At 43.0% G+C, this 144,179-nt stretch overlaps 2 protein-coding genes and 1 long non-coding RNA gene across 8 annotated transcripts in view; 1 reads left to right on the top strand and 2 right to left on the bottom strand.

The window, feature by feature from the left end:
• LOC110520347 (leucine-rich repeat and calponin homology domain-containing protein 1) overlaps positions 1 to 64,518 on the top strand; it is a 107,624-nt gene extending 43,106 nt beyond the window's left edge. The window contains exons 2-20 of one of the 6 annotated variants that reach the window (XM_021597605.2): positions 3,199 to 3,343; positions 20,099 to 20,225; positions 20,766 to 20,871; positions 29,865 to 30,001; positions 30,520 to 30,650; positions 31,536 to 31,623; positions 32,256 to 32,361; positions 35,334 to 35,452; positions 39,149 to 39,216; positions 39,868 to 39,948; positions 45,628 to 45,705; positions 45,791 to 45,824; positions 47,029 to 47,145; positions 48,626 to 48,695; positions 49,906 to 50,022; positions 56,815 to 56,924; positions 57,047 to 57,184; positions 57,298 to 57,375; positions 61,349 to 64,518. In XM_021597605.2, coding sequence (XP_021453280.1) covers positions 3,199 to 3,343; positions 20,099 to 20,225; positions 20,766 to 20,871; positions 29,865 to 30,001; positions 30,520 to 30,650; positions 31,536 to 31,623; positions 32,256 to 32,361; positions 35,334 to 35,452; positions 39,149 to 39,216; positions 39,868 to 39,948; positions 45,628 to 45,705; positions 45,791 to 45,824; positions 47,029 to 47,145; positions 48,626 to 48,695; positions 49,906 to 50,022; positions 56,815 to 56,924; positions 57,047 to 57,184; positions 57,298 to 57,375; positions 61,349 to 61,462 — 1,964 coding nt within the window. In that variant the 3' untranslated portion in view covers positions 61,463 to 64,518. Of the gene's footprint in view, positions 1 to 3,198; positions 3,344 to 20,098; positions 20,226 to 20,765; positions 20,872 to 29,864; positions 30,002 to 30,519; positions 30,651 to 31,535; positions 31,624 to 32,255; positions 32,362 to 35,333; positions 35,453 to 39,148; positions 39,217 to 39,867; positions 39,949 to 45,627; positions 45,706 to 45,790; positions 45,825 to 47,028; positions 47,146 to 48,625; positions 48,696 to 49,905; positions 50,023 to 56,814; positions 56,925 to 57,046; positions 57,185 to 57,297; positions 57,376 to 59,264 lie in introns of all 6 variants that reach the window. The other 5 variants (XM_021597602.2, XM_021597604.2, XM_021597607.2 and 2 more) reach the window with 5 other exon arrangements.
• Positions 63,902 to 66,782, bottom strand: LOC110520349. Its single transcript, XR_002472969.2, has 3 exons — positions 66,471 to 66,782; positions 66,223 to 66,311; positions 63,902 to 64,975 (listed from the first exon to the last, which is right to left on the bottom strand). It is a non-coding gene; the product is annotated as an uncharacterized LOC110520349 (long non-coding RNA).
• Positions 66,783 to 83,805: 17,023 nt separating this feature from the next.
• LOC110520346 (5-hydroxytryptamine receptor 2A) lies at positions 83,806 to 122,713 on the bottom strand. The gene is made up of 3 exons (XM_021597601.2): positions 121,119 to 122,713; positions 99,114 to 99,314; positions 83,806 to 85,211 (listed from the first exon to the last, which is right to left on the bottom strand). The coding sequence occupies exons 1-3, from the start codon at positions 121,579 to 121,581 to the stop codon at positions 84,388 to 84,390; spliced, it is 1,488 nt and encodes a 495-aa protein (XP_021453276.2). The 5' UTR covers positions 121,582 to 122,713; the 3' UTR covers positions 83,806 to 84,387.
• Between the last annotated feature and the right edge of the window lie 21,466 nt (positions 122,714 to 144,179).

Here is a 144,179-nt window from a genome sequence, read left to right as displayed (position 1 = left end):
GGAAACACTTATCTTCCTCGTTATCTTTTTGACTACAAAACATAGAAACGCACTATTTTCACATGCTGATGTTTGGGTGGTGCTGGAAATTATGAATATGAAGTTGAACATTTCAGAAATGTGCCTTTTTTTAAATTTTGTGGGGAAAAAATATTTTTGGTTGGAGCTTCTTAACGTTAAGGATTCAAATTGAATTGAAACGTTCACACCCCTAGCATTTGTGTGTGGTTCCCAGCACTACAGGGTCATGTAAAGGGCAGAGGGGTAGAATACTGACACATCTCACCCTTGGGCTTTGAGCATGCGCAGTGTGAGTGTGAAGGGGAATGTTTTTTGGTTTGGCAATGGCATATGGTACTCCTATCTATTAATTACACACACACATCCATAGTGTGTCAGGTTGGGAGGGTGCTACAAGCTTTGTGTCTATGGGTCACAAGTGGGCAGACTAGGAGACCACCTTGCTGCTCAGTCAGTGATTCACTCCTCCACCTGTCCATCTCATCTGTGTTCCTTTCCTCCTATTCCCCCCATTACATTCCCCCTCCAACCATAAGCTACACACACACACACACACACACACACACGTGTTCCATGCCTAGGAGTGCTGGATAACAGTACACACACATGCTCTCTCTCTCTCTTCACATAGAGGGGAAATTATGCAAATCAACATATGGTCCAGAGTGCTCTCTGTAGGGAGACGTTAGCCCCTCAGTGAAAGAGGTCTGCTCTCTGATAACTCATAGTGCTGATAACTGTATACTGCCTACACACACACTCTGCTTCCTCTCAATCACATTTTCTAGAGTTGCATAGTTCTAAGCCTCTCAGAACCTAACCGGGATACTTGTCTGCCTGCTTAATGGGGGCTACATGTTTCCCCATGTGATTGTACATCACACTTGTGTTGGAGGGAGAATCTACTCATGCCTTTTAATTTACCGTGTTAATTAACACTAAGTGAGAACAATATTTTTTGTAAACAACATTTTGGCGTTATAAGGTTGGTAGCGACATGGAAAATTGTTGTGGAAATCTGTTGCAGCTCAGGACTATTACAAAATCCATAATGCAATGCTCGTTCTATGGGCTGGATGACTAGCAAACATGGCTACACACAATAATAACAAAGACAATATCAGCATGGACCGTAGATAGTTAGCTGTAAAATCGCCTAAATAAACGGCATTATCAAGGATTATTTAGGAGTCTACAATCTCACCGTGTTAAACCTGCAGATCGATGTGCCTTACAGAGTGGAGTCTAACATTCGCAATGGCAGATATACTTTTGAGGAGACGGGAAACGTTGGCCATGCTACGTCAATGGACCACACAGTGCCTTCTGGGCGATTTCTGGGACAAGGAGCACTCTCCTTCAAGGAGTGAATGGGAATCTATTGGGCGCTAGCTCAAAAACCCAACATTAGCACGAATTTCGTCAACAAAAAGTAGACCATCAAAAATCCAATAAAAAATGGGTGAGCCTTTCCTTTTAAGGTTGAATCTGTCCCATGGGGATTGTTGTTCCCTTCACTTCCTGTACTGGGTCTGGTGTAGTTCCCTTCCCAGCATGCTCTGCATTGACTGATGGCCATCTGTGTGTGTTTGTGTGCATGCTTGTATGAATAGGTTTCTCAGATGTTTGTGAGTGGGTGTAAGTATATAGGTATGACTTTAAACTAACTAGACCGCTAGCTGTGTCTATGTATTTAGTCTACGTGCTGAGTGAGTGCTTCCTCGAGTTGATGGCTAACTCTGTTGGGAAAGTGAGGGAGAGCTTGGAAAGCGATGGAGAGGGAGGAGGGATTATTAGTTCTCCTCCACTTCTGAGGGAGATGTGGTTCAGCTGCTGTACAGTGGAAATATGAGGCACTTAGAGGGCTGTAAAAGAGCGAGGGAGGGAAAGGGGGGGGGGGTTTAAGAGGGCTGTAAACTTTTTTTGCTTTCTGGATCAACACTTCAGTCTGGCTGGGGTCAGTGCAGGGGAATTGACACAGCTTTAGAATAGTAGCACAGAGAGAAGATGATGTGTGTGACAGGAGGACACTACTCCTAATAGTAGAGGTCTTCATCCTCCAGACAGTCTGGGTTGTCATGGAAGCTGTCTGAACTAGCCTAATCTGAAGATAAACTACCCAGAGTGAATTGCAGCGAGATGCAGGATATGCTGGTCTTATCTTTGTCACAGTCACATGGTTGTCTCCTTGCATGAAATGTCACACATGCACACATTTATGCAGGTGTGTTCATGTGTGTCATGAAATACATTGAGGCTCCTGTGTCTGGTTTGTGGGGGGTGATTACTACGGGAATGCTCAATTTTACAAGGGTGGTGGAGCGTGTGTGTGTGTGTGTGTGTGTGTGTGTGTGTGTGTGTGTGTGTGTGTGTTTGGGAGGGGGGGTTGACCTGACCCTACCCTACCCTAGGCCATGTCATCATCAGTGTCACATCACCTGTTGTGTAGCCTACACTGCCGCCATGCAGACACATACATGCACACGTCCCCACCCCCTAATATGTGTCTCAGTTTGAGCCTTAATCAGTCTGTCATGTTGTAGTGTAACAGGAGCTGTCCCATTAGATTTGAAGCATAGTAGGATGGGGGTCATAGTGATGCTACATGACACTGACACCATTCACTGTAGGTATTTGGTATTTTCTAAATACATAGTACATGCACACACACACAAACACACACATCGTGATGTTATTTTCAGGCCTTAGTCATTACTTCCAGTCAGCGCTACTAGTGCTAGCAGGGCTTTGAGTCACACTGAAGCTGTTTTTCTAGAGCGGAAGATCAACTATGAGTAGCCTTTTTGTCTCTGAGTGTTTTTAGCAGAACTTCCTTCCCCTGTGGTGTCCATAATGGAACACAGGCTTCTATATTGACTGAGTGCTTTAGGTCATCCCAGTTGAATTCACTAAATCACCTTGGAACAGTAGGCAGGAGTGGAGAGGAGCTAATCTGAACACAGTGGCTAATTGTTATTATGGCCTCAGCTGATATCCATGTTGTTATTTGCTGCTGGGAGCCAGTACAGGAATTATTGTGTTAGCCTGTAGGCTTTGGATAGCTTGGCTGAACTGGGTTGTGTGGAGGGGAGGTCCTGGGCCAGGGAGAGAGACACCTAGTGGCAATAGTTTATAACTACAGGTGATATCTGTCTCTTCCTATTCTTTCTCTCTCAGACCTGTCGAGGAATCGTTTGGCGGAGGTCCCCTTAGAGGTGTGTCACCTGGTTGCCTTGGAAATGCTGAACCTCTATCACAACTGTATCAAGACCATTCCTGACACCATCATCAACCTACAGTCACTCACCTCCTTAAACCTCAGGTAAGACTTGAACCTACAGTTAACAGGTGACTGTGTTGAGTGAGAAGCACATTTTGTTTTCAATGATAGAAAGAAAATGTTGGCGTTGCTGAATATCAGTGGTTTATCCTTAGTTGTTTGCACAGTTATCCCTATAAAGGTGGCAGTATTGGTTCAGAGAAGCGTTAAATATATTAGATGTCAGTTGATATTTGATAAGCATCACAGAAGGTTGGCAGTAGTCTGATTGGACCAGGGCTTGTTTAGACTCAGGTGTTTGATCCCAACTGTTTCCCAGGGCAGACACGCTTGTTAGGCTTCACGCATCACAGACGCCTCTCAATGGGATGATGTCACCGCTTCTAACCTCATGGCACGACCACAGAGCAATAGCATATCGTGTCTCTGTGTTTGTGCAATACGCTCAGATCACATATTGGAATGATGCACGACACTACTTGTTTCATTTTATCTCTCTCCACTCCTGCTCATCTAGCTATCGAGAGACAGAGAGAGACATAGAGAAAGAGTGGGAGAGACAAAGTGAGAGATGGGGGGAGGAAGATGGTAGAGAGAGACAGAAGGGGAGTGCGAAAGAGAGACCGAGAGAGATGGGGAGAAGGTCATCATATCAGTGCTAGCCTGGTTCTTTACTGCCTGCTGTACGCATCATCAACCTGAGACCGACTCTGTACTCTCTGTCTCTAATCTCTTCCTCTGTGCTCACACCACCGTGCAACTGAGGGAGATTCATTAGTCATATCTCTGACAGACACACACAGAAGACCAAACCTACACACATGCATGTGGTGTTGCGGCCATATCATTTAAGCTGAGTTAATAAATTGATTCATTGAATTTAAGCTGAGTTAATAAGTGATTCATTGAATCAGTTATACAAATGCTAGATCTGAAGGGGAAGGATGTGAAATACCCTCGGTGGAGCGTAGCTGATGTAGGTTAACGTGAGTCTGTGGCGAGGCGTGTGTCTGAGTATAATGTGATGTGAGCACCCCAGTGACCGCACCAGGGTATGTGTTTTACACCACTAGACAGGAATGTTATCAGACGCCATGGAGACACTGGCAGATAATCTCATTTGAATTTGTGGCTTTTCATATTGCTGTCAAAACAGGAAATAGACAATGTTCTCCATGTCTGCACCAGGAACACATGAAAAGGAAGGCTTTATTTTTAGGATCGTTCTGTTCCTGGCCTGCATCATGGTGGAAAGAGGATAAAGGCTCTTTGTTGTCTAGATAGAACTTTGGCAGTTGTGGAATAAAATGTCTTATTTTGAAGTTGATGGGATGGAGGCTGTTTAGAGCTGTCAGCTGTTGTTGTCATTGAGTTTGCTGATTTGTTTTGCTGCTTTTGTTCTGTTAGCTTTTATTTAGGCAGGCAGCTTTTACTGTGACTATTGGCCTGCTCGCTTGTTACTCTATTGTGTTAGCTTGTGCTGCTGTGCAGTGTAGTGGTTTTCAGATCGACACACTAGCCACTTGAAATATAATAGCCATAAAACATATCACATGAAGGGTTGTAAAAAGCTATGCTTAATGTGAGTGTTCACAGAACAATAACATCTAACATATACCAGACAACACATTGTTTCACGGAGGGAGGGAGTCAGGAGCCAAGGTCATGAATGCCTTCTGCCTACTATGGGCCTGTTGTGTATCTGGAGCTGAAAGGTCGTTTCCATAGCAGAGAGAAAGGCCTGCCCTCCCTGGTATATGGAAAGATAAAACACAGAGAAAGACTATAAGGAAACAGAAAAGGGGAGAGAGAGGTTCAATAAGGAGCGTGAGATGGATTACCAAGAAGTGTACTCAAAGCATGTGCTGACCAGCTGGCGGGTGTCTTCACTGACATGTTCAACCTCTCCCTGACCCAGTCTGTAATACCTACATGTTTCAAGCAGACCACCATAGTCCCTGTGCCCAAGGAAGCAAAGGTAACCTGCCTAAATGATTACCGCCCCGTAGCACTCACGTCAGTTGCCATGAAGTGCTTTGAAAGGCTGGTCAAGGACACTCTGTGGATGCAGATGTGACGGGCTGCCCCGAGGTGGCAACAACACGTCTGCCACGCTGATCCTCAGCACAGGGGCCCCTCAGGGGTGAGTACTTAGTCCTGTACTCCCTGTTCACCCACGACTGTGTGGCCAAACACGACTCCAACACATCATTTACTACCCAACAGTGGTAGGCCTGATCACTGACAACGATTAGACCACCTATAGGAGGAGGTCAGAGAACTGGCAGTGTGGTGCCAGCACAACAATATCTCCCTCAATGTTAGCAAGACAAAGGAGCTGATCGTGGACTACATGAAAAGGCGGCCGAACAGGCCCCCATTAACATCAACGCGGCTATAGTGGAGCGGGTCGAGAGTTTTTCAAGTTCCTTGGTGTCCACATCACCAAAGTACTATCATGGTCCAGACACCCCAAGACAGACGTGAAGAGGGCACGACAACACCCTTTCCCCCTCAGGAGAGATTTGGCATGGGTCCCCAGATCCTTAAAGTTCTACAGCTGCACCATCGTGACCGGTTGCATCACCACCTGGTATGGCAACTGCTCGGCATCTGACCGTAAGGTGCTACAGAGGGTAGTGCGAACAGCCCAGTACATCACTGGGGCAAAGCTTCCTGCCATCCAGGACCTATATACTAGGCGGTGTCAGAGGAAAACCCATAAAATTGTAGACTCCAGTCACCCAAGTTATAGACTGTTTTGTCTGCTACCGCACAGCAAGCGATACCGGAGCGCCAAGTCTAAGACCAAAAGGCTCCTTAACAGCTTCTACCCCCAAGCCATACGACTCCTGAACAATTAATCAAATGGCCAATGGACTATTTACATTGACCCCCCCCCTATTTGTTTTGTCCACTGCTGCTACTCGCTGTTTATTATCTATGCATAGTCACTTCACCCCTACCTACTGTACATGTACAAATTACCTCAACTAACCTGTACCCCCGCACACTGACTCACTACCGCTACCCCCTGTACAGTTGAAGTCAGAAGTTTACATACACCTTAGCCAAATACATTTCAACTCAGTTGGGATGGTGTTCTTCGGCTTGCAAGCCTCCCCCTTTTTCCTCCAAACATAACAATGGTCATTATGGCCAAACAGTTATATTTTTGTTTCATCAGACCAGAGTACATTTCTCCAAAAAGTACAATCTTTGTCCCCATGTGCAGTTGCAAACCACAGTCTGGCTTTTGTATGGCGGTTTTGGAGCAGTGGCTTCTTCCTTGCTGAGCGGCCTTTCAGGTTATGTCGATATAGGACCTGTTTCCTCCAGCATCTTCACAAGGTCCTTTGCTGTTGTTCTGGGATTGATTTGCACTTTTTACACCAAAGTACATTAATTTCTAGGAGACAGAACACGTCTCCTTCCTGAGCGGTATGACGGCTACGTGGTCCCATGGTGTTTATACTTGCGTACTATTGTTTGTACAGATGAACGTTGTACCTTCAGGCGTTTGGAAATTGCTTCCAAGGATGAACAAGACTTGTGGAGGTCCACAATTTTTTTATGAGGTCTTGGCTGATTTCTTTTGATTTTCCATGATGTCAATCAAAGAGGCACTGAGTTTGAAGGTAGGCCTTGAAATACATCCACAGGTACACCTCCAATTGACTCAAATGATGTCAATTAGCCTATCAGAATCTTCTAAAGCCATGACATAATTTTCTGTAATTTTCCAAGCTGATTAAAGGCACAGTCAACTTAGTGTATGTAAAGTTCTGACCCACTAGAATTGTGATAGTGAATTTTATAAGTGAAATAATCTGTCTGTTAACAATTGTTGGAAAAATTACGTGTCATGCACAAAGTAGATGTCCTAACCGATTTACACTTAGCAACTATAGTTTTGGCATGTAAACTTCCGACTTCAACTGTATATAGCCTCGTTATTGTTATTTTCTGTTACTTTTTATTCTTTATTACTTTGATTTATTTGGTAAATAAGCATTTCACGGTAAGGTCTAAAGTTGTTGTGTTCAGCGCATGTGACAGTTTGATTTGAGAGTGAGTGTCAGTAAGGAGAGGGGGAGAGGGAGCGGGTCTATAAGGAGAGGGAGCGGGTCTATAAGGAGAGGGAGCGGGTCTATAAGGAGAGGGAGCGGGTCTATAAGGAGAGGGAGCGGGTCTATAAGGAGAGGGAGCGGGTCTATAAGGAGAGGGAGCGGGTCTATAAGGAGAGGGAGCGGGTCTATAAGGAGAGGGAGCGGGTCTATAAGGAGAGGGAGCGGGTCTATAAGGAGAGAGAGAGAGAGAGAGAGCAGGTCAATAAGGAGAGGGAGAAAGAGCAGGTCAATAAGGAGAGGGAGAAAGAGCAGGTCAATAAGGAGAGGGAGAAAGAGCAGGTCAATAAGGAGAGGGAGAAAGAGCAGGTCAATAAGGAGAGGGAGAAAGAGCAGGTCAATAAGGAGAGGGAGAAAGAGCAGGTCAATAAGGAGAGGGAGAAAGAGCAGGTCAATAAGGAGAGGGAGAAAGAGCAGGTCAATAAGGAGAGGGAGAAAGAGCAGGTCAATAAGGAGAGAGAGAGCAGGTCAATAAGGAGAGAGAGAGCAGGTCAATAAGGAGAGGGAGAAAGAGCAGGTCTATAAGGAGAGGGAGAAAGAGCAGGTCTATATGGAGCGGGAGAAAGAGCAGGTCAATAAGGCGAGGGAGAAAGAGCAGGTCAATAAGGCGAGGGAGAAAGAGCAGGTCTATAAGGAGAGGGAGAAAGAGCAGGTCAATAAGGAGAGGGAGAAAGAGCAGGTCAATAAGGAGAGGGAGAAAGAGCAGGTCAATAAGGAGAGGGAGAAAGAGCAGGTCAATAAGGAGAGGGAGAAAGAGCAGGTCAATAAGGAGAGGGAGAAAGAGCAGGTCAATAAGGAGAGAGAGAGCAGGTCAATAAGGAGAGAGAGAGCAGGTCAATAAGGAGAGGGAGAAAGAGCAGGTCTATAAGGAGAGGGAGAAAGAGCAGGTCTATAAGGAGAGGGAGAAAGAGCAGGTCTATAAGGAGAGGGAGAACGAGAGCGGGTCTATAAGGAGAGGGGGAGAGAGAGCGGGTCTATAAGGAGAGGGAGTGGGTCTATATGGAGAGGGAGAAAGAGAGCAGGTCTATATGGAGAGGGAGAAAGAGATCGGGTCTATATGGAGAGGGAGAAAGAGAGCGGGTCTATATGGAGAGGGAGAAAGAGAGCGGGTCTATAAGGAGAGGGAGAAAGAGAGCGGGTCTATAACGAGAGGGAGAAAGAGAGCGGGTCTATAAGGAGAGGGAGAAAGAGAGCGGGTCTATATGGAGAGGGAGAAAGAGCAGGTCAATAAGGAGAGAGAGAACGAGAGCGGGTCTATAAGGAGAGGGGGGGAGAGGGAGAAAGAGAGCGGTTCAATAAGGAGAGGGAGAGCGAGAGGCGGTCAATTCGGAGGAGGAGGAAGAGGGAGACGGTCAATATGGGGAGGGGGTCAATAAGGAGAGGGAGACGGTCAATATGGGGAGGGGGTCAATACATAGATGGAAGGGGTCAGTAAGGAAAGGGGGAGGGGGTCAGTAAGTGTCAATAAGGAGAGGGAGGAAGGGGGAGAGGGTCAATACGGGGAGGGGGTCAGTAAGGAGTGAGGGTCAATAAGGAGAGGTAGAAAGGGGGAGTGGGTCCATACGGGGAGGGGGTCAATACGGGGAGAGTGGGGGAGGGGGTCAATACGGGGAGAGGGAGGGAGATGGTCAATACGGGGAGAGGGAGGGAGATGGTCAATACGGGGAGGGGGAGGGAGATGGTCAATACAGGGAGTGGGGGAGGGAGATGGTCAATACGGGGAGTGGGGGAGGGAGAGCGTCAATACGGGGAGAGAGCCAATACGGGGAGAGGGGGGGGGAGATGGTCAATACGGGGAGAGGGGGGAGATGGTCAATACGGGGGGGAGAGGGTCAATACGGGGAGAGGGGGGAGATGGTCAATACGGGGAGAGGGGGGAGATGGTCAATACGGGGGGGAGAGGGTCAATACGGGGAGAGGGGGGGAGAGGGTCAATAAGGAGAGGGAGGAAGGGGGAGGGGGTCAATACGGGGAGGAAGGGGCAGAGGGTCAATACGGAGTGGGGGAGGGGATCAAATTGGGGAGAGTGGGGGAGGGGGTCAATACAGGGAGAGGGGGGGAGAGGGTCAATAAGGGGAGAGGGGGGGAGAGGGAGGGAGAGGGTCAATACGGGGAGAGGGTCAATACGGGGAGAGGGGGGGAGATGGTCAATACGGGGAGAGGGGGGGAAGTTGGTCAATACGGGGAGAGGGGGGGAGAGGGTCAATACGGGGAGAGGGAGGGAGAGGGTCAATACGGGGAGAGGGTCAATACGGGGAGAGGGGGGGAGTTGGTCAATACGGGGGGAGAGGGTCAATACGGTGAGAGGGGGGGAGAGGGTCAATACGGGGGGAGAGGGTGAGATGGTCAATGGGGGGAGATGGAGGGAGAGGGTCAATACGGGGGGAGAGGGTCAATACGGTGAGAGGGGGGGAGAGGGTCAATACGGGGGGAGAGGGTGAGATGGTCAATGGGGGGAGAGGAGGGGAGAGGGTCAATAAGGAGAGGGAGGAAGGGGGAGAGGGTCAATACAGAGAGGGGGAAGGGGGTCAGTAAGGGGAGAGGGTCAATACAGAGAGGGGGAGGGGGTCAGTAAGGAGAGAGGGTCAATAAGGAGAGGTAGAAAGGGGGAGTGGGTACATACTCTAGTCCATACTCCATACTCTACTCTCTAGTCACCCCCAAAACAAATTCTTTCTTTGGCCGCCTCTCCTTCCAGTTCTCTGCTGCCAATGACTGGAACGAACTACAAAAATCTCTGAAACTGGAAACACTTATCTCCCTCACTAGCTTTAAGCACCAACTGTCAGAGCAGCTCACAGATTACTGCACCTGTACATAGCCCACCTATAATTTAGCCCAAACAACTACCTCTTTCCCTACTGTATTTTATTTATTTATTTATTTTGCTCCTTTGCACCCCCATTATTTTTATTTCTACTTTGCACATTCTCCCATTGCAAATCTACCATTCCAGTGTTTTACTTGCTATATTGTAGGAGGGGGTCAATACGGAGTGGGGGAGGGAGAGGGTCAATACGGCGAGAGGGGGGGAGATGGTCAATACGGCGAGAGGGGGGGAGATGGTCAATACGGGGAGAGGGGGGGAGATGGTCAATACGGGGAGAGGGGGGGAGATGGTCAATACGGCGAGAGGGGGGGAGATGGTCAATACGGGGAGAGGGGGGGAGATGGTCAATACGGGGAGAGGGGGGGAGATGGTCAATACGGGGAGAGGGGGGGAGATGGTCAATACGGGGAGAGGGGGGAGATGGTCAATACGGGGAGAGGGGGGGAGAGGGTCAATACGGGGAGAGGGGGGGAGAGGGTCAATACGGGGAGAGGGGGGGAGAGGGTCAATACGGGGAGAGGGGGGGAGAGGGTCAATACGGGGAGAGGGGGGGAGAGGGTCAATACGGGGAGAGGGGGGGAGAGGGTCAATACGGGGAGAGGGGGGGAGAGGGTCAATACGGGGAGAGGGAGGGAGAGGGTCAATACGGGGGGAGAGGGTCAATACGGGGAAAGGGTCAATACGGGGAGAGGGGGGAGATGGTCAATACGGGGAGAGGGTCAATACGGGGAGAGGGTCAATACGGGGAGAGGGAGGGAGAGGGTCAATACGGGGAGAGGGTCAATACGGGGAGAGGGGGGGAGTTGGTCAATACGGGGGGAGAGGGTCAATACGGTGAGAGGGGGGGAGAGGGTCAATACGGGGGGAGAGGGTGAGATGGTCAATGGGGGGAGATGGAGGGAGAGGGTCAATACGGGGGGAGAGGGTCAATACGGTGAGAGGGGGGGAGAGGGTCAATACGGGGGGAGAGGGTGAGATGGTCAATAAGGAGAGGGAGGAAGGGGGAGAGGGTCAATACAGAGAGGGGGAAGGGGGTCAGTAAGGGGAGAGGGTCAATACAGAGAGGGGGAGGGGGTCAGTAAGGAGAGAGGGTCAATAAGGAGAGGTAGAAAGGGGGAGTGGGTACATACTCTAGTCCATACTCCATACTCTACTCTCTAGTCACCCCCAAAACAAATTCTTTCTTTGGCCGCCTCTCCTTCCAGTTCTCTGCTGCCAATGACTGGAACGAACTACAAAAATCTCTGAAACTGGAAACACTTATCTCCCTCACTAGCTTTAAGCACCAACTGTCAGAGCAGCTCACAGATTACTGCACCTGTACATAGCCCACCTATAATTTAGCCCAAACAACTACCTCTTTCCCTACTGTATTTTATTTATTTATTTATTTTGCTCCTTTGCACCCCCATTATTTTTATTTCTACTTTGCACATTCTCCCATTGCAAATCTACCATTCCAGTGTTTTACTTGCTATATTGTAGGAGGGGGTCAATACGGAGTGGGGGAGGGAGAGGGTCAATACGGCGAGAGGGGGGGAGATGGTCAATACGGCGAGAGGGGGGGAGATGGTCAATACGGGGAGAGGGGGGGAGATGGTCAATACGGGGAGAGGGGGGGAGATGGTCAATACGGCGAGAGGGGGGGAGATGGTCAATACGGGGAGAGGGGGGGAGATGGTCAATACGGGGAGAGGGGGGGAGATGGTCAATACGGGGAGAGGGGGGGAGATGGTCAATACGGGGAGAGGGGGGAGATGGTCAATACGGGGAGAGGGGGGGAGAGGGTCAATACGGGGAGAGGGGGGGAGAGGGTCAATACGGGGAGAGGGGGGGAGAGGGTCAATACGGGGAGAGGGGGGGAGAGGGTCAATACGGGGAGAGGGAGGGAGAGGGTCAATACGGGGGGAGAGGGTCAATACGGGGAAAGGGTCAATACGGGGAGAGGGGGGAGATGGTCAATACGGGGAGAGGGTCAATACGGGGAGAGGGTCAATACGGGGAGCGGGTGGGAGAGGGTCAATACGGGGAGAGGGTCAATACGGGGAGAGGGTGGGAGAGGGTCAATACGGGGAGAGGGTCAATACAGGGGAGAGGGTCAATACGGGGAGCGGGTGGGAGAGGGTCAATACGGGGAGAGGGTCAATACGGGGAGAGGGTGGGAGAGGGTCAATACGGGGAGAGGGTCAATACAGGGGAGAGGGTCAATACGGGGAGAGGGTCAATACGGGGAGAGGGTGGGAGAGGGTCAATACGGGGGGAGAGGGTCAATACGGGGAGAGGGTCAATACGGGGAGAGGGTGGGAGAGGGTCAATACGGGGGGAGAGGGTCAATACGGGGAGAGGGTCAATACGGGGAGAGGGGGGAGATGGTCAATACGGGGAGAGGGGGGAGATGGTCAATACGGGGGGAGAGGGTCAATACGGGGAGAGGGGGGGAGATGGTCAATACGGAGTGGGGGAGGGAGAGGGTCAATACGGAGTGGGGGAGGGAGAGGGTCAATACGGGGAGAGGGGGAAGAGGGGGGGAGATGGTCAATAAGGAGTGGGGGAGGGAGAGGGTCAATAAGGAGTGGGGGAGGGAGAGGGTCAATACGGAGTGGGGGAGGGAGAGAGTCAATACGGGGAGAGGGAGGGAGAGGGTCAATACGGGAAGAGGGGGGGAGAGGGTCAATACGGGGAGAGGGGGGGAGAGGGTCAATACGGGGAGAGGGTCAATAAGGAGTGGGGGAGGGAGAGGGTCAATACGGGGAGAGGGAGGGAGAGGGTCAATACGGGGAGAGGGAGGGAGAGGGTCAATACGGGGAGAGGGGGGAGAGGGTCAATACGGGAAGAGGGGGGGAGAGGGTCAATACGGGAAGAGGGGGGGAGATGGTCAATACGGGAAGAGGGGGGGAGATGGTCAATAAGGAGTGGGGGAGGGAGAGGGTCAATAAGGAGTGGGGGAGGGAGAGGGTCAATACGGAGTGGGGGAGGGAGAGGGTCAATACGGGGAGAGGGAGGGAGAGGGTCAATACGGGAAGAGGGGGGGGAGAGGGTCAATACGGGGAGAGGGGGGGAGAGGGTCAATACGGGAAGAGGGGGGGGAGAGGGTCAATACGGGGAGAGGGGGGGAGAGGGTCAATACGGGGAGAGGGGGGGAGAGGGTCAATACGGGGAGAGGGGGGAGAGGGTCAATAAGGAGTGGGGGAGGGAGAGGGTCAATACGGGGAGAGGGAGGGAGAGGGTCAATACGGGGAGAGGGAGGGAGAGGGTCAATACGGGGAGAGGGGGGAGAGGGTCAATACGGGAAGGGGGGGAGATGGTCAATAAGGAGTGGGGGAGGGAGAGGGTCAATAAGGAGTGGGGGAGGGAGAGGGTCGATACGGGGAGAGAGGGATTGAGTCAATATGGTGAGAGAGGGTTAATGGGGAGGGGGTGAGCGGGGGTCAATAAGGAGAGGGACGGAGAGCGAGGGGGGTCAATACGGAGAGTGGGAAGAGGGTCATTATGGGGAGAGGGTCAATATGGGGAGAGGGGGTCAATATAGAGAGGGGAGGGGGTCAATAGGGGGAGGGGGTCAATTACGAGAGGGAGAGCGAGAAAGAGGGTCAATAAGGAGGAGAGTGGGTCAATAAGGAGGGGGTCAATAAGGAGAGGGGGAGGGGGTCAATACGGAGAGGGGGAGAGGATCAGTAAGGGGAGGGGGTCAGTAAGGAGAGGGGAATGGGGTCAGCAAGGAGAGGGGGTCAATGAGAGGGAGAGAGGGTCAATAAGGAGAGGGGGTCAATAAAAATTGGGAGAGAGGGAGAGGGGGTCAATAAGGAGTGGGAGAGGGGGTCAATAAGGAGAGGGAGGGGGTCAATACAGGGAGAGGCAGAGCGAGAGAGGGGGTCAATAAGGAGAGAGGGAGAGGGTCAATAAGGAGAGGGGGTGTGGGTCAATAAGGAGAGGGAGTCAATAAGGAGAGGGGGAGAGGGGGTCAATTAGAATTTTTCATTCAGCCAGTCACCATGTTATGTCTATACCTTCTCCCTCATCATATGGAGTGGATCTAAGCGGTTCTTGTGGGATTCAATAGAGAGTGGATCCCAGAGAGGAACTTATGCCGTCTCTAATCTCTTGGGTCGGAGACAGAGACTGTGTTTGACAACTCTGGCTCTGTGGCGCCTCTGGACTGCACAGTGATACGGCTCGATCTGATGCAACGCACGCATGCCAACTCGTAAGCATGCAGGCACGCATGTCAACTCATAAGCATGCAGGCGCGCATGTCCACTCGTAAGCATGCAGGCGCGCATGTCCACTCGTAAGCATGCAGGCGCGCATGTCCACTCGTAAGCATGCAGGCGCGCATGTCAACTCGTAAGCATGCAGGCGCGCATGTCCACTCGTAAGCATGCAGGCGCGCATGTCCACTCGTAAGCATGCAGGCGCGCATGTCCACTCGTAAGCATGCAGGCGCGCATGTCAACTCATAAGCATGCAGGCGCGCATGTCCACTCGTAAGCATGCAGGCGCGCATGTCCACTCGTAAGCATGCAGGCGCGCATGTCCACTCGTAAGCATGCAGGCGCGCATGTCAACTCGTAAGCATGCAGGCGCGCATGTCCACTCGTAAGCATGCAGGCGCGCATGTCCACTCGTAAGCATGCAGGCGCGCATGTCAACTCATAAGCATGCAGGCGCGCATGTCCACTCGTAAGCATGCAGGCGCGCATGTCCACTCGTAAGCATGCAGGCGCGCATGTCCACTCGTAAGCATGCAGGCGCGTCTGTTTTAATGAGGTTCAAACTGTTTTGGAGGAGTTCTGATCTGTTTTGGAGGAGTTCTGATCTGTTTTGGAGGAGTTCTGATCTGTTTTGGAGGAGTTCTGATCTGTTTTGGAGGAGTTCTGATCTGTTTTGGAGGAGTTCTGATCTGTTTTGGAGGAGTTCTGATCTGTTTTGGAGGAGTTCTGATCTGTTTTGGAGGAGTTCTGATCTGTTTTGGAGGAGTTCTGATCTGTTTTGGAGGAGTTCTGATCTGTTTTGGAGGAGTTCTGATCTGTTTTGGAGGAGTTCTGATCTGTTTGGAAAGGCTTTGGATTGTTTTCGAGCATCTTGTGCTCATGTAAACCAGGGAGGGAACACCAACATCCTGTTTTTGAGGGGTTTTGGGCTGTCGTGCTGGACTGAACTGAACTAGATTGGGACTGTGTGTTTTATGTTTTGCAGAAGTACAAAAGTGTTTATGGGAAAGCTAATGAGTAGTTTTTTACAGTACAGTAGTGTTGCACGGTATACTGAAACTTCTGTACTTTATTCGATGCTAGAACATGAAAAACGGTTCGGTACTAGAATTTATGTTACTTTCGGTACTTCCCTCAAATGTGTCTCACAGATCAAGTCTGTATCAGCAAAGCTGATGTCCCCCTTATAGGTCAAGTGCCTGTTCCGCTTAGCTTGCACTGGGAGACCGGGCTCCATCATGTTATGTCCCCACACATGCCACACAGAAGTGAACACACTTCAGTAATGCAACATGGCATGTAGAAATGTTAAAACAGTTCATTACTGTTCGCAAAACAGACTAGAACACTTTACAGTGCAAGACGATACCAGTATCTTCCAGCTTTATAGGCTAACCTTCCTTGCTAGCTTACAGCTGAAGCTAACATCAATTCACTACCCTAGTACTTTGTTTTTGATAATATGCAAATCACATCACAATATGCTGATTTCAAAGCTGATTGCCACCAAAACTTTATAAATTCTCTCTCTCTCTCTCTCATATTATCTCTTTCTCACATGATCTCTTTCTCATATGATCTATCGCCTCAGTGAAAGTCTGACTGTGTGTGTGAATAGAGCTCCGACGGGCCCCACCCCTCTTGTCTCGTGAATGTCGTCAAGTCCCAAATGGAAGGGAAACAGAGTTTGTAATTTGTAACCCATGGAATAACTTGATGCAAGCAAACAGTCCTATTGGATATGCATTCACCTGTATATTGTGAAAAGGCCTACGCTACATTTTGATTTACCCAGTTTATCGATAGATTTACCATTCAAATAAGTTATTACCATTGTGTTATGTAGTTTAAATATAGTTATGAACAAATTCTTATTTATAATGACGGCCTATCCCGGCTAAAACCTAACCCGAACGACGCTGGGCCAATTGTGCACTGCCCTAAGGGACTCCCAATCACGGCTGGTTGTGATACAGCCTGGAATCAAACAAGGGTCTGTAGTGACTAGGGTTGCACATTTTGGGAAACATTCAGAGGTGGAAACTTTCTGTGGGAATTAACAGGAATATATGGGAAATAATGGAAATATATGCAAATTAATATTAATACCATTTAAACATAGATGTTTTTTGCATTGGATATATTTACCATATCATTTGGAGACAAACATAAACCTTTTACCTTATCATAGAAAAATTGCAAATGATTAAATCTTTCCAATAGGAAAAAAAGGATTTAGTTACGAATTGAACTTTAATTAAAGTAGTTGACTCGTCACATGGGATGATTTCACTGAACAACAAGAGAAAGGGAATGTTGAACCATCCCCAATGATTCATCGCATCTTCCAAAAGCGTTTTCAACATCATCTGTAAAATGACAGTCTAGAAACTAAAGCTTTGGTTGTCTTCCTCTCAGCCAGACTGCTTAGAACCTTGCCCTCATCCAGGCCAAGGTGGCGAGACACGGTAGTGATGACACCATAGGCATTGTTGATCTCTGCACCAGACAGGATGCTCTTGCCAGCATACTTGGGGTCCAACATGTACGCTGCGGCATGTATGGGCTTCAGGCAGAAGTCTTCACGCTTCTTGATGTATTTCAGAACTGCAGTTTCCTCTGCTTGGAGCAACCGGGAAGTGGGCAGGGCAGTATGGATTTCTTCTCTTACACCTGCAAGCAGAGTCTGAACATCAGACAGAATGGCATTGTCTCCTTCAATCCGTGCAATGTCTACTGCTATAGGTTATAGAGTTACCACTCTCTCCCAAAAATACATCATCCAGGAGGATCCTCTTGATGGGGCTGTCCATATCGGTAGACTGTGATATGGCCATTTCTTGGAGAGACTCCTTCCCCTCCAGGAGACTGTCAAACATGTTCCTGGGCAGCTTCAATGTGGTGATCTTATTCTTCTGACTTTGCTTGGTGAGGTAGATTGCTGCTATAACTTGATGACCCTTCACATAACTAACCATTTCCTTGGCTCTTGTAGTGTATCCATTGTTTTCAGAGCCATGATGTCATTGAGGAGCAGAATCAGTGTATGAGCAGCACAGCCAATGGGTGTGATGTGAGGGTAGGACTCCTTCACTTTAGACCAAGCAGCCTTCATGTTCGCAGCATTGTCTGTCACCAGTGCAAATACCTTCTGTGGTTCAAGGTCATTGATGACTGTCTTCAGCTCATCTGCAATGTAGAGACCGGTGTGTCTGCTGTCCCTTGTGTCTGTGCTCTTGTAGAATACTGGTTGAGGGGCGGAGATGATTTAGTTAATCATGCTGGGCGAAGAACATTCCGAAATCTCTTCCAATACACATTGCCTGTGAGCATCAGAGGTGAACCAGTTGCATACACAGCTCGAGCAAGACATTCATTGAGTCAAAAAATACTTCTGATTCCAGGAGGACCATAAGATATTGCTATTGATAAGGTGTCTGATTCATCATTTTCACCTCGAATAGAAGTACAGGGACTTTTGTCAGAGGTTGCTTGTTGTAAGTAAAAATTAGTAAACAAAACAAATACAATTCCATGTACAGATCAATAGTTAAGCAGTTAGATTAAACAACTCCTTTGTAAGATAAATGTTTTAAAATGAAACATGTATGGAAACAGTTGAATTAACACTCCTCAGTTAGCAGGCTCAAGCATGCTAAAACCCACATGGTAGCGAAAACTAACTAGCAGAAATGAACCATTTAGAAATTATTTAAACAAACTTTGCTGTATGCTACTATTTACTAGTTAACAACATATCATGTATGTCATATAAAATATATTCACCCCACCCAGTATTGTAATCAATACTTAACAGAAAGCAGACAGTGTGGTAGTGTGGGCTCATAAGTGTGCAAGATCTTGAGAATCAGCTGCACATGTGATGTAAGAGTGAACTGCACATGCAGAGGGTTGCAATTCCATTGAATTGGGGATAGTTTAACCAACATATGCCACAGACCTAGAATTGCCTTATGTGTATCCCACAAAAAAGGTTCACTGTTGTAAGCTCACTTATTTGATGAATTGAAGTAAAATTCTCCATATTCCCGGGCTTAACTACCAGTGGAAAATTGACCAGAAAGTATCCTTCTCTTTCCAACCCTAGTTGTGACTTTTCTAGCACGGAGATACAGTGTCCTAGACAGCTGCTCCATCCTGGTCGGATTGGTAAAAACACAGTCAAATTGATTGTAGTATTGATTCATTAATACAACATGGATGTTGACGTAAAACATGTCTAATGGAATGATATTGAACTGATAAGATGCCCAACGATTTAACAGAGCAGTAGCTGAGTTTCTGTCTGGATCAAGTGTCACTCTGTGACTGGCTAATATGCTTTATTTATTTGCTGTTGTTTTGGTATTGAGTATCGTGATACTATACCTTGTACCTAAACATTTCTGGTATCATGAAAACACTACAGTACAGCACATTACACACAAGCAATCACACACACTGAGTCATTTACATGTTCTGTTAATATGAATATGTCAGGGATGGGCAACTTTGATGGGGGTGGGAGCCACAAAAAACTCCTCATGAGTGGCTCGTGGGTCATCCAGACCCCCCCCCCCCCCCCCCCTCACACACACCTTAAACATTGAGGTAATGCTTGTGCTTCTAGTTCCGACAGGACAACGACTCTAAGCACACAGACAAGACAATGCAGGCGGGGCTTCGAGACAAGTCTCTGGATGTCCTTGAGTGGCCCAGCCAGAGCCCGGACTTGAACCCGACCGAACATCTCTGGAGAGACCTGGAGAGGGTTTTATAAATAAGCATCAACCAGTGGGTCTTGCGACGGGTATACAGAGATGACCAGTTTACAGAGGATTATAGAGTGCAGTGATGTGTCTTATAAGGAGCATTGGTGGCAAATCTGATGGCCGAATGTTAAAGAACATCTAGCCGCTCGAGAGCACCCTTAACTGCCGATCTATAAATTGTCTCCGTAATCTAGCATGGGTAGGATGGTCATCTGAATCAAGATCATACCCAAGAAGACTCGAGGCTGTAATTGCTGTCAAAGGTACTTCAACAAAGTACTGAGTAAAGGGTCTGAATACTTATGTAAACGTGATATTTCATTGTTTTATTTTTAATACATTTGCAAAAATGTCTAAACTGTTTTTGCTTTGTTGTCATGGGATATTGTGTCTAGATTGATGAGGGGGGAAAACAGTTGAATCAATTTTACAATAAGGCTGTAAAGTAACAATGTGGGCTAAAAATCTAGATTTCTGAATACTTTCCGTATGCACTTCCTGATTCTACCAGTGAAATGGAAATGTGCTAGTTTTAGCTTGTGGTTTGGATAATTGTGATGTTTATGATAAAAACATAATGTTGTTAATCTAGTAATGACTATAGGCCATGGCAGAGCCAGGGTGATATTCCCCTTTTAAGGAAATGGGTTCAGTTGGTATGGGGTCATAGTCATGTATATTAGAGTACATGACACAAGGTTCATCACACATCTGACACTTTTTTTAAATTGAACTTTCTATCCAAGTGGATCGTCATCAGGTCTAGATTGTAGACACTCTGGACATCCTATGTATCGCTCTCTGATCTGCATCTCTCTGGTGTGTAATATTATGCCTCTGTGTGTTTGTGTCCACAGTCGGAACCAGCTGTGTGCTCTGCCAGCCTCCCTGTGTGGGTTACCCCTACGAGTCCTCATTGCCAGCAACAACAAACTGGTGTGTATACCTGAGGCCATCGGACAGCTCAGGAGCCTCATGGAGCTGGTAAGAGATTATCTATCTTTCTTTCTTTCTCTCTCTCTCTCTCTCTTGTGTGTGTGTGCCAGTCTCTGACTCAGCTCTTCGTTTCCTGTGTGAGCTCCCAGCCAGGCCTTATGTAACTGTTCTGTTCTCCACTGAGGAGTGAAATTAATGGTCCGGCCCTCATGCAGCTAGAGCAGGGAAGGAGAGGAGAAGGGAGACATTGTCTAACTCCATGTGAGGAGACGGGGAAGAACAGTGGAATAGGAAGCATTTATTATTGATGTGTTAACGAGCCATACAACCCCCCAGGGATGTGTTACAACCCCCCAGTCCTTACCGTAGCTCTTGTACACAAGGGGTGACTAACCATCCTCCTGGAGAGTTACTGGGTGAGCAGACCAACCCCTTCTCTAACACACCTGATTGTCTTACCTGCAACTCGTCAAGACCATGATTAGATGAATCAGGTGTGTTTGAGCAGGGCTGGAACAAAATCCTGCACACCCACCAGTAAAGCGTTAGTTGTGTGTGAGTTAACTCAGTGTGTTGTGCCCCCTACAGGATGTGAGCTGTAATGAGATCACTGCTCTGCCCCGTCACATCGGCCGACTCAAGGCCCTCCGAGAACTCAACGTCCGCAGGAACCTGCTCTGTGTCCTACCTGAAGGTGAGTTTAGACCCATTAAACCATATTACCTGCCATATGTCTTTCCTGTAAGTGAGTTTTGAAACCTAAGGAAGTGTTTTCCAGATGGGTCACGAAGAGACTCGGATGTTTTGTCGCAGCTGGGTCATGTCTGGGTCATTTCTGGGTCATGTCTGGGTCATGTCTGGGTTGTGTTTGGAAACAATCGTTTGTTTATTTAGCTGATTTTGGTGGATCACAGGATATTTAGGGAACCAGTTACCTAAAGGGGAATTCTATGTTTGTCTTTGAATTACAATCTGTGGAAACTATGAGAATAGAAAGGTTCAGAACGTTTGTAAAGCAACACAGTTGAACAATATATGGCAAATCGAAATCAAAATGGATGGACATCAGAAATAGATGGGAGAGGTTGAGAAATGGATGGGAAATAGATGGGAGAGGTTGAGAAATAGATGGGAGAGGTTGAGAAATAGATGGGAGAGGTTGAGAAATAGATGGGAGAGGTTGAGAAATAGATGGGAGAGGTTGAGAAATAGATTGGAAATAGATGGGAGATGTTGAGGGTAGAGGAAGGACAAGACAAAAAACAAACAAAATATAACAATTGTAAAATAGATTGTGTCCTTAAAATGTATATAGTGTGTATAAGCTGGAAGTAGAAGCCTAAGTGTTGTTCATTAGTTTACTTCAATTAGGGGAGGGGTGGTAGGGTTAGCAGAAAATAATAATAATAAAGGAAAATATATTGTTAAAAGATGTGTGTGTGGACATATACATTACCAGTCAAATGTTTGGACACACCCACTCTAGAGGTAGTTTTGAGTTGCGAACCGCCACGGGATTTATGGTCTTGGAATTGGAGGTTACAGTTAGGGCATCCCGTGGGACCTGCGTGTCCCGACAGAGATCATTGTGGCGCTATCTGCATTTTTCATGCTGCGGGTGGCGGGAGCAGGCAGTCAGACAGATGACTTTGCGATTAAAATATTTTTGTTGTCCCGCAGATTATTTGGCAACAGTAATTATTCTGCTTTGTATGCGTCAGCCTGAGTCTACCTATTTTATTAAAACACATACAGCATTATTCACACACACAATTTGCTGCTTCAACTTCAGTAGCTCACCTCTCCTCTCCTAGTTGGGCGATGAGACAAGATAGTAGCTACTAACAATTGGATACCACGAAATTGGGGAGAAAAAGGGGTAAAAAATAAATAAATAAAAAATGTAATAATTTAAAAAGAAAAGACAACGCGCTCATAGGTTAGGCTGCTATGGTGAGCGAGCATTGTGCCTTTTCATTTTCAGTAAGTATTGATAGTAGCCACTAACAAGATAGTAGCTACTCATGTATTTGTCTCTGCTGGCAAATCGGCCTCCTAAAAAAGGTAGACTAAATCCTATATGCAAAAGTCGCAGTTGTAGCTGTCATCATTCTTGCTGCTCCAAGTTCAGTACATTTAGAGATCATGTGTGTTGGTCTCAATTAAATAAAGTAGGCTATAGCCTATGCAGGTGTAGTTGCACTACATGACCAAAAGTATGTCGACACCTGCTTGTCAAATTTCAAAATCATGGACATTTAATACGGAGATGGTCCCCCCTTTGCTGCTATAACAGCCCAAACAATCCCAAAGATGTTCGATGGGATTGAGGTCAGGGCTCTGTGCAGGCCAGTCAAGTTCTTCCATACTGATCTTGACAAACCATTTCTGTATGGACCTCGCTTTGTGCATGGGGGCATTGTCATGCTGGAACAGGAAAGGGCCTTCCCCAAACTGTTGCCACAATGTTGGAAGCACAGAATCGCCTAGAATGACATTGTACAGTGCCTTTGGAGACTATTCAGACCCCTTGACATTTTCTACATTTTGTTACATTACAGCTTTGTTCTAAAATTGATTAAATTGTTTTTTTTTCCATCAATCTACACACAATACCCCATAATGACAAAGAAAAAACAGGTTTTAGATTTTTTTTTTATATATATAATATTTTTTCAAACAGAAATATCTCATTTGCATAAAATATTCAGACATTTTACTCAGTAGTTTGTTGAAGCACCTTTGACAGTGATTACAGCATTGAGTCTTCTTGTGTATGATGCTACAAGCTTGGCACACCTGTATTTGGGGAGTTTCTTCCATTCTTCTCTGCAGATCCTCTCAAGTTCGGTCAGGTTGGATGTGGAGCGTCACTGGACACCTATTTTCAGGTCTCTCCAGAGATGTTCAATCGGATTCAAGTCCGGGCTCTGGCTGGGCCACTCAAGGACATTCAGAGACTTGTTCTGAAGCCACTCCTGCTTTGTCTTGGCTGTGTACTTAGGGTCGTTGTGCTGTTGGAAGGTGAACCTTTCGCCCCAGTCTGAGGTTGTGAGCGCTCTGGAGCAAGTTTGCAAGTTCCGAACTGCCTCTGGAAGCAACGTCAGCACAAAAACTGTTAGTCGGGAGCTTCATTAAAGGGGCTGATGCCACGAGTCGGCTGGATTGGTGTTAAGCTCGCCGCCATCGGACTCTGGAGCAGTGGAAACGCATTCTCTGGAGTGATGAATCACGCTTCACCATATGGCAGTCCAACGGATGAATGTGGGTTTGGTGGATGCCAGGAGAAAGCTACCTGCCCCAATGCATAGTGTTGACTGTAAAGTTTGGTGGAGGAAGAATAATGGTCGTTCTGCCCCTGAACAGCCAGTTAACCCACTGTTCATAGACCGTTATTGAAAATAAGAATTTGTTCTTAACTGACTTAAATAAAGGTAAAATAAAAAATATAGGTCAACGTTTTTTCTGTGATCGACTCAACATTATATCAGCAACTTTTCAATGCAACAAACCAAAAACAAATCTAACTTTGCAAGATTGAGTCTTTGATTTTCTTGTAGGAGTAGAATTCTATTGGCTGGGTAGCCCACGATCAGTCTTTCAATCACCCGGGAGGGAATGGGTTTTTCAGATTTGATCCGCACGTGTGCACATTTGTTGATATTCTTTGCTAGTTGGCGAGTTATTAGCCCAGTTATAGATAAGTATAGTTCAGCAATGGGGTGTTACTGCTTCCTACAAGAGCACAAAACGTGTAGGCTACATTTCAAGTTGTCTTTGAAAAGCCGGTCAGGTAAAAAGCTTATGTCATAAAGGGGCAGTGTTGTATTTTTAGACGGGCTTGACTGTGCAAATAAGCCAATCGGCAGAGGGGTAGGCTACATTGTCTAATTCTCTGTATGGTAATGATAATTCATTGTAAGTGTTTTTTTGCATCCTACAACACAATACAAATGAACATAACCTAAAACATATTTGGCCTATGGTGTCACAGACCAAGTAAAACATCATGAATTAATGTGAAGCAATTCATAATGTAAAAACGTGTTTAAAAGTCTCATGCAATGTAGGCCTGTATAGGCTACTGTAGACTATAATCATAGAAATCAAAAGCTATTTACATGTAATAATGTTATGGGATTTGCTCCGTTTTGTTTTGTTGGTAGAACTACGTTATACTCAAATTGCCACAATAGCCTATCGGCTACAATCTAAAACTAAGGATACAGCCTCAGTGTTTCACTGTAAGCAAAATTCTCACAATGACCAAGTTTCTGCTCACAAGACCAAACATTTTCTCAGTGCCCCAAAAGGTTTGAGGGAACATTGGTCACAGCCCTGCTGAATGTGTTTATATATTCGGAACTATATTCCAAGTAACTGATATCTGAGCCCAGCCAAATCACAGACCCACTGAACAAAATTATAAACACAAAATGCAACAATTTCAAAGATTTTACTGAGTTACAGTTCATATAAGGAGATCAGTCAATTCAGATAATTTGATTAGGCCCTAAATTGTGGATTTCACATGACTTGGAATACAGATATGCCTCTGTTGGTCACAGATACCTTTTTTAAAAAAGTAGAGGCGTGGATCATAAAATCAGTCAGTATCTGGTGTGACCACCATTTGCCTCATGCAGCGCGACACATCTCCTTCTCATAGAGTTGATCAGGCTGTTAATTGTGGCCTGTGGAATGTTGTCCCACTCCTCTTCAATGGCTGTGCAAAGTTGGTGGATATTGGCGGGAACTGGAACATGCTGTCATACACATCAATCCAGAGCATCCCAAACATGCTCAATGGGTGACATGTCTGGTGAGTATGCAGGCCATGGAAGAACCTGGACATTTTCAACTTCCAGGAATTGTGTACAGATTGTGTAAAGGGGCCGTGCATTATCATGCTGAAACATGATGGTGGCGGATGAATGGCACAACAATGAGCTTTAGGATCTTGTCACTGTATCTTTGTGCTTTCAAATTGCCACTGATAAAATGTAATTGTTTGTTGTCTGTAGCTTATGCCTACCCATACCATAACCCCACCACCACCGTAGGGCACTCTGGTCACAACGATGACACCAGCAAACTGTTCGCCCACACAACGCCCAAACTGTCCGGTACAGTTGAAACAGGGATTCATCTATGAAGAGCACACTTCTCCAGCGTGTCAGTGGCCATCGAAGGTGAGCATTTGCCCACTGAAGTCAGTTATGACGCCAAACTGCAGTAGGTAAAGACCCTGGTAAGGACGACGAGCACACAGATGAGCTTCCCTGAGACTCTGACAGTTTGTTCAGAAATTATTCTGTTGTGCAAACCCATCGTTTCATCAGCTGTCCAGGTGGCTTGTCTCAGACGATCCCGCAGGTGAAGAAGCCGGATTTGAAGGTCCTGGGCTGGCATGGTTACACATGGTCTGCTGCGACAGGTTGGACGTACTGCCAAATTCTCTAAAATGACATTGGAGGCAGTTTATGGTAGAGAAATTAACATTAAATTCTCTGGCAACAGATCTGGTGGACATTCCTGCAGTTAGCATGCCAATTGCACACTCCCTCAACTTGGAATGTCTGTGGCATTGTGTTCTGTGACAACTGAACATTTTAGAGCATGGGGGGGCAACTCCAGTCCTCGAGGGCCTGATTGGTGTCACACACTTTTTCTCCATCCCTAGCAAACACAGCTGATTTAATCAAATTGCATTCTAAACTGAAGATCATGATTAGGTGTTTATTCTAGTCAGGTGTGTTAGCTGAGGCTGGGGAAAAACTGTGACATCAATCAGGCCCTCGAGGACTGGAATTGCCCACCCCTGTTTTAGAGTGACCTTTTATTGTACGCAGCCTGTGTAATGATCGTGCTGTTTAATGAGCATCTTGATATGCCACACCTGTCAGATGGATGGATTATCTTGGCAATGGAGAAAAGCTCACTAAGAGGGATGTAAACAAATGTCTGCGCAAAATTTGAGAGCAATAAGGTTTTTGTGCATATGGAACATTTCGGGAATGTTTTATTTCAACTCATTAATCATGGGACCAACACTTTTACATGTTGCCTTTTTTATATTTTTGTTCAGTGTATGTCTGTCTCAGACAGATATATGATGTCTATGATCCAGTCTCCTGGTATGTCTTAGGGCCTAGGGGTATTTTAGCAGTGGTCTTTGTGGTTTGAGTAGAGTAAAAGACGTCTGTGACAGGACAGCTCTCTGTCCCAGAGACGCCACCCACCATCTGTCAGAGTCTCTCGTTGTCTGAATGATGGACGAGAGTATTTTTCCGACCAGTCTTACTACATATTTTCCTCGTGTGCATGTCTCTTGCAGATTTACAGAAAGTGCTTTATGATCCCGCTGCAGATGCTCCATCCTCTCTGGGTTTGATTGATGAGCCTTAATCTGGCCAGGAGGCTCGACTCTGTTAGTGGAGGACAGGAGAGGAGCTAGTGGATCGGACGAGAGCCCTGGGGAGGAGGGGATGTTGGGAAATCAGGTTTTTAGATGAATGGTCGTTGAACTTTCGGGGCGTCCCTCCTCAAATGTCTTTTTGTTGAGACCCCCTTACTGGACCACCAAGGCACTGAAGTATTTTAGTCATCTTGCCTTAGAGGTTTACTGAAGTGTTTCTTTGTTAGTTTTTGGAAATTGCTATGGTTACTGATTCAGTAGGTCAGTGGTTGCCAAACTTTTTATTGTCCCGTACCCCTTCATTCAACCTCTACCTCTAACACCAGGGTCAGCGCACTCTCAAATGTTGTTTTTTGCCATCATTCTAAGCCTGCCACACACACATACACACTGTACGATACATTTATTAAACATAAGAACGAGTACGTTTTTGTCACAACGGGCTCGTGGGAAGTGACAGAGCTCTTATAGGACCAGGGCACATAATAATAATCAATTATTTTGCTCTTTATTTAGCCATCTTACATATAAAACCTTATTTCGGGCCTCCCGAGTCGTGCAGTGGTCTAAGGCAGTGCTAGCTGTGCCGCTAGAGATTCTGGGTTCGAGTCCAGGCTCTGTCGCAGCTGGCCGCGACCGGGAGACCCATGGGGTGGCGCACCCATGGCCCAGCGTCGTCCGGATTAGGGGAGGGTTTGGCCGGCAGGGATGTCCTTGTCCCATCGCGCATTGGTGACTCCTGTGGTGGGCCGGGCGCAGTGCAGGCTGACACTGTCGCCAGGTATACGGTGTTTCCTCTGACACGTTGGTGCGGCTGGCTTCCGGGTTAAGTGGGCATTGTCTCAAGAAGCAGTGTGGCTTGGTTGGGTTGGGTTTCGGATAACGCATGGCTCTCGATCTTCGCCTCTCCCGAGTTCGTACGGAAGTTGCAGCGATGAGACAAGACTGTAACTACCAATTGGAAACACAAAATTTGGCGGGTAAATGAAAAAATATTTATTAAAACCTTATTTGTTCATCAAAATTGTGAATTACTGGTTAATGAGAAGGGTTTGCTTGAAAGGATGCATATAACTCTGCAATGTTGGGTTATGTTGGAGAGAGTCTCAGTCTTAAGTAATTTCCCACACACAGTCTGTGCCTGTGTTTCGTTTTCATACTAGAGTGAGGGTCGAGAATCCACTCTCACATACGCTACCGGTCAAAACACCTACTCATTCAAGGGTTTTTCTTTATTTTTCACTATTTTCTACATTGTAAAATAATAGTTAAGACATGGAATCATGTAGTAACCAAAAAACTGTTAAACAAATCAAAATGTATTTTATATTTGAGATTCTTGAAAAAGCCACAAATGTAAAAGAATGTGAATCACATTTTTATTTGGGGTACCCCTGAGGGGCATTGTGTGTACCCAATTTTGGGAATAGGAAATGCAGTAGGTGATATAGATTCTGAAAATATTGTCTGGAGGTTGAAATCCTGTTGTAGAAAATGTTGGTAAAGTTCTTGAAAGCTTGGGAAATGGAATTGATTTACTGTACTATTCAGAATGAGATGTCTCCCTTTTTAGACTGAATGATAGTAGAAGTCCCTCATAAGTTATTTTAAGGGGTGACCTTGAGGGAAGAGGATGTGACGGACGTTCTCATTTCAGCTAATTAAGAAAAGTAGAATACTGGTTGGTTAAAAAAATTATATTTTGAGCTCACCCTCATGTCCTCCAAGCCAATATTTATCTTTCATCTCAGCGATCTTAATTATAAAAGGTTGTCAGAGAGATATAGTTGTCATTGTTTCGCTTGAATTTCGACCTTTTGAGGATTGTGTTGCTGGCACAGAAACTCTGAGACTCGCTAGCTCTGTCTGTTACTCTTTCTCTCCTAGCTAGCATGTAACGTTCTGAGAAGCATGTGTTTTGTTAGAGTTTTGAGAGCTTGCTTGTCCTGTGATTATTTTGCATACAACCCTCCCACAAACTTATGGGAATGTTGCAGGATACTCAGCTAGCTCATAACGTTCTGAGAACCATATGTTTCTTAGCTGAGAATTTCTGTACTTCAGCATAAGGTTTCCTCATGGTTCTATTTAAAGTCATGTTCTCAGAATGTTCAGAGAACTTTAAGAAACAACGTTCTTCTGTGGGAATTTCAGTACTTTTGCTTTTTACAGGTTTCCTCATTGTTCTATTTAGAGTCATTTTCTCAGAATTTCTGTGCTTGGAGTTCAAAACATTTAACCCAAACTAAGCTAACGGTGTTATAAAAAGTCTTATTGAAACATTTTCTCAGTGTTATTTAATTACAATAACCTACAATAACCTTCCAATAACCTATAATTACTGTTCTCAGAACATTAATAAAACCTCCCAGGAAAATGTTAGGGAACCACATTAAAACGTTCTCAGAACCTGCCTTCAACCTAAATATTTGCAGGTGAAATTTTCGCTTTCGTTCTTAGCTTTGTTCCCAGAACCAAAACGAAACCAAAAACGTATGTTTCCACAACTTCCAAGGAACCAAATGTGCTGGCTGGGCTGTTAATATATTTACCATATTTCTCTCTCTGTCATTGATCTTTCACTGTCTGTCTTCTCTCTGTCTGATTCCAGGACTACTTTATCCAATGTTGCTCATTTAAATACATATGATACGACAACGTTACACCAGTAACACCCAGCCTAATAGCTGCTATTTATTTGATCAGTATTTTCCAATGTTGTGATAGTCAGCCTCTCTGTCTGTGGTTTTCTTCTGTTCCCTAGCCATGTCTCCCCTCCCACATGGACAGGGCCATAGTGGTTTGTGCCGAGGTTAGTGCCTAAGATGCGTTCCTCCAGTTTATTTTTACATTTTGGCATGGTCCATGTTAGTGGAACTTAGGCATTGAGGGACCCTTGAAGTATCATAACTGCTCCTGCTGGGCTGTGGGGGTTTCTAGAGGGGAAAGTTATGTCTGATGATCCTAGTCATGACCTTGTCAACCCACACACTCTGGATTCTGTGGATGTTGCTCAGAGGTTGTCTGGGTGTTTATACTGAGTTGTTGATGTGGGTTATGTAGATGTTGTTCTTGTGGACATTCCCTCTTCCTCAGGATGACAGACAGGGCTGTAAGCTCTCACCTGATAGGTGGATGGAGCTCCATGTCGCCCCCTGGCAACGATGACCCTCAGGAGACCACTGGAGTCCCAGAGCTGTTGAGACACACACACACACACACACACACAATTATTCCTCTAACTCTAGGAATTGTGTGTTCGCCCTCAGACTTGGCGGAGCTTCCCCTGGTGAAGTTTGATTTCTCCTGTAACAAGGTGTCCACCATCCCAGTATGCTACAGGAAAATGTCCCAGCTCCAGTCACTACAGCTGGAGAACAACCCCCTACAGAGCCCACCTGCACAGGTCAGTCTGGGTTAGGGATGGGCACAGATAATCAAATATCCGAACAGACGTTAGTATTCGATTACTTGCAAGTAGGCCTATTCATAAGTACAAATATGTAGCCATATTTTAACAATGAAAAGGCTTTGTCTGAGCACATAATGTTAACAAAAAACGCAATGCATTTCAAATATCCGGATATCTGAAAAAATGTCATATTATTTGAATAGTGAAAATATTTCAAATGTCCGTCCCTAGTCTGGGTCTGCATGGGGCTATTGCTTTCTCCACAGCTTTCTCCACAGCTTTCTCTCACCACAGCTTCTCCACAGCTTTCTCCACAGCTTTCTCCACAGCTTTCTCCACAGCTTTCTCCACAGCTTTCTCCACAGCTTGGCATGACATACGCTGCAATGGAATGTAGTAGCATTCATCATGGAGCATTCTATTGACCATGTCACTGTTTATTTTGTTTTAGCTTTCCATATAGTGGAATTATTTGTGTACCTTCTACTTTTCTATCATCATCTGTTTTCTAGATCTGCATAAAGGGAAAAGTTCACGTATTTAAGTACCTGAGCATCGAGGCGTGTCGGAGTGACAAGATGCCTGACTCTCTCTACCTGCCTGTCATGGAGCGCCTCAGCCTATCACGCCCCACCACTGGCAGGTGAGTTGCTATGGCAACCCTAGTGGAGGCAACTGTTAGTACTGGGCTGGTACAAAAGTCTGCACACACTTTGGCTCTCTAGGGCCAGTATTGGCAACCTCTGATTTATTTACCACTCCATTTCTACCTGTTGTTATAGTGCTGCTGCTGAGCCTTCCTCTCACAGTGTGTATGAGAGTGAAGTGTTTTACAGGGAGGGAGGATGTTATGTTCTGTAATGTGCCCTGTAATGTCCACCCCCACCCCTATAACCCTCCCCACTGCAAAGCGTGGGCAGGACAAATGTTCCTTTTGTCCTGGAGAGCTTAGACACTCACACTCACATCCCACTCACACACACACACTCCTGGCAGTGGAGGAAAAGAACAGCAGAGCTATTTATAATTCAGCCATAGAGCCATAGTAGAAGGATCCAACACCCTGGCCCAATGCTTTATTAGAACTGTATTCACATGGATTCTCATAAAGTTTATATATTGAATGGTAATAATGATTAAGTCGGTGTGAGGCCAGAATTGGATCTAACGTGTTTATGTGAATGAAGATAAGGACAGAATGCCCTATGCTTCACTCTGATCAGTGAACATGCTCCCTTGGGATGCAAATGTAGGTGGCCTAGAAACGAAAAGGTGTGTGAGAGAGCGAGAGAGAGAATCTCGGTTCAGTTGTCTGGAGACTGTTCCGTGGATAACTTCCCTTAAACCTAGCTTCCATGTGTGTGAGAGACGGAGCGAGAGAAAGAGAGTGTGACAGAGCCGTGCTTCTCCACTGTGATTGGAGCGATTAGACTCTGCTCTGTCAGTTTCTCTCCTCTTTCCTCCTCCGTGTGCGTCTTTACCTCCTGACCCTGGCCGTCCCATAATCCTCTCACCCCTCTCCTCTCAGCACGGAGGACATTGACCAGAATAAGAAACAGGACACGGACTCAGGAGTTGGCAGTGACAACGGGGACAAGAGACTGTCTGCCACCGAGGTAGAATGAGTGTTTGTGTTTGTTGTGTGCGCACACCCACATGCATTTGTGTGTAACATTTGCATTGATTACACCGTAGGTGTCCGACATTATACATTGCCATTGAACGTTCCCTTCATTTTCTGCACCATGACTTCAGAAAGTTTAGAAATGTATATAATAATATTATGCAAGAAATAGCACATCTACCTAGTGATGTTGAATTGTCACCATTTCTTCAGAGCTGTTCTAGGCTGTACTGTGCCGGCTGAGCACATAGCCACCGCCTGAGGGTAGCAGGCTATCTTTCTGTCTTTCTTTTCTTTGTCTTCTTCCCTTTCTTTTTTGGGGAGTTTCTTTTTTTTTCTTTTTGTTCTCTCTTACTTTTCTACTGGTACACATTCATCCATGACCTCAGTGTATTTTGTGCTGATCAGATTGAAGTAGTGAAGAAGATATTGTCAGGTATGATACGACAGTTCTCTGGAATGATGCATTTGACAGAATATCTGGTTGTTTTTTGGCAGCTGAAACATTTGGCTGATTCTGACTGAAATACTGTACCAGTTGTACCAGCTGAAGTGCTTAGATTTCTGTTGGTAACAGAAATGGTTGCTAATGTTTTTGGTAACTGAGCTGTGTGGTTGTTTCAGCCCTCAGACGAGGACAGCTTGAGTCTCAATGTCCCCATGTCCCACATCACAGAGGAGGAGGGGCTAAGCAAAGACGACTCCAGCGAACACATCAGCGCTCTCACAGGTAACACACATACACACACACACACACCTACAACGCCACACGTCTCTGACACTCTCAGTAAGGATATCTCCACCCCACTCCACCCACCGACCCTGTCAATGAGTAGCCACCCATCCCCGATACCAGCCCTCCTGAATGGGAGAAGAGAACAGCCAGCAGGGCTGTTTGTTACATCCTCAGATTAGGATAACACAGTAACACTGCCCAGATAGACACTGTAGAGAGGCCTCTGGTTTATGTTACGCCCCTATCTGCCACAAGAGGAAACAGAATAGAAACATTGTCAATTTCCGTTGCTCTAAAGAGAGGACATGGGATAAAAGAGATGTTTCCGGAGCCTTCATGGTGTCTATGTGGCTCAGTGGGAGTTTTTCCCAGATTGTTGTTTTTGAGAAAGACGGAGGGAGCTCTGGGGCAGTGTTGACCCTGGCTAAACGCTTTCTCTCTCTCTGTGTGTGTGTGTGTGTGTGTGTGTGTGTGTGTGTGTGTGTGTGTGTGTGTGTGTGTGTGTGTGTGTGTGTGTGTGTGTGTGTGTGTGTGTGTGTGTGTGTGTGTGTGTGTGAGAGAGAGGTGGGGACAGGAAGTAAAGATATACACCAGGAAGGCTATGTCGGCACACACAGGGAGTAGTCTGGGAGGGGTCACTGATAGGCTGGCGGTCCTCAGACTGGGTGGGAATGGTGTTGAAAGTGAAGGTGGTGTGAGAGTGTAACAGTACTAATGAAGTGTATGTGTGACATGTAAACTCAGCAAAAAAAGAAATGTCCCTTTTTCAGGACCCTGTCTTTCAAAGATAATTAGTTCAAATCCAAATAACTTCACAGATCTTCGGGGTTTAAACACTGTTTCCCATGCTTGTTCAAAGAACCATAAACAATTAATGAACATGCACCTGTGGAACGGTCGTTAAGGTACTAACAGCTTACAGGCGGTAGGCAATTGAGGTCACAGTTATGAAAACGTAGGACACGAATGAGGCCTTTCCACTGACTGAAAAACACAAAAAGAAAGATGCCCAGGGTCCGTGCTCATCTGCGTGAACGTGCCTTAGGCATGCTGCAAGGAGGCATGAGGACTGCAGATGTGGTCAGGGAAATAAATTGCAATGTCTGTACTGTGAGACGCCTAAGACAGTGCTACAGGGAGACAGGACGGACAGCAGACCACGTGTAACAACACCTGCACAGGATCTGTACACCCAAACATCACACCTGTTGGACAGGTACAGGATGGCAACAACAACTACCCGAGTTACACCAGGAACGCACAATCCCTCCATCAATGCTCAGACTGTCCTCAATAGGCTGAGGGAGGCTGGACTGGGGGCTTGTAGGCCTGTTGTAAGGCAGGTCCACACCAGACATCACCGGCAACAACGTTGCCTATGGGCAAAAACCCACCGTCGCTGGACCAGACAGGACTGGCAAAAAGTGCTCTTCACTAACGAGTCGCGGTTTTGTCTCACCAGGGGTGATGGTCGGATTCGCGTTTATCGTCGAAGGAATGAGCATTACACCGAGGCCTGTACTCTGGAGCGGGATGGATTTGGAGGTGGAGGGTCAGTCATGGTCTGGGGCAGTGTGTCATAGCATCATCGGAACTAGCTTGTTGTCATCGCAGGCAATCTCAACGCTGTGCGTTCCAGGGAAGACATCCTCCTCCCTCATGTGGTACACTTCCTGCAGGCTCATCCTGACATGACCCTCCAGCATGACAATGCCACCAGCCATATTGCTCGTTCTCTGCGTGACTTCTTGCAAGACAGGAATGTCAGTGTTCTGCCATGGCCAGCGAAGAGCCCGGATCTTCACTAGCCCTCGGAGGGTGATGGCCCTAGCCCCCTCGGAGGGTGATGGCCCTAGCCCCCTCGGAGGGTGATGGCCCTAGCCCCCTCGGAGGGTGATGGCCCTAGCCCCCTCGGAGGGTGATGGCCCTAGCCAGGGCCATTGCCCCCAGAAATGTCCTGGAACTTGCAGATGCCTTGGTGGAAGAGTGGGATAACATCTCACAGCAAGAACTGGCAAATCTGGTGCAGTCCATGAGGAGGAGATACACTGCAGTACTTAATGCAGCTGGTGGCCACACCAGATACTGACCATTACTTTTGACCCCCCCCTTTGTTCAGGGACACATTATTCAATTTCTGTTAGTCAAATGTCTGTGGAACTTGTTCAGTTTATGTCTCAGTTGTTGAATCTTGTTATGTTCATACAAATATTTACACATGTTAAGTTTGCTGAAAATAAACGTAGTTGACAGTGAAGACATTTCTTTTTTTTGCTGAGTTTGTGTTAAATGGCAGGCTTGATCAGACTGACTCAGATGAGATGAGGGCCGTCACCTTTTAGTCACTAAGCCCTCTAATTTATTGGAAAAATGCAACATGGTGGACTCATCCATCCTGTGGAAAAGTGTAGCAGAGAGGACTATACAGCTGCCTCAGACTATCTGGGCTGTTATATTAGCAGAGCTCGGATGGATGCGAGAGAGTGAGCTTTGCCTTAACAGCAGACTCATACATTTCCTCAGCGAAAACAATGTACTGAGCAATGTCAAATTGGATTTTTACCAAATTTTCGTACCACAGACCACATATTCACCCTGCACAGACCACGTATTCACTCTGGACACCTTAATTAACGAACAAAGGCAAAGTCTTCTCATGCATTGTTTATTTTTTTTAAAAGAGAGATTTATGAATGGTTAAACAGATATGCATGAAAATACCCTCAAATACTGTACTGTCACCTTCTGTACATTTTAATACAATTCCAATGCTGACACATAAAATAAAAAAAATCATTGTCCAAATACATACGGAGGGGAGTGTAATGTTGTTTCACTATCCACCCAAATCTCATAAACACTATATTCTCAACCTATATATATATATATATATAAAGGGACAGTGTCTCCATACAGTACAGCCTTTGAACTGTGACATTCTTTCCATTGATCTCTGCCCCCTGTAGCGGACCCCCATGGGGACGGGGTGCGACTGATAGAGGAGAGCCCCACTGAGGCCCTGAAGGAACAGTTTGGCTACAGAGACTCTTCTGCTCTCAGCAACTGCTTTGTCAGCTACATCAAGGCAAGGCCATTCTCTCTCTCTCGCACTCACTCACTCCCTGAAAGATTTGGTTTAAAGTTAATTAGGTGAGCAACTTGTTGAATTCATACATTTTGACATTTGGTGTGAACTACTCCTCTAATAGGTGATTTTGGGTCAACTTTTTCTACCTGGGTCTCAGCATCATCCATTATGAGCTAGATGTCTAGACGGACTCTGGAGCTGTTACTAAGGATGATAATGTGCATCATTAAGGCTGTCTGTATTGTCAAAGACCCATGGGGAAATGGTTGTGCTGTAAATAATGAAAGGATTGGTGTTTTTAACAGAATGAAAAGTGGAGCTGATGTGTTCAGACTTCCAGTCTCATGTACAGTGGGGCAAAAAAGTATTTAGTCAGCCACCAATTGTGCAAGTTCTCCCACTTAAAAAGATGAGAGAGGCCTGTAATTTTCATCATAGGTACACTTCAACTATGACAGACAAAATGAGGGGAAAAAATCCAGAAAATCACATTGTAGGATTTTTTATGAATTTATTTGCAAATTATGGTGGAAAATAAGTATTTGGTCAATAACAAAAGTTTATCTCAATACTTTGTTATATACCCTTTGTTGGCAATGACAGAGGTCAAATGTTTTCTGTAAGTCTTCACAAGGTTTTCACACAACACAATATTGCTTTTATTTTGGCCCATTCTTCCATGCAGATCTCCTCTAGAGCAGTGATGTTTTGGGGCTGTTGCTGGGCAACACGGACTTTCAACTACCTCCAAAGATTTTCTATGGGGTTGATCTGGAGACTGGCTAGGCCACTCCAGGACCTTGAAATGATTCTTACGAAGCCACTCCTTTGTTGCCCGGGCGGTGTGTTTGGGATCATTGTCATGCTGAAAGACCCAGCCACGTTTCATCGTCAATGCCCTTGCTGATGGTAGGCTTTGTTATTTTGGTCCCAGCTCTCTGCAGGTCATTCACTAGGTCCCCACGTGTGGTTCTGGGATTTTTGCTCACCGTTCTTGTGATCATTTTTACCCCACGGGGTGAGATCTTGCGTGGAGCCCCAGATCGAGGGAGATTATCAGTGGTCTTGTATGTCTTCCATTTCCTAATAATTGCTCCCACCGTTGATTTCTTCAAACCAAGCTGCTTACCTATTGCAGATTCAGTCTTCCCAGCCTGGTGCAGGTCTACAATTTTGTTTCTGGTGTCCTTTGACAGCTCTTTGGTCTTGGCCATAGTGGAGTTTGGAGTCTGACTGTTTGAGGTTGTGGACAGGTGTCTTTTATACTGATAACAAGTTCAAACAGGTGCCATTAATACAGGTAACGAGTGGAGGACAGTGGAGCCTCTTAAAGAAGAAGTTACAGGTCTTTGAGAGCCAGAAATCTTGCTTGTTTGTAGGTGACCAAATACTTATTTTCCACCATAATTTGCAAAACAATTCATAAAAAAATGCTACAATGTGATTTTCTGGATTTTTTTCTCTCATTTTGTCTGTCATAGTTGAAGTGTACCTATGACAAAAATTACAGGCCTCTCATCTTTTTAAGTGGGAGAACTTGCACAATTGGTGGCTGACTAAATACTTTTTTACCCCACTGTATATTACATTCGTTCTCTATGACCCCAGTACTGTTTAACCGATCACACTTTTATCCATCAACTCTTGGTGAAGACCTTTGGGTGGCCGGTAGGCTTGATTAATGGCCCTTAATGATACTGTACCTTTAATGCATATGGATGGAATATGAATCTTCAGTAATCATTTAGATTGCAATTTAGATCATGATATATTGATATCTCAGTCATCTCAATAGGCCAGGATGGATGATATCCCAGTCATCTCAATTTTAGGTCGACCGATTATGATTTTTCAACGCCGATACCGATTAATCGGACGATTTGTATTTATTTATTTATTTATTTATTTATTTATTTGTAATAATGATAATTACAACAATACAGAATGAACACTTATTTTAACTTAATATAATACATCAATAAAATCAATTTAGCCTCAAGTAAATAATGAAACATGTTCAATTTGGTTTAAATAATGCAAAAACAAAGTGTTGGAGAAGAAAGTAAATGTGCTATGTAAGAAAGCAAATGTTTCAGTTCCTTGCTCAGAACATGAGAACATATGAAAGCTGGTGGTTCCTTTTAACATGAGTCTTCAATATTCCCAGGTAAAGTTTTAGGTTGTAGTTATTATAGGAATAATAGGACTATTTCCCTCTATACCATTTGTATTTCATTAACCTTTGACTATTAGATGTTCTTATAGGCACTTTAGTATTGCCAGTGTAACAGTATAGCATCCGTCCCTCTCCTCACTCCTCCCTGGGCTCGAACCAGCAACACAACGACAACAGCCACCATCGAAGCAGCGTTACCCATGCAGAGCAAGGGGAACAACTACTAGAAGGATCAGAGCGAGTGATGTTTGAAACGCTATTATCGCGCGCTAACTAGCTAGCCATTTCACTTCGGTTACACCAGCCTCATCTCGGGAGTTGATAGGCTCGAAGTCATAAACAGCTCAATGCTTGACACAACGAAGAGCTGCTGGCAAAACGCACGAAAGTGCTGTTTGAATGAATGTTTACGAGCCTGCTTCTGCCTACCACCGCTCAGTCAGATACTTAGATACTTGTATGCTCAGTCAGATTATATGCAACGCAGGACACGCTAGATAATATCTAGTAATATCGTCAACCATGTAACTAGTGATTATGATTGATTTGTTTTTTATAAGATACGTTTAATGCTAGATAGCAACTTACCTTGGCTACCTGCATTCGCGTGACAGTCTCCTTGTGGAATGCAAGGAGAGAGGCAGGTCGTTATTGCGTTGGACTAGTTAACTGTAAGGTTGCAAGATTGGATCCCCCGAGCTGACAAGGTGAAAATCTGTCGTTCTGCCCCTGAACGAGGCAGTTAACCCACCGTTCCTAGGCCGTCATTGAAAATAAGAATGTGTTCTTAACTGACTTGCCTAGTTAAATAAAGGTATTAAAAAATATAAATATATATATATATTTTTTATATCGGCGCCCAAAAATACCAATTTCCAATTTGTTATGAAAACTTGAAATCGGCCCTAATTAATCGGTCAACCTCTAATCTCAATAGGCCAGTATGGATGATATCTCAGTCATCTCAATAGGCCAGTATGGTTGATATCTTCAGATTAGGGTCAGGAAAAACTCCTGGAACTCTTGATTACTATTCCCACTATTCTCCGTCTTTTATTCTCTATCTCTCTCACCTCCCTCCCCTGCTGTCCCATGGGCGTGTGACAGCGAGGTATAAACACTGTACATAGCCATAATGACATTTGAAACTTAATGACATTTGAAACTTGTGAGTGTAATATTTACTGTTAATTTTTGGTTTATTCCACTATTGTTTATCTATTTCACTTGCTTTGGCAATATAAACATGTTTCCCATGCCAATAGAGCCCATGAATTGAATTGATAGGGTGGTCTCATCTTCAACCCCATGTGGATTGTGTCAGCAGATCTTTGAACGAGGGAGGGGGAGTGTGAGGGGTGGCATACTGGCCTGCTTATTCACTCTCTCACTCACTATGAAAAAGTCTAGTGACGGTAATGTTGAACCGCAACCAATCGCTGGCTGGATCATATGACCTGACTGCAGCTGATGTCGCGTGTGTGTAACTCGGTGTGTGTGTATTCCTGCTCGTGCAGGGACGGGCGGCAGACTACGACGAGCCCCTCAGGATAGAAGAAGAAACACACTGGGCCTCTGAACAGACGTGAGTATCCCTCCATCCATCCATCTTTCATCTCGTCATCCATCCAGTTCTCTCCTTTTTACATCCCTCTCTCTGTTCACTGTAGTGGGTGTGTCTCTGTGTTGGTCTGTTTCTGTCCTTTCTCTCTCTCTCTCTTTCTCTCTTGCTTTCTCTCTCTGTGCCACAGTATAAGGTGTTATTTTTGTCTTTATGCATCCATAGGCAGTAGTACTCTTTGTCCATCTGTATTCACATTGATTGATGTACACTGTCACCTCCTTACCCTAGGCCAATGTAGAAAGGTCTTTGGTGTTTTTTAAGAAGCTGTGCTCCTCCCAAGTTGTTCTTGGCTCTTCTATACTGTGGTCGCTGTTTTCTTAGATAGACCCACGCTGTCGAATGTGGCCCAAAAAGAGGCTTGGAAAAATGCTCTTTATTTAAACAGACCATCACCATACTATTTTCTTGCCACAGCAAAGCTATGTGTGTTCTGCTACAAACCACATGATGTATTTTGGTTGTGCCTTTGATATCTATACCAGGGCAACATTAGGTTAGCATTTAAAATATTCTTCATGTGAATGTTGTCATCTTCCAAAAATATTATGTCTTGGTGAAACGTGGTTCTGAATTGTAAACAAGATGACTCACTTCCTGTTTCCTGGCCCATAGGTCAAAGGTCACAGAAGGAACACACATTGCCATGATCAACCAGCTGAAGGAGGCTGTGGAGCTACTACAAGACCCTAACAGGTGGGCACCATTATGATACTTAACATAAACATGTTTAGCACCTCCAGGCTTACGTGCATACAAGCTATTGACGCACGCCTTTAGATTTTTTTTTAAAAGTTTGAAAAATCCATGTAATATGCAGTAGCCTACACTATCACAATACAACTGTTATTTATTGTGATAGGCTTATAAACTTGGGAATGTCTTAGAAGTCTAAAAAAACTCCCTAGAAAGGCAGGAACCTAGGAAGGAACCTAGAGAGGAACCAGGCTCTAAGGGTGGCCAGTCCTCTTCTGGCTGTGCCGGGTGGAGATTATAAGAGTACACGGCCATTAAGACCAGATTGTTCTTCAAGATAGATAGATGACCAGCACGGTCAAATAATAATCAGTGGTTTTAGCGGGTTCAACAGGTCAGTACCTCAGTGAGTAAATGTCTGTTTCTCTTTCATAGTCGAGCATACAGAGGTCGAGAGAGCCAGGGTTCCATTGCCAGGTCAGGGTTCCATTGCCACAGACAGAATAGTTGAAACTGGAGCAGCAGAACGACTAGGTGGACTGGGGACAGCCATGAGTCATCAGGCTAGGTAGTCCTGAGGCATGGTCCTAGGGCTCAGGTCTTCCGGGTGCTGAGGAATATATAATTAGAGGGAGCATACTTAAATTCACACAGGACACCAGATAAGACAGGAGAATTACACCAGATATAACCGACTGCCCCCCGGCACATAGACTATTGCAGCATAAATGCAGGCTCTCGAGTGGCACAGCGGTCTACCTCTCAGTGCTAGAGGTGTCACTACAGACCCGGGTTCGATCCTGGGCTCTATCACAACCGGCCTTGTTCGGGAGTCCCATAGGTAGGCACACAATTGGCCCAGTGTTGTCCGGGTTAGGTGAGGGTTTGGCCGTGGTAGGCCATCGTTGTAAAATAAGAATGTGTTCTTAACTGACTAGCCTAGTTAAATAAAGGTTCAATAAAAATGGATAGTCGAGGCTGAGACGGGGGGCGGTGGACACTGGCCCTGTCCGACAATACCCCCGGATAGGGTCTATCAGCCAGGCTATAACCCCACCCACTTTGCTAAAGCACAGCCCCCACACCACTAGAGGGATATCAACAGACCACCAACTTACTACCCTGAGACAAGGCTGAGTATAGCCCACAAAGATCCCCTCCAATGCACAAGCCCGAGGGGGAGCAAATCCATACAGGAAGATCACGTCCGTCAAGTGTCGCACCCCTCCTAGGTATGGCATGGAAGAGCACTCGTAAGTCAGGGATTAAGCTCCCGTAATGGGGTCAGATGCAGAGAATCTCAGCGGAGAGAGGGGAGCCGGCCAGGCAGAGACGGCAAGGGCGGTTCGCCTTGCCGTTCACCTTCGCACCCCTGGGCCAGACTACACTCAATCATAGGACCTACTGAAGAGATGAGTCTTCAATAAAGACTTAAAGGTTGAGACAAAATCTGCATCTCTCTCACATGGAAGGAGAAAGCCCTGCCTCCAGCTGTTTGCTTAGAAATTCTAGGGACAATAAGGCGTCTTGTGACCCGTAGCGTACGTGTAGGTATCTACGGCAGGACCAAATCGAAGAGATTGGTAGGAGCAAGTCCATGTAATGTTTTGTAGGTTAGCATTAAAACCTTGCAATCAGCCCTAGCCTTAACAGGAAGCCAGTGTAGCCATTTAGTTTCTGACTGACAAGTTCTGTTACCCAAATCCCTAATTTGTTTATGAAATACAATCCCTGTTCACTCAACCCTTGCTCTCTTTACGTGAAATATTTAAGAGTTGCATACGTGACCATTAGGGCCTGACCTATAGCCTATCATAATCACATCAATAAATTGGTTATAACTAACTCCAAGCACAATAATGTCGACAGCAGAATGGATGTGGAGGACGTGAAAGCAACTTGAAATGGGTGAATGTTTACTGGTTGCTCAGGAGGGAAAGGTGAAGTCAGATCTATGGAAGACATTTTACTTAGTTGTAGAAACTACTGGAGATCAAGATAAAGGAGGGTATAGCAGTAAGTGTTGTGAGTTATGTTGCTGTTAGATTACAATAGTATTTTGTTTCTGGCCATTTGGAACAGTTTAGACAACACTAAATATGTGTACCAGAGAGGCTGTTCTAACGGGAAAAAAGTATAATCTATAAAGCCTTTATTATAGCTGACTAAAAACAGTTGCATGCATTTGGGAATTGCGGTTTATTTATTGTTTAGGCAGCTCCTTTTGTTCATTTTTTAAAACTAAAATGCTTGATTGCATGTCTCGTATGCTGTGCGATGGCATGAACAAATTAATGATTGATTGATACAGTAGCCTTTATATTGAAATATAGGCCTAAGTAAGTTATGGTATTAAGATTAAACAGGACATGCTCTTAGGCCTACAGCTAGGTGGTGGTTATACAAAGATACTATAAAAAGCATTCTCATGGAAACAACATTACTTATTATTATAATGATGATCATAATAATAATTGTAACAAAAAGGAGATCAAGAAAAAGGAGAGTATAGCAGCTAGAGCTGCCTGCATATTATGTGTGACAAACAGGTGGCGTTAGATTATTATATTATTTTTCTGCCTGTTTGGAACGGTGTAAACACTAAATAAATTATAAGTAATACCCGTCTGTTTAAAAAATAAAACAAAAAGATGGCAAAGATTAAAAACGTCAATCTGTGAAATAGCTTTTTTCTACATTTTGCCGTTGAAATGAGGCTTGGTGCTCAGGAGGCCATTAAACAAACACTCAAACATGCAACAGAAGTCAGATCTGTCTTATTTCTGTAGATATATACACTGCTCAAAAAAATAAAGGGAACACTAAAATAACACATCCTAGATCTGAATGAATGAAATATTCTTAGTAAATACTTTTTTCTTTACATAGTTGAATGTGCTGACAACAAAATCACACAAAAATTATCAATGGAAATCAAATTTATCAAACCATGGAGGTCTGGATTTGGAGTCACATTCAAAATTAAAGTGGAAAACCAACTTTGATGTAATGTCCTTAAAACAAGTCAAAATGAGGCTCAGTAGTGTGTGTGGCCTCCACGTGCCTGTATGACCTCCCTACAACGCCTGGGCATGCTCCTGATGAGGTGTCGGATGGTCTCCTGAGGGATCTCCTCCAAGACCTGGACTAAAGCATCTGCCAACTTGGTGTTCTCTGGCAAATGCCAAACGTCCTGCACGGTGTTGGGCTGTAAGCACAACCCCCACCTGTGGACGTCGGGCCCTCATACCACCCTCATGAAGTCTGTTTCTGACCGTTTGAGCAGACACATGCACATTTGTGGCCTGCTGGAGGTCATTTTGCAGGGCTCTGGCAGTGCTCCTCCTGCTCCTCCTTGCACAAAGGCGGAGGTAGTGGTCCTGCTGCTGGGTTGTTGCCCTCCTACAGCCTCCTCCACGTCTCCTGATGTACTTGCCTGTCTCCTGGTAGCGCCTCCATGCTCTGGACACTACGCTGACAGACACAGCAAACCTTCTTGCCAGAGCTCGCATTGATGTGCCATCCTGGATGAGCTGCACTACCTGAGCCACTTGTGTGGGTTGTAGACTCCGTCTCATGCTACCACTAGAGTGAAAGCACCGCCAGCATTCAAAAGTGACCAAAACATCAGCCAGGAAGCATAGGAACTGAGAAGTGGTCTGTGGTCACCACCTGCAGAACCACTCCTTTATTGGGGGTGTCTTACTAATTGCCTATAATTTCCACCTGTTATCTATACCATTTGCACAACAGCATGTGAAATTGATTGTCAATCAGTGTTGCTTCCTAAGTGGACAGTTTGATTTCACAGAAGTGTGATTGACTTGGAGTTACATTGTGTTGTTTAAGTGTTCCCTTTATTTTTTTGAGCAGTATATATGGATGATTTATGAAGCTAGGCACATTTAACAGTTACGCTATTAATTATAGACCTAATTAAGTTGTGGTTTTCTCTCTCCTCAATTTTCTTAGACAATTAGGCTAAGGCAAGGGTGTTTCCTCATCTCTGCTGCTGCATCTGCCGAATTGTTCTCAATCCAAACATGCTGGTTAACTTTTTACTATTATGCACGTAGAAACATAGGGAAAGCGCCAATTCTACTGTACACTGAACCGCGGACAACGACCGTATCCAACGTGGGAGAAAGCACATTTGTTATAAAATAATATTATACTGACCGAATATATAAATGCTACATGCAACAATTTCAAAGATTTTACAGAGTTACAGATCATAGAAGGAATCATGCCCTAATCTATGTGTTTTCATATGACTGGGCAGGGGTGTAGCCATGGGTGGGCCTTGGAGGGCATAGGCCCACCCACTGGGGAGTCAGGCCAAGCCAATCAGAATTATTATTTTTCCTCACAAAGGGGCTTTATTACAGACAGAAACTCAGACGATCCCGCATGTGAAGAAGCTGGATGTGGAGGTCCTGGGCTGGCGTGGTCTGTGGTTGTGAGGCCGGGTAGACCTACTGCCAAATTCTCTAAAAAGTCGTTGGAGGCGGCTTATGGTAGAGAAATTAACATTAAATTATCTGGCAACAGCTCTGGTGGACATTCCTGCGGTCAGCATGCCATCCTATTGATATGCCACACCAGACAGGTGGATGGATTATATTGCCAAATGCTCGCTAACAGGGATGTAAACAAATATATGCAAAAAATTTGAGAGAAATTAGCTTTTTGTGCGTGTGGAACATTTCTGCTTTTTTTTTATTTCAGCTCATGAAACATGGAACCAACACTTTACATGTTGCGTTGATATTTTTGTTCAGTGTAGATTTATTGGAGTTGCGCCATTATTTTTACATCATATAACTGTATACAATTTCAGTATCGCATGTATTAGAGTGATGGACTGTGCCATCCCTGTGGCCGCCGCAATGTATTAGTCCACTGAGACAGGTGTCTTGTGCACCATAAAAAAACAAGTTGCGACTGCTTAATAAATTGCAACTGCCGTTAGCTAGTTTGGTAGGCTACCTATCAGCTCCATTGTGCAGTTTTGGATGGGATTACCGTGACCAACAGTCACAGGGACTGTGGGGGTGACTCGTGACTGCTGGTGTGGCGGTAATAAAGTCACCGGGACACCCCTAGAAATGATTATCATCATAATTTATTGTCTTCTACATGAAGTACCGTTGGAACATTGCATTGAAAACTTTGGAGTACCGTTATCCCTACTGAGTCAGAGGTTACATTTATGACAAGAACAAGTACATCCCCCAACCCAACAGATGGCCCATTATCATATGCCCATAGAGGCAGTCAAAATCTCCCATACACATCCCAATGCTCAGTCTGTAAAATATATTGTCCACCATGTGTCATCTAATAATATTTCAGGTCAATGTTGTTATTGAAATGTCCCACTTGGCCATATCAGAATGTTGTCTTTGTAGCTACTATTCTGTATTTGTCTAATTCTTGGCACACACACTGTACCGCATGCTGCTCCCTCCTGCTCTCTAGCATGTATATGGTAGCAGAAATGGCACATTTGACTGTCTTCCTTGGTACTGTGAATATCTATCTAGTTCAGTACAGGGACTGGATAACTCTGGGGCTGTCTCAGTGGAGGTGAAAGAGACTCATTGGGCATTGAGCGGTAAAACTTGTGGAGATCTGTGTAGTTGCTTAACGCCTCTCTTTCTCTCTCTCTGCTCTCAGAGTGAATATGGAAACGGAGGACCTGTCTGGAATTCAGCTCTACCCTGTTGAGATGGTCATGGTGGAGGACACTCTCAAGTAAGGCTGTGTGTGTGTGTGTGTGTGTGTGTGTGTGTGTGTGTGTGTGTGTGTGTCTTACTCACACTCTCTTCTCTCACTACAGTGGCCAAGGCAGTGAAGGACAAACCACACCCAAGGTGAGACCTCTTTCCTATAAGAATCACATGGTTTTACTGCATAATGCACACACCTACGAGCACCAATATTGCATGAACTCTGACTATGACCATTGTGTGAGCATGTGTATCATCTGTATGTGCAGTGAAGGGGTGTGTGTGGCTGTGTCGAACTGTAAAATACATCAGTAGCATCTGTGTTAGACTAAGACCCCTCTCCTGGGTTTAGTGTGTGTTTTAGTTTCCCTCCCTGAGCAAGCAGTCCTGCCCTTCCTCCTCCTCTGATGTAATTTCCTGTCTACTGTAATATAGCTCTGCTGCTCGTTGGTATTTGAATATTCTTAAGATGACTTGTTTGTAGTATAACATATTTGAGCTGTGGTGAAGTAAAGCTTGAATTGCTGTGGTAGATGTACACTACATGACCAAAAGTATGTGGACACCTGCTTGTCGAACATCTTATTCCAAAGTCGGGCACTGATGTTGGGCAATTAAGCCTGGCTCGCAGTCGGGATTCCAATTCATCCCCCAAACCTGTTAAATGGGGTTGAGGTCAGGGCTCTGTGCAGGCCAGTCAAGTTCTTCCACACCGATCTCGACAAAACCATTTATGTATGGACCTCACTTTGTGCATAGGGGGCATTGTCATGCTGAAACAGGAAAGGGCCTTCCTGTTGCCACAAAGTTGGAAGCACAGAATCATCTAGAATGTAATTGTATGATGCAGTGTTAACATTTCCCTTAACTTCCAGAGGCAGATTGGATCTTCGGTAATGAGTGTTGCAACATAGGACAGACAATTTTTACGTGCTACGTGCTTCAGCACTCAACGGTCCCATTCTGTGAGCTTATGTGGCCTACCACTTTGTGGCTGAGCTGTTGTTTCTTCTAGACATTTCCACTTCACAATAACAGCAGTTACTGTTGACCGGGGCAACTCTAGCAGGGCAGAAATTTGACGGACTGACTTGTTGGAAAGGTGGCATCCTATGACGGTGCCACATTTGAAAGTCACTGAGCTCTTCAGTAAGGCCATTCTACTGCCAACGTTTGTCTATGGAGATTGAATGGCTGTGTTCTGGATTTGATACACCGGTCAGCAACAGGTGTGGCTGAAATAGCTGAATCCACTAATTTGAAGGGGTGTCCACATACTTTTATGTGTATATACAGTGTACTAAGTAGATGTACAAATAAGTTCCACCGGTTGGTATGTTCTATCTAGTGGGACACTCCCGAAGGAGGCTTTGAGTTCCAGAAGAAACGAGAGTTGATTCTAGAGAGGGCCAGGCTGGAGGCCCAGCTTGCATGCCAACAATATGAGACACATATGTCCAACCAGGTAAACCTAGTAACGAGCCATGGATGGCCACTCCCCTCAGGCTTACCAGCCAATCCCTGCCTCTGACTTCCCTCATCGTGTGTGTGTGTGTGTGTGTATGTGTGGTCACTTCATGCTCTTAACCACTGGTCCCAAGTCAGTTTTTGTGTGAAGTATTACATAGTTCAGACGAAGGCTATAGTAGGGGTAGCTGATCCTAGATATGTGGTTAAGGGCATTAGAGGGCAAATCCTAACTCAAGATCTGTGCGTAACTTGAGTTTTCTCAAAAATCTGCCATTGACTTCAGTGCAAGATTGCTTGAACGTTTGTTTACTTGGATCTCAAGTTAGGATTCAGTCTCGTGACCACTAGTTGTGTTTGCTGGTGTGACCTCTATCCTGTTACCTAGTCACCTCATGACCTTTTAAATCTGTGTGTCGGTCTGCTCTTTTAAATGTCTAACTTTGATCTTACCTTTTTGTTTACGCTTCTAGAGGTAGATGAAGGGAATTATTTGAGGCAGGTGCTTGTGTGTAGTGTTGGTGTTTTTGTTGACTGTGTGAGATTTAGTTGTGTGTTGTATGTAGCATGGCGATATAGTTTGTAGTTTGTGAAGTTGACCAATAGTTTACAAGCATGAGGATTTGACCCCGCCCCAGTCTGCTTCAATACCATGGTAACTGTTGCCCAGATACATTATATAACAATAAATGTTGCCCAGAAACTTCCGATCCTTCATAGCAAGACTGGGATTGGCTCACACACTTTAAAGACCTAAACAAATGCTTTTGCGCTTAAAAGTTGGTTTAATGTCATTAAAAAAGTGCTAGCTGGAGAGTTGACAACCCTGTAGTTGAAATAGACCAGCACCAAGGGAGGAGGAACAACAGCATAACAAGGAGAACAAGACTTCGTTGTATGTCAATTCTTTAAAAAAAATCTTCAACAATGCTATAGCGTTGTCACACACACAGAGGGAGAGAGAGACAGGGCCCACTATTGGGAACAGTGCACACAGCCAGCACTGTCACCACATAGCGACAGCCTGTCCAATACGAGCTACATGGTCGTAGCAACAGTTACCTCAGCACAATCAACTAATTAGAGTTGAAGCAATATTGATATTACCAAACCACTAGATACTGTGCAACCCATGAGATGTATTGACCAATCCAAGCTAGAGGACAACTGGCCATGCTAGTCAATCTGGGTGAGGGTCAGAGAAAGGAACAGGGTGAGTTGTGCTCTAGTTAAGCCAGCTCAGAGGTCATCTTTAGTGTTTCATAGTATAGGACGCCAAGCTCCAATCAAAATCCTGCACACGTACATCATACACAGTGCACACACAGAGGTCACAAATATACACACATTCAACACCAGCTGTCTTGTCCCCAATTGCCCATATAGACCTGGACAATGTGTATGTATTATGCAAGTGTACTCTCTGGATAAGAGGGTCCCTAACCTTTATGTTTGTACTCCCATGGACTCTCTATCAGGGAGAAGACAGAGTTCCAGGCAGCGGTCCCACGTTTACCACCCCGGCCTTTGGGCTGAAGCCCCGTTCTGGTGAGTGCAGGCTGGGAATGGCACAGTATGGAGGGTGGGTAGAGGCATGAGTGGGTGGGTGAAGGGATGGGTACATCTCTATACCTACCACAATCCATAATTACATGATACTACTGTCCCTAAATCCATCCTTTCACTCCAACATAAAGACATGGATGCCCTCGATCCGCTCTGCTTCTCCCCCAAATCCTCCCACACCTCGATCCTACTTTTATGGGGTTATAAGATTATCCCAAGGTAAGAAAGACCTGGGCAGTTCCTCCAATGGTCAAGAGTCCGTCGCCACCCCAACTACCCCAACTTGTTCCCCTCAGACTAGAACTTCTGAGACGCACGGTATCTCATAACACCCTCTGTGCTCAAGTCCCGTAAAGCAGCAGCAGTTGGGCCGTGCTGTAGAGGCTACCAGCCCTGTCCTGGCTAACATGCAATGCTCCCACAATGTTTCTGTAATGCTGTGTGAACAATATGGAAAAAGTGATGTGTGTTTGCTTAGAAGGCGTGGATGTGAGTACTCTGCACCCAATCCCAAAGAGGGGCTATGGAGGAAGACGCAATACAAGGTGTCGTCCATCTCTTAGCTAGCTAACTAACTGGAGGACTGGTTAGCTACCTCCCGTGGAACAGAGCAGGTCCACAGATTCTGAGTTGAGAAAAAAAAATCTCTACAAATCCTCTGTACCTGTTTGGTACTACTCAGGGTCAGATGGCTTTGGGTGCAGGTTCACTGAAACGACTCTAGCATCTGATATTTGCTGCTTGTAGAAATAGAGCTAGCATCCATCCAGCTAGTTGCTACGTACAGTAGGCTACAGCTGTAGCGTGTCAAATTTAGCTGTAGGCTACCTGCTACCATTAACAGCATGTCATGAAATCTGTATTGTGAAATGGCACTAATATTGATTTATTTTCTTTTCTGTATTTTTTTCTTCTTCATGGCATCTTTCACATCTCTTTTGTTTCTTCCTTTCCTCCCCCTCTTACATCAATTCTCCCTCCAATCACACCCCTTTATCTAACCCAACCTGCCTTTGCATGCGATTATCAACTGCTGCTGCCTGTTTCGTTTCCTTGTCTTTTAAAATTCAAACTGTTTTTATCCCGGAACTTTCTCTGGTCTCTCGGGGGGTGGGGGTGGTTTTGGAATGGATCTGTCTTGTTCTACTTGGCCTCTCCCCCTATACCTTGCCCTCCGCCCCTCTTCCTCTAGCCCCCGCCTCACTGCCCTGCTCGCCCCCGCTCTGTCTCCGCCCCCTCCTCACACAGGCCCTGTCCATCGATAGAGACACTCCCCCTAGACCAGGCGATGGAGGCATGCACAGCAGTGGTAGGTCACTCCTCCCAACTAATTGGCCAATCGGAGGCCTCGAAACCAAACATAACTAGATAAAGTCAGATGTTTGCAAACCATTTCCATTGTGTGACTCCGTTTCTCTCTCTCTCCTTCCTTCGCTCACTCTCAACTCTTTCTCTCACTGTTTCCTTTTTCTATATTTCCACCTGTAACTCTTTCTACCTATTACACTCTGTGATCTCTCATCTTCTCTCTATCACTCGTTCCAAGCCATGGGTGAGTGTGATGAAAGTGTGCACTGTACTTTTGCAGTCACATCTGTGCCTTGGACCACATGTTTGGGGTGTTTTCGATTACTTCGTTCCCTGTGTGTGTGTGTGTGTGTGTGTGTGTGTGCGGGTGTGCGTGCGTGTGACGCTGCAGAACTCTGAGGCCCAGAGGATCAAAGGAGAGCCTCCACACTTCACACACTCCTCCTCTTCCTTCATCTTTCCATCCCTCCATCTGTTCTCATGTTGGCAAGTGTGTTGTGGTGGTGGTTGCACATGGTAAAAGTTAAATCATGTGTCTGTACGCCACTGCATCAATGTGGTTGAAGACATTGGAAGGGGGTCTGCTATACAGAAGCTAGTTCCAAGACCACCCAACAACACACACACACACACACACACAGATACTCTGATGCACATACACATTTATACATACAGATGTATTTTATCTAGCTCTGGACATTACCACATTCTGTCTGACAGAGAGAAATAGTTCATTCCTCCTGCAGTCATTATCAGACCGTATGTTCACTCCCAGTACAACCACAGTCCAGATCTGGCAACACACACAGACGCCACCCTCCATTAAGTCCCCTTTGATACGGGCTCTGCCTAACAGTGCATTATAGCCGTTGGAAAACCAATTAAACACAGACACAGTATCTTTCATGCCAGGACTGATATTGGTGGGAAAGCAGATTGGGTACTGAGATATCTGATGTCCTCCACTCACTCACTCAGCTCAGTATGTACGTACGAACGGAGTATCTTGCTGTTCCTCTCCCCTGGCTTCCTTTCTATTGCTCATGGTATTTATAGTTTTATATTTTAACTGTTAGATAATGGTCTCACTGGGGATATCCCACTTCCATAAGGAGGGAAACAGAAAGTTGCCGACAGCCATTTCCCCCAGGGCGACTCATGTTACATGATCGTTGAAAGGGTGCGCTTTTATGATATCAGCATGGATTCAAAGTCAACATTCACTTTTTATCACTCTCCCGTTGCTAATGATAATAGTTCAATAGGTAGATTATAATAACAAAGACATTCAAAAATAATGTCCTGAAGAAACAAAATAGGAGTGTTCCAAGGAGCAGTAATGTTGGACAATTGGTCATGGAATTCCCAAGTAGTGAGAACAGTGGTGATAGCTTTGTTTTTCAATGAAGATATAACCAATCACCAGTAAACGGGTCAGGCCTCAGGGAGGTGACATCACCAGTAACCAATAGATCACGAGTGGCTGACCTCATTAACAGCCAAAGAGCTCTCAGAACCCAGTCTAAGGGCACCATTCCAACTCCAAGTGTGTCTAGGGCAGGTCTCTCCAATCATGTTCCTGGAGAGCTACCGTCCTGTAGGTTTTCACACAAACCCGAATCTGGCACACCTAATTCTAATAATTAGATGGTTGATAAGATTAATCAGGTTAGTTACAACTGGAGTTGGAACAAAAACCTACAGGAGGGTAACTCTCCAGGAACAGGGTTGGAGTAAAAACCTACAGGAGGGTAGCTCTCCAGGAACAGGGTTGGAGTAGAAACCTACAGGAGGGTAGCTCTCCAGGAACAGGGTTGGAGTGATAACCTACAGGAGGGTAGCTCTCCAGGAACAGGGTTGGAGTAGAAACCTACAGGAGGGTAGCTCTCCAGGAACAGGGTTGGAGTGAAAACCTACAGGAGGGTAGCTCTCCAGGAACAGGGTTGGAGAGCCCTGGTTTAGCGTCACACCAGCACCAGTCGTTGGTAGCACAGTTACACAACCTGTTTGTGTGTAGATGCTTGAGGGCTGAACGAGGAAGCAGAATGACTGTACTGATACTGAATGTATGTATGGTGCAGTCGCTTTTATTGACCTTTGAACTCATAAACAACAACAACTGTTGACAGTTGTATTCTCTGTGTGTCGGTGATGTCACACAGTAGCAGCCCTGACTAGAGAGGAACCAGGATTTTAGACTTCCTCTCTGATACAGGATTTCCTTCTGGGCTAGAACGCCACTGGGCGGCCATTAGACAGGGTTAAATTGGGTTTGTTGTTCAAAGCATGACACACAATATTAATCTTTCACTCTCTCTCTTTCTCTGACCCCCTCACAAATCAGTGTGTGCCCTCAGAGGCCCAATCTGTGTCTATTACTCTGGAAAAAAATTAATGCTCTGCTATTATACACACACATACACTAAATATACAAAACTATGTGGACACCCCTTCAAATTAGTGGACTCTGCTATTTCAGGGACACCAGTTGCTGACAGGTGTATAAAATCGAGTGCACAGCCATGCAATATCCATAGACGAACAATGGCAGTAGAATGGCCTTACTGAAAAGCTCAGTGACTTTTTCAACGTGTGTACACACACACACTACCGGTCACAAGTTTTAAAACACCTACTCATTCAAGGGTTTATCTTTATTTTTACTATTATTCTACATTGTAGAATAATAGTGAAGCCATCAAAACTATGAAATAGCACATATGGAATCATGTAGTGACATCAAAATATATTTTATATTTGAGATTCTTCAAATAGCCACCCTTTGCCTTGATGACAGCATTGCACACTCTTGGCATGCTCTCAACCAGCTTCACCTGGAATGCTTTTTCGCGCAAATGCTGAGCACTTAGCTGCTTTTCCTTCACTCTGCGTTCCAACTCATCCCAAACCATCTCAAATGGGTTGAGGTCGGGTGATTGTGGAGGCTATGTCATCTGATGCAGCGCTCCATCACTCTCTGGGTCAAATAGCCTGTACACAGCCTGGAGGTGTGTTCTGTGGTAGCCATGCTGGTTAAATGTGCCTTGAATTTTAAATCACAGCAGTGTCACCAGCAAAGCACCCCCACACCATCACACCTCCTCCTCCATGCTTCACAGTGGGAACCACACATGCGGAGATCATCCGTTCACCTACTCTGCGTCTCAAAAAGACACGGTGGTTGGGAACCAAAAATCTCTCATTTGGACTCATCAAACCAAAGGACAGGTTTCCACCAGTCTAATGTCTGTTGCTCGAGTTTCTTGGCCCAAACAAGTCTCTTCTTCTTATCGGTGTCCTTTAGTAGTGGTTTCTTTGTAGCAATTCAACTATGAAGGCCAGATTCACACAGTCTCCTCTGAACAGTTGATGTTGAGATGTCTGTCACTTGAACTCTGTGTGAAACATTTATTTGGGCTGCAAATTCTGAGGCTGGTAACTCTAATGAACTTATCCTCTGCAGCAGCCCTAACTCGGGGTCTTCCATTCCTTACTTGAAATGTTCCGTATTGACTGACCTTCATGTCTTAAAGTAATGATGGACTGTTGTTTCTCTTTGCTTATTTGAGCTGTTCTTGCCATAATATGGACTTGGTCTTTTACCAAATAGGGCTATCTTCTGTATACCACCCCTACCTTGTCACAACACAACTGATTGGCTCAAACGCATTAAGAAGGAAAAAAGGCATACCTGCTAATTGATATGCATTCCAGGTGACTACCTCACGGAGCTGGTTGAGAGAATGTCAGTGTGTGCAAAGCTGTCATCAAGGCAACGGGTGGCTACTGTGAAGAATCTCAAACATAAAATATATTTTGATTTGTTTAACACTTTTTTTGGTTACTGCATGATTCCATATGTGTTATTTCATAGTGTTGATGTCTTCACTATTATTCTACAATGTAGAAAATAGTAAAAAAAATAAAATAAAGATAAACCTAGAATGAGTATGTGTTTCCATACTTTTTCTGGTACTGTGTGTATATGTAGATAATTTGTTCATATTTTTTTTTTACTCCAAACATAAACATAGAAACAACAACTTAAAGACACACCCATAAAACTACATCTCATCTGCCCAGACCCCCATGCTCACACCCCCATCCCTAGTGCCTGCATTATTGTTTGCCACCTGGACATAAATTGCACCAATAATTTTTCGGTCACCCATATGCCATTTTTATATTTCAATAATAAATAATTAGATTTTTCCATTGTATTAATGATAGCGAATTGGATTGATTTCAAAAGAATCGTCCAGCCCATTTGGTATCTCACTACACCCCCATATGCTATGCCTTGAAATATGCAGACAGACGGATTCAAAGTAAGTTCACATTGTAATACTTCTGACAGCCAACTTTTTTTCTCCGCCCATAACTTTTGGATTTAATAGCATTCCCAGAAATCATGGATTATTGAGTCATTATTAGTTTTACACTTAAGACATCTCTGCCATTGTGCTGTAGAATTAGAGCATTTTGTCTTTTGTATAATGCATTCTATACATTATACACTGGATTGTCTCTTGTATAATACATTCTATACATTATACACTGGATTGTCTCTTGTATATAATACATTCTATACATTATACACTGGATTGTCTCTTGTATAAAATGCATTCTATACATTATACACTGGATTGTCTCTTGTATATAATACATTCTATACATTATACACTGGATTGTCTCTTGTATATAATACATTCTATACATTATACACTGGATTGTCTCTTGTATATAATACATTCTATACATTATACACTGGATTGTCTCTTGTATATAATACATTCTATACATTATACACTGGATTGTCTCTTGTATATAATACATTCTATACATTATACACTGGATTGTCTCTTGTATATAATACATTCTATACATTATACACTGGATTGTCTCTTGTATATAATACATTCTATACATTATACACTGGATTGTCTCTTGTATATAATACATTCTATACATTATACACTGGATTGTCTCTTGTATATAATAAATTCTATACATTATACACTGGATTGTCTCTTGTATATAATACATTCTATACATTATACACTGGATTGTCTCTTGTATATAATACATTCTATACAGTATACACTGGATTGTCTCTTGTATATAATACATTCTATACATTATACACTGGATTGTCTCTTGTATATAATACATTCTATACATTATACACTGGATTGTCTCTTGTATATAATACATTCTATACATTATACACTGGATTGTCTCTTGTATATAATACATTCTATACATTATACACTGGATTGTCTCTTGTATATAATACATTCTATACATTATACACTGGATTGTCTCTTGTATATAATACATTCTATACATTATACACTGGATTGTCTCTTGAATAATACATTCTATACATTATACACTGGATTGAGCATACATTTTAGTTAACTGTAATTTCATTAGTTATGCTCCAACTTTCCCTCCATCTTGTCTCAACATCAGGTCTTTTTAAGTCTTGGTTCCAATAGTTCCTTTTTTCTTTATGAGATTGTCAGTTGGATATGGGCTCTGCAAGGTTTTGTATATCTTCCCTATCATAGGAACATCCTTTTAGGATTCAAATATGATTTCCTCAAGGTTGCTCTGATGTCCAAAATATGTCAAATCCAAATGTTATGTGAAAAGTAGCATGTCTCTTTCCATTGTTGTATTGTTAAATGTTACCTCTTGCTAACCACATTTACAACCTCTAATGATCAACATCCTGTTCTCTTTATGGCGAAAGTGGAGGGTGACCATCGCCCCTCGCTGTTCCCCTCTACCCACTCTGATAGTTATCAGCCAGTCATGCTTCTGGATGAGGCCTGTATGTGTTTATCTCTAACTTCCTTGGATAGCCCCTCAAGGAGCCATTTCCCTGCGAGAGATGATCAGATGGGCCCGTGTTATTAAGGCCTAGTGTGAATACTTCAGAAATGCATTCTCCTTCCCTTTTCCCCAAGCATGGGTTGAACTATCCAGTGACTCTTGGGCTCCCTCATGTGGTCTGACTGTGTATCACAAAGCAGAGCTACTGAACATGTGGTGTGTCACTAAGCTGTATATGGTGGCTGTTGCAGGGGAGATTTATGACTAGAATATAGGCCACTGACTGGTTTAGTAAATGATTCAGTCCTACATTTAAGAATGTGATCATAGGCCATGCCTGTTTTTCACACACACACTCTGATTACATTTCCTCCTCCCACACAGTTTAAAAAACACACACACACATTTCTCTGTAGCTTTGACTTCCATATTTTGTGCTTACCCAGTTTAAAATACTGATTTGAGATTTGAATAGAATACCAATGAGAGAAGACTTCTGCTTTTAATGTACAGTAAGATAAGAATCTTCAGTTCCATCAGTTCCTTGAGGGCTTGCTATGCCATCTGTTGGTATGCAGGATTGACTAAGTGGAACGCCTTTAGGAAACTCAATCTTCCACATTCACTCCTCAGTGCAGATGACTGTTTCCATGGCAATGAATGCAGCCCAGAGCCCAGCACTATAGAGTGCATCTGCATTAGTGGATATGAATAAGGGGTTATGCAAGTGTACGGTAACAGTAGCTACTCATCCACTTGTAAGTGAAAGTGTGTTTTCTGTGTCAGTGAATATTGCAGTATGCATTTATGTATGCTACCGTATGTGTGGTTGTATGGGTCTGAAGTGTGGGTGTGAATTACTATATGTACAGTACAATATGTGTAGGTGTTAGTTACTGACTTCCTGTCTAATGGATGGCGGCTGTTCTCTCCTCCTGCATGTTGGGGGCAGTATTCCTGAGGACCCATAAGAGCCTGGAGTCTGTTGACCCTCAGTTCACCATGAGGAGGAAGATGGAACAGCTGAGAGAAGAGCTGGAGCTGATGGAACAACTCAGAGACGTGAGAGCTTCTCTCTCTTTCTCTCTCGCTTCTGGAAGTTAACTCCCCAGTATTAGCATTATGTCCTCAGTTTGTGTGTGTGTTAAGGTGAGTGGGTTTTTACCCCTCTTGTCTCTCCTCAGAGCATAGAGAGCAGACTGAAGGTGGCTCTTCCTGAAGACCTAGGCTCCTCCCTCATGGACGGGGTGGTGCTATGCCATCTGGCCAATCACATTCGCCCACGCTCCGTGGTCAGCATCCATGTGCCCTCGCCTGCTGTGGTACGTCTTGGGGGTCAATGAGGGGTTAAAGAGGAATAAGTGGGAATGGGTGATTTATTTTTGTTACAGACAATTAGTCTCCGTTGAGCTCTGCGTTCTGTGTGACCCCGCAGCCCAAACTCAGCATGGCCAAGTGTCGGCGGAACGTAGAGAACTTCCTGGATGCCTGTAGGAAAATGGGCGTTCCTGAGGTGAGACACACCCCCTCCTTTCTGTTAGATAGTGGCACCTCATTGATCCTGAATCAGCCACTGTATTTCAGATTCACTGTTAGTTAGGATTTAACTGAGGTAAACTGATCTTCGATCTGTTAAGAATTTGAATAAAAGCCACAGTGCATCATTGGGTTTGGAATCAAGTTGTGGGTGGGCTGACTGGGGATCAGTGAACACACAGCCTGTATAGAACACAGATACTATACACACTAGTATTGAGGGTCAGAAAGGCTGGTTGCTAGTGCTGGGATGAGACCATTTGATAAGTCTACAACAAATGTATTTTATACAGTATTACCGTTCTAGGATATGTTTTTGATATCGGGACCAAACGACTTTATAATCATCGCCTCAAAACAATCTGCCCAGTCAGAGCACAGAGTTTGATCCCAGAACTGGCACATCTAGCCAATCACCTTCCCATCCTCCTCTACTCCTCCTCCTCTGAGAGAGATGCATTGATGACACAAGCATTAAAGCTGCATTAAAGCTTCATCATCATCATCATCATCGCCGCACTGGACTATGCTGTCATCATCGCTACTCACTACAGCTTTGGGCATCCTCTATACTTTAGAACTTTGACCTGGCTCTTGCTTGGTTCTGACCCCAGCTAGTGCCAAAGCCTGCAGAAAAACATGGCAGAAATGTTATAGAATTTACTTGACTGAAAGATTGTGTCTGTGTGATATGTGTGTGTGTGTGTGATATGTGTGTGTGTGTGTGTGTGTAATATGTGTGTGTGTGTAATATGTATGTATGTGTGTGTGTGTGTGTGTGTGTAATATGTGTGTGTGTGTGTGTGTGTAATATGTGTGTGTGTGTGTGTGTGTGTAATATGTGTGCTTGTGTGTGAGAATCAAATTGACCCTGCTGACTCATTACTGTGTTGATTTCTCCTTTAGTAAATAGTCAGTAATTATAACCACTGTTTCTGTCACCCAGTGGTTATACATACAGTGGTAGTGGGACTCTTACCATGATGTAGTAAGCCCTGCTGTGTCAAACACTACAAAAGCTGCCTTTTGTTCACTGTTTGAGTAGCCTGCTGGGACTGTACAGCAGAATGCACAGCAGTACCAATACCAACAGTGAGACTGTTGGCTGCTTCCTTAGACCTCCTGCTTGCTTGCTGTGGCTAGTCTGGTTCTCCTTGTATAACCTGGCCCTAGCCAGCCTGCTGCTGATTCTACTGCTGCTTGCTGGCTGAAATGTCGCTGCCTCACTGAAACAGGTACTTTGCGCTGGATTGAAAGCTAATGCTAGCGAAGGTGTAGCTGGCTAACACCACCCGCATCCTCATTGCTCCTAACGCTCCACACCCCAGCATGGCCTGCTTTCTGAAAGAGACAGAGTTCAGTTTTATAAATGTAAGTCACACACTCACCCACACGCTCGCTCTCTCTCTCTCTCTCAAAAAGCAGCCCTACACGTCGCCCTGGTAACCTACGCCTGCGCAGCCCTGCACATAAATACACCTTGACCTCTGTTCCCACCGGTTAACATCCTGCCTTGTTTCTCTCTGTTCTGTTTTCCTGCCGGACCACCCTCCCTCCCTCTTTCTTCTCTTCCTCTACTCTGCATCTCTACCCCTTATTTGTCTTTTCCTGGCATTCCCTTCCCATTTTCTTCCTTCTTCCTATGGTATTTTCTGTTCTTCTTCCCTGTCTCATTGTTGTCCTCCACTTCTATCTGACTGGATTTCTCTTCTTCGTGTGCAATATCCATCGATGTTCCTCTGTGACCCCTTTTATCCATCTGTATCATTCTTTCCCCCGTTTTTCATTCTTCTCCCTTCATTCCTTCTTCTCCTTTCATCTTCATTCACCTTGTATGTTTCCTCCTCTTCCTCCTTGGGCCCTCAGTCTTCCCTCTGCTCAGCTTATGACATCATCCAGTGTCACCTGCGGCCGATCCGGGTCACCGTGTGCGCCCTGGTCGCCATGGAGACCCCCACAGAGGGGCGGGACTCAGACAGACAGGGAGAGGTCCCAACCCCTGCCCCCGAGGCTTCTACACAGGTGGCCCAGGCTCCGCCTCCAGCATGGCAGCCGTGGGACCTGATTTGCTCGAGCCTGTTACACATGTTCTGTCTTCTCCTGCTGTTTGTGGCCTATAGCTGGAGTGAGCTGACGTAACACTACCTGTCAATCTCCTGTCAAAGCCCGCCCTCCTCTCAGCCCTGCCCTCCGCATGTGCCAACACTTCTCCTCCCCAATCCTCCTCTTTTTCTTCAACCTCTTGTTTCTGTGCTCTTCTCCTCTGTCTGATTCACACACACAAGTGTCTCTCATACACAGTTGCATTCATGCACAGATTGCAGATGCGCTCCAATAAATACCGACTCACAACCTCACACACATGCATTCGTATACTGTCCCCACCAATAACGCACATTCCAACTGTTGAAAAGAATCCTGGAGCTTGTACACAAAAGTTACCTGAAGTCTCTCTACAACTCTTTGGCCAATGCGTCAAGTCAAGCCTGTCATGTCAGACTGTTCATTTATTAATGCCCTCCGGGGTGGGGTCACAGACACGTGGTATGGGGTCATACACACTGATTCCCCATGTGGTCATACGGTCTCTTGTTTCCATACAGCTTGTCTAGTTTGGGTCCAGTCCAGGTAAGCACAGAGCACTAGTAGAGCTCCTCCATCATGCTGGATCTTGGAGCTTTTTTGTTGCATTGGTCAGTCTCTTCAAGACTCCTCAGATACATTATATCAACTGTATTTACACCTGTATGTCTGTTTGAAGGAAATGGCAACGCTCAGTAGTAATGCCATCCATGAGACAAAGACACAACAAACAGTGTATAGGTTTGGACCTAATAAACACACCACTTATGACGACTGTAAAATGTCACACGGCACACTGTCACTAAATAAAGTTCAATAATCACATCACTACTGCACCTCTCTACCACTCTACGTTACTCTCGTTCTAATATAGTGTATTTACCCTGGGGTAGTTACATGACTACGGTTCAGTATGTATACTGTTGTACTATTCTGTCAGGCCATATATTACGTTTCTTATTTTAAAACCCCAGGAGGGTAAATTGGACTCCCAAGCACCTGGACTGAATACAAGGTGTGAAAAGATCCATCATTTCTAAACATACAAACCATTTGCACATGCAATATTACAGAACGGACTAATCTGGAGGTTTTATGTTGAAGGGCTAGTGAATATGATATGTGTTCAGTAATATGTGAACTGTACAAGAAGCTCATTCCTTTAAATGAGAACTTTGATACTTTGAGGCCAGCAGTGCTGCTACTGTCCATTGATTGATGTATGTATGTCTGTAGTTGAATTTAAAGCAATGAGGGTTAACCTTCTTTTCTGATATAATTTAAAAGCCATGGATGTAGTGTCCACAATTTCCTCCAAACTGTCCATCTGTTTCTATCCATATTTTCCTTTTAACTCTGTTAGCTTATTCACTGTTGTCATGTCAACCTTGCCAGCGACTATGTTGGAGTGCAATTGGTTTGCCATTACTGTATACTATTAGTTGGCTGTGTTTTAACTCAGTCAGTGCTGATTTTGATGGACCTTGAGGCTTTTTCTGACTTGTATATCTGATGGTGTGAATGGAACTGGTAATAAATGTACAGTTTGGGGTTATTCTATTCGGTCTCTGTGTTGCTGTTCTCTGAAGGAGGATGATGAATTAAGTGCTGTTTCTTCATATAGGTTATTCAGCATACTTCCACATACACCTGTACTGTCTGCATGTTCACTCATCACCATAGTTGCATTGAGGTGTCTTTTTGATTGACTTGTTTTTTTCTGCCTCCTCGTCTCTCTCTCTTTCTGTCCCACTCACTATCTCCGCTCCCTCCTCCCCCGACTCTCGCTCCCTCCTCCCCCGACTCTCGCTCCCTCCTCCCCCCACTCTCGCGCTCTCTCGCTCTTTCTGTGTGTGGAACCTCGACAGGATAAGCTGTGTTTGCCTCATCACATACTAGAGGAGAAGGGTATGATCAAGGTGAGCGTGACGGTCCAGGCGCTGGTGGATGAGACCTCAACCAAGCAGGCTCTCTTCACGTGAGAGGGAAGGAGACCAACATATAGACAGACACACACCACTGGGTTTCATTTAGTCAAAGTGACAAACACCGTTGCCATTGTACCTCCTGAAATAGCCTTTTCCAAGGGACTGTAGCCTATATCGCAGTCTTCCTTTCGTGATTCTTACAACCATGGTTTGAAGTTATAATGTGATGCCTGGGGTGCCCTAAAACACAGTAGTGGGCTGTACTAATGTGGATATTCGAAGCTGACAGAGGTGTCCACATTGATGGTTTTTAATTCTTACAGGAGTGCCCTGGTTTGTTATGGGAGCCTCCAGTACCATTGGACACTCCTGTAGCTTGAACCCTGCCTACAACAACTTCTAGCATGCTGCACTGTGTATGATTGACTATGCATTTCATGGGCTGTCAGTTTCTACCCCTCTATTTCTAAGGCCAGGTATTATCACCCTCACTCATTTCAGACTAGACACCTAACACTCCAACATAGCGCTCTCTCTGCTACAGCTTCCCTATTTAAAGATATTTATAATAAATATGGCCACGTGGTTGAGAGTTGTATCCATTGAAAATAATCCCCCAAATATTTTTCTCTAATAGCTAATATATTTTAGGTATAGTTCTGTATACTGTATGTTGTACTTTGAATTTGTCTCTCACCTCGTCTGTAGAGGTTGAAATTTTGTCCTAAGATTGTGGGAACCTGGTGTTTATGAATTGGAATCTGTGGGTATGTAACTCAGGGGAGGTTGTGGGCTTACTACACTGTTATGATCCATTCCCTAGACTGCTTATTTGTCAATGGTATTACTTGCGTGTGGTGTGTGTGTGTGTGTGTGTGACTGCATGCGTGAGAGACAGAATAAAAGAGTTAGATGGAATGAAAAGGAGCGAATGAATGGGTTTGTATGTATGTCCTAGTACATTCTTTACTGCTAAATAGCCTTGAAGTGTCTGGTGATGCTGACCATGTCAGGTGGTCATGTAGGACCAGTAAAGTAACTGAAATGCATTCACTGATTTAGAGACACTGTTGGCAGCATCTGAAGAGTAGTGCTTGAGTGCCCAATATCCTACTACTACACAAACAGCAGAACACTCCAATATAAGCATACTAGGTGTGTGTGTGAGTGAGCGGTGGTGTTTTTTTTTTATTGTACAGATATAATGCATTTTCTACAGCTTGGTATCCAAAGCTTAAGCTTAGCAGTAAAATCAAACACAATGTTTCACTGGATAGATTTGACAGTTGCCAAAACAACTAAACAGTTTTTTTTCAGAGCCACTTATGATCTAATGTCTTTAGTATGGTAATATCTTTTTTTATGAGAAGTGGTGATGTGAAGCTGTAATGTGATGATGGTTTGTGCAAGTGGGTTTCGTATTTAGAAAGTATTTATAACTTTATTAATAGTATTTCTTTTAAATATTTTAGTTAAACTAACAGTCGCTGCAATACATAATCAGCCACACTTCTCAGGCAAAGTGAACAATCTCTTAGAATCAGGATCTGGAGTGATCTTGTTAACATAGCTATAATGCAAAGTAATCATATTTACAACAGTACGGCAATTCATGTACAGCTAACTGCCAAAACCGCTTCAATACACTTCATGCGCCTTTGCTGGAACTCTTGGAGGGATGCAATGCCATTCTTCCACAATTTGGTGTTTTGTTGATGGTGGTGGAAAACGTTGTCTCAGTCGCCTCTCCAGGATCTCCCATAAGTGTTCAATTGAGTTGAGATCTGGTGACTGATGCACACACACACACTTAAAATGATGGGCAACTGGGAATTTTTCTACATACATGACCCTAAGCAGGATGAGATGTCTTTAATTGCTTAATTAACTCAGGAATCACACCTGTGTCGAAGCACCTGCTTTCAATATACTTTGTATCCCTCATTTACTCACGTGTTTCATTTATTTGGTCAATTACCTGTATATAATGTAGCTTATATTTAAAATAATTCACAATGCATAAACAAATATTTAAAAAATATGCACATTAATCCTACTTTAATACTCAAAGTAATTGCCTTTCCACTTAGCTAAATATAACTACTAATGGGTAAAAATACCAGTATCCCCTTCTCCCAGTTCTAACGTTTCCTTCAATATTTTTATGATCGACCAGAGCGATGTGGAGACTGAAGGGAAATGTGACAGGGATATTTGTTAAGAGAAAGTTGCTGTGTAGTTTTTAACTTTTAGTCATTATGGAGGTTTGGGCCATGCGCTGCAAACCTTTTTAGAAACTTAACGAGGGGACTTTTACATGAAAAGAGATCATTACTTTACTATTCATTGATTAGTCATTCAATCCTTTTGACCTTTTGGGAGGTTGATGTTTATTGTCATGAATCTTGCCCTGGAGACAGAATTAAGAATTTATGCTAGATGGGCCAGCTGCAAAGTCAAAGTTGGCTATATTGAAAAAAATCATAAATTTAAAAACCTATGGTTGGGCATTAGGGTTAGCAGTGTGGTTATGGTTCAAATCTGATATGACTTTGTGGTTGTGCCAGCTAGTGACCACTCTGCAGAGCTGCCTGCAGGGCAAGATTCATTACAATAAATGCCAACCTGCCTTTGGGAGTTGCTGTGTGGCTGCCTACAGGCCTGAAATGATCTGCACTTTAAAAATAAGTATTTATAGTTGTTTGTTTTGGCAACTAACAAATCTGAGCTCCATTTTGATTTAGAAATGTGTGTATGGCATAATATGAAATGAATTTGAACTATATCATTGTGAGAAATGTTATAACCACAGTAACTGTTGACTGCTGAGTGTTGAGCAGTTGTTTTCTACCTTTCTCTGTACATAGTCCTGAAAGCTTGTACTCAGTTTTGTACTTATGATTGGGAGGACATTTATTTTAAAGTGATGTTTTTTTTGTATGTTTGTTTTGCATTTTGATGTACCATATACAATTTTGTACCTTTTGTCAAATTGGTGTATTTGTTGTACAGCAATTTGGATTTGATTGCATGAAACACCCCTTTAACGTCACCGTAACTGCTGTGAATACTGTATATATTTCTCATCACTTTGAGTAAAGACCTTATCTGAAAAAAACAGTCTTATGTTTGGTCTTTAGTCCATGTGTTTTGTATTGGTCTCAGATGTCAGTGTGTGAGCCTAAGGTCATAAGATGGAAACAAATGTAATCAAAAGGAGTAACATTTTTTTTAGTTTTTATCCAGTTGGAGTGACCATGTGGGTGGCAAGCAAGCTCCTCTTAACAAACATCCTGCTCTCACTATTTTATTTTTCTCAGCTTGACTCAACACAGCAGGTGTGTTCATTTCAGCTCACCAGGCGTATCAGGTTATTGTCAGTTCACCAGGCACCTACGTCTCTCTGTAAGGGATAGGTGCATAGTAGCAGGTGCACAGTTGGGAGGAGAAGGTATAGAGGAGAATGCCTTGTTGGGTTCTGGTCCAGCAGTCATGGTCTTAAGCGTTGAGGAACTTGGCATGGTGCTTAATGTGGTCGTTGATGAAGAAGTAGCTATGGTCGTAGCCCTGAAGGCGACACGGACATTACAATAACACTTCATCTGGTACAATACACAATAATTCCAATTCCAAACTAAAGTACAGCATATTAAATAGTTAAATATCAAAACAGTTGCTGTAGTCTCCTGACCCCTCCTGTCTCAGCCTCCAGTATTTATGCTGCAGTAGTTTGTGTCGGGGGGCTAGGGTCAGTTTGTTATATCTGGAGTACTTCTCCTGTCCTATTCGGTGTCCTGTGTGAATTTAAGTGTGCTCTCTCTAATTCTCTCTCTCTCTTTCTCTCTCGGAGGACCTGAGCCCTAGGACCATGCCTCAGGACTACCTGACATGATGACTCCTTGCTGTCCCCAGTCCACCTGGCCGTGCTGCTGCTCCAGTTTCAACTGTTCTGCCTTATTATTATTCGACCATGCTGGTCATTTATGAAAATGTGAACATCTTGGCCATGTTCTGTTATAATCTCCACCTGGCACAGCCAGAAGAGGACTGGCCATCCCACATAGCCTGGTTCCTCCCTAGGTTTCTTCCTAGGTTTTGGCCTTTCTAGAGAGTTTTTCCTAGCCACTGTGCTTCTACACCTGCATTGCTTGCTGTTTGGGGTTTTAGGCTGGGTTTCTGTACAGCACTTTGAGATATCAGCTGATGTACGAAGGGCTATATAAATACATTTGATTTGATTTAGTTGGCCACTGGGTGGACGCACTGACCGGCTGCAGCCTGAACACCACAGGGATCTTCTCTGAGCAGGAGGAGATCAGGTTGTCAGGAAGCAAATGACTAGCCGACAGGAACTAGTCATCACTGCCCTGGTCGATCAGGATGTCCAGCTGAGGGCCGGAGTAGGACACTGCAAGCAACGTGACATCATACGCCTGGAGAGCGGGATGATTCCATTTATTGGTCTGGAATTCTATTCCGCCAGCAGGGATCTCTAGTTGGTGTTTAGTGTGAATTGATCCCTTTGATTTCTTCAAGATGGAACACCACAGAAAGAGAGGGAACAAGTGAGGGTGGGAGTGATAAGTGTGTGTGCGATTGGTCGTAAGTGGGCTGGTGTCTGGAGCAACGATGATGATTCCATGCTCAGAAGCTGCCTGCTGACTGCCAGCATTGGTGATGAAGTTCTGCTCCATGCAAGTCAATCCCGGTTAGTACAGACACATTAACATTCTCAGAGTCAAATCCATACAGATACTGTGTGTTTATCTGCAGATGGTAGTTCATCATACATTATGTTAGTTTGTAGAACTCACCTGAGAGCCAGTACAAGACAGGACACTTCCCATTCTCAGTCTTGGGAGGCAGGTAGATGGCAAAATTAATTTGACACTTGAGCTCAGTGCTGAACAAAGACATGCATTATGTTACATTTATGACTAGTTTTCCACCAAAGGTGGATTCGAAATCAATGGTATATAATATATAAAACGAAATTAATTCAAAAACTGCAGTGTGCTGCATTAATGTATTACAAATGTGGTTATAGTCACGTGAGATTTACCTTCTGGTAGCCACTTGAGTGAGGGCCATAGTTCAGTTACCTTTGACAAGCCCACGTAAGAAAGTGTTACATAATTATTGGAATTCTTAAAAAAATCTTGCTGCAAAAGTTTTGATTAAAATATAACATTGCATTTTTGTTAAAACTACTACTAGAATGTTATGCATGCTAAAAATGAAAGTCGCGGCTCATAGTCCACAACTGCATGCAAAATTAGAATAGAAAATTGTTCGAATGTCATTGGACAGCCAGGGCAGAGAACTCGACAAAGAAGGGTCCAACCAAGAAGAGGGTCCCAAAACAACACGAGCTGGATACCAGCCACATGAAGACTTCCGGTTTTCGGACTTTGCTTTCAAAATAAAGGTTTGTGATAAAACGAAATAATGATACAAAATAAATATTTTTTTAAGCTTTGCAATCAATGCATGTTAAAATTCTGTAAACATGTTTTTTTTAAATGAACAATTATAAATACAATGGGTAAAATCTAAACTACTAAATATAAACTACTTTAAGATAAATAAGATAAAGCCTATATGGTGGAGCACATTGAGAAATGGTTGTTGCTTATAAGTAAATTAATGTCAAGAACATAATATACAATTAATTATTTTGATTATATGAGTCTTGCTTATTTATTGGTGATATTGTTCAAGGATTCAATTTTGAAATGTAATGTTTAAGAAAAGTATTACCGTATTTTTGTTGTATTGCACAAACTAATTGCACTGTACAGGAAAAAATATATGATTGTGTCTATAAAACCAGGGTCCAGTCTACTCACTAGGGTCCCTAGAATACAGATCAGATGTGTTTGAACAAAAAGCTAAGTAATAGGAAGTGTTGCAGGACTTTTACTGTGGTCAAACAGCTTAAAATTGGGTGCCTGGACTCTATGTACAAATATAACACTGTATAGGAAAAACTATCATTTGTGCCGATGTAAAAGTGGGGTGGGAAGTACTCAGAATCTATATATGGTGTTAATTTGAGTGTTGCTGGCCTTTCACTCCGCCCATTACATGGGCCACAATGCAAATCACTCCATATGCATTACATATGGGCTTATATAGAGAGAAATATGATTTGTGCCAATGTAAACGTGGGTAGGGGAGTACGCAGTAGGCTCTGTACTATCTATATATGGTCTCATTTCACGAGGTTCTGATAAATGGAGTGTTTCTGGACTTTTACTGTGGCTAAACAGCTTAAAATGGGGTGCGTGGACAATACGGTACAAATATAGCACTGTACAGGAGAAACTATTATTTGTGCCGATGTTTCTTTCTCAAGTTTTTCTTTCAGTAATTGCAGTGAATTGATTTAATCAGAATCCAAAAAGTTATTTATTTGTGCGTTGTTCAGATTTTATGTTTCTGAACACTGATGTATCTAGTCCAATGTCACTTCTGTTCTGAGCGTCCAAACATCGGAGGTCGGCGTTGACTATTAATTCCCTGTGCACCTTATATGCGGCAGTATTATGTAATGGCAATGCAAGTTGGTCCATCTCTGGAGCTCGAAATGTCTTTATAAACCATCTTCCTCTGAATGTATGATATTGCCTGAATATGAGACATGGAAATCTAGTGCATTCGCAGTGTCCAGAATAACTATTTTTATCTTGCATGAAGAATGGCTACAGTATACATTTATTTTAAGATGCGTCTTTTTATATCCTTTTCTGAGCCACTGAAAATTGATATCGAAAATGCACTACCCAGTAAGGATTGGACTCTTTAATCTTTCCTGCAAATAGTATTTTCCACCCCAGTTTATTTGCAATTATTAAAATATTACATCACATGAATATGCTTTTGGGTCACATATTTGCCATGTATTTGGAGATAGGCTGACAGTGACAACTCTAAACGTGTAGCTGTCCATGGTGCAAATGTTAACATAACATTTCCTATGACCTGTTTTGTATTGTAGGGATTCTAGTGAGTAGACTGGACACACAATCTATTGTTTTCCCTGTACAGTGCTATATTTGTAACATATAGTGTCCAGACAACCCACTTTAAGCTGTTTGACCACAGTAAAAGTCCAGAAACCCATGACATGACACAATATATACATTCTACAGACCCTACTGAGTATTCCCTACAATACTTTTACTGTGGCACTAATAGTTTTTGCTCTATATGTCAATATGATTCTATTTATTTGACCTTGGAACATGTTTTAAAACCCAAATTGACTCAACGTTAATGTGTAGACAATTATAAATGCACGTTTTTGACACGTTTCCACTGTTACGTGGGGGACTTTTATTTTGAATGTTTCCGAAATTCCTTGACCCGGAAGTACTTTTATTTTTGCTGATACGCTGATCAATACAGTCAACGCTCTAGGTAGCCAACTTGAACAATAACATCTGCAAAAAGCACCAACTTGAATGCATGCAGCCTCTGGAAAGCGCTAGGTAAACTCACGGGGCAAAAAGTCTTAAAAGGATGAGCATGCAGCTACTGTACATTACAGACAGAACGTGCAACACCGTATAGGTGTATGTATAGCTGTCTGGCTTATTCTAGCCATTCCTATCCTACAAGCAAGCTGCAATTTTGCATGTTCCCGTAACTTGTACTTTGTGATTATAGCTAGATACATTGCAAATAATGATATATGATGTACACTGACATACATTGTTTAAATTACGACTGAAGGGAATAACTTCACTTTGGTTACTTCCCCACTGTTTGGGTTCCAGAGTCCAGCGTGTGGTTAACGTAAGACGTCATGAGGACGCATCCCCTTCCATCTCCATTCTACAAGTATATGACGACAAGCCACCGAAGGGTGGCGCTGTAGTCAAAAATGTTGAGAGGCCCCTGAGTAAACTGTAAAACTATTGCTGTCTCCCTATTGGAAAAACATAATTTAAAAATGTATGACTTAAAAAAGGAAACAAAATAGTAGCATGATCTATTATCTGTTCACCAGAGTCTGTCTGCCTTACTAATTATTATGTATTATTCTTAAAAAAATGTAAAATGTGTTTTACTTGTCTGATTCACTTCCTGTAATTAAACCATTAAACTAAAATCATGTACTACCAGATAGCAATTGCTTCCTGGAATAAACAATGCTTACATATCTGCTAGGACTAGGCCCACATGAGTGCCTCCCCACTGGGCAAAAACTGGTTGAATCAACATTGTTTCTACTTCATTTCAACTAAAAATATTCCATGTGATTCCATTGAATCAATGTGGAAAACTGATTACATTTTCAAAAGTCATCAACGTAAGGGAATTTAGTCTTTTTTTCTCCCAACTTTTAACCTAAATCCAATGACGTGGTGACATTTTGTGTTGATTTCAAGTTAAATTCACGTTAGTTGACAACTCAATCAAATGTAAATCAAAACTAGATGTGGAACTGACATCTGTGCCCAGTGGGTCATCTCCCCGAATGCAATCAGGGCTGGCGGTAATACGTTATATTGGTACCTGTATTAACACGCCTCATCCAAAAACAAATTGGAACCTTGGAATAACAAGAAGCTCGCTGGAGCGAGATGACGTTAATCAGCAGAATAATTAGCTCTCTCCAATATAATGATGTGTCTTATAGACCTGAGGTCATTTAAGTTGCTGCAGCATAATCAAAGTGGAAATGCTCATCAGCTCAAAATAAACCTTGCTCGGCTACAGTCTAGTTTGAAGAAGCCATCAGCCATCTCGCTGTTGTGGATGGTTGAATGATCCTCATTCGCCAGCACTTTTGTTGGTGACACATGCATTCTGTGTAAAAGTGTCAAGTAGCCATTTGGATTGAGGGCCCTTCTCTTGTCAAATAAGGTTCTTTATGATTATGCAGCTGGGCATGTGCTTGTATATGAATCCTTTACAGTGACTTCAGAAAGTATTCACACCCCTTGACTTTTTCCACATTTTGTTGTGTTACAGCCTGAATTTAAAATTGATAAAATGTAAGATTTTTTGGTTAAAGGGAAATTATTATATTTTCGAAAATTTTACAAATCAATTAAAAATGAAAAGCGGAAATGTCTTTAGTCAATAAGTATTCAAGCCATTTGTTATGGCAAGCATATGGCAAGCATATAAGTTGCAATAATAATGTTTAACAGTGAATTTCAAACACAGATTCAAAGACAAAGTCCAAGGAGGTTTTGCAGTGCCTCGCATAGAAGGGCACCTATTGGTAGATGGGCCAAAAAATAAACAGACATTGAATATCCCTTTGAGCATAGTGAAGTTATTAATTACCCAATGGATGGTGTATCAATACACCCAGTCCTAACTCGGTTGCCAGAGAGGAAGGAAACCACTCAGGCATTTCACCGAGGCCAATGGTGACTTTAAAACAATTACAGATTTTAATGGCTTTGACAGGAGAAAAGTGAGGTTGGATCAACAACATTGTAGTTACTCCACAATACAAACCTAACTGACTGAGTGAAAAGAAACATACGTCCTGTTTTTAACAATGCACTAATGTAATACTGTAAATTGCTGAGTACCACTCTCCATATTTTCAAGCAATAGTGGTGGCTGCATCATGTTATGGGTATACTTGTAATTGTTAAGTACTGGAGAGTTTTTTTCAGGATAAAAAAGTAAACAGAATGGAGCTAAGCACAGGTAAAATCCCAGAGGAAAACATGGTTCAGTCTTCCCACCAGACACTGGAGAAGAATTCACCTTGCAGCAGGACAATAACCTACTATAAAACACAAGGCCAAATCTACACTGGAGTTGCTTACCAAGAAGGCAGTGAATGTTCCTGAGTGGCCGAGTTACAGTTTTGACTTAAATCTACTTGAAAATCTATGGCAAAACCTGAAAATGGTTGTCTAGCAATGATCAACAACCAATTTGACAGAGCTTGAAGAATTTTGAAAAGAATAATGGGCAAGTGTTGCACAATCCAGGTGTTGGAAAGCTCTAGAGACTTACCCAGAAAGACTCACAGCTGTAATCGCTGCAAAAGGTGCTTCTAAAAAGTATTGACTCAGGGGTATGAATACTTAAGTTAATGAAAAATTATTAATATAATTATAAAACATGTATATTTTTATACTTAGTTAGTTGGGCAAGTGTTGGGCCCATGTTTCATGAGCTGAATAAAAGATCCCAGAATTTTTCCATATGCACAAAAAACGTATTTCTCTCAAATTTGGTGCAGAAATTTGTTTACATCTCTATTAGTGAACATTTATCCTTTGCCAAGATAATCCATCCACCTGACAGGTGTGGCATATCAAGAAGCTGATTAAACTGCTTGATCGTTACACAGGTGCACCTTGTGCTGGGGACAATAAAACACCACTCCAAAATGTGCAGTTTTGTCACACAATCCAATGCCACAGATGTCTCATGTTTTGAGGGAGCGTGCAATTGGCACGTTTATGTAGTGTATCAACATCTTACATAATGTATGGAGTCAATATGAGACGAAAAAATATGTAAAGATCCATCTCAATATCACGCCTTGTGGATAATACTTAAGATATGAATACATTAACATGTGTAACATGGAATGTCAATGGAATTGTGCAGCCAGAGAAAATAATTAAGGTATGTTCTTATTTTAAAAAGAAAACATCCGTTTTTTACAAGAAACTCATCTATCAGCATTAGAAAGTGAAAGGTTTGGGTGAGCTTGAGATGGATTGGCGTTCTCTTCCACTGACTCCTCAAGATTCAAAGGAGTATCAATTCTCATTAATAAAAAAAGTCCCATTTAAGTCTACATAAATTACGACTGCCTCATATATTCCTTTATAATGATAAAAGGAAACCTGTCACAAGAAAAAGTCACTTTATTGACTTGCTATTGCCGAAATGAAGACGACCCAAAATGAATTAACAACTTTATACTAAAATGATCTTTTACAGGAATATCATATGGCGGGTGATTTTAACTGTGTGTGAGATGCAACTTTAGCCAAGTCATCAACTAAACTATGTACCCTTTTCCTAACATGACCTGTGTTGCTCAGCTCGTAGTGCATGGCATTTAGAACGCCAGGGATGGGTGTTCCCCAGTTTCTGTGTTGTTGTGGGTTTGTATGTGTATGTATTTCAGGAAATGGCTTCCTGGATTCTAAGAAGCTGATTGGTCGGCCCCATCGCAGGGGATACAGCCGTCTCTGCAATTACCAACTCCTTCTCCAGCTTGATAAGAGCCAGTGTTCCTTCCCCATGGAAGAGAGCTTCTTTTTATGTCCTGCGTTGATTGTTGTGGTGGTCAGTAAAGGTTTTGTGGATGTTATTTTGTAGCCGCTCCTTCTGAGGTATGTGTATGCCAAAGGACTTAGTGTTTTTTGGTTATTGAAATTGTTCACTTAAAGTATTAGTAATTATTCTGTTTCATTTGTTCCCAGGGGAGGAAGGGGAACGCACCTTGGTAGTGTTTAAGCAAGAGTCCTGCGGGCATACATAACCCGTAGTAGTTCATCTGTCTATGCACACTAGATAAGACCTGGGCGGACCACCCCCTGTATTTTGGTTAGCGCGCCAGGTGGTGCTAAATGTTAGGTAAGTAGTGGGAAGGCAGGTAAGGTAGGAGAGGGGAGTCTTTAATTAGTACTTTCTTTGCTTTGGTTCCATCCAGCCCTTTTTCCCCACTTTACCGTGTTAAGGAATAAATACATTCCCTGTAAACAGTATTTTTCTCTGCCTCTGTCGTCCTTCCCCGCACCTACGTTCACATACTTTTTCACTCCATGGGGAGTTGAGATGTAGCGGGGTGTTGCGTTCCCTCCAAGAGGCGTACGTAACAGTGTTCGATTACCACATGGGACCAGTATGACAAATGGATGCACTGGAAGTTTCTCTGGATAAGGGTGTCTGCTAAATGACAAAAATGTAAATGTCTAAGGCAGGAGTGTCAAACTCAAGAGGGCAGAGTGTCTGCCGGTTTATGGTTTTTCCTTTGAATTAAGACCTAAACAACCAGGTGAGGGTAGTTTCTTAATAATGAATTACCTTAATTAATCCAACAAGTACAAGGATGGAGCGAAAACCTGCAGACACTCTGCCCTCTGTGGAATGAGTTTGACACGTGGTCTAAGGTATGAATCCACAACATCAAAGAGATGGGTCTATGTGAACTGTGGAGATCTAAACATCCAACTGAAAAGCAATGCTCCTATTACTCTCATGCCCACAACTCATATTAAAGAATTAACTTTTTAATGTAAACTTTTTTTTAATTGACTGTCTTTTTAAATTTACTTAAACCTCCTATGCCAATATCAAAGACTTGACGATTCAGCACGATGTTACTTGGAGATAAAGAGTTTACCTCATATCTCAACACACAGACATGTTTTTGGAAATATGCTCAATGGCCAGTTTATTAGGTACTGGGTCGGACCCCCTTTTGCCTCCAGCACAGTATGAATTATTCTGGGAATTTTACAAGGTGTTGGATAGGGATCTTGGTCCATGCTAACGCGATGGCATCACACAGTTGCTGTAAATTGGATGGCGGGTACATTTATGCTGTGAACAGCCCGTTCCATCTCATCCCAAAGATTCTCTATTGGGTTGAGGTCTGGGGACTGTGCAGGATACTCAAGTAAACTGAACTCGCTGTCATGTTCCAGACAATGTTTTTCCACTCCTCAATTGTCCAGTGTTGGTGATCGCATGTCCACTGGAGCCGTTTCTTAATGTTTTTAGCTGATAGGAGTGGAACCCAGTTTGGTCATCTGCTGCAATAGCCCATCCGTGACAAGGATCGAGGCGTTGTGTGCTCTGAGATGCAGTTGTGCACACCACTATTGTACTGTGCCTTTCTTTCTCTGTTTGTGGCCCGCCTGTTAGCTTGCCCGATTCTTGACATTCTTCTTCGACCTGGCACCGACAATCATACCAAATCATACCATAAAAGTCACTTAGGTCACTCGTTTTGCCCCATCAACTGAATGCCTCGATGCCAGTCTGCCTGCTTTATATAGCAAGCCACGGCCACATGACTCACTGTCTGTAGGATCGATACCTTTTCGTGAACAGGGTGGTGTACCTAATAAACTTGCTGGTGAGTGTAATTGTAGATAATGAAGTATGCCCTACTGTTGTGTGGGAAGCTCTTAAAGCCTATATGAGAGGTTGTATCATCTCTTACTTTTCACATAATAAAATGAAGACCAAAAAAAGAGTTTGAAATAATAGAACAGAAAATCCATGACTTAGATAGACATGTTGACACTCATCAACAGTTGAACCCTTTGAAGCTGGAATATAACATAATAAACACCTGGTCAGCAGAGACTACTGCCCTGGAATCCAAACGACAATATGCTGTGCAAGGTGAAAGTGCTGGAAAATGCGGGCTTTGCAAATTTAGAAAGAGGAGGAGGAAAGTACTATCCATAGCATTAAAACCCCCAGATAGTACCATAACAATGGACTTTTCTGAAATGAGCTGTATTTAAAACGTCCAATCAAAAACTATCAATCTGGAAACAAAAGTTCAAAGAAAGATATAGACAATTTCTTTAATAGTCTACAAAATGGGAAATGTCCTGGTAATGATGGATTCCCAGTGGAATTTTACAGACACTTTCATCCCAAATGACTAAGCCTATGTTACTTATGCTCACAGCAGCTCTAGTGGAAAATGAACTCCCCCAGTCACAGTGTTTGGCTACAATCACCCTACTTAAAAAGAAAGAAAGGACAAATATATGATCCATTTAAGTTATCAAAAAGGACAAGACAGGGATTCCCTGTGTCCAGTTATTGATTTGCTTTAGCCACAGAACCCCTAGCATCAATAATCAGAACATAAGGCTCAATCCGGGGAATAGAGATTGGTGGAGAACAACATGTTCATTCTATCCAGATTACATTTTACCGTATTTATCTGAACCAGAACGTTGCCTGTCATTTATTTGGCAACTGTTGGACACATATGGTGCTGTATCAGGATTCAAAGTGAAATCATGCCCGTTTCTAATTGACCTTTCAAGCTTGGAAAGTAGATTTAAGTGGAAATGGACAAAGACATGTTAAATATCTGGGTGTATTGATACAATGCAAATTGGAGGAGGCCTATAAAATCAATTACTTTCCTTTAATGGATAAGATTGAATCTGATGTTCAGAGATGGAGAACTCTCCCTATTCCTATATTAGGTAGGGTCAAGATAATCCAAATAATGTCATTCATATATTGCTAAGTGTGATTCTAAGCCTTACCATTTTCAATCCCATCCAACTTCTTTTAAGAAAATAAATGGCCTACTCTCCAACTTTATTTGGAATGGATAGACCTCAAGAGTCAAATTGAATGTTTGACACTTACCCTATAAAGCTGGAGGTCTTGGACTACCTCATTTGAAAATGTATTACTGAGCCTCACAAATGCATTGAAAAAATACTGAAAGAAGCTGCAATGCCAAAGAAGTTGATTGCCAAGTTCCATCAAGGGTTGAATTAATCTCTATAACGAAAATATGGGAAACAGATATATTTTTTAGGGGGTAGATCAGATTTAATATTGCAGATAGATTGTAGTTTCCATCAATGTAATTGTCTGCATTATTTCCAATCCCCCATATAATAAAACAATTATGATAATTATACAGTGCATTCGGTTAAAGTATTCAGACCCCTGGACTTTTTCCACATTTTGTTATGTTATAGCCTTATTCTAAATTATTTTTTTCCCTCATCAATCTACAAACAATACCCCATAATGACAAAGTGAAAACAGGTTTTTAGACCCTTTGCAATGAGACTCGAAATTGAGCTCAGGTCCATCCTGTTTCCATTGATCATCCTTTCTACAACTTGAAGTCCACCTGTGGTGAATTCAATTGCTTAGACATGATTTGTAAAGGCACACACCTTTCTATTTAAGGTCCCACAACTGACAGTGCAATTCAGAGCGAAAACCAAGCCATGAGGTCGAAGGAATTGTCTGAAGAGCTCCGAGACAGGATTGTGTTGAGATCTGTAGAAGTGTACCAAAAAATTTCAGCAGCATTGAAGGTGGCCAAGAACACAGTTGCCCACATAATTCTTAAATGGAAGAAGTTTGGAACCACCGACACTCTTCCTAGAGCTGGCCGCCCAGCCAAACTGAGCAATCAGAGGAGAAGGGCCTTGACCAGGGAGGTGACAAAGAACCCGATGGTCACTCTGACAGAGCTCCAGAGTTCCTATGTAGGTGGGAGAACCTTCCAAAAAGACAACCATCGCTGGAGCACTCAGACAGGCCTTTATGGTAGAGTTGCCCGACAGAAGCCACTCCTCAGTAAAAGAAACATGACAGCCCACTTGGAGTTTGCCAAAAGGCACCTAAAGGACTGTCATACCATGAGAAACAAGATTCTCTGGTCTGATGAAACCAAGATTGAACTCTTTGGCCTGAATGCCAAGCATCACATCTGGGGGAAACCTGGCACCAACCATACGGTGAAGCATGGTGGTGGCAGCATCATGCTGTGGGGATGTTTTTTAGCAGCAGGGACCGGGAGACTAGTCAGGATCAAGGGAACGATGAACGGAGCAAAGTACAGAGAGATCCTTGATGAAAACCTGCTCTAGAGCACTCAGGACCTCAGACTGTGGCGAAGGTTCACTTTCCAACAGGATAACGACACTAAGCACACAGCCAAGACAATGCAGGGGTGGCTTCGGGACAAGTCTCTGAATGTCCTTGAGTGGCCCAGCCAAATGCTGGACTTGAACCCGATCGAACATCTCTGGAGAGACCTGAAAATAGCTGTGCAGCGATGCTCCCCATCCAACCTGACAGAGCTTGAGAGGATCTGCAAAGAAGAATGGGAGAAACTCCCCAAATACAGGTGTGCCAAGCTTGAAGAGAAGACTCGAGGCTGTAATCGCTGCTAAAGGTGCTTCAAGTTCAATTGAAGAGGCTTTATTGGCATGGGAAACATATGTTAACATTGCCAAAGCAAGTGAAGTAGATAATATACAAAAGTGAAATAAACAATAAAAATGAACAGCAAGCATTACACTCACTGAAGTTCTGAGTAAAGGATCTGAAACTATTGAGTAAAGGGTCTGAATACTTATGTAAATGTGGTATTTCCATTGTTTTTTTTAATACTTTTGCAAACATTTCTCGAAACGTGTTTTCTTTGTCGTTATGGATAGTGTGTAGATTGATGAGGGGGGAAAAACAATTTCATACATTTTAGAAAAAGGCTGTAACATAACAAAAAGTCAAGGGGTCTGACATTTTCCGAATGCAGTACCAGTCAAATGTTTGGACACACCTACTCATTCATGGGTTTTTCTGTATTTTTTTTACTATTTTCTAGATTGTAGAATAATAGTGAAGTCATCAAAACTATGAAATAACAGAGATGGAATCATGTAGTAACCAAAAAAAGTGTTAAACAAATCCAAATATATTTTATATTTGAGATTCTTCAATGTAGCCACCATTTGCCTTGATGACAGCTTTGCACACACTTTTTAAAAACGTTTCTTTTCACAAATGTGTTTACATCCCTCTTAGTGAGAATTTCTCATTTGCCAAGACAATCCATCCACCTGACAGGTGTGGCATATCAACAACACAATGCCACAGATGTCTCATGTTTTGAGGGAGTGTGCAATTGGCATGCTGACTGCAGGAATGTCCACCAGAGTTGTTGCCTTAGAATTTAATGTTCATTTCTCTACCATAAGCTGCATCCAACGTCGTTTTTGAGAATTTGGCGGTCTGGTGGTCTGAGCCGAGCCACCCGGACAGCTGATGAAATTGTGGGTTTGCACAACCGAAGAATTACTGCACAAACTGTCAGAAACCGTCTCAGGGAAGATCATCTGTGTGCTCGTCATCCTCACCAGGGTCGTAACCAACTTCAGTTGGCAAATGCTCACATTTGATGGCCACTGGCACGCTGGAGAAGTTTGCTCTAACAGATGAACACCTGTTTCAACTGTACCAGGCAGATGGCAGACAGAGTGTATGGCGTCGTGTGGGAAAGGGGTGAGCTGATGTTAATGTTGTGACCAGAGAGCCCCATGGTGGCGGTGGGGTTGTGTTATGGGCAGGCATAAGCTACGGACAACGAATACAATTGCATTTTATTGATGACAATTTGAATGCACAGAGATACAGTACATGACGAGATCCTGAGGCCCATTGTTGTGCCATTCATCCGCCGCCATCACCTCATGTTTCAGCATAATGCACCGCCCCATGTCACAAGGATCTTTAAACAATTCCTGGAAGCTGAAATTTCAGTTCGTCCATGGTCTGCATACTCACCAGACATGTCACCAATTGAGCATATATGAGATGCTCTGGATCAACGTGCACGACAGCATGTTCCAGTTCCCGCCAATATCCAGCAACTTCGCACAGCCATTGAAGAGGAGTGGGACAACATTCCACAGGGCACAATTAACAGCCTGATAAATTCTATGTGAAGGAGATGTCACACTGCATGAGTCAAATGGTGATACTGACTGGTTTTCTGATCCACACCCCTACCTTTTTTTTGCGACCAGCGTGCATTTCTGTTTTCTCAGTCATGTGAAATCCATACATTAGGGCCTAAATGTATTATTTAAATTGACTGATTTCCTTATGAACTGTAGCTCAGTAAAATCTTTGAAATTGTTGCATGTTGCATTTATATTTTTATTCAGTATAGTTAATGTAAATTTGTGCGATTTAAGAACTCTGAAAAAACATCCAAATGAATTCCAGATTTCTTGAGTTATCTTCGATTTAATACAGACTAATTTGAGGAAGTGTATACTGGCTTCGGCTTCTCAAGAGGGACAAACAGTACTATTGCCTCTTTATTCTCGTTTTTCAAGCAAAGGCCTTTTTAAGGGAGTATACGAAGCACAGATGTTCACTTTGCCTAGCTGAGTTCTGCTAGGAGAAAACCAAGCCTAGTATGCAGGTGACATTAGGACTCGCCACTCAGTGGTTGTGGTGTCTGTTTGGTTCAGTTGGTGTAGCCTTTGATGGGCCAATATGGGCCGAGAGTAAATCTTTACTGTTTTCCTTCTCTTTGAACCATGTGTGAACAAAGTGATGCTCCTCTTCTAACTGTTGAGCATTGAAGACAGAGTGAAACACACTGGCCTGATTAAAGGTTTGTGTTAAATTACCTACCTGACAAAGACGCCAATGACCTCCATAAATGGATTGTGGTTTATGTGTGAGTGTGTGCCTGCGTGCGTGTGTGTGTGTGTGTGTACCGAGTTATATGTGTCTGCTAACTCGCACCCACTCCCTTGAAGATGTAACCAAACAATCAAACTGCCCACTGCTAACAATGACTTCATTGGTTGTTGCCACATTGAGATGTACCGTGTGCCTCATAATCAAATACATTCCACCTCATGATGTAGGACTGCCGGTCGATGACTGCCATAGGCCAGAGAGTGAAGGCGGAATTGTTCTTATTATGACAGCCGTGGAACTCAAGATATGTGCAATATGCGAAGTGGATATGGAGAGTACCAAGTGACTGAAATTCCTACCAATACTGCAAATGGCACAACTGCGAATTTGGTCTGAATTGTTTTGGTTTTCTAAGCTGTTTCAAATTCCACTCTGTTTTTCAGTTATATCTCATTGCTGAGATCAAACATTGCCCATTGAGGTGTATTAAAATGCATATTGATATTTTTTCATCATAAAATCCATACTGATATTAATACCTACTCCAAGCACTTCAATATGACTTTCTTTTTCATTTGTCTTATGGCGAAAGATTAAAAGGAATCGATTAAACTGCTCTGCTGCTGTGAAAATTCAAACCAAATACACAACAACAAAAAAGCAGAAAAACAGCTTGAATGAGATGAATTAGAGATTAAAGCCCTTGATAGAAACAGTATCTGTGAGAACATTTTCAAAGGCTTATTGAAGTAAAGGATAAACACCTCAGCCTGGTTAAAAACCCATCACCTGTCCACCATTATGATTGACACTAGGGTCACAGTAGCCAGCACTCTGACAGCATCTCTCACTCTCTCTCTCATTCTTCCCTCCATCCCACTGACTGTCTTGTTTTCCCGTTTTCAGTTGCTCTAGGTCTCTTACGCTCCTTTCTCCTCATTCTTAATCAGTACCACTCTAGACTGACACAAGCTCAGTCCCTAAAAGAAACCATGGAGACTGGAATAGGAGCCTACCATACCCTTTCTCCTCTCTCCTTCCCTCTCTCCTCACATTTCTGATTAATCCATCCTTCTCCCCACCCAGCTACTGAAGGAATTCCCAAATAATAATTTAATTAATGAGACTTAAATGAAACCCCTGTACCCCCTTCTTTTACTCCTCTTAACATTACCTTAGGTGGCCGTGTCATGATGTAAGACAGGAAGGACCATCTGGCCCCTGTCTCCAGGCTGGGAATTGCCTTTGTTGTTTTTCATGTTTATGTTATGTAGTTATGTTAGGCTTCAACTTGTTTTAATTGGGCTTTTTTTATTATTTCCCTGTGAGAATATCCTCATGATCCCATGACATTAGCTTTTTTCTTCCTGGCTAATTACCCATTTCTATGTCTGTTGATGGATCACCCAAGTATGATTTTAAATGGTGAAGAAGTTATAATGATCAGGGCTGATGGCTTCGTGAATCATTTAGTGGAAGTTGGGTAATTTCAATAAAGAGGGATTGGGGAGCATGACAGGTGGGTTTAGAGATGGGTAATGATGACAGTGAATGGTGTATGTGTGTGTGTGTAAAACAAGTTTTATCCCCTGAGATTTGGGGGATAAAACTCCTAAAAGAGATGTTCATTTTTACGTGACAAAAATGAACATTGACCACACACTTAGACACTTTGCTTCTCCTTGGTCTGCAGTTTAAAAAAAAACAGGTCTGCTTTGACCTGTCAGACGTACACACTAAAATGACCCCCACACACTCATAAAGGCTTACATTTCTAGTTTACTTTAATCGGAAAAAAAACAAATTCTCATTTGGGTCAAGAAAAAAAATAGACTCCATAAAATACACAGATCTCTCTCCGTCGGAGTTAAAGTGGTCACCCAGGCAACATCAACATAGTCTATGTTTCAAAAAGAAGCATCAGTTCAATGCTTGAGTGGGGTTGAGATCAGAGGAACTGGTGGTAGAGTGGCGATGGTGGGTTCCCTATGAAAAAGAGGGAGGGGTTATAACAGATCACATCAACCATAGGTACAACAACTCTCAGTGCAAATGAGTCCCACACCTTTAAAAGGAAGGTCCTTTAGCCCCCTGAACTATGCCTAGGAATCTGTCAACATATACACTACCATTCAAAAGTTTGGTGTCACTTAGAAATGTTCTTGTTTTTTTAAAGAAAAGCTAACTTTTTGTCCATTAAAATAACATCAAATTGATCAGAAATACAGTGCAGACATTGTTAATGTTGTAAATGACTATTGTAGCTGGAAACGGCTGATTTTTTTTAATGGAATATCTATATAGGCGTACAGAGGCCCATTATCAGCAACCATCACTCCTGTGTTCCAATGACACATTGTATTAGCTAATCCAAGTCTATAATTTTAAAAGGCTAATTGATCATTGAAAACCCTTTTGCAATTATGTTACCACAGCTGAAAAATGTTGTTCTGATTTAAGAAGCAATAAAACTGGCCATCTTTAGACGAGTTGAGTACCTGGAGATCAGAATTTGTGGGTTCAATTACAGGCTTTTAATGGACAAAAAGTTAGCTTTTCTTTCAAAAACAAGGACATTTCCAAGTGACGCCAAACTTTTGAATGGTAGTGTACATCTTCATTAGCCTACATCCCACCTATACACATTTCTGTATCTTTATACTGCATGAGGGAAACACAAGAAAATACAAAAATTAGCTCCGTATCTTCGGGTAACGACAACAAAAATACACACATTTATTTACGGATGGGCACAATGTATTTACACAAATATATATATTTGTATATGGTGTATGAAACAGTTCCTTACAAACGTATTCACCCCCTTGACATTTTTCCTATTTTGTTGCATTACAACCTGTAATTTAAACAAATTTTAATTATTTTATTTTTATTTTATTTATTTGGATTTCATGTAATGGACATACACAAAATAGCCAAATTGGTGTAGTGAAATTTAAAAAACAACAATTAGAAAAGTGGTGCATGTATATGTATTCACCCCCTTTGCTTTGTAACCCGTAAATAAGATCTGGTGCAACAAATTACCTTCAGAAGTCACATAATTAGTTAGATTGCACACAGGTGGACTTTATTTAAGTGGCACATGATCTGAGTATACTTCCACCTTTTCTGAAAGGCCCCAGAATCTGCAACACCACTAGGCAAAGGGCACCACCAAGCAAGCAGCGCCATGAAGACCAAGAAGCTCTCCAAACATGTCAGGGACAAAGTTGTGGAGAAGTACAGATCAGGGTTGGGTTATAAAAAAACATACAAAACTTTGAGCATCTCACAGATCACCATTAAATCCATTATTAAAAAATGGAAAGAATATGGCACCACAACAAACCTGCCAAGAGAGGGCCGCCCACCAAAACTCATGGACCAGGCAAGGAGGGCATTAATCAGAGAGGCAACAAAGAGACCAAAGATATCCCTGAAGGAACTGGAAAGCTCCACAGCGGAGATTGGAGAATCTGTCCATAGGACCACTTTAAGCCGTACACTCCATAGAGCTGGGCTTTATGGAAGAGTGGCCAGAAAAAAAGCCATTGTTTAAAGAGAAAAATAAGCAGACACATTTGGTGTTCGCCAAAAGGCATGTGGGAGACTCCCCAAACATATGGAAGAAGGTACTCAACTTAGATGAGACTAAAATTGAGCTTTTTGGCCATCAAGGAAAACACTATGTCTGGCACAAACCCAACACCTCTCATCACCCTGAGAATACCATCCCCAAAGTGAAGCATGGTGGTGGCAGCATCATGCTGTAGGTATGTTTTTCATCGGCAGGGACTGGGAAACTGGTCAGAATTGAAGGAATGATGGATGGCGCTAAATACAGGGAAATTATTGAGGGAAAACTGTTTCAGTCTTCAAGAGATTTGAGACTGAGACGGAGATTCACTTTCCAGCAGGACAATGACCCTAAGCATACTGCTAAAGCAACACTTGAGTGGTTTAAGGGGAAACATTTAAATGTCTTGGAATGGCCTAGTCAAAGCCCAGACCTAATTCCAATTGAGAATCTGCGGTATGACTTAAAGATAGCTGTCCACCAGTGGAACCCATCCAACTTGAAGGGGCTGGAGCAGTTTTGCTCCAGGGGGGGGTTATGCACGCTCAAGTTTTCTGTTTTTCTGTCTTACTTCTTGTTTGTTTCACAATAAAAATATTTTGCATCTTCAAAGTGGTAGGCTTGTTGTGTAAATCAAATGATACAATCCCCCCCAAAATCTATTTAAATTCCAGGTTGTAAGGCAACAAAATAGGAAAAATGCCAAGGGGGTGAATACTTTCGCAAGCCACTGTAGCTTAGGTACTAGTCTGTTTAGTTAATAATCCACTCCTTGATGTGTCATTGTGAAACATCTTTGGCACACAAGGAGTGGAATGTTAGCTAAACAGTCTGGTATCCAGGCTATGTGTATGAACATTTTGGGGAAATGTATCCCCTCATGGCCCCTGGCTATTGCTGATAATTTTGCTTTAGCTCAGTTGTTCTCTTCTGGTGTAACTAGTTTAAGTGTTTGTGAGGCAGGTTGTGTCTTTTCCTCTCTCTGTACTCCCTGCTTCCTACAGCTTATCACTGTATTCGCGCGTGGACAGATTTTGATGGGAGTGGACCCTCTCTCTTCACATATTCCTCTCTGGCATGAGTCTCACCACAGAGCTACTGAACACATTCCAGCACAGGAACCTCCGTTCCCAAGATTTCCTTCAGGAAACAAGGCGAGATCGTGATCAAAACACAGCAGATCTCACTAGGATTATGGGAGATTCAGTCCTCACAGGCTCACAACCTCTCACACAGCTGATGCTCTCATCTTGGTCCCTGGGTGCCTTGTCGTTGTCTGAGTTTGATTTGGTCCTCCACCACTGTGGGCCCCATTCCTGAGGGACCCTATTTCCTCCAGGGGCAGGTGGGTGGAGTTGTAGGCCAGTGGAGGGATGGTATTAACCAACATGAGCTGCAGAGGCTTCTTCTCTGGGCTGTACTGGCAGCGTACGTAGCGGGAGAAGGCTGCACGATACGTTTTGTTGAACAGAGTGTATACCAGAGGGTTGACGGCTGAGGAGAGGTATCCCACCCACACGAACACGTTCAGCAGCCCCCCCATCACCCACGGGTCACAGTTCATGGGGTTGCACACCACTGCCAGCACATTGGTGATGAAGAAGGGACACCACATGACCACGAACAAGAAGAAGACCACACCCAGGACCTTGGTGGCCTTCTGCTCATTGCTGATTGACTGCATGGTACGACGCCCGTACCGCGGGTCCACCCCAGCCCCGCCAACCCCTCCTCCCACCCCTCTCGTGTCACGGCTGAGCGAACGCCTGAAGAAGAGCTTCTCTGAGGAGAGCGAGGACTGTGGGAAGAATCCCAGGGTCAGGGTGGCACTCCACTTGGGCCTGGGCACCAGCTGGTCCAGGCAGAGTGTAGCCTCATTCTGCAGGGCGCTGATGGTGAGGAAGTAGGTGACCACCATGATGGTGAGGGGGACGAAGAAGGCCACGAAGGAGCCTACCAGGACGAAACTGTCATCTGTCAGCAGGCAGCTGCCATCTTTAAATACCTTTGTGTGGTCCCGCAGGCCTAGGACAGGGATGGGCATGGAGATACCTACAGAGAGACACAGAGAGAAGTTATTTTGGTGTGAGGTTTGTGTGTTTGTGTGTGTTCCATTTCTTGAGATTTCAAAGTAGTTTTCTACAGCTCGTCTCTGCCTAAACCAGAGCACTGTGGCGCTTCAAGATTTTACCAGTAATATCAAAAAGTAAAGAAAGTCAACAATCATAGTCAACCTGTTGCTCATTCCAACCGTAAATCAAGCCACCAGGGCAGGATCCTCTTGCATTATTAATGTAATAGCCCTCATATCGCCACTGTCTGCCCACCAGGACATATAAACCCTGCAATTTCCCCTCACAGATTCAGTCAGCACTATTATCATTAGCGTCCAATAACTGGATTTGGGAGAGAGAGGGACAGATGCATCTGGAGCCATTCACTATGGCTTTCATCCCCACAGCAACACAGTTTGCTGCAGGGACCCTAATGCCCTCAGGGAGGAGCTGCAACTGGCCTGACACTGACTGACATTTTGGGGTTCAGAGCAGGAAAATAGACAGGGAATTAAGATCCCATCACTTTAGGCACGCACAGGTAACATATTCAATGATTTATAACCTCCCATTTGCAAGTATACTGAACAAAAATATAAACACAACATGCCACCGTTTCAAAGATTTTACTGAGTTATAGTTCATATGAGGAAATCAGTCAATTGAAAGTTAATTAACATTCCACTCCTGGACATGTCATTGTGAAACTTCTTTGGCCCAGTTAATTCCTTCGCATCCTGATCCGAAAGAAATGAAATAGTCCCTCGTTTTATTACACGTTCATGACTTTGATTGGAAGAAGGATGAGTACTTCCTCTTTCTAGCTTCATTATTGTATATTCTATTCCTCTTATCTTAATATGTATGTATATAAATATTAAAAACTCTGCATCGTTAGGAAGGGCTCGTAAGCAAGCATTTCAGAGTAAAGTCTACTTGGCACGTGACAAATACCATTTTATTTGATTTTCTGACAAGGCCACAGTCAGCATTTTATTGTCATATTTAGGAGGCCAAAAATCCATCAAAATGCTTGTATATCCAGAATTCAGAAATAATCAAAAGATAAGTTTTGTCTGCGTTTCTCTTCACCCTGATGATCTCCTCCCACTTGGCACACACTGGTTAAATCAATGTTGTTTCCACGTCATTTCAATGAAATTACTTGGAACCAACAAGAATAGATGTTGAATTGACGTCTGTGTCCAGTGGGCCCCCTCTAAAAATATACAGTGCATTTGGAAATGTATTCAGACCCCTTCCCCTTTTCCACATTTTGTTATGTTAAAGCCTTATTCTAAACTGCATTCAATCGTTTTTTTCCCTCATCAATCTACACACAATACCCCATATTGACAAATCAGAAACAGTTTTTTGCAAATGTGTTAGAAATAACTATTCAGAACTATTCAGACCCTTTACTCAGTACTTTGTTGAAGCACCTTTGGCAGTGATTACTGTCACAACTTCAGCCGAAGTCGGTTCCTCTCCTTGTTCGGGCGGCGCTCGGTGGTCAGCGTCGCCGGTCAGCGTCGCCGGTCTTCTAGCCATCGTTGATCCACTTTTCATTTTCCATTTGTTTTTTCTTTGTTTCTACACACCTGTTTTTCATTCCCATAATTATTGTTCATGTATTTAACCCTCTGTTTCCCCCATGGTGTTGTGAGGGATTGTTTTATGTCATGTTCGGTATGTTGGTGACTGGTTATTTCGACGGGTGCTGTTTCTTGCCCGTGCGTAGAAGTTGATGTTTGTGTGTTTTGTGTTTGGGCAAGTCTATTGTTTTACCTTGCACCGTTCATTATTCTGAGTAAAGTTACATTGCTCCCAATTCTCTGCTCTCCTGTGCCTGACTGCATACACCAGCTTACACCCACCATTCTGACAATTCCAGCCTAGAGTCTTCTTGGGTATGACGCAAAAAGCTTGGCACACTTGGAGTTTCTCCCATTCTTCTCTGCAGATCCTCTCAAGTTCTGACAGGTTGGTTGGGGAGCGTCGCTGCACAGCTATTTTCAGGTCTCTCCAGAGATGTTCGATTGGGTTCAAGTTCAGGCTCTGGCTGGCCACTCAAACTCCAAGTGGGCTGTCATGTGCCTTTTACTGAGGAGTGGCTTACGTCTGGCACTCTCCCATAAAGGTCTGATTGGTGGAGTGCAGCAGAGATGGTTGTCCTTCTGAAAAACTTTCCCATCTCCACAGAGGAACTCTGGAGAGCTCTGTCAGAGTGACCATCAGGTTCTTGGTCACCTCCCTGACCAAGGCCCTTCTCCCCCGATTGCTCAGTTTGGCCAGATGGCCAGCTCTAGGAAGTGTCTTGGAGGTTCCAAACTTATTCTATCTAAGAATGATGGAGGCCACTGTGTTCTTGGGGACCTTCAATGCTGCAGAAATGTTTTGCTACCCTTTCCCAGATCTGTGCCTCAACACAATCCTGTCTTGGAGCTCTACAGACAATTCCTTCGAGTAATGGCTTGGTTTTTGCTCTGACATGCATTGTCAACTGTGGGACCTTATATAAACAGGTGTGTGCCTTTCCAAATCATGTCTAATCTATTGAATTTACCACAGGCGGGCTTCAATCAAGTTGTAGAAACATCTCAAGGATGATACATTTGCGAAAGATTCTAAAAACCTATTTTTGCTTTGTCATTATGGGCTATTGTGTGTAGATTGATGAGGAAAAAAACATACAGTGCCTTGCGAAAGTATTCGGCCCCCTTGAACTTTGCGACCTTTTGCCACATTTCAGGCTTCAAACATAAAGATATAAAACTGTATTTTTTTGTGAAGAATCAACAACAAGTGGGACACAATCATGAAGTGGAACGACATTTATTGGATATTTCAAACTTCTTTAACAAATCAAAAACTGAAAAATTGGGCGTGCAAAATTATTCAGCCCCCTTAAGTTAATACTTTGTAGCGCCACCTTTTGCTGCGATTACAGCTGTAAGTCGCTTGGGGTATGTCCCTATCAGTTTTGCACATCGAGAGACTGAACATTTTTCCCATTCCTCCTTGCAAAACAGCTTGAGCTCAGTGAGGTTGGATAGAGAGCATTTGTGAACAGCAGTTTTCAGTTCTTTCCACAGATTCTCGATTGGATTCAGGTCTGGACTTTGACTTGGCCATTCTAACACCTGGATATGTTTATTTTTGAACCATTCCATTGTAGATTTTGCTTTATGTTTTGGATCATTGTCTTGTTGGAAGACAAATCTCCGTCCCAGTCTCAGGTCTTTTGCAGACTCCATCAGGTTTTCTTCCAGAATGGTCCTGTATCTTCCCTGTCCCTGCTGAAGAAAAGCAGGCCCAAACCATGATGCTGCCACCACCATGTTTGACAGTGGCGATGGTGTGTTCAGCTGTGTTGCTTTTACGCCAAACATAACGTTTTGCATTGTTGCCAAAAAGTTCAATTTTGGTTTCATCTGACCAGAGCACCTTCTTCCACATGTTTGGTGTGTCTCCCAGGTGGCTTGTGGCAAACTTTAAACGACACTTTTTATGGATATCTTTAAGAAATGGCTTTCTTCTTGCCACACTTCCATAAAGGCCAGATTTGTGCAATATACATTGGATTGGATATCCATAGGATTGTTGTCCTATGGACAGAGTTTCCCACCTCAGCTGTAGATCTCTGCAGTTCATCCAGAGTGATCATGGGCCTCTTGGCCTCATCTCTGATCAGTCTTCTCCTTGTATGAGCTGAAAGTTTAGAGGGACGGCCAGGTCTTGGTAGATTTGCAGTGGTCGGATACTCCTTCCATTTCAATATTATCGCTTGCACAGTGCTCCTTGGGATGTTTAAAGCTTGGGAAATCTTTTTGTATCCAAATCCGGCTTTAAACTTCTTCACAACGGTATCTCGGACCTGCCTGGTGTGTTCCTTGTTCTTCATGATGCTCTCTGCGCTTTTAACGGACCTCTGAGACTATCACAGTGCAGGTGCATTTATACGGAGACTTGATTACACACAGGTGGATTGTATTTATCAGTCATTTATTAGTAATTTAGGTCAACATTGGATCATTCAGAGATCCTCACTGAACTTCTGGAGAGAGTTTGCTGCACTGAAAGTAAAGGGGCTGAATAATTTTGCACGCCCAATTTTTCAGTTTTTGATTTGTTAAAAAAGTTTGAAATATCCAATAAATGTCGTTCCACTTCATGATTGTGTCCCACTTGTTGTTGATTCTTCACAAAAAAATACAGTTTTGTATCTTTATGTTTGAAGCCTGAAATGTGGCAAAAGGTCGCAAAGTTCAAGGGGGCCGAATACTTTCGCAAGGCACTGTATTTAATCCATTTTAGAATAAGGCTGTAACGTAACAAAATGTGGAAAAAGGGAAGGGGTCTGAATACTTTCCGAATGCACTATTCAGAAGGGGATTGAGACTAAAAGGAGAAAGAAAGGTGGAGTTTTTCTTCGAGTTGATCTTTTCTTAACCAGGGATTGTAAATCAATAATTTTTTGTCTGGCTTTGTTGAAATCCAGGGCATGTTAAAAAGATGAACCAAGACAAACTTGAAATGTAGAAAAGCAATCGCGTCAAGAGACATCTTCTTGTGTGGGTTGGGATGTGGAAGCAGTTGACATATAGTCAAGACAATCTTCTGCTATCCAGATGGCCATGGAACCCTGAATCAATCATATGACTCAAGTCCAACATTTCATCATGTAATCCTTTGTTTATATTCCTTCTCCTCTGTTGCTATCCACCCCCATCATGTGTCTTTACTCCATTCCTCCCTAGTATTACAGGTTGTTTGGACTAGCTTCCCGTTGCCCTGGATCTTCAGTGGCTTCTGTAGAGCAGTGCAGCAGCACACCCGGCACAGCAGTTGGAGACAGACCAAAACACATACCTGATCCAGACATCTCAACCATCTCTGCCATGTTTCCACACTAACAAGTCCACACCAGAACCACAGACACAACGAGCTCCGGGTTGGAGACCACACCAGACACAAAACATGAGCTTAACCCCAGGAAGAGGAAATGTTAAACTGACCTTAGGTCAGTATCTCTGCTCTGTAGGAGCAATTTACTACTACTCCAATAAACACAGCTCAGCTAATTATTTCTCCATATTTGCAAAAAAGCTTTCAGTGGCAGTTACATTATCATGGAACTGCTGATGCCAATACGGACATTTTTACGGCGTTGGTTATTGCGTGTTTCTTTGTTCGAGGAAACTATAGCTCAGTGTGTCTGAAGGGATAAAAATAGCCCCAGGGGATGCTTTCAGTCTCTGTCTGTCAGACCAACATTGAGGCACAATACATGACAGAGATACAGGAAGCTGTAGGAACCACCTCAATGATTCAACAGGAAAGAAAATGACTGCTGGTTTCAAAGACCAAATAGTACTATTTTTTAATTGAGCTTGGCAACTTTTGTAAAACTATCTTGTTTGATATGAAAAATTAATAAAGTCCTGGTCATGGCAAAGGAACATTCCTTGGTCATGGCAGGGTGAGGTGGGTGTGCGTGTGTACAGGATGAGGTGTGTGTACGTGTATGAGGTGTGTGTTCTGTGTATGTGTGGGGTTTTGTAAGGTCTTCAGAGATGTCTCTCTGTGGTAGCATTTTTGTGCAATAGGCTGGGCAGTAGCAGCACTGTTCCAGGGTTTGTTTAACAGCACACATCATCTCAGTTCTGTGTAACATCAGCTACACTTCAGCTTCTCTCTCTCTCTACCATGTGCAGATAAACGAGAGGAGAGGGGATGAGACCTAACATGTAGATAAGCAGCAGTGACATACATAACCTTATTTAATTTGCAGGCGGCAGCGTATCATATTCTAGCGCTCCGCTTGGGACCAGGAACCTGTGGAATGGTGAGTCATATCGGTAGTTCATTTCTCCCTACATTGTGTATTGTCTCTCTCTGCTTCCCTGGTTCTATGTGACATTGTCCCTCCCTGCATCCCTGGGTCTCTACACAGCATGACTGGATCATTAGTGGTGGTATTGAACCATTGGAAAGGAGCCACACAAGTCATTGACTACAGCTCAGCGTTCAACACCATAGTGCCCTCCAAGCGCATCATTAAGCTAAGGACCCTGCTGTCCACTCCTGATCCCCAGGATCATCATCTTGGTCGGCGTCTTGCAGCTGGAGCTGCACGTCAGGGAGGGGAGGGGGTACTGTCACGTGTGCTCCCTCTCCGGCCTCTAGGTCACCAGGCTGCACGTTAGTGTTTAACATGATTTTTGAATGACTACCTTATCTCTGTACCCCACACATACAATTATCTGTAAGGTCCCTCAGTCGAGCAGGGAATTTCAATCACAGATTCAACCACAAAGACCAGGAAGACTTTCCAATGCCCCGCAATGAAGGGCACCTATTGATAGATATGTTAAAAAAAAACATTGAATATCCCTGTTGAGCATGGTGAAGTTATTAATTACATTTTTGGATGGTGTATCAATACACCCAGTCACTACAAAGATACAGTCGTTCTTCCTGACTCAGGTGCCACTCAGGGATTTCACCATGAGGCCAACGTTGACTTTAAAACCGTTACAGAGTTGAATGGCTGTGATAGGAGAAAACTTAGGATGGATCAACAGCATTGTAGTTATTCTACAATACTAATGCTAATACTAGTGAAAAGAACAAAGGAATAAATTATTCCAAAACATGCATTCTGTTTGAAACAAGGCACTAAAGTAATTCTGGAAAAAATTTGTCAAAGCAATTCACTTTTTGCCCTCATTACAAATTGGGGCAAATCCAATACAACACATCACTAAGTACCACTCTTCATATTTTCAAGCATAGTGGTGGCTGCATCATGTTAGGGGTATGCTTGTAATCATGAAGGACTGGGGAGTTTTCAGGATAAAACATTTATGGAATGGAGATTATGCAAGGAGAGAAAAAAGTTTTCATGGGCACACACATCTAAAATAATGTATTCGATTACAAATACATTAACATGGTCCTTCAATAATTATGAATAATACTTACACCGTGGTGCTTCACCACACATTATAATCTGATCCAGGAAGGATTTTTTGGGATTTGATAGTCAAATGACAACTGCTGTTGTGATAGTGCATGTGATGCAACCACACTGGGAAAAAACATGTTTTGCGAGGAATGTCCAGAATATTTTGTATCATTCGTAACACCAATGAAACCTGGATCCACATGGATCTAATATCCCAAGCAAATTGAAGTTCATCATCTGTTGTAGTCTGCTTGATTTCAGTAGCGGTGCATGGGTAACAAAAAAAAGCCATTACAACCTACACTGTATGTGTTGCGATAATTGCTTTGTTTGCTGTTAATTCATATGCCTTGTGACCGTGATAGGCCTAAAGGCCGAAACAATAAGAAGACAGTAGTAGAATAAATTCAACCACACCTTTTTTTAAGACAAAACCATATAGCAACCTCTGTCCGTTAAAGTCTACGACGCATATTGCATTTAACAGACAGTTACATGACCTACAGCATTGTTAAGCAAGTAAAGTTGAAGTCGGAGGTTTACATACGCCTTAGCCAAATACATTTAAACTCAGTTTTTCACAATTCCTGACATTTCAATCCTAGTAAAAATTCCCTGTCTTACGTCAGTTAGGATCACCACTTTATTTTGTGAAATGTCAGAATAATAGTGGAGAGAATTATTTATTTCAGCTTTTATTTATTTCATCACATTCCCAATGGGTCAGAAGTTAACATACACTCAATTAGTATTTGGTAGCATTGCCTTTAAATTGTTTAACTTGGGTCAAACGTTTTGGGTAGCCTTCCACAAGCTTTCCCCAAGAAGTTGGGTGAATTTTGGCCCATTCCTCCTGACAGAGCTGGTGTAATTGAGTCAGGTTTGTAGGCCTCCTTGCTCGCACACTCTTTTACAGTTCTGCCCACAAATGTTCTATAAGATTGAGGTCAGAGCTTTGTGATGGCCACTCCAATACCTTGACTTTGTTGTCCTTAAGCCATTTTGCCACAACTGTGGAAGTTTGCTTGGGGTCATTGTCCATTTGGAAGACCCATTTGCGACCACGCTTTAACTTCCTGATGTCTTGAGATGTTGCTTCAATATATCCACATAATTTTCCTCATGATGCTATCTATTTTGTGAAGTGCACCAGTCTCTCCTGCAGCAAAGCACCCCCACAACATTATGGCCAAACAGTTATATTTTTGTTTCATCAGACGAGAGGACATTTCTCCAAAAAGTACAATCTTTGTCCCCAGGTGCAGTTGCAAACCGTAGTCTGGCTTTTTTTATGGCGGTTTTGGAGCAGTGGCTTCTTCCTTGATGGGCGGCCTTTCAGGTTATGTTGATATAGGACTCATTTTACTGTGGATATAAATACTTTTGTACCTGTTTCCTCCAGGATCTTCACAAGGTCCTTTGCTGTTGTTCTGTGATGGATTTGCACTTTCCGCCCTAAAGTACGTTCATCTCTAGGAGGCAGAATGGGTCTCCTTCCTGAGCGGTATGACGGCTGCATGGTCCCATGGTGTTTATACTTGCGTACTATTGTTTGTACAGATGAACGTGGTGCCTTCAGGCGTTTGGAAATTGCTCCCAAGGATGAACCAGACTTGTGGAGGTCTACAATTTTTTTCTGAGGTCTTGGTTGATTTCTTTTGATTTTCCCATCATGTCAAGCAAAGAGGCATTAAAAGTAGGCCTTGAAATGCATCCACAGAAACATCTCCAATTGACTCAAATGATGTCAATTTGCCCATCAGAAGCTTCTAACGCCATGACATAATTTTCTGGAATTTTCCAAGCTGTTTAAAGGCACAGTCAACTTAGTGTATGTAAACTTCTGACCCACTGGAATTGCGATACAGTGAATTCTAAGTGAAAAAATCGGTCTAATCAATTGTTGGAAAAATGACTTGTGTTATGCACAAAGTAGATGTCCTAACCGACTTCCCAAAACTATATTTTGTAAACAAGACATTTGCGGAGATGTTGAAAAACTAGTTTTAATGACTCCTAAGTGCATGTAAACTTCCGACTTCAACTGTACATGTTTTGACATTTTCAGACCACAAAAAATCTATTGATTTAGAACCACAAAGAAAACAGGAGCTGCCTCCACTATTCCAGCAACTTTAACATTTCAACATCATCAAATCAACCCTGCTTAGTCTAATATAGTGACAAAAAAACAACAATTTAATTCAATCAACATGAGCTACATTTCATGTTGAAGAAACGGTCTATCATTCTGTCATACAGTACATGCTTTTATTTTTTGTTGTCCTAGGATACCAGGCTAAAATGCTTGCTCGCTAGCCTAACTTCCATTAATTGGCAATGTTAGCTGGTTAATATTAGCCTTCTACATCTAGCTACTGTACATAATAAACTTCCATCCTCTCAGGCCAGGGGCACAACTTAATGGTTGGATCAGAATCGTCGTTATAATCATTGGCCAGTGTGGAGAAGGAATCAAAACCACAAGTCCAAATCACTATCTCCATCCATGGCTAATTTAGGAAAGGACCAATTTTAGTTAGCTAGCTAGCAACCGGTGGACAACACAACGAGATGGAACAGTTCAAGTTGTTTCTGTTAATGACATATGCTCTCAAAGCAATTTGATAGGAGAGATGTTTTCTTTTTTTTCCCCCGCCAAGACCATTCACGGTTGAGCTCGCTCAGTTTAGCTCAACGCTGATTGGCAAATTTTGTATTCTTTTTTTTTTATCAAAGGAGGCCAAATGCTTGCTGGCTTCCCTTGCATTCAATACTACAATGTCATACTCATTTGGACCAGATAGTTCAGATAGATGGTGTACACATTGAGAGGCAGTGTGGCGCTGTTTCTCTCACTCAGATGCTTTCTCCTGTGAGATACATTCAGCCTCTTGCGAATTGAAGGAAAATTATGAAACACAGAGAGACGAAAGATAAATGAGATGGTTTTTTTGTTGCTCATTTTTGGGGGGAAGCCTGGCTTCCCTTGGCGTCCATTAATACACTTCACTGCTTGATTTACAGTTAACAGAAAAAGCATCAAGATCAGAAATTCAAGTACTGCAATACAGTACTAGTCAAAAGTTGACACACCGACTTTTGTTTTTTCTTTATTTGGACTATTTTCGACATTGTAGAACAATAGTGAAGACATCAACAGTACACTTTCTAATCGACCTGGCCCGGGTATCCTGGAAGAATATTGACCTCATCCTGTCAGTAGAGGATGCCTGGTTGTTATTTAAAAGTGCTTTCCTCACCATCTAAAATAAGCATCCCCCTTTCAAAAAATGTTGATCTAAGAACAGATACAGCCATTTGTTCACTCCAGACTTGACTGCCCATTTGACCAGCACAAAAACACCCTGTGGCGTACTGCACTAGCTTCGAATAGTCCCCGTGATATGCAACTTTTCAGGGAAGTCAGGAACCAATGCACACAGTCAGTTAGGAAAGCAAATTCTAGAATTTTCAAACAGAAATTAGCATCTTGCAGCACTAATTCCAAAAGGTTTTGAGACACTGTAAAGTCCATGGAGAATAAGAGTACCTCCTCCCAGCTGTTATGTTTTGCCTGCCATATGAGTTCTGTTATACTCACAGACATCATTCAAACAGTTTTAGAAACTTCAGAGTGTTTTCTATCAAAATCTACTAATCATTTGCATATCTTAGCTTCTGGGCCTGAGTAGTAGGCAGGTTACTCTGGGCACCTTATTCATCCAATCTACTCAATACTGCCCCCCCCAGCCATAAGAAGTTAAGCATCTCCAATCCAAGTTAAATCTAGAATCGGCTTACCATTTCGCAACAAAGCCTCCTTCACTCATGCTGCCAAACAAACCCTCGTAAAACTGACTGTCCTATTGATCCTTGACTTCGGCGATGTCATTTACAAAATAGCCTCCAACGCTCTACTCAGCAAATTGGATGCAGTCTATCACAGTGCCATCCGTTTTGTCACCAAAGCCCCATATACTACCCACCACTGCGACCTGTATGCTCTCATTGGCTGGTCCTCGCTACATATTTGTCGCCAAACCCACTGGCTCCAGGTCATCTATAAGTCTTGGCTAGGTAAAAAGCTCCACCTTATCTCAGCTCACTGGTCACCATAGCAACACCTACCCATAGCACGTGCTCCAGCAGGTAATATTTCACTGGTCACCCCCAAAGCCAACACCTCCTTTGGCTGCCTCTCCTTCCAGTTCTCTGCTGCCAATGACTGGAACAAATTGCAAAAATCTATCTCTGAAGTTGGAGACTTACATCTCCCTCACTAACTTTAAGCGTCAGCTGTCAGAGCAGCTTACCAATCGCTGCACCTGTACATAGCCCATCTGTAAATAGCCCATCCAACCAACCAACTACCTACCTCATCCCCATATTTGTTTTTGTTTTTCTGCTCTTTTGCACACCAGTGTTTCTGCCTGCACATCCTCATCTGCACATATCACTCCAGTGTAAACTGCTAAATTGTAATTACTTCGCCGCTTGGGGCCTATTTATTGAATTACCTCCTAACTTCATTTGCACACATTGTATACAGATTTTTCTGTTGTGTTATTGACTGTACGATTGTTTATCCCATGTGTAACTCTGTGTAACTCTTAGAACTTGTTCTCAACTAGCCTATTTGGTTAAATAAAGGTGAAATAAAAAATAAATATGGATTCTTGTAGTAAACAAAAAAGTGATACACAAATCAAAATATATTTATATTTGAGATTCTTCAAAGTAGCCACCCTTTGCCTTGATGACAGCTTTGCACACTCTTGGCATTCTCTCGACCAACTTCATGTGGAATGTTTTTCCAACAGTCTTGAAGGAGTTCCCACATATGCTGAGCACTTGTTGGCTGCATCCCAAACCATCTCAATTGGGTGGAGGTCGGGTGATTGTGGAGGCCAGGTCATCTGATGCAGCTCTCCATCACTCTCCTTCTTGGTCAAATAGCCCTTACACGGCCTGGAGGTGTGTTTTGGGTCATTATCCTGTTTAAAAACAAATGATAGTCCCACTAAGGGCAAACCAGATGGGATGGGGTATCACTGCAGAAGGCTGTGGTAGCCACGCTGGTTAAGTGTGCCTTGAATTCTAAATAAATCACCTGCAGTGTCACCAGCAAAGCACCGCCACACCATCACACTTTCTCTTCCATGCTTCATGTAACCGATGTGAAATGGTTAGCTAGTTAGCAGTGTGCGCGATAATAGTGTTTCAATCGGGGACGTCACTCACTCTGAGACCTTGAAGTAGTTGTTCCCCTTGCTCTGCAAGGTCTGTGGATTTGTGGAGCGATGGATAACAATGCTTTGAGGGTGACTGTTGTCTGTGTGCAGAGGGTCCCTGGTTCGAGCCCAGGTACGGGTGAGGAGAGGGGCGGAAGCTATACTGTTACATTGATGCTGTTGACCCAGATCACTGGTTGCTGCAGAAAAGGAAGGGGTGAGTGAGATGTGTCTGGTAACTCTAATGAACTTATGCTCTGCAGCAGAGGTAATTCTGGGTCTTCCTTTCCTGTAGTCTTCCTTTCCTGTAGTGGTCCTCATGAGAGACAGTTTCATCATAACTCTTGATGGTTTTTGCGACTGCACTTGAAGAAACTTTCAAAGTTCTTGAAATTTTCCGCATTGACGGACCTTCATGACTTAAAGTCTTAAAGTCTTTGCTAATTTGGGATGTTCTTGCCATAATAAAGCTGGTTGAGAGAATGCCAAGAGTGTGCAAATCTGTCATCAAGGCAAAGGGTGGCTACTTTGAAGAATCTTAAATCTAAAATATATTTTTTGTTTAATACTTTTTTGGTTACTACATGATTCCATATGTGTTATTTCATAGTTGTGATGTCTTGAAAATGTAGAAAATAGTCAAAATAACGAAAAACCCTGGAATGAGTAGGTGTGTCCAAACTTCTGACTGGTACTGTAGGCCTACCTTGAAAATCTGACATTTCCTCAATTTGGTGCATTAAAAGTCCTTGTAAAAATTGTAGCCAATTCATTCAAGTTATTACAATTTTTTATCCGTTTTCATGAGAGATTTGGCCTCTTTCGTTTGTTTCCGCAGCTTCAATTGAAGGGTGTTGAGTAACTCTGTTGCGTTAAAACCAGGTGCGGTTATTATGACGACAGCATCCAACGTTGGCTTCAACTTGGCTTTCCATACAAATCCTTCCATTACAAAAGGAACCAGTTTTTTGGTCGCACTCTCATTATAAAACAGTGATGTTGAGATTCATGCTCCCACTATTCATGGCTGCGTCGGCCATGTAGACTACAGAAAAATCGCCACGCATGCATCCAATTTATTTTGTCAGGCAATGTCCCATATATTCTCACATATTTTAGAATGTAATACAAATTTGAAAATCAATGCATTGGCAAGGCCAACATTTTTTAAAATTATTCTTAGTGCTAATGCCCTCCCTACTTGTTGGCCTTTTTGGCCTAAACGCATTATTCTTAAAGTGGTAATGGGGGATGTTATATATTAGGGCTATATGTACAATTATGTAAATTATACAATTGTATAACATTGAGGTCAGTGAAAATAACAATTAAGTACTTGGAAAAGTTCCTGAAAGTCCTTGAATTTGACTTGCCAATGTCTTAATGAACCCTGATTAAAGGATTATAGTCCTCGTCCTATGTTGTAGTATAGCTGGAGTTATGGGCCAATTTGCATATATTCACACTTATTCCTCTAAGTGCACATGTGGAACTGCACAAAAATCATTTTTATTTTTGTTTCAAACCATTTTGAAATGTTGATCCCAATGTCACACATTGGCCCCATTATTTATAGAAAGACCCACATGCTCTCTCTCCTTCTCCCTCTTCCTCACTATCTCTATCTCTTTCCCTCTCTCTAAAGTAAGAGGGCATCATATACTTGTGCAGGCTTGTCTTCCTTCCAGTCTCTTACCCACAGAGATGGTCCAGACAGCCATGATCTTGAGGCGAGCCTTGGTTCGGGAGTTGAAGCGGCTGTGGTGGAGGGGGTTTCTGATGGCGATGTAGCGGTCCAGAGAGATGGCACACAGGTGCATGATGGAGGCTGTGGAGAACAGCACATCCAGGTAGATCCAGATAGGGCACAGGTCCGAGGGCAGGGGCCACCAGTGGTCTGTAGGGGGGACACAGGGAAAACTCAATGAACTCTGGGAAATAGTTTTTTTGCGGATGTACTTTTTTTTACAGAGGAAATTAAACACCAATTACAGCAACCCTGTCTTGTAATGGGAATACCAGTTACAAGATATATGTGAGACTTTCAGCACCTACCACATTTATTTTTATGGAATTGGTGTTGGTTGTAAAATGCATTTGCAGAGACAGTGGAGTTTTTATAAGAGTTGTTGGGTAGTAATAGCAACTAAAAAGCTTCTTATGAGGTGACCAAAACACATAAAATAGAATGACTCAGATGCGTGGAACACCTCCAAACCCTCTAAAACATAGCTTGTGTGTGTGTGTGTTTTAAAGTAAGTCTGAGGTTCACAAACACAGTGCAAAGCAGCCTTTCTCAAAATGTACAAGGCAGTTTAGAGAAGCCCCTGTGCCCTATCTTTTGAGAAACTGTAGCTACATCCCCCATACAGACACAACTAAATACAACCTCCAAATGAAAAGAGTACACAGTAAAAGTACAGAATAAAGACCAGGCATTAGAATGTGATAATAAGCTGGAGATAGGGAATCTCACTGTTGGCAAGCACAGTCAGATGTGGTAGTTACACTGTTTCTCTATTCTCCAATTTATCCTCCTCTATTTCTCTTTCTCTCTGTTGGGAGGTCACAGACTCCCTCGCTCCTCTCCTCTCTCCTGAAGGAGAGCCTTACGTAGCATGTTTATTTGGACTGATTGTCACGGACTGACAGCCCTATGTCTCTCTCTTTCTCTTCCTTCCTCTCTATCTCTCTGTCTCTCCCTCTCTCTCTGTCAGCCCACTTCATCACTCTTTCTCACTTCTCTCTTTCCTCTCCCATGGAGGTGGAAAAAGGATTAGACCTCCAGCAATGCTAATGCCTCTTTCTACGTATTTTTATCAGCAACTCTCTCTCTCACCTCTCTCTCCATCTCTTACCTCTCTCTCCCCTCTCTCACCTCTCTGAAGTGGGAAGTCATTAGACCTCAAGCTGTCCCAGCATGCACTTCTCTACCGTATTTGATATTTTGGTCTGCCCATCTGAGTGCCATAATGGATGGAGGGAAGAGAAAGAGAGGTAAGAGTGAAGATAAAGGGAAGGGGGATGAAAATGGACCCAGTCTATGTTTGCAGATTAGTATCTTATAATGATGATGATGTGCCTCCTGTGGTCTGTATAGTCTAGTACATTCCCTACACGATTTTGCCATGAACTTTCATGATCGGGGTGAAATCCTATGAACTTGGGCTAGGACCAGTACGTTGGGCGGGTCAAGGACGCACCGATGATGGCTGTTCTGTTCTCCAGACCCCTGTCGCATATCCTATATGTTGGTTGTGCATCTTGTGCTACAATGTGATTTGGCAAGGACTGCTGCCAATAGCCGATGAGCACTCAGCATGTGAGACCAAAACAATGATAGCGAAGAGGAAAACAACAACACGCAAGTTGTGGACCGAGTTGATGGAAGACCGATGGTTGAGCTGTGGAGAGAAATCCGGTGCTCTGGATTTTGCTCATTTAGACCATTTGGTTGGTCCTTAAGTGAAATCTCGACCCACAAGGGGCACAGGGGTGTGCAAATGGCCCCATTATTATTTTATACAACTCTATTTTCTGCACCTCTGTCTCTTTTTTGATGTTTCTACACATAACAATGTGCACACTAATAAAACGGCTTACTGTTTGCATGTCAACATTTTTTCCCTACGAAAACGGAGAAAAGCAAGGCAGGATCAACTAGGGAATCATGGTGTAATGCGAGCACACGCATGCTGGGATTGATGATGGATGGAATGAAAGATTTGGGAAAATGTGAGCAAGTTAAGATTTTAGAAGTCGTGTAGTGTATGACCAGCAGAGCCTGCCTGATTTGGCTCCATCCCACCCTGTAGGATTTAGCCTTAAATGAGTCTTTCTGACCTGCAGCCATGATGCTGGTCTAAGGCTAGGCAGAGCAGCCACAGTGAATTACCCTTCAACGCCTTTTGAAAAGAAGTCTGCTGAAAAGGGACCTATTTTCACTCCTTTCAAAAACTCTTGACACTGTAGCATTTCACAGCTCCGGCAGAGAAGTGCACACGCTCATCTGAACACCCTAAGAAGGAGGACAAGTCGGGTTAAGTTACTCTTTTTTTTCGCTTGTCCGCCTGCTGTACCCAGTGGGGTAAAAACGGGAAACAAAACAATATTGACTGACGGAAGCAGAAGAGAGCCCAGAGGCAGGGAATCCAGGGAAGCAGCCTTTATCCACAGAGGGTGGCTGTATATTTTCATACAGATATTGGCAGGGGCATCAATCTGGGCACTGGAGATAAATGAAAGAGCTTTTCTCCTCAAACTCGCTGACAGCTTCAGGCTTTCTTGCCTTCCCCCTGACCAAAGCTGGATTTGTGTTTCCTACCAAACAGACAGCAGGGTGGATGGAGAGAGGGGGAGAAGAGTGGTAGAGAAAGGGAAAGAGGACGAGTAAAATATAGAGTGAGAGGAGAGGGGCATAGATGGAGAGAAAACAAAGAGATGGAGAGCTAGAGACCTGCATGACCACAAATTGTATATACACCAAGTTTTTCATCAACGACTCAGACATAAAGACTCGCTCCAGAGACCGCTAAAGGATTTGTTCAATTATGTGGACCCACCCAGCATAGAGAAATGTGAACAGGGTTTTTCTCTCTAACCCGATCTTATATACTTCCTCAAGGCTGCCATACTCTGTCAGTGGTGAATTGTAAATAGTGTATTTCTAATGTTTCTCTGTGTTTCTCTGTAATCTCTCTGTCTCTCCCTTTCTATCCTTCTCCTCCTCCTCCTCTCTCTCTCTCTCTCTACCTCTACCGCTCTACATCAAAGACATTCTAAAAGGTGCTCGTCACAGTCATTACCATAAAGAATGAGTCTGACTTTATAAACCCTAAATCTCTCCACGAACACGTGAAATAAACTAATTGACATGAAAGCCCACAGAACTCTATTCCACCAGGGTCAGTACAATGGGGTAAAAATCTTGACACAATGACAGGTTATTCCAACATAATGTATGTGTTCTGACAAAACCAATCCTGTATATTAGCTGGAAGATTGTGATTCTAATTCAGAACAGCAGGAGGCCTGCTCCTTTTGAGAAGATTACATTCAGTTATTACATTCTGTTCAGAACCTAGAAACACACCGTCAGACCATGTGACTGTGTGTATGAAGTTGAAACAGCCAGGAAATGTGTTCGTAATAAAAATGCAGCGCTTCTATTCATCTTCAGGTGTGTCTTTAGAAGAAGAGAAGGAGATAATTGGAGATGAGAGAGAGAGAGAGGGTGAATACGGAAAGCTCTGAGATAGAAGAGAGTAGAAGGCAATTTGCTGATCATCAATTTGCTGAACAGTACAGCCCAAACAAACATGTCACATGGGGGTGAGAGGTGAAGAGCAGAGTGACTAACCAGCCGGGTAACCCGCAGACGTCTGGCGGCGTTTTTATGAGATCCTATGCGACCTCATATTTTCTGTGGGCCGAATCCAAACTTGAGATGCGTGGGCGTAACTTAAACCCTTTGTAAATGATGCATGGAAACTGAAATTCAATTAAAATCACTGTAACCTCGCATATTTGATGAAAATGAGATCTGATGGGGCAAAAAATCTAACCATCTCTTCCCGCTTGTACTCTGTAACAGACATGTCTTATGATCTTCACCAATGACCTTACACAGCTAGTTAAAGGGCCGACCAGGGTGACTTGTTGCTCTAAAACACAGATTGATTTGGTGTTCAGTAATAAACCAGAGAGAGTGACTAAATCATTCAATATGGTTACTGGGCTATCTGATCATAATCTGACACTTATAGCCAGAAAGCTGTCTAAGAGCAGGTTTAACCTCTCTACTGTTAGAAAGCCGGATCAACTAAGAATATCTAGGAGTGAATTAAACTATTTTGAAAACGCAATTAAGGGAATTAACTGGAATGATCTCTTGTCCTATACAGACGTATAGACGTATAGGACAAATGGTTTCCTAAAGAAAAATAGCCCTAAGATCCAAATTAGAGCATGACAGACGTAGGTTTACCATGTTGAGAAATAAGGTGATGAAAGAAATCAGACAAGCCAAGGCAAACTTTTTTATTAACATAGTTGGTGACGCAAAGGGAAATTCTAAATTGATCTGGGATAATCTAAAAAAAGTTAACAGGGAAAGACCATAGTAACACTGCAAAAAGACTATAAATCATGGTGAATAACAAAATATCAATAGCCTTGAATTCCTACTTTATTGACTCTGTCTGGGTACTGACACAAAACCCCTCCACTGGATTCTTGGGCTCAGTGCTAGTGAATGACGCTCATCCTGTCTTCATCATAAGGGAGGTTTCTGAGTCAAAGGTGAACAAGGTGATTAGCTCACTAAAGTCACTCATTGGCCCCATTACTAAGGTCACCAACACATCTATTGGTCTCGGGGTGTTTCCAAGGGTATGGAAGCCGGCCATAATAATGGCAATCTTTAAAACAGGCGACCCTGCTGACGTGAATAACTACATGCCCATTGGTATACTACCTGTGGTGTCAAAGGTTGTTGAAAAGTGTGTAGCAGAACAACTGACTGCCCACCTCAACAACAGCCCCTTCATATTACACTCCATGCAGTTTGGCTTCAGAGCGAAACACTCCACAGAAATGGCCAACTGCTTTCTTCTGGAAAATGTGAAGTTCAAGATGGACAAATGGGGCGTTTTTTGGGCTGTGTTTCTGGACCTAAGGAAGGCTTTTGATACTGTTAACCATGAGATTCTCATCACAAAATTGTCCAAGTTCAACTTTTCCCCCGATGCCTTGAGATGGATGAAATCATACCTTGAAGGCAGTACTCAGTGTGTCAGAGTGAGCAATGAACTGTCGCCCACTCTTAGCTATGACGTGGGCGTGCCCCAAGGGTCAATACTGGGGCCTCTCCTGTTCAGCCTGTACATTAATGATCTGACTTCTGTCTGTACTGGGTCTGAAGTTCAGATGTATGCAGATGATACAGTGATATATGTGCATGCAAAGAGCAAACAACAAGCTGCACAAGAACTCACTATTGTAATGGTCAGGTTACAAAGTGGCTCAGAGACTCGTGTTTGCATCTCAATGTGAAAAAAACTGTTTGCATGTTCTTCACAAAGAGGGCAACAAATGCTACTGAGCCAGATGTCTATGTGTCAGGGGAGAAGCTCCAGGTGGTATCTGATTTTAAGTACTTTGGCATCATACTTGATTCCAACCTCTCTTTTAAAAAGCATGTGATAAAGGTTATTCAAATAACCAAATTCAACCTAGCTAATTTCCGATTTATACGAAATTGTTTGACTACAGAGGTAGCAAAACTGTACTTCAAATCTATGATACTCCCCCACTTAACATACTGCTTGACTAGTTTGGCCCAAGCTTGCTGTACAACATTATAACCTATTCAGTCTGTCTACAAACAGTCTCTCAAAGTGCTTGATAGGAAGCCCAATAGCCATCATCACTGTTACATCCTCGGAAAGCATGAGCTCCTGAGTTGGGAAAATCTTGTGCAATACACCGACACATGTCTTGTATTCAAAATCCTAAATGGCCTGGCTCCCCTTCCACTCAGTATTTTTGTTAAACAGAAAACCCAAACATATGGCAGCAGATCCACAAGGTCTTCCATGAGAGGTGACTGTATAGTTCCCCTAAGGAAAAGCACCTTTAGTAAATCAGCTTTCTCTGTAAGAGCTTCCCATGTCTGGAATACACTGCCATCAGACACACATACATAACTGCACCACATATCACACTTTCACAAAATGCATGAAGACATGGCTAAAGGTCAATCAGATTTGTGAACATAATCCTTAGCTGTGTATTGCCGCTTTCCATGTTGTCTGTTCTGTTGTCTGTTGTCCCTATCTTCTGAGGTGTGGAAACACTTTGTTGCTTTTATGCATTTTGTCTTGCTGCTTTTTGTTCTATGCTGCTCTGTCTGTATGCTACATCTTGCTTGTCCTATGTTGCTCTGTGTGTACTCACTGCTTAATGATTGTCTATATTGTAATTGTTTTTAATAACCTACCCAGGGACTGCGGTTGAAAGTTAGCCGGCTGGCTAAAACCGGCACTTTTACTGAAACGTTGATTAATGTGCACTGTCCCTGTAAAAAATAAAATAAACTCAAACTCAATTCAGGCCAGTTAAGGGACAGATCAACATTTACTGGGGGCAGGGGTGGTCTAAAACAGGGGAGTGTTGTCAACTTATTTTATATATATATATATTTTGCTTTGGGGATGGTTGTGCCTTTTTTCTTATTGAAGGCCAGCATCCCGGAGTCACCTCTTCGGTGTTGATGCTGAGACTGGTGTTTTGCCGGTACTATTTAATGAAGCTGCCAGTTGAGAACTTGTGAGGCGTCTGTTTCTCAAACTAGACACTCTAATGTACTTGTCCTCTTGCTCAGTTGTGCACTGGTGCCTCCCACTCCTCTTTCTATTCTGGTTAGAGCCAATTTGCGCTGTTCTGTGAAGGGAGTAGTACACAACGTTGTACGAGATTTTCAGTTTCTTGGCAATTTCTCACATGGAATAGCCTTCATTTCTCAGAACAAGAATAGACTGACGAGTTTGAGCCTGTAATCGAACCCACAAATGCTGATGCACCAGATACTCAACTAGTCTAAAGAAGGCCAGTTTTATTGCTTCTTTAATCTTTAATCAGAAAAAAACTTTTTCAACTCTGCTAACATCATTTCAAAAGGTTTTTCTAATGATCAGTTAGCCTTTTAAAATGATACATTTGGATTAGCTAACACAATGTGCCATTGGAACATGAGTGATGGTTGCTGATAATGGGCTGTACGCCAATGTAGATATTCCATAAAAAATCAGCCGTTTCCAGCTACAATATTCATTAACAACATTAACAATGTCTACACTGTATTTCTGATCAATTTGATGTTATTTTTAATGGACAAAAAAGTTAGCTTTTCTTTCAAACACGAGGGCATTTCTATGTGGCCTCAAACTTTTGAACGGTAGTGTATATTTATTAAAATGTTAATATCATACAGTGGACACAGGCCTATAGGCCTTTGCATGCAATACCCTGATATATTTAGTGCTCAAATCTGTGACAACTGAACCGTGAGGTGGACAATTATTGTTTTAGGAAAGTAGCCAAAAAACCAATACAAGTGCTACACATCGAAACACAATGAATAATGTTTTTGTAATTTGTTATAGGCTGTTTTTAAGGTAACGTAAATGTGGCTCACTTGGCCAATATCCCTTGTTTATTGATGGTGCTGGCTGCACCAGACTGGATCTGAATGCATATGGGTGTCCGGTAAATGTATCAAATGTCTGGTGCATTAAAATCTTCCCTGTCATGTTGTCTGGTGCTACATTTTCCTGAAGGAAACTCTGAAATGGCATAGTTTTTCTGAAGAATATTCGCTTGGAAATCTGTCGCCAATAGGATGGAAACCTAGCTAGTCAAGTGTCATTTTGATTATGCCTGCGTATCATGGTTCACCAGCAGCCCCACACATCTAAAGAATAAGCTACAAACCAAACAAGCTTGTAAGAATTGTACTTAAACTTCCCCCTCATACTCATCTGGAGGTTGAGCATTTTTCGTCTCTATCTCTGTAATCAAATCAAATCAAATTGTATTTGTTACATGTTCCAAATACAACAAGTAGACCTTACAGTGAAATGCTTACTTTCAAGCCCTTAACCAACAACACAGTTTTCAAAAAAATACCACCCCCCCCAAAAAAAGAAATAAAAGTAACAAAGATCAGCAGTAAAATAACAATAGCGGGGCTATATAGAGGGGTTACCGGCACAGAGCCGATGTGAGGGGGCACCGGTTAGTCGAGGTAATTGAGGTAATATGTACATGTAGGTAGAGTTATTACAGTGACATTGCCGTAGATAATATTAGAGGGTAGCAGCAGTGTAAAAGAGGGGGGGTGGGGGGGCAATGCAAATAGTCTGGGTAGCCATTTGATTAGATGTTCAGGAGTCTTATGGCTTGGGGGTAGAAATAGTTTAGAAGCCTCTTGGATCTAGACTTGACACTCCCGTACTGCTTGCCATGCGGTAATGTGTCTATCTATGTGCAGTGCATTCGGAAAGTACTCAGACCATTTGACCTTTTCAACATTTTGTTACGTTACAGCCTTATTCTAAAATGTATATATATAAAGAACACTCCTCATCAATCTGTACATACAATACCCCATAATGACAAAGCAAAAACTGTTTTTAGAATTATTATAATATTTTTTTTTAAATCAAAAAATCAAAAACAGAAATATCTTATTTACATAAGTATTCAGAACCTTTGCTATGTGTCACGATCGTTATAAGGAGTGGACCAAAGCGCGGCGTGGTCATCATTTATTTAAAAGTGAACCAGCAACAAAACAATAAAGAGAAACAAACAAACAAACGTACAGCCTTGTAGGGCTCAAAAGCAACAATACAAAAACAAGATCCCACAAACAACAAGTGGAAAAAGGCTGCCTAAGTATAATCCCCAATCAGAGACAATGATAGACAGCTGCCTCTGATTGGGAACCATACCCGGCCAACAAAGAAATAGAAAACATAGAATACACATAGAAATAATAAACTAGAACACCCCCAGTCACACCCTGACCTACTACACCATAGAAAATAAAGGCTTTCTATGGTCAGGACGTGACACTATGAGACTCAAAATTGAGCTTAGGTGCATCTTGTTTCTATTGGTCATCCTTGAGAATTTTCATGAGTCCACATGTAGTAAATTAAATTGATTGGACATGATTTGGAAAGGCACACACCTGTCTTTATAAGGTCCTGCAGTTGACAGTGCATGTCAGAGCAAAATCCAAGCCATGTGGTCGAAAGAATTGTCAGTAGAGCTCAGAGACAGGATTGTGTCAAGGCACAGATCTGGGGAAGGACACCAAAACATTTCTGCAGCATTGAAGGTCCCCAAGAACACAGTAGCCTCCATAATTCTTAAATGGAAGAAGTTTGGAACCACCAAGACTTTTCCTAGAGCTTGCCACTCAGCCAAACTGAGCAATCAGAAGAGAAGGGCCTTGGTCAGGGAGGTGACCAAGAACTCGATGGTCACTCTGACAGAGCTCCAGAGTTCCTCTGTGGAGATAGGAGAACCTTTCAGAAGGACAACAATCTCTACAGCACTCCACCAATCAGGCCTTTATTGTAGAGTGGCCAGACGGAAGCCACTCAGTAAAAGGCACATGACAGCCCTCTTGGAGTTTGACAAAAGGCACCTAAAGGACTCTCATACAATGAGAAACAAGATTCTCAGTCTGATGAAACAAAGACTGACATTTTTGGCCTGAATGCCAAGCGTCACGTCTGGAGGAAACCTGGCACTATCCCTACAGTGAAGCATGGTTATGGCAGAATCATGCTTTGGGGGATCTTTTCAGCGGCAGGGACAGGGACTGGGAGACGAGTCAGGATCGAGGGAAAGATGAACAGAGAAAAATACAGAGAGATCATTGATGAAAACTTGCTCCAGAGCACTCTGGGGCGAATGTTCACATTCCAACACGACATCGACCCTAAGCACACAGCCAAGACAACGCAGGTGTGGCTTCGGGACAAGTCTCTTAATATTCTTGAGTGGCCCAGCCAAAGCCAGGACTTGAACCCGACCATAAATCTCTGGAGAGGCTTGAAAATAGCTGTGCAACAGATCTGCAGAGAAGAATGAAACTCCCTAAACACAGGTGTGCCAAGCTTGTAGCGTCATACCCAAGAAGCCGCGAGGCTGTAATTGCTGCCAAAGGTGCTTCAACAATGTACTGAGTAAAGCGTCTGAATACTTATGGAAATGTGATATTTCAGTTTTTTATATGTAATACATTTGCAAAAAATTCTAAAAACCTGTTTTTGCTCTGTCATTGTGGGGTGTTGTGTGTAGATTGATGAGGGAAAAAAGAACGTAACGTAAGAAAATGTGGAAGAAGTCAAGGGGTCTGAATACCTTCCAAATGCACTGTATCATCTCATCATCAGCTGTTAACTTTTGTCTTGTGAAAAAGTTGCTGCATTATACCCTACGGGGTTCAGTAATAATAGGCCTAATAAATGCAGTATGAATGAACGTCTAATTTACACATGTCCATCTGTCCTCACTCGTCCCTTCTGCAGATTCATTATTATGGCTAGTGCTATCGGCTTTCGGGGTCACCTATTTATTTAATTGTTAAGGTTATTCTTTTTTAATTGCAGCTGCAGAATTTTTAAACAAGCATATCCTTAGAATACCGTTGCTTTAAATCAGTGTGCATGTGGGCACACGCTGGGCACAGACGTAAGTTCAACGTTTAATTTGAATTTAGTTGAGTTTTCAACTAATGTGAATTCAAACAAAATAACCTTAAGTTTATTACTTTTTGCAAATCCAATCACTTTTGCACATTTATTCAATATTTTGGGGGGTTGAAATGACATGTAACCAACATTGATACAAACAGTTTTTACCCATTTTGAAGCAACTATGCCCAATGTGAAGCACCATTCCCAGAAAGTTATGGGAAGGTTGTATGCAAAATAACCACAGAACAACAACGCACTCAACAAGCTCTAAGAAACATATGGTTCTCAGAACGTTATGTGCTAGCTGGGTAATCGCTTCAGGAAAAAGTTTGGAAAACCAATTATCCTACTAAGGCTCTTGTAAGTTAGTTTCTGTATATTCTGTTTATGTCTCTCTTGTTGTCTTTCTCGATTTAATTGTTTAATTTCAAATGCTTTATTGGCATGAATGCAAGATACAATTTTGTTGTTGAATTTAAACAAATCTAACTTGGTTATAGAGTGATATGAATGTTGTAGAATGTACTAGAGTGACAAAGTCACATACATCATTTCATAACCCTGTGGCCACTGACCTTGACACGAACACAAAGCAACAAAACACGATAACCAATGAGAAAATCTAGGAAAGAATACAGTGGATAGGAGCAGACAGTTGAGGTGTAATGGCAGATTGCAGGGATCGGACCACAACGCAGCGTGGTAAGTGTCCATATCGTTTATTATAAAACATAAACTGAACACTAGGAAATACAAAACAATAAATGTGAACAATAACGAAAACCAAACCCGAAACAGTCCCGTGTGGTGACAAACACAGACACGGAAACAAACACCCACAAACCAACAGTGAAACCCAGGCTACCTAAATATGGTTCTCAATCAGGGACAACTATAAACAGCTGCCTCTGATTGAGAACCATATCAGGCCAAACACAGAAATAGAAAAAACATAGACTGCCCACCCCAACTCACGCCCTGACCATACTAAATAAAGACAAAACAAAGGAAAATAAAGGTCAGAACGTGACAGGAGGTAGTCGTCTCTTTCTGTCTGTCCATGTCTGTCTCTCGCTCTGTCTCTCAATGTGTCTATTGCTCTGTCTCTCCTTCTGTCTCTAATTCACTCATTTTCTCTGAGACCTTTGACTTTTGCTGCAGTTTGGTGTTTCAGGTAACATCAGTAGTCATCCTGGGTATTCTGACTGGGCTTGAATCCCAGTTCATTTGGAAACATCAGATTAGCTTCACCACAACACCTGTGGTTACAATCTATACCCTCACACATGTCAGAGAAATGTCAAAATAGAAGGAAAGACACCAGTCTTTCTACATTATTTACACATTCTACAATACCACATAATATTCAGAGAATGAAGCTGACACGTACAGTCCATCTACTGTGTGCCATACTATGTATGTCATAAAGTGTTCTGCATTCATTTTCACCCAACCAAAGACAATTTCTCAGTCATCAGTAACTGATGTCTGGTCCACAGGTTCATAGTTTGGATAACTGAGATTTCTTAACGATGACTCAGAGTACAATGCAGTATATGTCACACTTGCACACCTCACACAATGAGGCCAATAGTTACAACGCTTGAGTCAATGGATGAGAGTCATGGCAACTAGCCATTTGGATTTAAACTGGGGTTCATCATCACCCTGGTAACAGCATTTATGTATGACGTGTTCACAAATTGTCTATCACCGTGGATACAGTGTTCATTACTGATATCCTGTGTTATTCTGGGGTTCAATAGCAGTATTTTCTGTGTTTGATACCAGGTTCTTAAAAGCCAATACTGACTCTGTGTGTGTGTGTGTGCGTGTGCGTGTGTGTGTGTGTGTGTGTGTGTGTGCGTGCGGTGCATGCATGTGTACAATCTGTCATGGTTGATGCCCCCATTCCTGGTCTTGACGTTGGTGTAATAGGGTTTTATAACTAGTTAGAGGAGGACTGGAAGCAGTCAGAGACTCCAAAAATAAACACAGAGCCGTATAAATAAATACATCCACCAATCCACTACCTCTGCCTCTAACTGCAGCATTTACACAGTAAAGCGCTGGTGGGCTCCAGTAGGTAGAATTTGAAACACGGGGCCTGTACCAATAATACAGACGCATAAACAGTGGATCAGAAACAAACTATCAAATATCCATGACTATGACATCATGTACCAAAGAACCCCAAATGAGGGTAGTTATGTAGCTCAAATAACGGTGGGAGGATAAGCAAGAAAAGATGTTCGCCTCTCTTGATCTCTCCATTTCTCTTTCTCGGGTATGTTTTCTAAATCCTTTCTCAAACTGCCCCTGTATCAAACACCTATACACTCAGTCAGCCTCCTCTTCTCTCTGTCTCTCTCTTTCACTCCCTTTCTCTCTCTCGCTCTCTCTTGTCCCTCTCTAGTCCCATTCATACCTGGGGCTAACATGTGTCCTTTGTCCTGATCTTGTCTACATTCTAATTTTGCCCACATTTCCCAAAATGTGTTTACGCGTGGTATTACAATGGGTCTGTTATCTGTCCACTGTGTCTGCATTGTGAACAGGTTTCCTGGTCCCTTATGCAAATTATTTTACAGCTATTCTTTCAAAATAATATTTATTTATTTATTGTAAGACACATTGATGTTCTCAGTCAATGGTACCACCTGCCAATGATTTTAGAGGGCAAAATAATGATGATTTAAATAGTTTCTCTATCCCAATATGTCGACACTTGTAAGATATCCAGACACAATGTGTGTCTAACTATCTCCAGGGGTGGGCAGGATGATCTGATCACAATCAGATCACAATGTGTCTTTTGATTGTCTACACCTTTCTAAAAATGTGGGCATATTCAGAATGTGGACAAGATCAGGACAAAGGATGCAAGTTAAAACCAGGTATAAACAGGGCTTCTGTCTCTTCCCTCTGTCTCTCTCTCTCGTTCAGAAGTTTCTCTCCCAGTCCCTCCCTTGATTGAAGCATCAGGAACTCTATCATTCCCATCTCTTGTCTTTCGCCCTAGAAACCAATTTGTTTATTTTCCTCCTCTTGTATCTCTCAGTCTGTGATTTACCTGAGGGGTATACTACAAAGCAGCATCGATGAGTTAGCCAGCTAACTTTGATAAACAACCAGACACGTACTGTGTGTGTGTTTTTGGTTGTTAAGTAGACCATGCCCATTTGAAGTTTATATCTTTAAAACATATATATTTAGGAAAGTTAACAGGCTAACTCCTTGATCCTGCATTGTTGTATACCCCTATTTTGCCCTGCGAACACATCTGGTTCTCTGAGAGCAGATAATGACAAGGCTTTGTTTTGTGTTTGGTTGTGTCTGAGAGGAAGCTGCTGAGACTCACTCTTTCCTTAATTTTTTTGTCCTTTAGCAGACACTCTTATCCAGAGCGACTTAAAGGAGCAATTAAGTGCCTTGCTCAAGGGTACATCAACAGATTTTTCACCTAGTCAGCTTTGGGATTCAAACCAGTGACATTTCGGTTACTGGCCCAACGATCTTAACCGCTAGGCTACCTGCCACCCTAATTCTCATGCTGGCTGCTCTTTTGAATCTTGTTTTGCTGCTGCTGGCTTGACCTGAAATTTCCCCCATGTCTGGCTAAACGTCTGAGCACAAACCAAGTTTTCTCCCTAACCACAAAACCACTCATCTCTCTCTCTCTCTCTCTCTTGTTCTCTCTCTCTCTCTCTCTCTCTCCCTCTCTAGTCCATCACCCAGGGGATTAGGTCTATTTTTACCAAGGGGGTAATCTTCTTCTATAAAGACAGTCTAAAGAGCGAGGGTCAAAGGATTTTACGGGGTTATATGAAACACATTTCCCCTTAGTTAAGCATTAGTCATAACCCACTGGGCAAAAAATGGTTGAATCAACGTTGTTTCCACGTAATTTCATCCCCAGAAAATCTATGCGATGACGTTGAATCAACATGGAAAACTATTTGGATTTGCAAAAAATAAACATAAGAGTATTTCGTATTTTTTCAACTAACTTTTACCTAAATTAAATGTTTTGATTTCACATGAAAATCAACTTAAAGTCAAACAAAACTAAATGGTGAACTGATATGTGCCCAGTAGGAAGACAATGATTCATTCTCTATGTCATGATCTAGACAACACCAAGAAACTAGAGCACACTTACTGCATCGGCAACAGAACATGGCATACCTGCCTGTCAAAAATGTCTGTCTTCAAAAACACAAACTCTGAAAAGAGGTCTCTGTTTTTCTCTGTCATGCACCCCTCTAAGAGCGAAACAGTGCATGAGCGGAAGCAAAGCAAAGGAAAGGAGAGCGATTAAAGCCATGAAAGTGGTGGAGGTGGGAGACACAGACCAGGTATCAGGATCCTGACATAACCGAGAAGAGAGAGAGACAAATCAATAAAGAGATTAAATCATTTCCTTATTTCCAGAGGGCAGTAGAGCTAAATGAGTGGCGAGGCTGAAGAAAGGTGCTGTCTTCCTAACAGTCCCACAGGACAGGACTGGAGGGTCTGGCTAACCTCCATTAAGACCATAACAGAGTACTCTGTTCTCATGAACATCCAGACGTCGCCTTTGGTGACTACTCAGCCCAGTTAAAAGTGTCTATAAAACAGAGTGATTGATTATAACTCAGTGGACCATGAAGGCCTTAATCTCGCAAGCCTTCTAAGAATGGCTGTCAGGTGAGACTACTCATGTTCATCTTCTACCTTACCTTGAATCAGAGCCCTGTGGTGCTGTAATCTGGTGTCACATCACCGAAAGGCAGACAATTAATAAACCCTCACATAATCTATGGCAATGGCAAGCTAATAAATTATTGGTTGACTCTGGACACTGTTCAAAGGGTAAAACCTAATTTATATGCATTCATAAGAATCAAGACGTCTAATCCCCAACAGCATGTAATAGACAGACAGGCCTGTAATACAGTTGTTGTTCTCTCTGTAATGAAAAGATTCTCTGTTTGCTCAGTCTTTTCATGTGCCAGATGAATCCAATCCACTGTGGGCAATTTAGCAACAAAGTAGCAACACAAGAAAATAATGACAAAGTATCTGAAGAGTTTCTGTTGGCATCCCAACGTTTAATGAGTTCTTTTGTCTGCTTATTAAAGGGGAACATCTAATAAGCAGCAGAGGTCGTACTTTTCACAGAAGCACACTTCCTTCAGACTCATTTACTACACTCCTCATTTTCATGCAAATGAGGTCTCTACTTAGGGCTTAAAGCTCCTTATAAAAGCAGACTTGTGACATTTACACATTTAGAAAGGCACGGAGAGGGACTTAGGAAACAACAGACTGTCTAACTCCAATCCCTGGAGAAGCTGGGAAAGAGAGAGAGAGATCTATTCAGAGAGAGTCAGCACTCTATTCAGAGAGAGTCCTCTCCACTCCATGTTTCAGGTGAAAAAAAATGTTGGTGACATTCATTACTTGCACAAAGCATTGTGGGTATGTGGTATGTTCACCAGACCAGATGGGGGTGGAGGCTTCTAGTAAGGGGGCCATAAATCAAAATACAAAGCCATATAGGCAAATATCTGACAGCTTCCATAGTATGACTGTACATGTCTATCCAGCTTCCAGAGTAAAGATCTCTCTAAGGGATGCTCGCAATATAGCCCATATTCAGTAACAATCACAGTAATTGGTACTTTCAATGCTACCAGATTATTAGATACACCCGTCTAGAACAGGGTCAGACCCGGCCTAGCCTCCAAAATAGCCTGAATTCTTTCGGAGCATTCTACACAATGTCGGAACCGTTCCACAGTTGCTGCAGATTGGACGGCGGTACATAGGTGCTTCCGAGTGGCGCAGTGGTCTAAGACACTGTATTTCAGTGCTAGCGGCATCAATTCCAGGCTGTAACACAACTAGCTGTGATTGGGAGTCCCATAAGGCAGTGCACAATTGTCCCAGCGTCTTCCGGGTTAGGGTTTGGCCGGGGTAGGCAGTCATTGTAAATAAGAATTTGTTCTTAAATGACTTGCCAAGTTAAATGAAGGGGGAAAAAATTATTCAACATTCATGCTGTAAACAGCCAGTTCCATCTCATGTCAAATATGTTCTATTGGGTTGAGGTCTGGGGACTGTGCAGGCCAATCAAGTAAACTGAACTCGCTGTCAGCTTCCAGGTGATGGTTTTCCACTCATCAATTGTCCAGTGTTGGTGATCGCGTGCCCACTGGAGCCGCTTCTTCTTGTTTTTGAACTGATAGTAGTGGAACCCTGCGTGGTCATCTGCTGCAATATAGCCAATCTGTGATAAGGATCAACAAGTTGCGCATTCCGAGATGCCTTTCTGCACACCATTGTTGTTCTGTTTGTGGACCGCCTGTGAACTTACAAGATTCTTGCCATTCTTCTTCGACCTTTCTCATCAACTAGCTATTTTCGCCCACAGGACTGCCGCTGACTGGATGTTTTTTGTTTGTCGCACCTTTCTCGGCAAACCCTAGAGACTGTTGTGCGTGAAAAGCCCAGGAGGGCGGATGTTGCTGAGATACTGGATCCGGTGCCCCTGGCACCGGCGCTCATGCTGTACCCCGCTCAAAGTTGCTTAGGTCACTTGTTATGGCCATGCTAACGTTCAATAGAACAGTAACAAGATGCCTGTCTGTCTACTTTATATGACAAGCCACAGCCATGTGACTCACTGCCTGTAGGAGCGATACATTTTTGTGAACAGGTTGGTGTCGGTAATAAACTAGCCGGTGTATATAACATATAAATATAACCAAAATATCAACACATTGCAAAACCACAACCACAAAATGTATTGAATTAAAATTCTCCAAATATTTATCTGCTTCTTATTGAACCACTTGTGAAAAACCAAACAGCTGGAGTTTCCACGCATGACTTAATCATTCTAACAATTTTAATAATAATGTTAAACAACCAACTAATTCTGTACAACACAACAAGAATGTCAGCTCCAGCATACATTGATAATAATGTGATTTTGGGAGATTGTTAGACTTCAGTGCAGCTTTCGATATCATTGATCATAACACATTGCTGAAAAAACATGTTAGAACACAGAGGGTTTTATTTCATGGAAGCCTCTCTAATGAAAATTCGTTTGAGTGTGGTGTAACACAGGGCATCTGGCTCGGCCCATTATCGTTTTCTGTTTTTACTAATGACCTTCCACTGACCTTGAATAAAGCCTGTGTTTCCATGTATGCTGACGACTCAACAGTATACACGTCGGCTGCAACAGTAAAATAAATAACTGGCACCTTTAACCTCACTAGGGTATGTGGGATGCTAGCGTCCCACCTGGCCAATATCCAGTGAAATTGCAGAGCGCCAAATTCAAATACTGAAATACTCATTATACAAATTCAGAAAACATGTAAGTATTTTACATAGGTTTAAAGATGAACTTCTTGTGAATCCAACCACGGTGTCAGATTTCAAAAATAATTTACGGCGAAAGCATACCGTACGAATATGTGAGAACATCGCCCAGCAGACAAATCATTACAAACAGTAACCAGCCAAGTAGAAGAGTTACACAAGTCAGAAATAGAGATAAAATTAATCACTTACCTTTGATGATCTTCACATGGTTACACTCAGAAGACATTAATTTACTCAATAAATGTTTGTTTTGTTCGATAAAGTCTCAATTTTGTTTGTGCGTTTTCTTCAGTAATCCACAGGCTCTTATGCAGTCACAACAGGCAGACAAAAAATCCTAATTGTATTCGTAAAGTTCATAGAAACATGTCAAACGATGTTTGTATTCAATCCTCAGGTAGTTTTTAGCCTAAGTAATCGATAATATTTCAACCGGACAATAACGTTGTCAATATAAAAGGTAAACAAGAAAGGCACTCTCTCGGTGGCGCGTATGAAAAATCTCTGTGACACAGCAGGGTCCACTCAGAATACAAGCCTAAAACTATTTCTAAAGACTGTTGACATCTAGTGGAAGGCATAGGAGCTGCAATTTGAGTCCTAAGTCAATGGATACTGTAATGGCATTGAATAGAAAACTACAAAACCAAAAGAAAAACTCCTTTCTGGATGGATTTTTCTCAGGTTTTCGCCTGCCAAATCAGTTCTGTTATACTCACAGACACTATTTTAACAGTTTTTTAAAATCCAAATCTACCAATTATATGCATATCCAATCTTCTGGGCCTGAGTAGCAGGCAGTTTAATTTGGGCACGCTTTTCATCCAAAATTCCGAATGCTGTCCCCTAGTCAGTAACTAGAAATAGGCTGGTGCTAAATATCTCAAAAACTAAAAGCATTATTTTTGGGACAAATCACTCAATCAAACCTAAACCTCATCTGGATCTATTATTGAATAATGTGGCGATTGAGCAAGTTGAGGAGTCTAAACTGCTGGCTGTTACCCTAGATAGCAAGCTATTATAGTCAAAACATATAGACTCAATGGTTACTAAAATAGGAAAGAGGTCTGCTTTCTTGACATCTCAGTCAACCAAACAGTTTTTTTTAGGCAAGAAAAACATAAGCAAATTGCAGTTTGTCCAGAGGAGAGCAGCATGCATTGCATTTAGATGTACACGGAAGGTGAATGTCAATGACATGCATTTCAATCTCTCCTGGTTCAAAGTTGAGGAGAGATTTACTGCATCACTGTTGGTCTTTGTGCGAGGTGTTGACGGTATCTGTTCAAGCAGTTGGCACACAGTTCGGACACTCATCGTCATCAAACAACACGTGCAACCAGAACAGAGGCTGGGAAGCAAACAGTATTAAATAGAGCCATGACCAAATGGATCTCTCTGCCACCCCAGGTAACTCAAGCTAGTAATAAAACCAGATTCAATAACCAGATAAAAGAACACCTCGTGGCACAACAGGGACTGTGAAGAGACACACAGACATTGTTTCCTGTTTGGACCCCAGAAAGAGAAGCGCCTACCTCGGCAGCAGCTAATTTGGGATCCTAATACAGTGCCTTGCGAAAGTATTTGGCCCCCTTGAGCTTTGCGACCTTTTGCCACATTTCAGGCTTCAAACATAAAGATATAAAACTGTATTTTTTTGTGAAGAATCAACAACAAGTGGGACACAATCATGAAGTGAAACGACATTTATTGGATATTTCAAACTTTTTTAACAAATCAAAAACTGAAAAATCAGGCGTGCAAAATTATTCAGCCCCTTTACTTTCAGTGCAGCAAACTCTCTCCAGAAGTTCAGTGAGGATCTCTGAATGATCCAATGTTGACCTAAATTACTAATGATGATAAATACAATCCACCTGTGTGTAATCAAGTCTCCGTAGAAATGCACCTGCACTGTGATAGTCTCAGAGGTCCGTTAAAAGCGCAGAGAGCATCATGAAGAACAAGGAACACACCAGGCAGGTCCGAGATACTGTTGTGAAGAAGTTTAAAGCCGGATTTGGATACAAAAATATTTCCCAAGCTTTAAACATCCCAAGGAGCACTGTGCAAGCGATAATGGAATTAATTGAAATGGAAGGAGTATCAGACCACTGCAAATCTACCAAGACCTGGCCGTCCCTCTAAACTTTCAGCTAATACAAGGAGAAGACTGATCAGAGATGCAGCCAAGAGGCCCATGATCACGCTGGATGAACTGCAGAGATCTACAGCTGAGGTGGGAGACTCTGTCCATAGGACAACAATCAGTCGTGTATTGCACAAATCTGGCCTTTATGGAAGAGTGGCAAGAAGAAAGCCATTTCTTAAAGATATCCATAAAAAGTGTTGTTTAAAGTTTGCCACAAGCCACCTGGGAGACACACCAAACATGTGGAAGAAGGTGCTCTGGTCAGATGAAACCAAAATTGAACTTTTTGGCAACAATGCAAAACGTTATGTTTGGCGTAAAAGCAACACAGCTGAACACACCATCCCCACTGTCAAACATGGTGGTGGCAGCATCATGGTTTGGGCCTGCTTTTCTTCAGCAGGGACAGGGAAGATGGTTAAAATTGATGGGAAGATGGATGGAGCCAAATACAGGACCATTCTGGAAGAAAACCTGATGGAGTCTGCAAAAGACCTGAGACTGGGACGGAGATTTGTCTTCCAACAAGACAATGATCCAAAACATAAAGCAAAATCTACAATGGAATGGTTCAAAAATAAACATATCCAGGTGTTAGAATGGCCAAGTCAAAGTCCAGACCTGAATCCAATCGAGAATCTGTGGAAAGAACTGAAAACTGCTGTTCACAAATGCTCTCCATCCAGCCTCACTGAGCTCGAGCTGTTTTGCAAGGAGGAATGGGGAAAAAATGTCAGTCTCTCGATGTGCAAAACTGATAGAGACATACCCCAAGCGACTTACAGCTGTAATCGCAGCAAAAGGTGGCGCTACAAAGTATTAACTTAAGGGGGCTGAATAATTTTGCACGCCCAATTTTTCCGTTTTTGATTTGTTAAAAAAGTTTGAAATATCCAATAAATGTCGTTCCACTTCATGATTGTGTCCCACTTGTTGTTGATTCTTCACAAAAAAATACAGTTTTATATCTTTATGTTTGAAGCCTGAAATGTGGCAAAAGGTTGCAAAGTTCAAGGGGGCCGAATACTTTCGCAAGGCACTGTAAATATGAAATACGTACTAAATACTACTATAAATAAATGAAGAGTTTAATTCCAAAACACTGTATATCCATTTTCAGAAATGTAGGTAAATTAGCATTTATTGTTTAAATAAATTATGAAAGAGATTGGTGTGTTTTTTTCACTATCTAATCATTGTATGGGGTTGTTCAATGACAGGCATATTTATTTAAAATCTATCACTTGATGGTTATATTTCAGAGACAAATAATAGGGTGTTTTTTTTCAAAATGTTATATGCCTCACTCAGAGAAATAAGTAGTACTGCTAGGTTTTACACAGTCAAATGTAACAAAGAATTACATTTTTAATAAAGAACTGTACACATGATACATTTGTGACATCAATATTTAATAAAAAAATATAACTCAATACACTAATAGGAGATCTGTATGTAAAACATTTACATTTTACATTTTAGTCATCTAGCAGATGCTCTTAACTAGAGCGACTTACAGTACCTGCATTCTTCTTAAGATAGCTAGGTTAGACAACCAAATCCTGTACAGTCAAATATACAGGATACGACCATTCCATTCCAGATAAGTTATGGATATATAGCATTTTGTAAAAAAAAACACATTTTCATAAAAATCTAAAATCTATGAATACAAAATCTGAGAACAGTAACGTAAATGTCAAATATACAAAACACACTCTTGTTGATAGACTTTGTAAGTATTATGATTCATTCTCTGTTTTCTGTTATTTTGTACGTCTTTACTGTGCTGTGTCTGAGCCTGTACGTGTGCAAGCCAAAGACAAATGTAAATGTTTAACCAAACAATTAGACAATAAAGTTTTGAACTTGAGCTGGAACTCACCATAGAGAATTGTCACCATGGAGATGGGCATGACCAGGATGCCCAGCAGCATGTCGGCGACAGCCAGCGACATCAGGAAGTAGTTGGTGGCGTTCTGGAGCTTCTTCTCCAGAGACACTGCGATGATGACCAGGATGTTACCCGTCACTGTAACGGCGATGACCGCCAGGATTAGCAAAGCAGCCCAGTTCTTATCCACTGCTTTCATCCCCTTCACACACTGCGATGATGCCAGAATCCTTGCTTCATCACTGTAAACCTTACCGCTATGCGTCCAGTTGCCAAAGTCATGCACATTGCCGCCATCATTCCCATTACACCCATTTGAAAAATTCATGCTTTCATTTCCCAGAAGTCTCTCTGGACCATTAGGCCAAGGGTCAGGTTCGGGGTCAAAGGACGGAAGCGTTATGGCTCTGACGGCAGAAGAGATCAACTCCGATACGTTCCCATGCAGGTTCATTATGTCAGTCGCCATACACCTCCAGCACGTCCCTTACAATGGCACACTAACTCTTACAAGTCTGTTACGTGGTGAGAGAGGAGCAGAGAGGGATAGGTCTGGTCCTTAAGAGTCTCCACATGCTCAGAGCTCAAAGTCAACCCTCATAACGTCTGTCAGTGTTAAACTACATGTGGGATTAAGTCAGAGAAGGCTGTCCATGGGTACAGACTTCACCTCGGTTAATTCTTGAAGTAGTCGTAGCTAATGACGGACAGAAACGGAGAGCAACAATAACTTAGCAAACCCCCCCCCCCCCCCCCCCCGAACAATAGAGAGCTCTATGACTTTCGCTCTGTTCCAAGTATTCCAAACCGGAGGGCAAATACCCTAAGCACGATATATCACATTCAATCCTTTTCTCAGGTCCACATTATTACCTGTTGATCAAAGAGGTTGAATCCATTTGAAATCAGGAAAGTATAATGATAAGAATGTGCTCAACTCCAGTGTGCCAGTTTGGACAGAAGGTATCCACACTGTCAGAAGGCAGCGATCGCTCGGTTTAAACCTGACATCGTCATTTCAATGGAGAAGATGAGACAGGAGCTATGTGTTTGTCAGAAAATTCTCAGGTGTCTGCTGCGCTCGCTAGGAACTGCACCTGTGTGTGTCAGTGCTATGGAGATGGATCAACAGCATAATGAGTGACGACAGGTGTCACAGACACTCTTCCTCCCTTTCTTACTGTCACACACACACTTCTAGCCAGGTCCGCCCTCTGTGCTGGGAAGGTGTTGAGTTTCGCCGGATGTGATGGATGGAAAATGGTGGTTTGGGAAAAACAGTCACACTGAAAACATTCCTCTACCTTTATTCCGTTTCTCCTTTTTTTCTTCCATATTCCTTCAGCCCTTTAGTCCAGCCTCTACAGAGCCCATATCGTTTTGATTCCTCTTTGACAAAAGACAGGGTCTTCAGGTCCCCTGATTATTAGGAAGTCCCCTACAGCTCTACACCTCACCTCAGCCACCAGTCACTGAGCACTACTCCACTGTGTGCCGTTTCTTCTCCCTCACACACACACTCACATGCGCTCTCTCTCTCCCTGTCTCTCTCTCTCTCTCTCTCTCCCTGCCTCTTGTTCGCTCTCCCTGCCTCTCTCTCTCTCTCCCTGCCTCTTGTTCGCTCTCCCTACCTCACTCTCTCTCTCTCCCTGCCTCTCGCTCTCCCTGCCTCACTCTCTGTTCTGCTCCCCTCTCCACGCATCTCTCTCTCTCTCTTCCTGGTTCACTCACTCTCTCTCGGTCTCCCTCTCTTTCTCTCTCTCTCTGTCACTCTCACACAGGGCAGGCTTTCTGTACTGTATTTCAGGCAGCTCTCCCTCCTGGCACATTCCAGGGTAGGTCTTCAGTTTACACACAGTAGCTTTAGGAGTTGTTCTGTGAGAGCTCATAAAGGTATTGCTTCGCAGTGAGAAATCAGTTGAATTCAGGCAGCATAGTGTGCATACAGGGGTATTTCTGAGCAGTGTCTGTGCCAAGTACCACAGAGCAAGAGAGCACCCTGTTGTGCACGTACCCCCCTGTTGTGCCCACCGAAGGACCACCTCATTCCTCCCACTCTTGGGTCTCTCACATACTGTAACGGACGTCGAAATGGGTAGACCAAGGCGCAGCATGATTTGGGTTCATCATAATTTATTTGAATGTGAACCAGCAACAAAAACAATAAAGAGAAACAAACAAACAAACGTACAGCCTTATAGGGCTTAAAAGCAACAATACAAAAACAAGATCCCCACAAACAACAGGTGGGAAAAGGCTACCTAAATATGATCCCCAATCAGAGACAGCGATAGACAGCTGCCTCTGATTGGGAACCATACCAGGCCAACGTAGAAATACAAAAACTAGACTACACATAGAAATAATAAACTAGAACACCGCCCAGTCCACCATAGAAAATAAAGGCTTTCTGTTGTCAGGACTTGACACATACTCGCTCAAACAGAAAATATGTAGGAAGACAAAGTACAAGCACACACACACACATTACATATTTAGATACATACTCAAGCATACATAAACTCAGCAAAAAAATAAATGTCCCTTTTTCAGAACCCTGTCTTTCAAGGATAATTTGTAAAAATCCAAATGTCTTCGCAGATCTTCATTGTAAAGGGTTTAAACACTGTTTTCCGACGCCGACAGAGATGGCCGCCCCGCTTTGCGTTCCTAGGAAACTATGCAGTATTTTGTTTTTTACGTGTTATTTATTACATTGGTATCCCAGGTAATCTTAGGTTTTATTACATGCAGTCGGGAGGAACTACTGGATATAAGAGCAACGTCAACTCACCAACATTACGACCAAGAATAAGACTTTCCCGAAGCGGATCCTGTGTCTTGCCCACCACCCAGGACAATGGATCGGATCCCAGCCGGCGATCCAATACAACGACGCTGTAAAAGGGGCAGACGAAGCGGTCTTCTGGTCAGGCTCCGGAGACAGGCACATCGCGCACCGCTCCCGAGCACACTACTCGCCAATGTCCAGTCTCTTGACAACAAGGTTAATGAAATCCAAGCAAGGGTAGCATTCCAGAGAGACATCAGAGACTGTAACGTTCTTCGCTTCACGGAAACATGGCTCACTCGAGACACGCTATCGGAGTAGGTACAGCCAGCTGGTTTCTTCACGCATCGCGCCGACGGAAACAAACATAAAACAAACATAAGAAGACGGGCGGGGGTGTATGCCTTATGACTAACGAGACGTGGTGTGATCATAACAACATACAGGAACTCAAGTCCTTCTGTTCACCTGACTTAGAATTCCTCACAAACAAATGTCGACCGCATTATCTACCAAGAGAATTCTCTTCAATTATAATCACAGCTGCATATATTCCCCCCCAAGCAGACACATCGATGGCCCTGAACAAACTTTATTTGACTGGAAATCACATAACCTGGGGCTGCATTCATTGTAGCTGGGGATTTTAACAAGGCTAATCTGAAAACAAAACTCCCTAAATTCTATCAGCATATCGATTGTGCTACCAGGGCTGGTAAAACCCTGATCATTGTTATTCTAACTTCCGCAATGCATATAAGGCCCTCCCCCGCCCTCCTTTCGGAAAAGCTGACCACGACTCCATTTTGTTGCTTCCAGCCTATAGACAGAAACTAAAACAGGAAGCTCCCACTCTCAGGTCTGTTCAACGCTGGTCCGACCAATCTGATTCCACGCTTCAAGATTGCTTCGATCACGTGGATTGGGATGTGTTCTGCATTGCGTCAAACAACAACATTGACGAATACGCTGATAAGGTGAGCGAGTTCATTAGCAAGTGCTTTGGAGATGTCGTACCCACAGCAACTATTAAAACATCCCCAAACCAGAAACCGTGGATTGATGACAGCATTCGTGCGAAGCTGAAAGCGCGAACCGCTGCTTTTAACCAGGGCAAGGTGACCGGAAACATGACCGAATACAAACAGTGTAGCTATTCCCTCCGCAAAGCAATCAAACAAGCTAAGCGTCAGTATAGAGACAAAGTAGAGTCGCAATTCAACGGCTCAGACACAAGAGATATGTGGCAGGGTCTACAGTCAATCACGGATTACAAAAATAAAATCAGCCCTGTCGCGGACCAGGATGTCTTGCTCCCAGACGGACTAAACAACTTCTTTGCTCCCTTTGAGGACAATACAGTTCCACTGACACGGCCCGCTACCAAAACCTGCAGACTCTCCTTCACTGCAGCCGACGTGAGTAAAACATTTAAACGTGTTAACCCTCGCAGGCTGCAGGCCGAGATGGCATCCCCAGCCGCGTCCTCAGAGCATGCGCAGACCAGCTGGCTGGTGTGTTTACGGACATATTCAATCAATCCTTATCCCAGTCTGCTGGTTCCACATGCTTCAAGAGGGCCACCATTGTTCCTGTTCCCAAGAAAGCTAAGGTAACTGAGCTAAACGACTACCGTCCCATAGCACTCACTTCCGTCATCATGAAGTGCTTTGAGAGACTAGTCAAGGACCATATCACCTCCACCCTACCTGACACCCTAGACCCACTCCAATTTGCTTACTGCCCCAATATGTCCACAGACGACGCAATCGTAACCACACTGCACATGGCCCTAACCCATCTGGACAAGAGGAATACCTATGTGAGAATGCTGTTCATCGACTACAGCGCAGGATTTAACACCATAGTACCCTCCAATCTCGTCATCAAGCTCGAGACCCTGGGTCTCGATCCCGCCCTGTGCAACTGGGTCCTGGACTTCCTGATGGGCCGCCCCCAGGTGGTGAGGGTAGGTAACAGCATCTCCACCCCACTGATCCTCAACACTGGGGCCCCACAAGGGTGTATTCTGAGCTCTCTCCTGTACTCCCTGTTCACCCATGACTGCACGCCTCCAACTCAATCATCAAGTTTGCAGACGACCCTACAGTGGTATGCTTGATTACCAACAACGACAAGACGGCCTACAGGGAGGAGGTGAGGGCCCTCGGAGTGTGGTGTCAGGAAAATAACCTCACACTCAACGTCAACAAAACAAAGGAGATGATAGTGGACTTCAGGAAACAGCAGAGGGAGCACCCCCCTATCCACATCGGCGGATAGTAGTGGAAAGGGTAGAAAGTTTTAAGTTCCTCGGCGTACACATTACGGACAGAATGAATTGGTCCACCCACACAGACAGCGTGGTGAAGAAGGCACAGCAGCGCCTCTTCAACCTCAGGAGGCTGAAGAAATTTGGCTTGTCACCAAAAGCACTCACAAACTTTTACAGATGCACAATCGAGAGCATCCTGTTGGGCTGTATCACCGCCTGGTAAGGCAGCTGCTCCGCCCACAACCATAAGGCTCTCCAGAGGGTAGTGAGGTCTGCACAACGCATCACCGGGGGCCAACTACCTGCCCTCCAGGACACCTACACCACCCGATGTCACAGGAAGGCCATAAAGATCATCAAGGACAACAACCACCAGGGACCGAGAGACTGAAAAACAGCTTCTATCTCAAGGCCATCAGACTGTTAAACAGCCACCACTAACATTGAGTGGCTGCTGCCATACATGTTAAAAATGTATCACTAGCCACTTTAACTTCTTGGTGACAGGGGGGCAGTATTGAGTAGCTTGGATGAATAAGGTGCCCAGAGTAAACTGTGGCTGAACTCTATTCTCAGATTATTGAATATTGTGCTTTTGCCGTAAAGCTTTTTTGAAATTTGACACAGCGGTTGCATTAAGAACAAGTTTATCTTTAATTCTATGTAAAACATGTATCTTTCATCAAAGTTTATGATGAGTATTTCTGTTATTTTATGTGGCTCTCTGCAATTTCTCCGGATGTTTTGGAGGCATTTTTGAACATGACGCCAATGTAAACTGAGGTTTTTAGATATAAATATGAACTTGATCGAACAAAACATACATGTATTGTGTAACATTGAGTCCTTGGAGAGTCATCTGATGAAGATCGTCAAAGGTTAGTGATTCATTTTATCTATATTTCTGCTTTTTGTGACACCTCTCTTTGGTTGGAAAATGGCTGAATGCTTTCTGTGACTAGTTGCTGACCTAACCTATGTTCTGCTTTCGCCGAAAAGCCTTTTTGAAATTGGACACTGTGGTTGGATTAACGAGAAGTGTATCTTTAAAATGGTGTAAAATACTTGTATGGTTGAGGAATTTTAATTATGAGATTTCTGTTGTTTTGAATTTGGCGCCCTGCAATTTCACTGGCTGTTGGCAAGGTGGGACGCTAGCGTCCCGAACGATCCCAGAGAGGTTTTAAACAATGCCACTTAATATAATGTTTACATACCCTACATTACTCATCTCATATGTATATACTGTACTCTATACCACCTACTGCATCTTGCCATCTTTATGTAATACATGTATCACTAGCCACTTTAAACAATGCCACTTAATATAATGTTTACATACCCTACATTACTCATCTCATATGTATGTACTGTACTCGATACCATCTACTGCATCTTGCCTATGCCGTTCTGTATCATCACTCATTCATATATCTTTATGTACATATTCTTCATCCCTTTACACTTGTGTGTATAAGGTAGCTGTTGTGAAATTGTTAGGTTAGATTACTTGTTGGTTATTACTGCATTGTTGGAACTAGAAGCACAAGCATTTCGCTACACTCGCATTAACATCTACTAACCATGTGTATGTGACAAATACAATTTGAATTGATTTTGTTCCATGAACAATAAATGAACATGCACCTGTGGAACACTCGTTAAGACACTAACAGCTTACAGACGGTAGGCAAATAAGGTCACAGTTATGAAAACTTAGGACACTAAAGAGGCCTTTCTACTCACTCTGAAAAACACCAAAAGATGCCCAGGGTCCCTGCTCATCTGCGTGAACGTGCCTTAGGCATGCTGCAAGGAGACGTGAGGACTGCAGATGTGGCCAGGGAAATGAAAGGCAATGTCTGTACTGTAAGTTGCCTAAGACAGCACTACAGGGAGACAGGACGGACAGCTGATCGTCCTCGCAGTGGCAGACCACGTGTAACCACACCTGCACAGGATCGGTACATCCGAACTAGCCAGTTAAGGACACATTTTTATCTACAATGACGGCCTATACCGGCCAAACCATTGTGCACCGCCCTACGGGACTCCCAATCACTGCTTGGATACAGCCTGGATTCAAACAAGGGTGTCTGTAGTGACACATCAAGCACTGAGATGCAGTGCCTTAGACCGCTGTGCCACTCAGGAGCCCATATTCATTGAGAATATGATGTGACAGCCGGTACTACATATAGGGTGATCACATATAAAATACCCAAATAACAGGATGATTTCGCCAGACATTAATGACATTATATGATCTACCAAGACATTGATTCTAACTTTACTAAATTAGCACCATTGTAAGAAGTGGCAGCACTACACCTCTACTCCCACTGCGCTGAACTAGCTAATTGAAGGTTACCTAGCCTACTCTTTTGCCTCGCACAAAATTTGGCGATGCAGAAAAGAGAAACCACAAGTGTGGCTGTTTTATGAAAATCTGGGAATATGTGGCCAAGGAAGCATTTTTGGTTGGTGTCTGGGAATGTAAAACAGTTATGAAGGGAAGTTAGACTTTTTAAACAAGATTGAGTGAAGTAGCAGCAAATATGTTGAATGAGCAACTAATGAGCAAGTTCAACGAAATAACCTTATCTTTCAATCTAATATGGCTATTTACTTACTTTTGTAGCTCTTTGTCAGAAGCACGCTTTTTGTAAGTAGTTAGGCCTAAATTTCCTCTCCAAGTGTTTAGCTGGAATTTAGCCCGAAAGGATTTGAGAAATGTGATTGGTTAACAATAGGGCTATGACATTGGCCTAGGTTTCGTCTTGCACTGCACAGAATATTAGATCTCAACAGCGATTGGAGTGTTTAACATCATCAGTACCTCATCCTTATGATATATCTAAGCACAACATGACCGCAAGAGACGGGTTGGAATGTCTGACTGAAATATGTGACAAATCAGCCTTTTGTTTTTACAAATTAGTGGTGTTTTCTGGATTATGTGTATATTGTTTTGTATTGCTACTGTAGGTATTACTGCACTGTTGGAGCTAGAAACACAAACATTCCATTGCACTTGCGATAACATCTGAAAATCTGTGTATGCGACCAATAAATATTGATTTGATTGGATTTGTTTGAATTTGTTGATAAAATGCTGGACAGTATTGTTTGGTTGCGGGACAAAAGGAAAAATGCAGGACTGTCCGGGGCATGTGGTCACCCTAACCACATAACAGAGATGACTCGGCTAGTTTGTTTGCGCTTTCAATTAGCTATATGCTAATTTGTGTAGCAAAGCGCTACACTGCGGCGGTGTTGACTGAATAAGTCAACATTAATTAGAGCTGAAAAAAACCCTGATGTAAGCAGAGGCTGCTGCCTGGCAAAGATAGCTGCCTACATTTATACACACACACACAAACACACACACACACACACACACACACACACACACACACACACACACACACACACACACACACAACACAGGCACACACAGACACAAACATACACAGCCCCACACAAAACACACTGTAGTGATAAAACGAGGCAGTTACAGACACATTATATTACCACTCTGACAGTCAGACGCACTCAAAACACTGTTAACATAACAAGACTATTGAATGCTTCTGCAGGAAGAGCATAAATTATACAAATCATACACAGCTGCTGTTCTTTTCCAACAGAACCAAAGTTTAAACATTGCAGATGTCAGCTACAGTGCATTACAGAATCAACTAGAAGGACTATTGAAACTCCACAAATCCTATTGATAGAGCTGATAGATGAGAGTTGCTTGCAGGTCCCAAACCCATATTTCCTATAGCTTGGCCCTGCTACCGCTGTGCTGGGTCAAACCCTCTAATTCATATCGTCCCAGTCCACTCCTCTCTACCTCACTCCTCTCCCTCCTCTCTCACTGCCTTCTCACTCCTCTCTCAATGCTCTCTCACTCTTCTCTCACTCTTCTCACTGCTCTCTCACTGCTCTCTCACTCCTCTCACTCCTCTCTCACTGATCTTTCATCTATCTCCCTCCTCTCTCCCTGCCCTCTCATTGATCTCTCACTGCTTTCTCACTGCTCTCTCACTCCTCTCTCACTGATCTCTCTCCCTCATCTCTCACTCCTCTCTCACTGATCTTTCATCTCTCTCACTGCTCTCTCACTGATCTCTCTCCCTCATCTCTCACTGCTCTCTCACTCCTCCCACTCCTCTCGCTCCTCTCTCATTCCTCCAGTCCTCCTGCCAAAATAATTCATCCCAGGCAAGGGAGATCCATTCATTTATGACCGGAGCGCTTAATAAAGTGCCAAAAAACCAAGCATCTGTGGAGATTTACTGTAATCAAGTGGAATAATTGAATCCTTTGTCATGATGCACAAAAGAAAGATTTTTCTAGGAATGTATTATTATATGACTTTTCCTCCCTGTCCCGTTTTTATACACAGGTCTCTACCCATTCAGACACATACACCTTCACTGTCACTCTTACACTTACACCCACACACACCCTCAGACCTACACTGTTGCTAAAATTATTATTTTTTCGATTCATTACCACTATTACGCTGCTGTTCATTGACTATTGATAGACATTACCATTAGTAGATATATTTATTTATCCTATTTACATATGGTAATATACTAATGGTATTTGAAATAAGTATTTATATATTCCTGCTACCAGTCACTTTTCATCCCTGGTTACATGTACTGTATATCTTCCTGTCATGCCTACACTGACACTCTTACACACACACACAAACACACACCCTCACACACACACCTACCCACCACTTATGCTGCTGCCATATTGTTTACTATTATTATTATTTATCCCGTTAACAGTCACTTTCTCCTAACCCTGCCTACATGTATATACAGTAGCTACCTCAACTACTCCAGTATCCCTGCACATTTTACATTTGGCACTGACCCTGTATATATGTGTATATATAAACTTTTAACTGGTACTATATATACACTACCGTTCAGAAGTTTGGGGTCACTTAGAAATGTCCTTGTTTTTGAAATAAAATGAAATGTATGTCCATTAAAATAACTTCAAATTGAACAGAAATACAGTGTAGACTTTGTTAATGTTGTAAATGAATATTCTTGTCACGGGCGTCGTAAGAAGTGGACAAAAGTGCGGCGTGGTGAGCGTACATTTCTGTTTATTTAGGTAAATGTCTCCAGCAAAACAAAGACACGACCGTGAAGCTTAACATAGGCTATAATGCCTCTAACAAGGTCAACTACCCACAAACAACAGGGAAAGAAGGCTGCCTAAGTATGATTCCCAATCAGAGACAACGATAGACAGCTGTCCCTGATTGAGAACCATACCCAGCCAAAACAAAGAAATACAAAAACATAGAAAATAGAACATAGACATAGAATGCCCACCCCGCATCACACCCTGACCTAACCAAATAGAGAAATAAAACGTCTCTCTAAGGTCAGGACGTGACAATTGTAGCTGGAAACGGCAGATTTTTAATGGAATATCTACAAAGGCGTACAGAGGCCCATTATCAGCAACCATCACTCCTGTGTTCCAATGTGTTAGCTAATCCAAGTTTATCATTTTAAAAGGCTAATTGATCATTTGTAAACCCTTTTGCAATTATGTTAGCACAGCTGAAAATGGTTGTTCTGATTAAAGAAGCAATAACAATTGGCCTTCTTTAGACTAGTTGAGTATCACGAGCATCAGCATGTGTGTGTTCAATTACAGGATCAAAATGGCCAGAAACAAATAACGTTCTTCTGAAACTCGTCCGTCTATTCTTGTTCTGAGAAATAAAGGCTATTCCATGCGAGAAATTGCCAAGAAACTGAAGATCTCGTACAACGCTGTATACTACTCGCTTCACAGAACAGCTCTAACTGTATCTAACTAGAATATAAAGGGTAGTGGGAGGCCCCGGTGCACAACTGAGCAAGAGGACAAGTACATTAGAGTCTCTAGTTTGAGAAACAAGGCAAAGGGTAGATACTTTGAAGAATCTCAAATGTAAAATATATTTTGATTTCTTTAACTCTTTTTTTTACTACGTGATTCCATGTGTTATTTCATAGTTTTGATGAAGAAAAACCCTTGAATGAGTAGGTGTGTCCAAACTTTTGACTGGTACTGTATTTATACTATATATACTATATATCAAGCCTAAATAGGTTCAGGAGCAACATATCACATAATATGTTGCATGGACTTACTCTGTGTGCAATAATAGTGCTTCAAATGATTTTTGAATGACTGTTTCATCTCTGTACCCCACACATACAATGATATGTATGGTCCCTCAGTCAAGCAGTGGATTTCAAACACAGACTTAATCACAAAGACCAGGGACGTTTTTCAATGTCTCTCAAAGAAGGACACCTATTGGTAGATCGGTAAAAAAAAGAGCAGACCTTGAATATCCATTTGAGCATGGTGAAGCTATTAATTACACTTTGGATGGTGTATCAATACACCCAATCACTACAAAGATACAGTCATCCTTCCTAACTTAGTTACCAGAGAGGAAGGAAACCGCACTAAAGTAATACTCAAAATATCTGGCAAAGCAATTCACTTTTTGTCCTGAATACAAAGTGTTATGTTTGGGGCAAATCCAAAACAACACATTACTGAGTACCGCTCTCCATATTTTCAAACATAGTGGTGGCTGCATTACATTATGGCTATACTTCTAATTGTTAAGGACTGGGGAGTTTTTCAGGATAAAAAATTAATGGAAAGGAGCTAAGCACAGGCAAAATACTAGAGGAAAACCTGATTTCCCCCAGAAACTGTGAGATTAATTCACCTTTCAGCAGGGCAATAACCTACAAAACAAGGCCAAATCTATATTGGAGTTGCTTACCAAGAAGACAGTGACTGTTCGTGAGTGGCCAAGTTATAGTTTTGACTTAAATCTGCTTGGCAAGACCTGAAAATGATTGTCTAATGATGATCACCAAACCAATTTGACCGAGCTTGAAGAATATTGAAAGGAGTAATGGGTAAATGTTGCACAAACCAGGTGTGGAAAGCTCCTAGAGACTTACCCAGAAAGACGCACAGCCGTAACTGCTATCAAAGATGCCTCTACAAAGTATTGACTCAGGGAAGTGAGTTCTTATGCAAATTAGATATTTTTGTATTTCATTTTCAATACATTTGCTAAAATGGGATATTGTGTTTAGATAGGTGAGAAAAAAAATATTTGTAATCGATTTTGAGTTCCGACTTTAACATAACAAAATGTGGAATAAGTCAAGGGTCATGTATACTTTCTGAAGGCACTGAGTGTACAAAACATTGGGAAAAACCTTCCTAATATTGAGTTGTACCCCCTTTTGCCCTCAGCCTCAATTCGATTGGATTGAAATCTGGTGACTGGGCAGGACAATGCAGTAACATTAAGTCACTGTCATATTTGTGGAACCATTTCAGGACAATCATTGCGTTGTGGCAGGGGGCATTTTCCTGCTGAAAAATGTCCAGATGGATACATCGCTGCCATGAAGGGATGCACCTGATTGGCAATGATGTTCAGATATGATATCCTGTGGCATTCAAACATTGCTCCACTTTTATCAAGGGGCCCAATGTGTGCCATGAAAACACACCCCACACTGCAATGTTGACACGCGGGATGATGGATGCGTGTACTCATGTGGTTTTCTCCATACCCTAGTCCTCCCATCAGCGTGAAACAGCAGGAACCGGGATTCATCAGACCAGGTAATGTTTTTCCAATTCTCCAGTGTCCAGTGTTTTTGTTCCTTAGCCCACTGTAACCGCAGTTGTTGTTTTTTTGTGCTGAAAGAGGTGGAACTCTGTAAGGTCGTTGACTGCCAAACCCCATTTGTGTGAAGGTATGACGAGTTGTGCATTCTTTTATGGGTCTTTGGGCACCAATGTTGTACTGGACTGTCAGTTTCCTAACTGTAGCCCGTCTGTTGCTCTGCACAATTCATGTCAGCCTCCATGCTGGCATGGAATCGGCGTTGTGCTACTTAAGGGCTCTTAAAATGGACTGAATAATGTGTCTGAGAGTATCAAATAGAGCACAAGCAAAGACAGTACAGTATGAAGATAGGCAGAAACTGCTTCTCCAATAGAAATCCCTGATCACGCTTGTAAGCGATGTCATGGCTGCATTGGCTAGCTAAGCTCATGCACAGAAACATGTAATCGGGGTCTAACGGTCATCTCGCACTGAATGTGCAGGCTGTCAAATCAAAGGCACTCATTCTATAAAATGTTGTTTTTGAAGAAAATGAAGGTTGGAGTATTAACAGGTTCAACTACTTAAGACATTGGCTCGAATCTAGGTTGTTACCGCTCTCATTGAAAAAGGGAAGCATGGGTTAACTCAAAATGCTGTTCTTATTGGACCACTTGTAATCACTGACAATTCACCGGCCTGAAAAGATTGAATAGGTTTGATTTGTATCCCCCCTCCCCCCAAAAAATATAATTTGAAAGTTTTTTAGCACCAAACCCAAGCCTGGTCTGCTTGGTTGGTCACACTTAATTTGGATAGTCCGGATTTTCAACAAACTATCTGTTAAGCAACTGCTTGCTAAAGTTACGGTTAGGGTTAGATTTAGAATAAGGGTAAGGGTTAGGGTAAGGGTTAAGGTTTGGACTAGTGTTAGGGCTAGTAGATATTCCGTTGAAATAGCTACAATTTTGTGTACGTTTACTGTTTGTCTTCAGTATTGTAGGGGATCCCAAGTAGGGCAGTGGTCTAAGACACTGCATCTCATTGCTAGAGGTGTCACCAGGTGTCAACCTGGTTCAAATCCAGACTGTATCACAACTGGCTGTGATTGGGAGTCCAATAGGGCGGCACACAAATGACCCAGCGTCGTCCGAGTTTGGCTGGTGTAGGCCGTCATTGTGAATAAGAATTTGTTCTTAACTGACTTGCCTAATTAAATGATGCAAACTAGCTGATGACCACTGGAGGTGGTGAAAGGGCAGATGGGACAGAAGGGAATATGTGGGAGTACCAGCACCTCAAATTTTCTACTGCTTGAGCTCCTGTAGCTTAAAAGTAGTTCAACGTCTAGTTTTGATTTATATTTGGTTGAGTTGTCAACTAACGTGAATTCAATGCTCCTGCACCTCAATATAAACAGTTCCAACACCCAAAATTAGTACTATTTCAAGTTCAGGTCAAGCAATGGAGGCCAATCCACTGGGCAAAAACTGGTTGAATCAACATAATTTCCGTATCATTTCAACCCAAAAAAATGCATTGTGATGACGTTGAATCAACGTAGAAAACTGATTGGATTTACAAAAAGTCATCAACATAAGGGATTTCTGTCTTTTTTCACCAAACTTTTAACCTAAATCCAATGGTAGGGAGTCATTTTTGGATGATTTCACATTGAATTCACGTTAGTTGACAACTCAACCAAATATAAATCAAAACTAGACGTTGAACTGACGTCTGTGCCTTGTGGGAAGCTTAATTTTCCACACTGGCTAGACAGACTATTCTCCACTCTTGCTGTTGGGTAAAAATGTCTCTTGAATTATTAATTGTGCTTTGGAAACTCTGCAGGCATAACCACTACAAACTAATCCCCCCAAATCTTACAACACAGTCATACCTGATTAACTCGAAGTAAACAACATGCAAGCATGAACGCACATTATCTCACACACACACACACGATTTATCTAACAATCAGAAGAGTTGACCGGTTCTGAAGAAGAAAACCAGTTTTGAATGATATTCAAAATGTGTGTTTTTAGAGAGTAAGTCACCCGACCCCACTTCCCATAGACCTTTTAAGGGCTCAGGGTTTGATGGAGAGTTCCACAGTTATCGTCACACCTTACCTCACTGTCTATCTTCCATCAGTGACGTTTCAGATGACATGGAAGATGAACTCTAGTAAACTACTGTAACTATCTGTACTGTATTTTACTGTAAGCCTGGACACAAGGACGTTGCTCAAGGTACTGTCATCAATCTGCATTCCCCATGAGTTAACCATAGGTCATGATGACAGCCATGTCAGAAATAACAGGTGTTCTTGCCCTGGGCTCGTCTTTCAGGTGGCATGTAGTTCTGTTTCTTTCCTGGATTCGTTCCATTCGTATAGGTTGGCACAGTGGCATTAAATACAAAAACATTTTGAAAAGGAGAAATATTGTCCAATAAGAGTAGTGGTTTTTAAAACATTTTCCCCTTTCGTGCTTACTGACTGAAGACTCCCTCAGATAAAACAGCCTCAGATGTTGAGTGGATGACAGAGAGAACAGAGGTCTGGATGAATGATCGGCTCAGTAGACTAAACAGTCATTTTGCTGACTGTAGTTCTAAACAATGTCCTCCATCAACACTCCCCTCCCACCTCCTCCACAACACTTCATCTCCATAAATGACTTGTCCTCACTGTTCACAAAGACAGATAAATGACATCTCCCCTCCCTCCCTCTCTCCCTCTCCCTCCTCCCCTCCCTCCTCCTCCCTCATTTTATCTGCCTGTGTCATTGGTTATGTGCGGATATGCAGAAGTGATCGATAGGGATGAGCGGGGAGGGAAGGGAAATAATAAACCAGACAGGTGCATAGAAATGTGTTGGTTTACAGAGTCAGCCATAGTACTACGGCTCACCTGGAGCAAATTAGGGTGAAGTGTCCTGCTGAAGGGCACATCGCAAGACTTCACTTTGTCGGCTCAGGTATTTGGACCAGTGACGTTTCAGTTACTGGCCCAATGCTCTAACCACGAGGCTACCTGCCTAAATATAAACTGATGTAAAAAGTCAATGGTTGCTCTGATCCATCATATTCCATCTTATAACTCATGTTTCTCTCAATCAACAGTGTTCTTGTACATCAACAGTTACTGACTGTGCGATGGCATAATCCAATGAGAGGAGAATGGAGGGAAGCAAACTGATGCCTCTATAAAGGTCAAAGATCAATGTGATTCATCAAATCCCATTGGAAGGCTGATCTATCTCACAAGCGTTATAGATGGACATTGTAAACCAGGGGTGTCCAACTCATTCCAAGAAGGTCCTGCTGGTTTTTGGTTTATCCTTTCAATTAAGGCCTAAACAACCAGATGAAGGGAGTTCCTTACTAATCAGTGACCTTAATTCCTCAGTCAAGTACAAGGGAGGAGCAAAAACCTACAGACACTCGGCCCTCTGTGGAATGAGTTTGACACGTGTTGTAAACCAACAGTAACTGACTGCTTATCTAGATCTCACTGATCTAGGATACTATGCTACAGAGTGGCTTGCAAGAGTTAGTCTGACCTTGTAAATGCAATGCTGTGCTGAACTGACAGTGACATTGGCATCAATAAGCTGTTGACCTACAGAGCATAGGGCAGGGATACTCAACTCTTACCATACGAGGTCCAGAGCCTACTTGTTTTCTGTTCTACCTGAGAATTAATTGTACCCACCTGGTGTCCCAGTTCTAAAATGTTGTCCTTGATTAAAAAACACATTGGGAGTGTAGACAGCAACACCAAAGCCTTGCTCACAGATTGTCAATTAAAAGAGCCTGGGTTAAGAGACAGGGTGAGCTGGGAACACTGCCTCAGGTGTGGTCCTTAGAAAGAGAAAAAGAACATGACAATTACCAAGTAAAAAAACCCAGCTTAAATTGAGTGAGGTTCTGTTTATTCCCTTTCATCAGGGTTGAATAGCCTCTACAATGATTCAGCTGAACACAATAATGAACACTCTGAGTAAAATGACGATTTGACTTAAACATCCTGACCATTCTCCTGTTATGGAGATGGGTGGGAGAATGATAGCTAAATGTCATTCACATGGTCTTCTCACCTTACCCCTCTCTCCTCTACTCATCTCTCGTCTCTTAGCTCCAAACCCCCTCTCAATTCCTCCCCCTCACCTCAGACTCTAATCCCCTCCACTCTCTTCCTTCCTTTTTTGACTCCTCTCTTTCTTTCTCCTTTCCTGTTCAATCTCTGGCATAATTTCACTCTCACATTCCTCCGGTCTCTTGTATCACCCATGTGGGACAGAGCTGCTCTGTACTGGGGCTTATGTCTCAGCAGGACACAGAGGGTTGTCGTGTCTATGGGCAAGGTGCTGTGTGGGCTGCTGCCACTATACCTGCCAGACGCTTGATGAGTTGAGAGAGAGGTTTTGTCAATGATATCCAAGACAGGCTCCCTGACAGCCCTACAGTACATCATTCACTGGAGGAGTCCAAGAGGATGTTGGACATAAACTTATGATAACACTGACTCTCTCTCTTTCTATGTCTCTTTTGCTCTTTCTGTTCCTATTATCTCTCTTTCTATCCCTCTCCATCTATCTCTCTTTTTATCTCTCCCCTCTACAGGTCTCTTACTGTCAACTATTTTGTCACGATTCCGTTTCTCCTCTCTCTTTTCCACTCCTCCTCTCTCCCTATCGCTCCCCCCCCCCCCCCCCCCCCCCCACCCCCCACCCCCCCTTTTCTCTCTGGCTAAGCCTGTTATGCTGTTTGTTTTCCTCAGCACCAGTGATGCTAGATTAGGGTGCATTAACTCCCAGCAGTTTCAGCTTTTCCACACACACAAACACACACGTTAAGACCCTCTGCTCTTTCTCTCAGCTGTCCACATGTCACAGCGCTAAATCCCCTCGAATTTGATTAGTTAATTACTTGTACAGTGGGGATACTACGAGGAACTCACATAAACTTTGATGTTGCTTTCTTTTGTCCTCCTGCCCTTGAGCTCTTCCCTGCCATGCTGTATTACAGGGTAATGGGATTTCACAGCCAGGGCAGAACTTCATGGCACAAACATTTTGGTGATATGGTATATTTCAAGTTGTATAGTCAAAATGAATCATCCAGAGTGTTGATATTACATACAGACTATAAATAAACAACATGTACAATACACATCTATGTCAGTTGAGGATTCTGGACATTACAGTTAATAGGTCACAAAATCAGTAATCATCTGAAAATGAAAAACACACTTATATGGTTCTTCAGTTGAAGGGTTCATGCTGAGGGCCAGAGTTTGAGCTGTGAACCAATTCACATAGCTTCACAAAGCGAACTTAAGTGTACTCGTAGGCATACACGCCAACACATACTAACAAACAAAGCCGCCATCATTCTCAGTGAAGTATTTTCTACTTTTCAAGTAGCTGTGAAGGTTGAAAGCCTTGTCAAGCTTTAATCCTGGACAGCAGCTGTAAAAGTATTGACTTGTGTTCACATAATGTGTTCAGTGCTTGTCAGGAGATGTATATCTGTGGTGATAAGTGAAAGTGGATGGTAGTCATGTAGCAATATGTTTTGTTGAAGTTGAGGTTTTACTTGGAATAGACTTGTTATGCCGTGGAATGTACTGTTTCTGTTATGATCCACTTGTCATTACATACAGTATATAGATGATTCACACAGCCCAGAGCCCTTTTTCCAGGAATTATCTCTCAGTATCCACATCCAAGCTTCTCAGTCAGAAAATAGCTAGGTCCCTACAGAGTCACAAAGGCAGAAACCTCACTGAATTTATCATATGGCTGCTGGCATAGCTGTAATTGCAACTTTATGAAGTGTGAAACTCTCTCCACTGTTTGAAAGTTTCCACCTCATTTTCCTCTACGCCTCTTCCGTACAATTAGATATCGCATGAAACTTTCACAATGCCCACTGGGCACAGACGTCATTTCAAACTCTAGTTTTGATTTACATTTGGTTGAGTTGTCAATTAACGTGAATTCAACTAAAATTGTCACCATATAATTTGATTTAGGTTAAAACCTATGAAATTCCTTTTACGTTGATGACTGTTTGCAATTCCAATCAGTTTTCCACATTGATTTAACGTTGTCACATTGAATTGTTTTGTTGAAATGACGTGGAAACAACGTTGATTCGACCAGTCTGTGCCCAGTGGGTGTCTACTCCACCCCAAAGTTTGAGGTGCTTTCGGCGGCGGTGGACATGTTAAAGGAGAAGAAAAGGAATGAGGACATCTGTGCCAGAGGGTGAGAATATTCATGTGTCACATGTTTGTGTCCAGCTGTGTGTGCAGTGTGTACAGGCTCTGCCAAAGAGAGAGAAACTCTGTCTCTCGTTTTCTTCTTTCGCTCCACCTCCATCCCTCTGAGTCTGATCAATAACATTCTATTTGACCTTGGCCTCATGGCCAGTGCTGAGCGTGTGTTGTGAGACTGTAATGGTGCTTACTGAATTCCTAAGACTGTAGCAGCTACCATCATATTTTTATGACTTCGCTCTCTATTCCTTCTATTGGGTTTTATGGTAGAAACATTTGAATTGCAGATGCGGTAGTCCATGGGGTAGAGCTTTGTGTGTGTGTGTGTGTGTGTGTGTGTTTGTCCTTTAATTCTGCTCTCTCCCTCGGCTCTTCTAAATATCAACTGTCAATCAAAGTGTGTCCTGAACAGAGGCTTTCAGAAGGCAGTAGCAGTGGAGCTCTGTGAGGATTGGGGACTCCCTAAATACACGCCACTTCACCTGAAGTGATGTTCGCTAACCATAACCCTTTTCCTAATTCTCCTAACCTGCTGTGTACGTTCTCCTAACCTGCTGCTATGAAAATGTCCCTCTTGTCCATAGGCTGTCCTGTGAGGAGTGGTGCATCTGATGGAGGTAATAGAGAAATAATGACTGATAATGAAACGATAACCAGAAGGGACAGAACTGGGAGCTTTATAGAACCACGGGATAGAATAAATGACAAAGGGCCACCCAAGTGGTGCAGCGGTCTAAGGCACTGCTTTGCAGTGCTAGACGCGTCACTACAGGCGCAGGTTCGATCCCAGGCTGCATCACAACCGGCTGTGATTGGGAGTTCCATAGGGCGGCGCGCAATTGGCCCAGCGTCGTCTGGGTTTGGCCGGGGGGGCTTTACTCGGCTCATCACGCTCTAGCATCTCCTTGTGGTGGGCTGGGCACCTGCAGGCTGTCATCAGTTGAATGGTGTGTCCTTTGCATTAGTGCAGCTGGGTGTTTGGTGGGACATGTTTCAGATGACACATGACTCGACCGTTGCCGACCGTTGGGGAGTTGCAGCAAGGAGATAAGATCCAAAAATATATATTTTATTATAATAACATGACAGAAACAGACTTTTAAAAAAAATAATAAGCTTCAAACTCCAAGAATGTATTTACTTTGATGCTGTATTTGTTTTTTCAATTTAGGAACCAAGCGCTGTTACACGCGGTTACCATAGTGTGATGGTGTGAGCCCTGGCTGTTTATCAAGTCAATTTACATACCGTTATCTTTTAATTAATCCATTTAGATTAGTTAACCCAGATTGATCTGGTTTCAACTGGTTCAGAGTCAATGTTCTTACTATCTTTTTACAATTAAAGATATGGACTCGATTCCCCATGAGACAAGCCATATGATTTCTAGGGTTTGTGTCTATGAAAGTATCTAATTCATGAACTGGAGAAAATGATCATAGAACATGTACTGTATAGCCTGAGGCATAACACAAATTATGAATTAGATTTCAATTAATTTCTCCAATGACAGAGATGGAATGGAATTCACTTCAACCCCTATGGCAGGGATCATCAACTAGATTCAGCTGCGGGACGATTTTTTTCTTTAGGGATGGTCGTGGGGGGTTGGAACATAATTACAAATCATTTGTAGACTGCCAATTTACCGTAAGAAGCCCAAACAGATATAATGTTTGACTAAAACATAATTTCAACCCTTGCTTATATTTGTACACGATTACGTGTCTCTTTATAATGCGTGGGAATACTTGGGAACAGATTTATTAAATGAAAATTATTTTCCTGGTGTTTTTACAGTCTTATGTCCAACAATAAGAAAACTGATTAGTAATCTTGGGGAGCCAAATAAAACCACCCGCGGACCAAATTTGGCCCTATGGCATCGTTCTCAACTGATATCCTGTCTAGAGCTTTATGTTTAAACAAAAGAAACGTGGTATGCAATGTAACGCAGGGTATTGTGACACAACATAAATGTTTGACGTTGTTGTCTTTAGCAGATGAATGAAGGTATCCAGGTTTGATTCCCCGAGACTGAGTCAGAGAGGGAGAACGTGAATTGGAGAGGAACGATGGCACGCCCTTGCCAGACGGAATGTTGAGACTGCCGTAGTCAGCTGACTGATGGGAAATAGAGAAGTGGGAGAGACCATGGAGAGAGGGGGGGGGGGGGGGAATAAAAAAAAGAGTCTGAGACTGGGAATGTGTCCAAGAGTAACGTTCAGGTTTCTAATCGAAGTGTCTACTGTCTACTTTACTTGCCATCTAATTGTTAATTGTTTGCAAAACATAACTTCAGACAAATATATTCACAGTATTTTGTTGTGGAAGAAGGGGGTCTAGCCTATATTTTGAAGTGAGTGCACAGATGTCACATTTCCATACTGGTATGTGTGGCCAAGAACTCTATTTCCATGTCATCTGACCAAAGCACTGGTTACAATCTTTCTTGTTATTTAGCAGGCGCTCTTATCCATAGCGACATACAGGAGCAATTAGGTTTTGATTTGAAGATGTACATTTGCCCACTAACACGAACAGCTACGGTGATTGCTCTCTATCTAATTGCATAGACAGTGAAACAGACCTGCCCAGCAGCCTGATTTTGTTTACATAACATATTTTTACTTGATAAATATTGCACCAAATTGGGCAACTTAAACATCCTTTGTAACGATTGTCTTCCTCTTCTGAGGAGGATTAAGATGTATCGGACCAAAGCGCAGCGTGGTAAGTGTCCATATTTTAATGAAATAACCGAACACTGAATACAAAAGAACAAGAGAAAATGAATGAAAACCGAAACAGTTCTGTATGGTAAAACACAGACACAGAAAACAACTACCCACACATCATAGTGGAACACAGGCTACCTAAGTATGGTTCTCAATCAGAGACAAAGATAAACAGCTGCCTCTGATTGGGAACCATACCAGGCCAAACACAGAAATACAAAAACATAGAACAACACATAGAATGCCCACCCCAACTCACGCCCTGACCAAACTAAAATAGAGACATAAAAAAGGAACTAAAGTCAGAATGTGACATCCTTGGCAAACATGTCAATGAATTACAGATTTCTTGAGTTATCTGAGATTCATTCGGTGCGTATTTTGAGGAAGTGAAATAGGCTTCCGTGTCTAGTGTCTCATGGGGGGCAAACATCATTAAACAAATGTGCAATCGGTCAGGAAACACACCCCCAAGACTGAAATCTCATTTTTCTAATGAGCAACAAAAAAACACGTGCCAATCAGCTTTTCAGTTGCACTTTAAGGTCAACGGCATCATGAACTTTACCCAAGAACAAGACATTTTAGCCAAAAAACTGGTTGCCTCTGACAGGAGGCTGAAACTTGATCACAAGTGGATCTTCCAGCAAGAAAATAACCCCAAACACACATCAAAATCCACCAAGAAATTATTAATTGGTCACAAAAATCAACATTTTGCATTACTATCTCAGTCTCCAAACCTGTGGTTTGAATTGAAGAGGGCAGTCCATAAGTGCAGACAAAGGATTTCAAGGATCTGGAAGGATTCTATATGGTGGATCGGTCTAAGATCCTTTCCAATGTGTTCTCCAATTCATGAAACATTTTTATTAAAGGCTCAGTGCCATTATCCTCGCAAGGTGAGGTTTTGAAAAGTATTCAAAACAGGGGTGCCAATTTTGACCCCTACCTTTCAAGATGTTTTGTTGTTATCTAGTTTAACAAAATATCTTTCTCTGATAAATTGTTTTAGTATAAAATAATATAATTACCCCCAAAAATGTTTGCATACAATATCCACTATATATACAAAAGTATGTAGACAACACTTTAAATGAGTGGATTCTTCTATTTCAGCCACACCTTGTTGTTGACAGGTGTATAAAATTGACACACAGCCATGCAATCTCAATAGACAAACATTGGCCCGTACTGAAGAGCTCATTGACTTTCAACGTGGCACCATCATAGGATTCCACCTTTCCAACAAGTCAAATTTCTGCCCTG

This window comes from Oncorhynchus mykiss, chromosome 3 (genome assembly GCF_013265735.2).
Source record: "Oncorhynchus mykiss isolate Arlee chromosome 3, USDA_OmykA_1.1, whole genome shotgun sequence".
Lineage (NCBI taxonomy): Eukaryota > Metazoa > Chordata > Actinopteri > Salmoniformes > Salmonidae > Oncorhynchus > Oncorhynchus mykiss.
Note: the sequence above shows the minus strand (reverse complement) of the source record. Positions and strands in the feature narration are given on the sequence as shown.

Coding starts and splice junctions, on each gene's coding strand:
- LOC110520346 (XM_021597601.2), bottom strand. CDS start 121,581: ATGAACCTGCATGGGAACGTATCGGAGTTGATCTCTTCTGCCGTCAGA. Junction 99,315..121,118: donor CATGGTGACAATTCTCTATG/GTGAGTTCCAGC, acceptor TCCCCCCTACAG/ACCACTGGTGGCCCCTGCCC. Junction 85,212..99,113: donor TGTCTGGACCATCTCTGTGG/GTAAGAGACTGG, acceptor GTCTCTCTGTAG/GTATCTCCATGCCCATCCCT.